The sequence below is a fragment of the Hyperolius riggenbachi genome, chromosome 4, assembly GCF_040937935.1.
Source record: "Hyperolius riggenbachi isolate aHypRig1 chromosome 4, aHypRig1.pri, whole genome shotgun sequence".
NCBI lineage: Eukaryota > Metazoa > Chordata > Amphibia > Anura > Hyperoliidae > Hyperolius > Hyperolius riggenbachi.
In genome coordinates, this window is record NC_090649.1 from 30854276 (window position 1) to 30998454 (window position 144179).

Consider the following 144179-nt stretch of genomic DNA (forward strand, 5'->3'; position numbering starts at 1 on the left):
AGTAAACAGAGCGCTTTCACACTTATAAACCTCCGCAACCGCACACGTCATGTAAACAAACTTGAAGCAGCATGCTGTTTTGTATGGTGTGTACTATGCATATAGCTCAATCTACACCATACGATTCTTAGTGCAATTCGATTCGATTCTATTTACGATCTGATTAAATCCGGCATATCCGATCGGGATTCGATTCGGTTTGCCATTGCAAAACAATGGCAAATTGAATCGAACCGGATCCCGATTGGACATGTCGGATTTAATCGGATCGCAAATAGAATCGTAATCGAATCGCACAAAGAATCGTATCGTGTAGATGGGGCTTAAGGGCTCATTCACACTATGCGCTGCACTGTCAGTTTTGATGCACCGCAACATAGTGTACAATCCATATAGCAACATGAAAGCCATTACAGGTGTGAGTTCCTTACGACGTAACGCATCTGGGAACATTTTATCGCAGGACGCACGTTTCTCGATGAGTACGGCCAGGGCCGGATTACCGACCAGGAAACAAAAGCAGTCGCATGGGGCCCCATTCAGAGTCAAAGGGGCCCCATCAGCACATAAACCAGCCCTCGCCATCCTGTCAGCGGTGGCTGGATGGTATAATGGTTAAAGGGACTCTGAGCAGTGCAGTAACTATGGAAAGATGCATATCATTGTAAAGCTCTCTTTCTCCTCTTTCCAATTATATATAAAGATCCGCCCTATGCCTTTTAGTTTTTCGCTATTTTCGCAATCGAAATCGCGACCATTGCAATTTCGATTGCAAAAATAGCGAAAACTAAAAGGCGTAGGGTGGCGGTTTATCTATCATTGTACAGAGGAGAAAGAGAGCTTCAAAATGATATGCATCTGTCCATAGTTACATTGTATTACACAGGATGACTTTTCTCCAAAAGTCGGCAGCTCGATTCAGCACAATGCAATGAAATATAAGGAACCCAGGGGGATATAATTACAAACATCATGCTGGTAGGTGTGAGGATGTAATTAATTAGTTGTGGGTATGCTTAAAGGCATACCCACAGGCACTGCTCGGAGTCCCTTTAAGGGCTCTGCCTCTGACACAGGAGACCAGGGTTCGAATCTCGGCTCTGCCTGTTTAGTAAGCCAGCACCTATTCAGCAGGAGACCTTAGGCAAGTCTCTCTAACACTGCTACTGCCTATAGGGCACGTCCTAGTGGCTGCAGCTCTGGCGCTTTGAGTCCGCCAGGAGAAAAGCGCGATATAAATGTTATTTGTCTTGTCAAATGATGCTGTGTGCTGCTGATTGTCTTCAGAGCCAGACTCTCCTCCTAGGTCCCCCGCCTGCTACTGTGCGCTCTGCCACTGCCCACTCCTCCCTCCCTTCCCACAGAGAACCACAGCTGCAGCAAGAATGATAGCAGCAGATGGCACCTATCCATGATCCAAGTGATAGAGATCCCGTCATCTGAAACCGATCTGTCTCTTCTACAGTGCAGCCGCTCGCTCTGAACTTCCTGATTCTCAGATCAGACAGGAAGTAGGAAGTAGTAATAGTAGTAGTAACAGAGCGGCAGCACTCTAGAGGAGACAGATGGGCTCCGGATGACGGGACCTCTATTGCTTGGATCGCAATAGGTGAATGTGATTCATCTGGTGCTGTCATTCTCCCCCACTGCAGCTGCCTTCTCTGCTGGACTATCGTATTCACTGGGATGGAGGCTGCATGGTGGCTGTCTAGTTTGGGAGGAAATTGGTTGTTCGGTGGTGGGGGTAGTTATGTAATTCTGTCTGGGGAGCGGGTTCTGGTTTGGCGGTGTCCAGAGCTTTCTGCTATTGCCAGGTTGGAGATGCAGGGGGAAAGTGCTGCTGCTGTGATACAGTGGCGGCTCCAGCTTCAGATTTCTGGGGGGGCTCAAGAGGGGCACAATGGCTGGCAGGCGGGGCTCATGGGGGGAATTTGCGCGCCGTTGCAAACGTGTGGGCGTGGTCATGACATTGTGTGGGAGGGGCTAACTGTAATGTATTTGTACCAGCTAATGTAGTTGCATAAAAAAATATAAAGTAAATGCACATAATGACAGGCAGCGTTTCCCCAGCAAATGCACGTAATGACAGACAGCAGTTCTCCAGTAAATGCACGTAAGAGACAGCGTTTCACCAGTAAAAGCATCAATCAACAATCATGTAATGAGAGACAGCTTTTCACCAGTTAATGCACGCAATGACAGACAGCCTTTAACCAGTAAATGCACATTATGACAGACAGCGTTTCACCAGTAAATGCATGTAATGAGAGACAGGGTTTCACCAGTAAATGCACATAAGAGACAGCTTTTCACCATTAAATGCACGTAATGACAGACTTCCTTTCATCAGTAAATGCATGTAATGAGGGACAGCGTTTCCCCAGACAGCATTTCACCAGTAAATGCACATAATGAGAGACAGCGTTTCACCAGTAAATGCATGTAATGAGGGACAGCGTTTCCCCAGACAGCATTTCACCAGTAAATGCACGTAATGAGAGACAGCTTTTCACCAGTAAATGCACATAAGAGACAGCTTTTCACCAGTAAATGCACATAATGACAGACAGCCTTTCACCAGTAAATGTATGCTGAGGAAACAGAGGGACAGGGGTGTCATGCTGGGAGGACAGGGGGTATTGTGAGCTGGGGAGACAGGGGTGTCATGACACCCCTGTCTCCCAAGCACATGACAACCATGTCCCCTCCAGCACAAAACCCCTGTACTCTCCAGAACATGCCAATACTGTCCCCCTCAGCACATCACACCCCAGTCCTCCCCTCCAGCACATCACACCCTTGTCCCCTCCAGCACATTAGAGATGGGAAGTTCGGATCTTTTCAATGATCCGGATGATTCGAATCGGATCATTGAAAAGATCCGGATCTTTGATCCGAATCTCGGATCATTTTACTACCGAAGCATTCGGGGTGAGATGACTAGCAGGACAGGTCTTTCCCTGCTGTGGACAGGAGAAAGGGAGGGGGGGTGGACACACAGAGAAGGGGAGAAAGTGGACAGAGGGCAGGGAGTGGACAGAGAGGGGAGGAGGGACGAGCAGAAATGTTTGTGCACACAATACCCACATGCTGCAATCATATGCTTTACATGTATTTCACCTATATGCTCATCTGTGTACTTTCCATGCAAACGTCACACAGTGAAGGAAAGCATTCCCAGAAGATAAGTGCAGCTGTTTAGTGCCGAGTGGAGGAGGATCATTTTGCCCTGCAATCACAGTGCCTGCAAAGTTACTGAGCTGTGCTGAGCTGAGCCAAAAGCTTCCCATGTGATCACTGTGCACAACTACGGAACAGACAGCCTATAGTGAGCAGCACGTTATAGCCAGTATGTGTGCTCTACACATATCTGGCAGTGGCACCCATGTCCCCTCTCTCTCATCTACCTGTGGCCGTGCAAGGCTGCCTCCCATCCAACAGAGCGATCCATCTCAGCTCTGCTTCCAGGACCCCGCTGCCCGCTGAAAGGGGGCGTGTCGCGTCTGGCCCCGCCCCTTTTGCGATCCGAATCACTCATTTTGATGATTCGGATGATCGACTCATAAAATAGATTCGGATCAAAGATCCGAATCGTTCATGATCCGGACAACACTACAGCACATAACTTCACTGTCCCCTCTAGTACATCACTTCACTGTCCCCTCCAGTACATCACACACCTGTCCCACCAAAAACATCACACTCCAGCCACCCCCCTCCCCCAGCATATCACACCCCTGTCCCTCTGTAACCCCAGCAGCACATCTCATTTCTGCCTCTAGCACTGACCCCATCCTTCAGCCCAGGACCCCAGAGCAGCTGGTACTTGAGTGGCAACGAGAGAAGTATGTGGCTCCCATGGTCCTGGGTCCATCTGTGGGCATGGAGGAGGAAGAAGCCATCTACCGTTGCATCGCCCGCGGCTGCTTAAATATACCCCCCCCCCTCATTCTCCCCTGTGGTGGTGCTGCTGCTGCCACTAACTCACCTCAGATCGGCGGCGAGCAGGAGACAGGAATCAGCCAGAACAGCGCATTGCAGCCACGCGGTGAATTCAAATGCAGGAAGTGACATCATCGGTCACGTCCAGCATTTAAAGTACACCATGCGGCTGCTATGCGCTGGTCTGGCTGATTCCTATCTACTGCTCGCCGCCGATCTGAGGTGAGTTAGTGGCAGCAGCAGCACCACCACAGGGGAGAATGAGGGGCAGGGGCGTTGCCAGCATCCCAAAAGATTCGGGGCACTTCTGGGCACCAATAAAAGGAAACCGTGCGACAAGCTGTGGTGTTTGTGGGCATGGCAATGACAGGTTATATGTCACCACAACAAAAAAAATAAGGCTAGAAGTGTCAGAGCTAGTCTACTTTAGGGGACCCAGCAGGAAACCTCATAGGGAACAACTCTCCAATCACAGCACCCTTTACCGCACCGAGCATTGTGATTGGCTGAACAACGTGGGTGTAGTTTATTACAACCTATCTGAAACCTATAAGTTCAAGAGCATGCCATCCACCCAATCACGTTAGCTAGATTTCCTGCTGGGTCCCCTAAAGTAGATTAGCTCCGAAGTCTCCTATAGAATCTTCCCACATAACAGCCAAAATATCTCACACATAGCAATTTTTAGGCAGCAAATCCCCCATTTAGCAGTTAGGCGCTACATCTACCACATAGTAATACAGCTGCACATGTCCCACATAGTACAGTAATTAGGCATCCATCACATAGCAATAGGACTGCATATATCCCCCATTTATACCCCTGCATGGCAGTTAGGCAGCATATGCCCTCTGCACAGTAGAAAGGTAGCAGATGGATAGTAGGAAGTAGTAAGGTAGCAGAGCATACAGCAATTAGTGACACATACCACTTAATAAGTAGACGTCTCCCATATAGCAATTAGGCACCCTGTGCCCCACAAAATGATTTTGCACCATATCATTCATATAATAGGCAACAGGTTAGCAATTAAAGAGACTCTGAAGCGAGAATAAATCTCGCTTCAGAGCTCATAGTTAGCAGGGGCACGTGTGCCCCTGCTAAACCGCCGCAATAGCGCCGCTAAACGGGGGTCCCTTACCCCCCGAAATCCCCCTCCGTGCAGCCGGGGGATCTCTTCCGGATTGAGGCAGGGATAACCGCCGCGTCTGTCAGCGTGTAACGCGCGTCTGTCAGCGTGTGACTTCGCCTCTCCCCCGCCCCTCTCAGTCTTCCTTCGCTGAGAGGGGCGGGGGAGAGGCGGCGATGTGCCGCTGATAGACGGCGCTGAGAGGTAGGGCTGCAGCCATTAGCCCTGCCTCAACAGCAGCAAAATCTACGACCAATTTGGTCGTAGATTTTGCAGGGGGGGGGGGGGGGGGGGGGGAGTTTGGGGGTAAGGGACCCCCATTTAGCTGCGGGATAGCAGCGTTTCAGCAGGGGCACACATGCCCCTGCTAACTATGAGCACTGAAGCGAGGTTTATTCTCGCTTCAGTGTCTCTTTAAGCAGTGAGGTAAAGTGCATTATTTTCAGTGTATGGTGAGGATGTGTGACTGCGTTCCCTGCACAGCAGAGTAACCAAGTTCCCTGCATGCTTAGAGAAATTTACTTGGTGATCTGTCATCTATTCTAATGTATGCCCAGAATCCTTGCTTGCTTTCACAGTGTCTATCCTGTTTTCCCTAGATGTCATAGACTCACACTAGTCAACTAGTAATCCCTCCATGTCTGCTTCTCTCCCTGGTGTCAGCTATCAGACATCCATGATCTGCCCTTTTGTCCACTGGTGGTGTGAGTGAAGTCGTGAGCGAGAAACACTCACAGACACCACTGATTTCTGACTACTGCAGCATCAGACATTCCTCCAGCCTTCTGCGTCTCCTCCTCCTCTCTTCAATTCTTCCTTCCTATTAACCACTTGCCGACCGCACGCTTATACCGTGCGTCGGCAAAGTGGCAGCTGCAGGACCAGCGACGCAGTACTGCGTCGCCAGCTGCAGGCTGATTAATCAGGAAGCAGCCGCTCGTGCGAGCGGCTGCTTCCTGTCAAATCACGGCGGGGGGCTCCGTGAATAGCCTGCGGGCCGCCGATGGCGGCTCGCAAGCTAAATGTAAACACAAGCGGAAATAATCCGCTTTGTTTACATTTGTACGGCGCTGCTGCGCAGCAGCGCCGTAAGGCAGATCGGCGATCCCCGGCCAATCAGCGGCCGGGGATCGCCGCCATGTGACAGGGGACGTCCTGTCACTGGCTGCACAGGACGGATAGCGTCCTGTGCAGCCCAGATCTCCCGGGGGAGAAGGTAGGAGAGGGAGGGGGGAGAATGTCGCCGCGGAGGGGGGCTTTGAGGTGCCCCCCCCGCAAAATGCCTGCAAGTAGGAGCGATCAGACCCCCCCTGCACATCATCCCCATAGGGGGGAAAAAAGGGGGGCGATCTGATCGCTTTGTGTGGCCGCGGATCTGTGCTGGGGGCTGCAGAGCCCACCCAGCACAGATCCAAACAAACAGCGCTGGTCCTTAAGGGGGGGTAAAGGGTGGGTCCTCAAGTGGTTAAAAAGCTTTTCAAACACCCGCGCTCCCTGTCAGCTGAAACTGTATCCTTCCGCCTTGCAGCTGCAAAATCCCGTATCCTTACGCCTTTGAGTCAGCTAGTGTAAATATGCAGCAATCGGGACTATGGACTGTGGAAAATGAGCCATAGAGAAATACCAGCAGACAGTGACGCTGTCACCGGTCTCTGTCCCCCCCTGCTGGTCTGCCACCTGTCACAGCCCGGCCCCACAGTCCAGCCCATCATGTTCTAGCCTTTTCTCTGGGAACATGGGCTGGACTACTGTGGGGAAAGGCGGAGTGTCACTGACAGCCCAGAGGGAGGTGACAGTGACTTTATATTGTCGGCGGTACTATTCTTTAGAGATGGGAAGTTCGGATCTTTTCAATGATCCGGATGATTCGAATCGGATCATTGAAGAGATCCGGATCTTTGATCCGAATCTCGGATCATTTTACTACCGGAAGCATTCGGGGGGGGGTGAAATGAACAGCAGGACAGGTCTGTGGACAGGAGAAGGGGAGGGGGGTGGACACACAGAGAAGGGGAGAAGATGGACAGAGGGCAGGGAGTGGGCAGGGAGTGGACAGAGAAGGGACGAGCAGAGAGCAGAAATGTTTGCACGTAATACCCACATGCTGAAGTCATATGCTTTACATATATTTCACCTATATGTTCATCTGTACACTTTGAAAGAAAAGGTCGCACAGTGAAAGAAAGCATTCCCAGAAGATAAGTGCAGCTGTTTAGTGCTGAGTGCAGGAGGATTATATTGCCTTTCAATCACACTGTCTGCAAAGTTACTGAGCTGTGCTGAGCCAAAAGCTTCCAATGTGATCACTGTGCAGCACTACTGAACAGCCAGCCTATAATGGGCAGCACGTTATAGCCAGTATGTGTGCTCTACACATATCTGGCAGTGGCACCCATGTCCCCTCTCTCTCATCTACCTGTCTCCCTGCAAGGCTGGCTCCCATCCAACAGAGCGATCCCTGCTTCCAGGACCCCGCTGAGAGGGGGCGTGTCGCTCCTGGCCCCGCCCCTTTTGCGATCCGAATCGTTCATTTTGATGATTCGGATGATCGACTCATAAAATAGATTCGGATCAAAGATCCGAATCGTTCATGATCCGGACAACACTACTATTCTTCAGTATATTTCATTCGGAGTGGCAGGGCGTGCAGAGAGAAGGCATGGAGAGAAGCATGGAGATGATGGAACAGGTGGGTGCGCTGCGGGCTCCCCTCCCACCCAACACTTACCAACTTCTCAAGAACTTTTCCTAACTTTCCGCTGCTGCCCCATCCATCCCTGCAGCCGGGGGAGGGGGGATCAGGCAGATGTGAGGGGTATATGGGGGTCCCGGGTCGTCCAGCTTCCATCACTACAGCTTAGGGGAGGGGTAGGCTCTGCTGGGGGATCAGGCAGGTGTGTGGGGGTCCCGGGCCGCCCCGCTGCAGCGGTTCCCCCTCCAATCACTGCAGTCGGAGGAGGGGGGGACTCTGTACCGCTGCCCTCAGGTGAGCAGAGGAGGCCACCGGGGGAGTAGATGTCCGAGAGATGTCCCCGGTGCACAGGGGCCCCGGGGTGGTGGTGATGGGGCTGTAGCCGCACAGGGGCCCAGGGCTGGTGGTGATGGGGCTGTAGCCGCACAGGGGCCCCGGGCTGGAGGTAATTTCGCCCCGCTGTATGTAAGGGAACACATTGGAATAGCTGTGCTTGGCGCTGCTCTGTGCAGAGTGGCCAGGCTGCTATAGTGACTTGTGATGGTGACGGTCCTCTGCTGTATTCTGGAGGCCCATCATCATACTGTACTATCCTCCGCGATCGCTGTGCCCCCCTCCCTCCCCTGGCAGAGTGTGCGGCTGCAGAAGGCACTCGCCTCATTAGTGGAGTCCGCTGGAGCGGTGATAGAGGGAGAGGTGAGAGCGGCGGTATCCTCCGCACATCACGTGTCCCGCCAGCCGCTGTGCCCAGGAGAGGATAGCTGCTGATGCTGTGCACAGCTGGGGGATGTCACATGGGGGAATTCACCTGGGTGTGTGTGAGCGAGCGCTTTCATTACAGCGCAGGTAGATTTGGGCGCCGCCGCCTCCATAGGCTGTAATAGAAATTACAGGCAGCTATAGCAGCGCACAGATAGAGAGAGTGTGTGGGGGGTATGGCTGGATGAGAGAAATCGGTCCTCGGCTTGGTACAGGAGGTTGTGGCAATATAAAATACACAAGGAACACTTCTCTCTTTTTTGGGGAGAGCAGCGAGGGAGTTTGAGTCCCAGCCCTACATAAAGAGAACCCGAGGTGGGATTTAAAGGGAACCCGAAGCAAGGAAAATTATTTAAAACAGACACATGATGTACCTGCAAATGAATATTACATACTTACCTCACTGTCAGTTCCTTTCAGAAGCTCACCATTTTCTTCTTACAGCGATCCCTTCCAGTTCTGACAATATTTTCTCAGAACTGAAATATACCAGTTGCTGTCAGTTATATATCAGCAGCTGTCAGTTACAACTGAATGTGCAAGGTAATGTCCATGTTTCCCTATGGCTCAAGTGGTGATATTACAGTTAAACAGTGTGCTGACCAGGAAGCTGTTATGGGGTAATGGCCATTTTCTGAATGGGGAGGAGAAAGAGATTGAGGAGCAGACTACACAGGAGGTAAGTATGACCTGTGTATGGTTATTTTTACTTTTTTTTTCAGTTCAGCTTCTCTTTAAGTATGTTAGGGCACAGACGCTGGTTCTGCATACTATCACCAGCTCTGTGTTTGTACTGAGCTGGGACACAGGCACAGAGCTGACAAAGAGCGGGCACAGAGACAGAGCTGGCACACAGGCACAGAGCTGACAAAGAGCGGGCACAGAGACAGAGCTGGCACACAGGCACATAGCTGACAAAGAGCGGGCACAGAGACAGAGATGGCACACAGGCACAGAGCTGACAAAGAGCTGGCACAGAGACAGAGCTGGCACACAGGCACAGAGCTGACAAAGAGCTGGCACAGAGACAGAGCTGGCACACAGGCGCAGAGCTGACAAAGAGCGGGCACAGAGACAGAGCTGGCACAGAGCTGACAAAGAGCGGGCACAGAGACAGAGCTGGCACACAGGCACAGAGCTGGCACAGAGACAGAGCTGGCACACAGGCACAGAGCTGACAAAGAGCGGGCACAGAGACAGAGCTGGCACACAGGCAAAGAGCTGGCACAGAGACAGAGCTGACAAAAAGCGGGCACAGAGACAGAGCTGGCACACAGGCACAGAGCTGACAAAGAGCGGGCACAGAGACAGAGCTGGCACACAGGCACAGAGCTGACAAAGAGCAGGCACAGAGACAGAGCTGGCACACAGGCACAGAGCTGACAAAGAGCGGGCACAGAGACAGAGCTGGCACACAGGCACAGAGCTGACAAAGAGCTGGCACAGAGACAGAGCTGGCACACAGGCACAGAGCTGGCACAGAGACAGAGCTGGCACACAGGCACAGAGCTGACAAAGAGCGGGCACAGAGACAGAGCTGGCACACAGGCACAGAGATGACAAAGAGACACAGAGCGGGCACATAGACACCGGTGTGGCACACAGAGCTGGCACACAGCGGGCACAGAGCTGGCACTGAGGAGACACAGAGCTGGCACAGAGGGACAGAGGACAGGGACAGAGAGGGGGAACAAAGCTTGATTTGAAAAAAATTGTGAATAGACGCAGGGACACTTGCCTTTCATTAGGTAGGATAAAGACATTCCCTGAAAAAGATTTATACAATGATGCTGGCCAGCCCCCCTGCTCGCTGCACACTTTTTTGGCAGTTGGATGGAGCGACTGCCATTCAATAAGTGCTTTTAAAAATAAAGAAAACCTTGAGAACCCCCCCAATAAGAAGATGGGCTAGTCCGAAATCTGTCGGTGATGTCAGATTTCTACTACTTACTGTAAGTGACAGCAACATAGGAGAAAGGTAATTTATGGCTCATTTTTCTTCTTATTTGTATATGTTTACATGTATTTAAAATTTTAAGATTTTTGTGAAAGAGGTCCTTTAAGGCTGCTTTCACAGTGGGACGTTACAGGCGCACGTTAGAGCAGCCTGTAACACACCCCACCGCACAGTAATGATAAATCAATGGGCTGTTCACAGTGCCCACGTTGCGTTACTCAGTAACGCTTCACGTCAAGATCAACGTACTGCATGCAGTACTTTATACGCGGCTAAGCCACGTTAGACTGTTTGCATATGCTCAGTACGGTGAATTTTTTTTTATGTTAGGGGCGGAGAGGAGGCGGGGAGAGGCCGCTACGTAGCCAGACACATGGCTACTTTATATTCACTGCACTTGCAGTGTTTACTTCCTGGAGCGGCCGCGGATTGGCTGGCGGGACCACGTGATGCTCCGCTCCGCTCACGTGGTCTCCGCAGTGCCTCCGACAGAGCAGGCACACCAAGAGCTGCTTCTAACGCGGCTCTTGGTACCGTCCTCTCCCGCACCACCATACGTTGCGTTAGGGGCACGTTATGTGACCATAACGTCCCCTAAACGCAACGTCCTGGTCTGCCTTAAGGACACCCAAAGTGAAGTTAAACTGATAAGATAAATAATTATATCTATCCTACTGCTCCTAAAAACATTTTTTTATAGATATCCTACAGTTTAATTTTATAGTTATCTACTTTTTAAGTGTTTACTGTTTAATTGTCTCTGCTCAATTGAAGTATGCCAGAGCTAAAATATATGAACTATTAGGCCCCGTTCACACTTGCGTTTTGGCATGCAAACGGACCTGATCCGGATCGGAACCGCACGGTTTCCGGTCCGTCCGCATCAGGCATGTATCAGGCTGCCATCCGGATCCGTGGGGTAAAAAATAAACAAAATTACCATAAAATTTGTTGGGGTCTGCAGAAGGTACACCTGGTGCACCTGTAGAATCAGGTCCTCTGCTGTTTAGGCCTCACCTCCACCTCCGACATTCTGCCAAACAGCTCCAGCACGTGTGTCACTGCTGCTCCACTCCAGACATGCTGGGCCCATGTGTCCCCATCCGAAATGGCCGCTATAAATACGCATAGGAAGTGGGGTAGAACGTCAGGTGTTTGTATCCAGTGTGTTCTGTGCTTTCTTTTTTATATCCTGATGGTGCAGTCAGGCTCCGGTCCGGGTGCGTGGGCCGGATGAGCCGGACCAAAAAATAGCGCATGTTGGAAAAGCCTCCGGAGTCCGGATCCGATCCGGCTCCGTTCTGTACGGAACGTACGCATGTGAACATCCGCATAGACTTTGCATTGCTAAGCGGAACGTACGTTCCGTTTGTACAGTATACGGTCCGGATCCGGATAGGGAACGCTAATGTGAACCAGGCCTTATACTCTTTCCTTCTCTTTGAAGCCATTTTCTGCCAGGAGAGTGTTTTATGGCTGTAATTCCTTATCAGTGAGGGTTGTGTTATAGTCCAACCAGGTCCCGACTGGACAGAAACTGTCACTTGCATACCTGATGTGTAACCCTTTCAGCAAGAGAAAGAAAAAAACAGCAAAACATATTTATTTGTGTTAACAAAAATAGTTCATAGACAAGAGCTGGCACTGCAGGGGATGTATTAAAGAGAACCCGAGGTGTGTTTAAAGAATGTTATCTGCATACAGAGGCTGGATCTGCCTATACAGCCCAGCCTCTGTTGCTATCCCAAACCCCACTAAGATCCCCCTGCACTCTGCAATCCCTCATAAATCACAGCCGTGCTGTGAGGCTGTGTTTACATCTGTAGTGTCAGTCTTAGCTGCTCCCCCACCTCCTGCATAGCTCCGGTCCCTGCCCCCGTCCCTTCCCTCCAATCAGCAGGGAGGGAAGGGATGCAGGCGGGGACTGGAGTTCTGCAGGAGGCGGGGAGAGCAGCAGACTGACACTTTAGAGATAAACACAGCCAGCTCTGACAAGCTGTTTGTCAGCAGCATGGCTGTGATTTATGAGGGATTGCATAGTGCAGGGGGACCTTAGGGGGGTTTGGGATAGCAACAGAGGCTGGGCTGTATAGGCAGATCCAGCCTCTGTATGCAGATAATATTCTTCAAACCCACCTCGGGTTCTCTTTAAAGGACACTGAAGCGAAAAAAAATATGATGATACAATGATTTGTATGTGTAGTACAGCTAAGAAATAAAGCATTAGGAGCAGAGACATAAGTGTAATGCTGGGCATACACGGATAGATTCAGCGGGTCGTTTAGCCGCCGGATCGACTACCGCCGCGTCCCCGCGCGCGCCTGGATCGATTCCCGCTCGTCCCCGCAGGTGCTTCCTTATCTTTCACTCGATTACCGCTATTTTCCGCCAGCGGGTATCGAGCGGGGAAATCGATCTTGCAGGCAATCGAACCTGTTGGAAATTATCAATCGAGCCATCAGCACCCAAGGCCATGGCCTCTGAGGCTTTCACAGAAATCCTGCCTTCGGAGAGACGAAGCACCCTCATGTATTTTACCATATATTTCAGTGGGAACATTAGAGGAAACCCTACCCTGCTCTTTGTTTCATCCTTCACTGCTCAGCCTGCTTCTTATCAGCCCTGATAAAATCCCCGACTGAGCATTCAGTCTGGCTTTGCTCAGGAATTTTTATAGCTGAGTCTGTGTTCTCTGGTGTCTTTTCATGCTCAAGCCTGCCCCCTTCTGCCTCTGCTATAACGACTCAGCTATAAGGATTCCTGAACAAAGCCAGACTGAATACTCAGTCCGGGATTCTTATCAGGGCTGATAACAAGCAGGCTGAGCAGTGAAGAATGAAATAGAGCAGGGTAGGCATTTTCTCTAATGTTCCCACCGATATATGGTAAAATACATGAGAGTGCTTCGTCTCTGGTTCTCTTTAAAGAAAATTTGTAAGGGGGAAAAAAAACCCTCTGGGGGATACTTACCTTCGGGAGGGGAAAGCCTCTGAATCTAACGAGGCTTCCGCCGTCCGTCTCCATCCCGCTGTTCAATTGCATAGATCCCCCGAAGTGCAGCGAGGTAAATATTTACCTCCGGCGATCCTGGGCAGGCGCACTAGCGGCTTTCTGTTCGGGTAAGGCAGAAATAGCCAAACCCAATCATATCCGCTCTACTGCGCAGGCGTGAGTCCTTTGCGCCTGCCCAGAGGAACGGATACGATCTGATTCGGCTATTTCCGCCTTACCCGAAGGAAGAGCCGCTAGTGCGCCTGCGCTGGATCCCGGAGAGGTAAATATATTACAGCTTGTTAGGGGAGCCAGCGCTGGAGATTCCTGTTGTCTACAGAGGTCGGGGAAGCCTCATTGGGATCCAGAGGCTTCCCCCTCCCGAGGTAAGTATCCCCCAGAGGGCTTTTTTTTTTAAGTTACAGAGCCTCTTTAAAGAGAAACTCCAACCTAGAATTGAACTTTATCCCAATCAGTAGCTGATACCCCCTTTTACATGAGAAATATAATGATTTTCACAAACAGACCATCAGGGGGCGCTGTATGACTGATTTTGTGCTGAAACTCCTCCCACAAGAAGCTCTGAGTACCGCGGTACTCTGGGCAAACTGCCACAATGTAACAATGTTCACAGACAGGAATTAGCTGTTTACAGCTGTCTCTAACAGCCAGACCAGCTAGGAGCAGCTACATAACCTGCCCACAGTAGCAATGTCACCATGTAATAAATGTCAGAATGTAAATCGGGGAGAGGAAAGATTTTACAATGGGCAAACACTGACTAAATCATTTATACATAATTATGGTAAAAAATGAAGCACTTTTTTTACTACATTATTTTCACTGGAGTTCCTCTTTAAGAATATGTACATTATACACATCTGACATACTATGAATCCTCGTTAGTTCCATAGTATCATAGCTTATGGGAATATATTTGCGTTCTACTTTCCGTAACCCATCATGCAGTATGGAGGCTTCCGTAGAGGCAGAAAATATTCCCGCACCATATACCACAGCATGTAAACCAGTCATGGGTCAATGCTCTCTGTCCTAAATAAATACCACCAGCAGATTATGGACTGACAGTGGCACTTACAGATCACATTAATCATATTTATAGGGTAATTAGCTTCCAAGCAGTGCGATGCCTGCCGGGGAATAGGGAGACATGAATGTGATGGACTCTTTCCCTATTCATTTGAATGGAGCTTAGCCTGAGCGGCATGCAGTTCCTAGTAATAGTGGCTGCCTGAAGCCAAGGCCTGCATATTGCTATCCCTCGATTTAGTCATTTCCCTATAATCTCTGAAAAAGTGAAAGGTGTAAATTATGAATAAATGTGTCATTTTTGGGTTATTTTTCCCACAGAAGACCCAAAATGGCCACTTTACTGAGCCAAGGGAGAACAGCAATGGAGAGGACAGCGGCCTTGCTGAAGAACAAACCGTGAGTGTTTATGTCTCCAATGAATGACTTGCAAGCCTGTGTAACTCTAATCTTATATCTGTGGTGTTTCTCTATCTGGAATCTGGGTGGGCCACCTACAAGTGACCTGACCCCCAGTGTGACTGACAGGAGGGGACATGTTCCCACCACTCATGCCCTCTCCTCACCAGTGATTGGCAGGGGTGGTATGCCTGTCCCTGACCTCTCCTGTATTTCAAGGATTACATAAAAATGACCGGGCCTGTCATGGCTGTGCTAGGCTCTGTCACAATGAGGTCGGATGGGGGGGGTCACAGGTTATACTCCGCCCATTTCCTTGGCAGGGCAGTAGCTGCCATGTTTCTGAAGATTGGCAAAGTTTTTCGGAAACCTCCTCCCCCTGCATTGCCGTGGCCCGCCTCTCACTTGGCAGCCATATATTAGGCAGCGGCTGCCGAGCTGGGGACGGACCGCAGCAATGCAGATGGTCGTGGCCAGAGCCTCGGCTGAGACTTTGAAAAAAAAATTGCCAGGGCCCATTCTCTGAGGAGGCGGAGTGATCACCTGACTGGATGGATAATGGACAACTATGATTTATCCCTAACACCCCCCCATCCTCCATCCTTAAGACAGAGCCTGTCATGACTCAGTCAAGCATTTTTAGCTTAGGTACTCTTTAAAGAACATCTGAAGTGAGAGGGATATGGAGGCTGCCATATTTATTTTCTTTTACACACTACCAATTGCCTGGCAGCCCTGCTGATCTATTTGGCTGCAGTGGTGTCTGAATAACACCAGAAACAAGCATGCAGCTAATCTTGTCAGATCTGCTGCATGCTTGTTCAGGGGCTATGGCTGAAAGTATTAGAGACAGGATCAGCGGGGCTGCCAGGCAACTTGTATTGCTTAACCCTCCTGGCGGTCTGCCAGGGGGCAGTGCAGTCGTTTTTTTTGTGTTTTTTTTTTTTAAATCATGTAGCGAGCCTAGGGCTCGCTACATGATAGCCGCTGTGCAGCGGCATCCCCCTACCCTCTTCGATCGGCAATCGGGAAATCCCGTTCAAAGAACGGGATTTCCTGGAGGGCTTCCCCCGCGACGGGGGAAGCCCTCCAGGAAATCCCGTTCCATGGCGACGAGGCGGGATGACATCACCGACGCCGTGATGTCATTGGGAGTCCCGATCCACCCCTCAGCGCTGCCTGGCACTGATTGGCCAGGCAGCGCACGGGGTCTGGGAAGGGGGGCGGCAAATCGGCGCGGAGCGGCGGCGATCGGTGTGCTCACGCAGCTAGCAAAGTGCTAGCTGCATGCAGAAAAAAAAATTGTGCAAATCGGCCCAGCAAGGCCTGAGAAATCTTCCTGCGCGGCCTACCCCGAACTACCGCCAGGAAGGTTAAAGGAGTTCTGTGGAGGCTATTAAAACAAAAAACTAACACTTACCTGGGGTTCTATTGGCCCCCTACAGCTGTCATGTCCCGCACCGTTCTCCTACGATCCTCCGTTCCTCGCTGCCGGTCCCGGTCTAATTAAAGCGGTTTGCAAAAGTATTCGGCCCCCTTGAAGTTTTTGTCATATTACTGCCACAAACATAAATATTTTATTGGAATTCCAAGTGAAAGACCAACACAAAGTGATGTACATGTGAGAAATGGAACGAAAATCATACATGATTCCAAACATAACTGCAAAGTGGGGTGTACATAATTATTCAGCCCCCTTTGGTCTGAGTTCAGTCAGTTGCCCATAGACATTGCCTGATGAGTGCTAATGACTAAATAGAGTGCACCAGTGTGTAATCTGATGTCAGTACAAATACAGCTGCTCTGTGATGGCTTCAGAGGTTGTCTTAGGCCTAGTGCTCACCGAGCGGTTTTAGGAGCGATCCGCCAACCGCATCCGCCTGTGAAAACGCTTGGCTAATGTATTTCAATGGGATGGTGCACACCAGCGGTTTGAGGTTTTTAGCAAACCGAAAACGTGCCTCCTGCTGCACGTTTGCGGTTTGCAGATGCGTTTCTGCCTCAATGTAAAGTATAGGAAAAGCTCAAACCGCTCTGGAAAACGCTAGATCAGAGCAGTTTTCCAGGCGTTTTTGTTACAGAAGCTGTTCAGTAACAGCTTTTACTGCAACAGTATTTATAATCTGCTACACAAAAACGCTTCCAAAAACGTCTCTAAACAATCCTAGAATCGCTCTGAAATCGGCTCCAAAAACCGCTAACGTTTTGAGGATCTGCTAGCGGTTTTGGTGTGCACTGGCCCTAAGAGAATATTGGGAGCAACAACACCATGAAGTCCAAAGAACACACCAGACAGGCCAGGGATAAAGTTATTGAGAAATTTAAAGCAGACTTAGGCTAGAAAAAGATTTCCAAAGCCTTGAACATCCCACGGAGCGCTGTTCAAGCGATCATTCAGAAATGGAAGGAGTATGGCACAACTGTAAACCTACCAAGACAAGGCCATCCACCTAAACTCACAGGCCGAACAAGGAAAGCGCTGATCAGAAATGCAGTCAAGAGGCCCATGGTGACTCTGGACAAGCTGCAGAGATCTACAGCTCAGGTGAGGGAATCTGTCCATAGGACAACTATTAGTCATGCACTGCACAAAGTTGGCCTTTATGGAAGAGTGGCAAGAAGAAAGTCATTGTTAACAGAAGAGCATAAGAAGTCCCATTTGCAGTTTGCCACAAGCCATGTGGGGGACACAGCAACCATATGGAAGAAGGTGCTCTGGTCAGATGAGACCAAAATGGAACTTATTGGACAAAATGCAAAACGCTATGTGTGGCGGAAAACTAACACTGCACATCACTCTGAACACACCATCATGCTCTGGGGGCAGGGCCGGGTCGAGGCATAGGCTGGAGAGGCTCCAGCCTCAGGGCGCAGTGTAGGAGGGGGCGCAGAATTAATTCAGCTGTCATTCCTAATTGTGTTTGAAGCAGAAAGAAATAAGAAAAGGGGATACATGGCAGTGACTGCAAGCCAGATAACTAGAGATTAAGATGTTGGGGAGGTTGTGGGCCCTGTGGCCCTCTTAGTCTAGTAGCAATCAGTGTTTGATGGCTCGGGTGGCAGGGATGGAGGGGCGCACTTTGGTGTCTCAGCCTTGGGTGCTGGAGGACCGTGTCCCGGCTCTGTCTGGGGGTGCATCTCTTCAGCAGGGACAGGGAAGCTGGTCAGAGTTGATGGGAAGATGGATGGAGCCAAATACAGGGCAATCTTGGAAGATTGAGACTTGAGACTGGGGCAGAGGTTCACCTTCAAAGTAAAAGAGAGGGGTTACATACAAAGGAAAATAAAACTCACTATGTTAATTAAATATCACATCCGAACCTGGAATACCACAACACAGTAAAATTACATATGTGTAATATTACATACATTTATATTTCATGGCTTAAAGAAACAAGAATAGCTGCCTGACACGCGTTTCACAGTTTTTAGATCCCTTCATCAGAGGCTGATGATAAAATAAGCATGAATGCAACAAAGTACTCTATCAGAGACGCTCTAAATATCTAATTACAAATAAGTACATCTAGGAGTATATAGATCTTACTTCTTCCAGCCCCTGGCCGTCTTACAGCCGTCCTGTGCCCTCGCCGCAGCTCCGGTGGCTCCTGGTCCGCTCCGGTGCAGATCTTACTGCGCTTCAGTGTGCGGCGCAAGGAGCCGCACTGATGTCATCCAGACTGTACTGCACCTGCGCAGAACTACTGTACAGAACTACTGCACCTGCGCAGTACAGTCCGGATGATGTCAGTGCAAATACGTGAGCAGCAGGCTGGAGCGCAAGAGACATTTTGTACCGGAGGGGACTCCGGACCATCGGCAGGGAGCAGAGATGCGGTGAAGGCACAGTACAACTGCCAGGGGCTGGAGGAGGCCCAAAGTAAGTAGATTATTTTTTTTTTTACCACCTCGGACATTCCCTTTAAGGACAAACCACAAAGGTAAGTAAACGTTTCATTTATGCACATAAGATAACGCGTTTCACAGGTGCTGGCCCGCTTCCTCAGGTCAGTATATAAAGTGACTTAGCATAAGGAGTAGAGTGTAGTCGCCTCCATCAGCCTAAATGTATGCAACAAGGCTATTCTGTGTCTATCATAAAGCGTGTTTGGGGGCCACACTTTAGTAAATTTATCATAATGCCTGAAAATGTGAAAGGTGTGCTTGATCAATAAACGCGTAATTTCATATTTTTTCTGACAGAGTCTCCTAAGTGAGGTCTCCTACAAACCACCGGAGACGGACAACAGTGGAGGGGATGACCATACATCAAGGCAAAGTGTGAGTATTTTGTTTTACAAGACATAAGACAAATAACATTTATATTACGCTTTTCTCCTGGCGGACTCAAAGCACCAGAGCTGCAGCCACTAGGATGCGCTCTATTGGCAGTAGCAGTGTTAGGGAGACTTGCCCAAGGTTTCCTACTGAATAGGTGCAGCTTACTGAGCCGGCAGAGCCAAGATTCAAACGCTGGTCTCCTGTGTCAGAGGCAGAGCCCTTAACCATTACACTATTCAGCCAACTAGTAAATAAGCATAACTTTATTTTTTATTTACTAGTTGAGCTAAGCCCGTATAAAAACGGGCTCTAGTTCTTTTCACGCCGCCACCGCCTGGCTCCCTGGCCTGTCTTCCTGTCCGTTCTGCACATGCGCAGTAGTGCAACACACGGACACGGACAGGATAACACAGGGACACAGGCATATTAACAGATAGGATTTTAGTATCTTGACTTCTCAACCCACTCCTTTCCCCTTCCTCCAGCTAATTTCAAAATGGACGTCCCCCACCGCCTATTCCTTGTAAACTCCAGGAAGTCAAAGCTGTAGCAATGATGTGGGGGCAAGTGTCACTAACTGTCCATAACTGCAGATAGGGGTCACTCATCCTTCCCTTTGCCCATGATTGGAGGAGAGATGTGGCTGCTATAGCTACAGTCCTTTCCCCAGGATACTGAGCACTGGGCGGGAGGGGGTGGGCATGGGTTTGGTAAGCAATGTGCCAAATTTTTTGTGATTCCCGGCACCCAAGCAAGCAACAAGCGCATTGTTCTCCCCATTACCCCGCCCACCGGAATGTGCTACGTCACTGCGTCGCTCATGTGCTTCCATAGCAACAGATGCATCGCTAGCCTGGAGGCTTGTCACGCGTCTATACAGCTTCGGCTATGCACTGTCACCTGAGGGATCGGGTATCGAAACTTTATCCCTGAACCTATGAGTGTGGCCCCTCAGAGTCAACTCATGTCTTTAAATGCGGATTCTTATAAATTATACATGTCTTGTGGCTAGTTAGATGCAGTTTAGGCGCTGATTATGTGTAAGTAGCCCCACATCATGTGTAACTTAGATGTGTCAGTATTTAATGTCAAAGACTTTTATTTACAATGTGTGAACAATTAGGGTGACACGACCACAGTATCTGCTACATAGGAATGGAACATACAGAATAAAATGGTAGTTGTAGAAAGAGTCAGCTAAATAATAGCAACCAATAACTAGGCAGTTTTATAAGGAGGGCTATCAAATCAATATAAAAAGTATCAATCAGTGGAACATTTTAATTGTAATGGTCGCAAAATATATCTGAACCCAAATTGCATAGCGAAGGCATGCATCATATTATGACGAAGAAAATAACATAAACACAAGTCTCAAAATTGAGACAGAACACCAGGAACTCCCAGTAAAGAGACATTCTGAATCCAAGGCAGCCATATCTTATCAAAATGATGGATCCTGTCCCACAAGTTTGCTTTAATTTTTTCGTTAATTAGGACCTCATGTACTCAATCGAATACAACCTTTTACGAGAAGGGTGTACGGAGCCATTGTGAAGCTATAGACATTTTTGTAGCGTTGGCAATAAATTGGATCGATTTGTATTTGGCAAAGGGTACGTTATCAGGTTGAAGGCCTAATGATCATACAGTTGGGTCAAGGCTAAGGTGAAAGGCTAAAATGTTATTGATCAGTTCAATTACTTTATTCCATAATTTAGAATCTGACAGGACCCCCATATGTGGTACATGGTTCCAACGTTCTGGCAACCTCTGAAAACAAGCCGGATCTCGGACTGAGTAAATCTGATGTAGCCTAGCTGGAACCATGTAAGCTCGTTGAAAAACACTTAAAGTGAACCAGAGATGAAGCACCCTCATGTATTTTACCATATTTATCAGGGGGAACATTAAAGAAAACACCTACCCTGCTTTCTGTTTCATCCTTCACTGCTCAGCCTGCTTCTTATCAGCCCTGATAAAATCCCCCACTGAGCATTCAGTCTGGCTTTGCTCAGGAATTTTTATAGCTGAGTCTGTGTTCTCTGGTGTCTTTTCAAGCCCAAGCCTGCCCCCTGCTGGCTCTGATCAGGAATCATTATAGCTGAGTCATTATAGCAGAGCCATAAGGGGGCAGGCTTGGGCTTGAAAAGACATCAGAGAAGACAGACTCAGCTATAATGATTCCTGAGCAAAGTCAGACTGAATGCTCACCATCAACAAAATCAATCTTTGCTTCTATCACAACCCACAAGAAAATCCACATTTTGGTTCAACGAAAATCCAATCAGACTATGTTTTTATGATCCATCAGACAAAAGACAAGACAAGTAACATTTATATTGTGCTTTTCTCCTGGCGGACTCAAAGCGCCAGAGCAGAGCAGCAGCCACTAGGGCGCGCTCTATAGGCAGTAGCAGTGTTAGGGAGACTTGCACAAGGTCTCCTACTGAATAGGTGCTGGCTTACTGAACAGGCAGAGCCAAGATTTGAACCCTGGTCTCCTGTGTCAGAGGCAGAGCACGCTTAACCATTACACTATCCAGCCACGACTTACATCAATGCGCACATTTTTTTCACTAGAAATTGGACCAGTAGTGACCATCTTTACTACTAATGGACTGGTAACATTTCCCACCCCCCACTTCAGTTCCCTTAACCTTGTACTGAGGGCATCCATCTGGACTCCAAGATGTCCTCCTACAAGCAACCTGGCCTCCCAGTGTCACTAAAAGAAGGGGACATCCAAAGTTTTTCAGGGGGGCCCAGTGATTTCTAGTTACGCCTCTGTATCAAAGAGTACCTAAACTAAAAATGACAGGCTCTCTTTGTAAGGATGGATGGGGAGATATTTAAATACTTACCTGTTCCAATGTCTTCGGGTCACAGGTTATGCTCCGCCCCCCTCCCCGGCAGTGCAGTAGCAGCCATGTTTCCAGATACTGCCGAAGCTCTGAAAACTTCTGTCTGCGTTGCTGTGCACGCCCATCTGCGTGGCCGCGGGCCCGCCCCCAGCTACCACATCCTGGTTCGTGGCTGCGGAGCTTGGGGCGGGCTATTGCCCTGAAGGCGGAAGTCTGTCTTCGGAAACATGGCCGCCACTGCACTGCCGAGGCGGGGAGCAGAGCAGCTCTTCTCAGGTCATGTATATAACCCCCTCATCTGTCTTCATGCAGGCAGAGCCTATCATTACAGGCTCTGTCTATTTCACTGGAAGTTTTCTTTAAAGGACTTCTGAGGCGAGGGTGCTTAAACAAATTTTACTCACCTGGGGCTTCTTCCAGCCCATAGCAGCCGTCTTGTGCCCTCGACGCAGCCCAGGTCCTCCGCATTGTCCCGCTTGCTGCCCGTGAAGATCGCCACCCCACCGGTGGGTCCGTGGGCATTTGTGCATTCGTCGACATCACCTGGCGTATACTGCGTCTGTGCAGTGGTTGTGTGCAGACGCAGTATGTGGCAGATGACGTGGACGCGCTGGGCACCAGTGCCTGCTCAAGCACAGAAGACCCGACCGTACGGCGGGGTTGTGATCTTCATGGGCGGCCAGCGGGACACCAAGGAGGACTGGGGCTGTGGCGAGGGCCGTGAGTAAAATTTGTTCAAGCCCCCTCACCTCAGAAGCACTTTAAGCAGAAAAAGTAATAAAAAAAAATGGAGTATGTGCTGATCTTTGCTGCATGAGTTAGTGAGGCATCCCAAGTGACGTCTGTGATTCTGACTTTTCTCACATTGCTATTTTTACTACTCTCAGGCTAGGTTCACATATAGCATAGCGTCTTTTCTGGCGGTTTCCGTAGGTGCGTTTGCATTAGGGTAATGCGTTTTTGGGGCGTTCGGCTTTTTTTTTACGCAGATGCGTACTGCGAGCATTTGTACGCGTTTGCAGTTCGCTAATAGAAAACACATACGTTTTCTATGCTTTTTTTTTTTAAATGAAATATATGCAAATAGGAAGCAGGGCTGTGGAGTCGGTACAAAAATCCACCGACTCCGACTCCTCAGTTTAGGATTCCACCAACCTCGACTCCGACTCCTCTGATTTGCATATTACAATCTTGTTGATTGAAAGTATGTAACATGAAATTCGTCTCTTAACTGCCAAGCTTAGGAATTTTACAAGACAACTGAAGTGAAAAGGATATGGAGACTGCCATATTTATTCACTTTAGTCATGGACTAAAACTAGTCCTTGGTAAGAGTACTTGTAAAAGGTACAGACCGGAAAAAGAACATCTATCAGGCCCTAGGCAATGTAACGGTGGGTACATGTAAGAGTGATGTGCAGGTACTCTGCAGGGGAATGAGGAGATTCTTCCTCTATTACACATTCTTCATGCACAATCTGAACAAGGTTTAGGGCTGGAACCCACAAGAGCGTTTTTTTGAGCATTTTGGCAGCGCTGCGATACGCTAGCGTTTTGCCAAAACGCTCAGCTGATGTTAATGGGTGGGGCAACTTCCACAGGAGCGTTTGCGTTTCCCAGAAACGCAAACGCAGGGCCTGCAGCATTTTGGGAGCGTTAGCGCTTCAATGTAAGGTATTGAAACGCTAGCAGAAACGCTCAGCAAAACCTAAACTGAGCGGTTTTGCGGTTCAGCACACTGTAACAAAATTAAAAATAATTCACAGGACCAATCAGGATAAAAACGTGAAACGCAAAACGCTACATAACCGCTGAGCAAAAAAATACACTGTTGCAAAACGCGACCGAAAACGCGCATGAATCCGCTTGCAAACCGCTCAGACAAAACGCTAGCGGTTGCGTTTTGCGTTTGCGGATTTCAGTGGGTTCCAGGCCTTATGGGTGACAGACAACACCTCTGTGTTCAATGTGCACAACATTCTCAGTGGATTCCCTGTAGCTCTGTGGAGAGTGCATATGTAGAGTATAGTACTACTGTGTAACTAAGTAAACCTGAGACAGATGAAATTAAAGTTTTATACACACCTGGGGCTTCCTCCAGCCCCCTTCAGGATAATTAGTCCCTCGTTGTCCTCCTCCACCACCTGGATCTTCTGCAATGAGTCCAGGTACTTGAGCCAGTCTGGCGTAGTGCGCATGCACACACTCCGCCGCCGGGAGCGTACTACACCTGTGCAGCACTATTGCGCAGGTGCAGAACGCTCCTGGCTGTGGAAGCGGCCGGACAGCGCTGACTGGCTGAATTACCAGGACTCATAGCAGAAGATCCGGGTGGTGGAGGACAGCGAGGGACTGATTAGCCTGAAGGGGGCTGGAGGAAGCCCCAGGTATGTATAAAACGTTTCTTTTCATCCTTCTCAGGTACCCTTTAATTTGTAGTCACCAAACCAAATTTTAACAACATATCAAATTATTTGATTTCATCAGCAAAGGGAGTGCATACATTTGCATAAACCAGCATCAATGCAGAATTATTTCCATCTCGTTGACCATCTCTATTAGTGACACGGCTACACATCAGGCTTTATTCTTACAGCATAGATGTTATTTAGTATATAAGAGATTCCTGTGTACACATCATATATACAGTCACAATCAGATATGTATATCTGACCTTAAAAATACGGGGACTGCTTTATTGAAGCAGCGCAAGTAACTAATTTTGATTGGTTTATTTCATTTTTGTGGACTAAGCACAGCTATTACTGTATATATACATTATATATGATGACTATTATCTGACAAATAGAACATTTTATCATATTTTGTATTTTAATTACAGTTTAAATTCATTAGGAGTCGGAAGTATTTTTTTTTCCGACTCCGACTCCAGACACCCAAAATTGCTCCAACTCCACAGCCCTGATAGGAAGACAACAAGAAGCATAAACACATCAGAGATCTTTACTTTTTAATTAAAAACGCAGCAGAAAAAGCAACGCATATGCGTTCCCATAGACTTTGCAGAACGCTTAGGGCCCTTTTCCACTGGAATTCGCAATCACAAATGACAGCGATTGCGATTTTTTTTCTTTATTCACTTTGTTATGCGATTGCGATTTTCATTTGCATTGCATTATCCCTCTTAAAATCGATCCAGAAAGCAATTGCGATTTGCTAAACGAATCACTATAGTGGAAAAAACTTCTTATGATTTCTATGATGAAGTAGCAACCCTAGCGATTCAAAAGTCTCTAGCGATTTTGTGATTCAGCTGTGTAGTGGAAAAAGGCCCTAACTGTAAATACGCATAGAAAATGCTTACGCTTTTTTACATGCTTTTTTTTCTGCAGCCCATAGACTTCCATTGCTGCATAAAACGCAGAGTTTTACGCTTGGCAAGCGTTTCTGCCATGTGTGCACCCGGCCTCAATTAGAATTGTCAGAAGTGCTTCATACTCTCTTTAAGCGTTAACGATTGTTACCACAGTCTGCCATCGCTGCTTGAACGCTCCGCTTCCTCTGCGTCCTGTCTTCAGCAAAGTAAACATTCTGAGCGGCGCGAAACCGCACCTAAAGGAAGGAACACATCCCTAGTGGCGCCAAAAGCCCAACCACGTAATTTTTTTAAGGGCAGCCTACGTAGCCCACAATGGACCTTCCTTACCCATAATGCACCTTGAAAAAGGCTTTCACTCGATAAAATATCACTAGACTCAGTATTTTATGACAGCTTATCGCATTATTACCACATGATTACTGAGCACTAGCAATCTTTTACCGAACAACTGCCGACAGTGGAAAAAAATTGATGAATACTGCAGGGGACATGGTAAATTTCGGAAGCGGTAAATTAACCAGGGCTGTGGAGTCGGTCCAAAAATCCACCGACTCCGACTCCTCAGTTTAGGATTCCTCCGACTCCACGACTCCGACTCCTCTAATTTGCATATTACAATTTTGTTGATTAAAAGTATGTAACATGAAATTTGTCTCTTAACTGCCAACGCTTAGGAATTTTACAAGACAACTGAAGTGAGAAGGATATGTAGACTACTATATTTATTCCCTTTAGACTAAAACTAGTCCTTGGTAAGAGTACTTGTAAAAGGTACAGACCGGAAAAAAGAAAATCTATCAGGCCCTAGGCAATGTAAGTGTGGGTACATGTAAGAATGATGTGCAGGTACTCTGCAGGGGAATGAGGAGATTCTTCCTCTATTACACATTCTTCATGCACAATCTGAAGGTTTATGGGTGACAGACAACACCTCTGTGTTCAATGTGCACAGCATTCTCAGTGGATTCCCTGCAGCTCTGTGGGGAGTGCATATGTAGAGTATAGTACTACTGTGTAACAAAGTAAACCTGAGACAGATGAAATTAAAGTTTTATACATACCTGGGGCTTCCTTCAGCCGCCTTCAGGATAATCAGTCCCTCGTTGTCCTCCTCCACCACCTGGATCTTCTGCTATGAGTCCAGGTACTTGAGCCAGTCGGGCGTAGTGCGCATGCACACACTCCGCCGCCAGGAGCATACTACATCTGTGCAGCACTATTGCGCAGGTGCAGAATGTTCCTGGCTGTGGGAGCGGCATGCGGCCAGACAGCGCTGACTGGCTGAATTACCAGGACTCATAGCAGAAGATCCGGGTGGTGGAGGACAGCGAGGCACTGATTAGCCTGAAGGGGGCTGGAGGAAGCCCCAGGTATGTATAAAACTTTACTTTTCATCCGTCTCAGGTACCCTTTAATTTGTAGTCACCAAACCAAATTTTAACATATCACATTATTTGATTTCATCATCAAAGGGAGTGCATACATTTGCATAAACCAGCATCAGTGCAGAATTATTTCCATCTCATTGACCATCTCTATTAGTGACACAGCTACACATCAGGCTTTATTCTTACAGCATAGATGTTATTTAGTATATATAAGAGATTCCTGTGTACACATCATATATACAGTCACAATCAGATATGTATATCTGACCTTAAAAATACGGGAACTGCTTTATTGAAGCAGCACAAGTAACTAATTTTGATTGGTTTATTTCATTTTTGTGGACTAAGCACAGCTATTACTGTATATATACTGTATTTATACATTATTTTTAATGACTATTATCTGAGAAATAGAACATTTTATCATATTTTCTATTTTAATTACAGTTACAAATTCATTAGGAGTCGGAGTCGGTGCATTTTTTCCCGACTCCGACTCCAGGCACCCAAAATTGCCTGACTCCGACTCCACGACTCCGACTCCACAGCCCTGAAATTAACGACAAGAAAATGTTTACCGCAAACACTTTGATGAATTGAGGCCTTTGTCCCCGGGTGCTAAAAAGCCTAGCTATGCCTCTACATAAAGCGTGTTTGGAGGCCACAGTTAGAGAGACTCTGAAGTCTCGAAAAATTCCTGTTTTTACTTGAGTATCTTCATTAGCACTAATGCCCTACCTAAAACGCTGCATCCCCGCCGCTGAAATCGCTATTAAACCCCCCAAATCCCTGGGTAAAAATCCACGACTTTCCTGGTGGAGGATTTTGCTGCCCGGGGAGGCAGAGCTTTGGGCTGTAGCTCTGCCTCCATTCTCATCAATCAGCCCTGATCGTCGCCTCTCCCCGCCCCTCTCAGTGAAAGAAGACTGAGCGGGGCGGGAGGAGGCGGCGATCAGCGCAGATTGACGGAGTAGAGGCAAAGCTCTGCCACTACAAGAAAGTGCTGCCCAAATCTCCTCCCGGGGATTTTGGGGTGAATATTAGCGATTTCAGCCGCAGGGATGCGGCGTTTCAGGTAGGACATTAGTGCTAATGAAGATACTGAAGTAAAAACTTTTTTTTTGAGACTTCAGACTCTCTTTAAGTAAATCTCTCATAATGCCTGAAAAAGCTTGACCAATAAACATATCATTTTCCTATTTTTTTTCTTATAGAATCTCCAAAGTGTAGTCTGCCACAATCCCCCGGAGAGGAACAACAGTGGAGGGGATGGCCATACAACAGGGCAAAGTGTGAGTATTTAGTTTTACAACTTATACCTGACTTTATTTGTTGACTTCTGAACCCACTCCTTTCCTCCAGCTACGTTTAAAATGGATTTATTTTTGAGTTCAGGGTTCCGGCTCCCTTTAAACAGGGAAGTTATCAGGCTCCCAGGGTGATGCTACACTATTGTGAGATGTGTTCCCAGTATTAGGTAGCTCCCAGTATCAGTTAGCCAGAGCTAGCTTCCCAACCTATATAAAGTAAAGGTGGTCATACATCAGGCGACTTGGTGGCCGAATCACCATCCAATTTGATTATTATAATGGAATTGGATGAAAATCAGTGCCGCCAAGTGCATGCCCGACCGACAAAGCGCCCAATTTCAGGATGGAAATTGGTCACATTGTCGATCGCGCATGCTGCAAGATGTCAGGCCGAAGTTGGTTGGTCGGATGTACGGTGGCTGATTTCGGAACGAACAATGAAACCCCCGCCGCTGCAATGTATGCCGCCCCCCCCCCCCATGCGTGTGCGTTTATACATTACCTGCAGCAGCCTTCCACGCAGTGTCCGGCCATCTCGCCGGGATCGAACAGCCGCATACATGCTGGCGGCGTATAGTGTCTGACGTCAGACACTATGCGCCACCGTATGCAGCTGATAGACTCCGGAGAGATGGGCGGACACCACACAGAGAGGCTGCTACAGTAATATAAATGCACACACTGGGGGGCACAGTTATACATTTTGGGGGCAGCGGCGGTGCGGATGCGGTGGGCTCAGCTGATTCCCTGAAGATCGCATGCTGAAATCGGACGGGAATCGGCCTGTAGTTTATGGGCAGCTTTGACAAAGACAAATTTATCTCTAATCAGATTCGATAAGAGATACATTTGTTAACACACCAAGATTTTAAACCGGTTTAAAATCCATAAAATCAACACTCCCCACCCGACGGAAGAAGATGGATCCAGCACTGTCCCCCTGACGATGAGCGTTCCACGATCCATCTTCCACCCGGCGGGTACACACAATGGGCGCAAACAGGAAGTCAGGCGATTGCTGTAATTTGTGCTGAGCCGTCGATGATCTTAAATATCTGATCCACCGTTTGCGTGATTGCATGCCTGTACCCACACCGCGTGATCGCAGACAAGATCAAAGAAATTGCCGTCCATCGGAAAAAATTGCATAGTGGGTACGGGCCTTTACACTTATCATACAACCCCCTGATGCACACACACAGGAATCTCGTACAACCACAGCATTACTGAAACGTTCCCTTTTGAACAAGCTAGGTTCTCCTAAGAATTCTCAATAACAGTTCTTAATACCAGAGTCTCAAACAGATGCAATGTAAGCAGTCTAATAAAGCAAGCCGCAAGTTATGCGAATGCCAGAAAGGTTATACGCTGTCACTCAAGCAGGTTCAGCGGCTTTGCTCCGCTCTTATCCTCTGCAGATTGTTGTCCAAACCACAGACTGTCACAGATTGTGGTTTCCTGATTTCAGCCTCTGCATGGGAATTACTGTGGTGTAGGTCTGTGGTGTCACTGTGGTGTAGGTCTCTGTTAGCGGTGCTGGGCTGTGTAAGTGAGTGCATAGCCCACAAATGCTCATAACACCCCCGGTTAGGTAGCCAGCCAGAGAGCCCCTTTGTATAGGTACAGTGTGTCGCCTGGCAACAGACCACTCTCTGATCAGAATGGATGATTCAGATCTATCTGATGGTTGATCTATGTGTATGGGCACCTTAATAAACCACTAACTCATCTACTGGTGTTTCAGGGGGAGAACAACTTCAGAAATTGCATCCAGGGAGCCTTCATCTGGTTGAGGGAACACCCAGTGACCACAGTGATCGTTGTGGTGGGCCTACTGTTCATCATTGTTGGGGTGCCCCTGATCTGGATCTATAGTCAGCCAGCAGGTGAGATTCATCCCCTATATCTGTATATATGAGATTGTGTATGAAGATATGAACATGTCATGTCTAGTAGTGTATGTAGACTAGCTAATTTGGTGCCACTCGGCACAACACGAGTCAGTGCAGACATGGCTGCTTGCAGAGGTGGTTGAAGTGTTAGGCAGGAAATACACATTTCTTTTTTCAGGAGGGAAATGGGGAGTCCGGCACTCCGCAGTCACATTTTCATTCGCGTTTTCTATGCATGATTTTTCGTGTGCATTTGCAATGAAATACATTGAAATTGGAAATGTACATAATGTTGGGCACATACATAACGTGTTTTCCCTAAAATAAGACACTGTCTCATATTAATTTGTGCTCTGGCTTATTTTCGGGGGATGTCTTATTTTCTTACGGTAGAAAATCGGACGCTATGCTAGTGTATGGGGAAGTGTGCAGTCTCTTACCGCACCTCCCTTGGCTCCAGTATCCTAAGATGGTCGGGGCCCTTTGACCCATTCCCTGCACATGTGCTGTATGTGGCTTCTTTGTGACCACGTCGGGGATGCATAGGCATGTGTGCGCACATTATTATTATTTTTTTATTATTTATATAGCGCCAACATCTTCCGTAGCGCTATACATAGTACAAACAAATAATGGGGAACAAATATACATGAGAAGTAAAAGACACTGTACAGTCATGGCATTGAATAGAATAAGTGCAAATACATACATAGTTGATGTATAGTTGGTACATGTGCATATGTTAAAATTACAGCAATATGAGAAACACTAGGAGGAGGTCCCTGCCCTTGCGAGTTTACAATCTAGAGGGTAGTGGGGAGGAAAAAACAGGGAAGGAAACACGGATTAGTGGGTGAGCCAGTGTGCCTTCAGTGCTGCCTATAGCAATTTATAGGCTTGTTGGAACAGGTGTGTTTTCAGAGTATGTTTGAAGGTTTCCAGAGTTGTGGCATGACGAACCGGCTGAGGGAGAGAGTTCCAAAGGAAAGAGATAGCCCGTGAGAAGTCTTGGATGCGAGAGTGAGAGGAGGTGACTAGGCCGGAGGATAAAAGGGTCTCCTGTGAGGAACGGAGGGTCCGGCCGGGGGGGTATCTGGACATTAACCTCCCTGGCGGTAAGCCCAAGCTGAGCTCGGGCTATGCCGCGCAGGAGGATTTCTCCGGCTCTACTGGGGCGATTTGCCCTATTCAAATGGCTGTGCGCGCAGCCAGCTCTTTGCTAGCCGTGCGCACAGCTTGATCGCCGATCGCCCGCACGCAGCGGCGAAAGAGGGCCCCCCCCCGCCAGAGCCCTGCGCTGCCCGGACCAATGAGTTCCGGGCAGCGCTATGGGCTGGATCGGGTGCGCCTGATGTCAGGACGTCGGCTGACATCCATGACGTCATCCCGTTCGTCGCCATGGCGACAGGAGAAGCCAAACAGGGGAACGCGTTATATACGCGCTCCCCTGTTTGCTATTAGTGCCGGCGACGATCGCACTAGAGGGACACATGCGCCCTCTAGTGGTGTTTCATGTAGCTACCACTCTGGTAGCTTTACATGAAACAAAAAAAAAATAAAAAAAAAAAAGGATTTTTGCCCATTTGGCAAAAAAAATTAACCACCAGGGAGGTTCAAGAGGAAATGTATGGAGGCGATAGCTTTGTATGCAAGCGTTTAAACTGGATCCTTTTGGCAACTGGTAACCAATGGAGGGATTGGCAGAGAGGGGCTGCCTCAGAGGATCTAGAAGAGAGGTGGATGAGACGGGCAGCGGAGTTTAGTAGGGATTGGAGAGGTGCCAGTCTGCTTTTTGGTAGACCACAGAGTAGGGTGTAGTCAAGACGGGAGATGATTAGGGCATGCACAAGCATTTTAGTTGCTTTTTGTGAAAGGAAGGGACGGATTCTGGAAATGTTTTTGAGATGGAAGTAGCAGGATGTAGTTCATGTGTTGATATGCAGTATAAAGGAGAGCTCAGAGTCCAGAGTTACCCCTAGGCAACGAGCATTAGGGGTTGATGCTATTGGGGTGTTATCTACATTGATTGTGACAATGGGAGGTGGAACAGAGAGCGAAGGTGGAAATATCACAATCTCCGTTTTACTCATATTGAGTTTAAGGAAGCTGGAAGACCTAAATGTAGATAAGGCGGATAGACATTGAACAGGATGAGAGGGGAGCGCGGTCCCGGAGCCGACCTGGCATACAGCACATGTGCGGCGAACAGGTCAAAGTGTTAACCATAAAAGTAAACCATCTTAGGATACTGGAGCCATTTACAGGCGAATAGAGGGGGACGCGGCCAGGGGTGAGCCTGGGGTGCCTGGCACCTGGGTGCAAGATTTTCTCTGGCGCCTATGGGAGTGGTTAAATTAACCGCGCCCAACCACATAACCACACCCATGTCCTGGCTAATCACACCCACACCTTCCACCTCTTTACGCATGCATGTGATACCCCATTCCTACCCCTCTTCCATGGGCTTGCTCCTGGCTGGCTTTGGCTGCCTGGGAGTCTGCTAGTCTCTGAACTGACTCAGGCTGAGAGGCTCTGCAAGTGCGACGCAGTCACACACTGCGTATTTATGGCTGCCTGCGGCCACCCTACTCTCGCTCGCTGTCGTCGGCTCCTCCCCCCTGCCAAGCCCAACGTGGGCTGCCTTTATCTTTACCGTTGCGCCACACAGCCTGCCAGTGTTGCCAACTATTCACGTTATTTTTTACTGACAAATACCTAAAAATTTACTGACAAAAGATTATTTTTACTGACAAAATTTCCCCACTAAATGCACATAAGAGACAGCTTTTCCCCATGTAAATGCACATAACAAGAGACCGCTTTTCACCAGTAAATGCACATAACAAGAGACCGCTTTTCACCAGTAAATGCACATAACAAGAGACAGCTTTTCACCAGTAAATGCACATAACAAGAGACAGCTTTTCACCAGCAAATGCACATAACAAGAGACCGCTTTTCACCAGCAAATGCACATAACAAGAGACCGCTTTTCACCAGCAAATGCACAAAACAAGAGACTGCTTTTCACCAGCAAATGCACATAACAAGACAGCTTTTCACCAGCAAATGCACATAAGACAGATTTTCACCAGTAAATGCACATAACAAGAGACTGCTTTTCACCAGCAAATGCACATAACAAGAGACTGATTTTCACCAGCAAATGCACATAACAAGACAGCTTTTCACCAGCAAATGCACATAACAAGACAGCTTTTCACCAGCAAATGCACATAATAAGACAGATTTTCACCAGTAAATGCACATAATGACAAACAGCCAGTGTCCCCAGAATATATAGCCAGGGATATATGTCCTCAGTATATGTAGGTAGGGGTATATGTGCCCAGGATATGTAGGTAGGGGTATATGTGCCCAGGATATGTAGCCAGGGGGTATATGTGCCCAGGATATGAGGCCAGGGGGTATATGTGCCCAGGATATGTAGCCAGGGGGTATATGTGCCCAGGATATGTGGCCAGGTGGTATATGTGGCCAGAGGATATATGTGCCCAGGATATGTAGCCAGGGGGTATATGTGCCCAGGATATGTAGCCAGGGGATATATGTGCCCAGGATATGTAGCCAGGGGGTATATGTGCCCAGGATATGTAGCCAGGGGGTATATGTGCCCAAGATATGTAGCCAGGGGGTAATATGTGCCCAGGATATGTAGCCAGGGGGTAATATGTGCCCAGGATATGTAGCCAGGGGGTAATATGTGCCCAGGATATGTAGCCAGGGGGTAATATGTGCCCAGGATATGTAGCCAGGGGGTAAAATGTGCCCAGGATATGTAGCCAGGGGGTAAAATGTGCCCAGGATATGTAGCCAGGGGGTATATGTGACCAGTATATGCAGCCAGGGGGTATATGTGCCCAGGATATGTAGCCAGGGGGTAATAAGTGCCCAGGATATGTAGCCAGGGGTATATGTGCCCAGGATATGTAGCCAGGGGGTAATATGTGCCCAGGATATGTAGCCAGGGGGTAATATGTGCCCAGGATATGTAGCCAGGGGTATATGTGCCCAGGATATGTAGCCAGGGGTATATGTGCCCAGGATATGTAGCCAAGGGGTATATGTGACCAGTATATGTAGCCAGGGGGTATAGGGTCCCCGTTTAGGTAGTGAGTGACAGGAGCGCACCCAACCCTCCCCTGCCGCCGCCGCCGTCGCTCCCCCCTCAACTTGTGCAGCAGCGTCAGACCTCAATCAGCGGGCGACCCGACCAGTAAGAAGGCGCCGGACGCACCCGCTCTATATGCGGAAGTGATGTCACTTCCGCATATCAGTGCGGCGTGCTAGGTCCTAGCGCCCGCCCGCCTGATCGAGGTCTGACGCAGCGGCGCCGGTGGCTAGAGGGAGGGAGGGAGCGGCGGCCACAGTGGGAGGCGCCTCTCAGAGGCAGGCGCCTGGGTGCCTTGCACCCGCAGCACCCGCCCAGGCTCGGCCCTGGACGCGGCCACAAGGGGGGTGCGGTAAGAGACTGCACACCTCCCCAGCTAGGGCTTAGTTTTGTGGGAGGGCTTATTTTTGAGGAAACACGGTAGCCACATAGTGTAAACACACAGAACCCTCTCTGTACCTATCCCTAACCCCTAGACCCCCCCTGGTGGTGCCTAAACCTAAGACACCCCCCCCCTGGTGGTGCCTAAACCTAAGACACCCCCCCCCTGGTGGTGCCTAAACCTAAGACCCCCCCGGTGGTGCCTAAACCTAAGACCCCCCCCCCTGGTCGTGCCTAAACCTAAGACCCCCCTCCCCTGGTGGTGCCTGAACCCAAGACACCCCCCCCCCTCCCCCCCCGCCCCAGTGGTGCCTAAACCTAAGACCCCCCCCCCCCCACTGGTGCCTAAACCTAACCCCCCCCCCCCCCCTCGGTTGTGCCTAAATCTAAGACCCCCCCCCCCCTGGTGGTGCCTACACCTAAGACCCCCCCCCCCCCCCTGGTGGTGCCTAAACCTAAGACCCCCCCCCCCCCCGGTAATGCCTTAACCTAAGACCCCCCCCCCGGTGGTGCCTAAACCTAAGAGACGACCCCCCCACTGGTGGTGCCTAAACCTAAGACTGCCCCCCCTGGTGGTGCCTAAACCTAAGACCCCCCTGGTGGTGCCTATTGATAAATAACGTTACTGTGCGCAATAACGTCTGCGGTTTGGCATATGAACGGCGCTATTGATAAATAACGTTAGTGTGTGCCGTTTTCCTTCTTTTTTCCCTGTGCGCCATTCTTATGCAGTACTAACGATAAGTAGCGATAAGCATATCTTTTTAATGCGGCGCCATTTTTATGCATAGGCGCTGTGCGCCATTATTCACTGATCCGCTGCAGATATAGACTATGAATGCATTTTGCAGGAACGGATCTTTTGCAGGAACAGATTTTTTGAATGTCTACAGCAGTGGTCCTCAAACTAAGGCCCGCGGGCCGAATGCGGCCCCCTGAGGCTTTTTTACCGGCTCCCGACACACAAAATGTATTACTTATAGATGCAGTCAGCTACATCTTTAATATTGGTGGTGGTTCACATATAGAATAGCAGTGCTGGCACCACCATTCCACATGGAAGCCAGAAAGCAGTCATTTTGCTGGTTTTCAATCAAATTCCACATCAGGTGACACTGCTGTCTAATTGGACTTCAGGTTGTCACCTAGGTATGCTTCACTGTCTGGCCCGCAAATACATCATTTTATGTATATTCTGGCCCCCCAGCAGTCTGAAGTATGTTGACCCGGCCCTCGACCCAAAACATTTGGGGACCCCTGGTCTACAGCATCTGTGTGTGCAGCATCTTGCAAAGATTTCTATCTGATGGGGAGTTCAGCTCCATAGAATAGACTGTGTAGGTGTGGCTCTCATACTACATGGAATGGGGTAAGATTTCTGTCTGATGGGGAGTTCAGCTCCATAGAATAGACTGTGAAGGTGTGGCTCTCATACTACATGGAAGGGGGTAAGATTTCTGTCTGATGGGGAGTGCAGCTCCATAGAATAGACTGTGTAGGTGTGGCTCTCATACTATATGGAAGGGGGTAAGATTTCTGTCTGATGGGGAGTGCAGCTCCATAGAATAGCTTGTGTAGGTGTGGCTCTCATACTACATGGAATGGGGTAAGATTTCTGTCTGATGGGGAGTTCAGCTCCATAGAATAGACTGTGAAGGTGTGGCTCTCATACTACATGGAAGGGGGTAAGATTTCTGTCTGATGGGGAGTTCAGCTCCATAGAATAGCTTGTGTAGGTGTGGCTCTCATACTACATGGAAGGGGGTAAGATTTCTGTCTGATGGGGAGTGCAGCTCCATAGAATAGACTGTGTAGAGTATGGCTCTCATACTACATGGAAGGGGGTAAAATTGGTCTGTGATCTTTCATTTTCCAAAGACTTTTATCTCAAGTGTGTATGTAGCATTAGTGTGCTGATCTTTTTGCCATACAAATTGTTTAGTGTCCCGCTGGCTCTGGTCTGATTCTCTATCTAGGTAATAAACAGCCAGCCCTGTTTATTTGTGGGTGGGACTCCTTTACACATTTCTCTACAGCTGTTTCCTCCTTGGTGCTGCCCATCGGCTATAACTTTGTGTTTCCTACCCCTTGCAAGTGATGAGCACGAATTTCACTTAGGCTACTTACACACCAAGACGTTGCGTTTTAGGGGACGTTATGGTCGCATAACGTGCCCCTAACGCAACGCCTGGTGGTGCTGGATGTGGACGTCAGAGCGAGCCGCGTTGTGCAGCTCACTCTGGCGTCCGTGATGCGTACTCTTGGACGCATGCGGCATCACGTGGTCCCGCCAGCCAATCGCCGCACAGAGCGGCCGCTCCAGGAAGTAAACACTGCACGTCACACCGTGCAGTGAATATTAATTAGCCATGTGCCTGGCCAAGGAGGAGGAGGGAAGACCTCCTCCTCCAACACTACTGAGCATGTGCGCACAGTCTAACGCGGCTTAGCCGCGCATAACGCACAGCATGCAGCACTCTCAACAGATGTGCTGCGTTACAATGTAACGCAACGTGGGCAGTGTGAACAGCCCATTGATCTTTCATTACTGTGCGGTGGGGCTGCGTTACAGGCTGCACTAACGTGCGCCTGTAACGTCTTACTGTGAAAGCAGCCTTAACCGTAATCTTGCATCGTTTATCACAATTATGATGCAAAATTGTAATGGTAAATTTCTGGTACAATCGTAATTGATTTTGTTTGTGAACGTTATCAGGAATGGTAATTTCACCATTTCCCATAATTTTTGCGTAATTCTGTGCCGACTTTAACGGCACTTCTAGTGACGCGTCGACTTCTAATGACGCGTCATCAATGACGCGTCATTAGAAGCCGCCGGCACTAGAAGAAGCTGCACATAGAAGCCGGAGGTCTGCAGTCCACGTGGGCATGACGGATGAGGTAAGCAGCTGGCGATAAACACCCGTGGGGGCCTCACAACGCAAGGGGAGGGGGCGGGGGGAGCCGCTGACACATGCAGGGGACAGGAGGACCATGGGGGAGGAAAGACATATGGGGTGACATGGAAGCGACAGGAGACGTGGACTTTGGGGGAGACAGCAGGAGACATGGTGGGGGTGACAGGAGGACACATGGGCTGACAGGAGGGCCATGGGGGAATCAGAAGGGACAGGAGGAGACATGGAGGAGGAGACAGGAGGACCGTAGGGGAGACAGGAGGAAACATTGGGGTGAAAGGAGGACCATGGAGGAGACATGGAGGGGGAGGCAGGAGTATGCATGGCGGTGAGAGGAGGACCATGGGGTGGGGGCATGGGGACACATAAGGGGGAGGATGCATGGGGACACATAAGAAACAGGAGGAGACATGGTGGGGGTGACAGAAGGACACTGGGGGAGACAGGAGGACACATGTGGCAGAGACAGGAGGACACATGGGGGAGACATGGAGGGGGAGGCAGGAGTATGCATGGCGGTGAGAGGAGGACCATGGGGTGGGGGCATGGGGACACATAAGGGGGAGGATGCATGGGGACACATAAGAAACAGGAGGAGACATGGTGGGGGTGACAGAAGGACACTGGGGGAGACAGGAGGACACATGTGGCAGAGACAGGAGGACACATGGGGGAGACATGGAGGATACAGAAGGATATATGGGGGAGACATAAGGACACATCGGGAGACACGAGGACACCATTTGAGGGATACCATGTACAAGGCGCTCCTGGAATATGGACGCACCAGGTTTAGTATTTTTTTTCTTATTTTTGCCCTCTAAACCTGGGTGCGTCTTATATTCCGGAGCGTCTTATACGGCGCAAAATACGGTATGTTTTTTATTGTGCACTTTATGTAGATACTGAACCCGGGTTCTACCACTGGTGGGCTCTTATTTGCAGCCCACCAAGTTGGCATTTATATTTATTGGAATTATTCCATTTATATACATATACATAGGTTATATGAATTATTGCAGCTGGTGTTTTAGGACTATGTGGTCTTTTGTAATTGTTTTTATGTATTGAACTCCCCATTGTGTCAATAATTATCATACAGCTTTTTGAAATAAAATTTTGTTATATTATTAATTGATTTAGAGTGGTGCTATATATATGGGCTTTCTCTTTCTACAATTATATGAGTAAAGCTCATTTTGGACATTTTTAGCCTGAAAACTCCTTTAAAGCGAACCCAAGGTGAGAGTGGTATGGAGGCTTCCGTATGTATTTCCTTTTGAACAATACCAGTTGCCTGGCAGCCCTGCTGATCTATTTGCATGCAGTAGTGTGTGAATCACACCAAAAACAAGCATGCAGCTAATCCAGTCAGATCTGACAATAATGTGGAACACCTGATCTGGAGCATGCTTGTTCAGGGGCTATGGCTAAAAGTATTAGAGGCAGAGGATCAGCAGGACAGCCGGGCAACTGGTATTGTTTAAGGCTGCTTACACACAGGGACGTTACAGGCGCACGTTAGTGCAGCCTGTAACGCTCCCCCAACGCACAGCAATGTAACTCAAGTGGGCTGTTCACACAGCCCACGTTTCGTTACATGTAACGCTGTACGTTGTCCAGAAAGTGCAGCATGCTACGGCGTTAGAGCGGCTATAGCCACGTTAGACTGTTTGCACATGCGCAGTGGGGGGCGGAGAGGAGGCGGGGAGAGCCAGCTACAGTAGCCGCGCACATGGCTACTTAATATTCACTGCACTGGCGGGCGCTGATTGGCCGGCGGGACCACGTGATGCGGAGTGTCTCGCTCTGCATCACGTGGTCCCGCCGGCCAATCAGCGCCACTCTGGGAGACTTTATCGGAATAGAGCCGCCTAACGCGGCTCACTCTACCGTCGGCTCTTGCAGCACCATACGTTGTGTTAGGTGCACGTTATGCGACCTTAACGTGCCACCTAACGCAACGTCTTGGTGTGCAAGTAGCCTAAAAGGAACTAAATATGGCAGCCTCCACATACCTGTCATCTCGGATTCACTGAAATCTGTCCTCTCCTCTCTGTTGTCCTGCTGATCACTAGGAATGATCAATGAAATGCAAATAACTTCTCCAGATATTCAAATTTCATGTAAATTATATGCAGCTTCAAATCAGAATAACTTCATTGTTTCTAGTTTGCACTGCCCCGATTTTTTTTGCCATGGTTCCGCCTCCTAATTTTTTCCTTTTTGACGTATTTATATGCTATTTATATTGTGTTTGAACATTTATTTCACAAATCGAGTGCATAGTCATGTCACTGACTGTCCTCAGAAGAGCTCACACTCTAATCCTACCATAGTCATAGTCTAATGTCCTACCATATTATTATTATATATTTATATAGCACTGACATCTCCTGCAGCACATTACAGAGTACAGAGTCATGTCACTGCCTGTCCTCAGAGGAGCTCACAATCTAATCCCACCATAGTCATAGTCTAATGTCCTACCATATTATTATTATATATTTATATAGCACTGACATCTCCTGCAGCACATTACAGAGTACAGAGTCATGTCACTGCCTGTCCTCAGAGGAGCTCACTATCTAATCCTACCATAGTCATAGTCTAATGTCCTACCATATTATTATGTATTTATATAGCACTGACATCTTCTGCAGCACATTACAGAATACATAGCCATGTCACTGACTGTCCTCAGAGGAGCTCACACTCTAATCCTACCATAGTCCTAGTCTAATGTCCTACCATATTATTATTATGTATTTATATAGTACTGACCCTTCTGCAGAACATTACAGAGTATATAGTCATGTCACTGACTGTCCTCAGAAGAGCTCACACTCTAAACCTACCATAGTCATAGTCTAATGTCCTACCATATTATTATAATGTATTTATATAGCACTGACATCTTCTGCAGCACATTACAGAGTACATAGTCATGTCACTGATTGTCCTCAGAGGAGCTCACACTCTAATCCTACCATAGGCGTAGTCTAATGTCATGCGTTATTATTATGTATTTATATAGCACTGACCTCTTCTGCAGCACATTACAGAGTACATAGTCATGTCACTGACTGTCCTCAGAGGAGCTCACAATCTAAACCTACCATAGTCATAATCTAATGTCCTCCCATATTATTATTATATATTTATATAGCACTGACATCTTCTGCAGCACATTACAGAGTACATAGTCATGTCACTGACTGTCCTCAGGGGAGCTCACACTCTAATCCTACCATAGTCATAGTCTAATGTCCTACCATATTATTATTATGTATTTATATAACACTGACATCTTCTGCAGCCTATTACAGAGTACATAGTCATGTCACTGACTGTCCTCAGAGGAGCTCACACTCTAATCCTACCATAGCCATAGTCTAATGTCCTACCATATTTTTATTATGTATTTATATAGCACTGACCCTTCTGCAGAACATTACAGAGTACATAGTCATGTCACTAACTGTCCTCAGAGGAGCTCACACTCTAATCCTACCATAGTGATAGTGTAATGTCCTACTATATTATTATGTATTTACAGTATATATCACTGACATCTTCTGCAGCACTTTACAGAGTACATAGTCATGTCACTGACTGTCCTCAGAGGAGCTCACAATCTAATCCCTACCATAGTCATAGTGTAATGTCCTACCATATTATTATTATGTATTTATATAGCACTGACATCTTCTGCAGCACATTACAGAGTACATAGTCATGTCACTGACTGTCCTCAGAGGAGCTCACAATCTAATCCTACCATAGTCATAATCTAATGTCCCCCCATATTATTATTATTATTATGTATTTACAGTATATATCACTGACATCTTCTGCAGCACTTTACAGAGTACATAGTCATGTCACTGACTGTCCTCAGAGGAGCTCACAATCTAATCCCTACCATAGTCATAGTGTAATGTCCTACCATATTATTATTATGTATTTATATAGCACTGACATCTTCTGCAGCACATTACAGAGTACATAGTCATGTCACTGACTGTCCTCAGAGGAGCTCACAATCTAATCCTACCATAGTCATAATCTAATGTCCTCCCATATTAATATTATGTATTTACAGTATATATCACTGACATCTTCTACAGAACTTTACAGAGTACATAGTCATGTCACTGGCTGTCGTCAGAGGAGCTCACTATCTAATACCATAGACATAATCTAATGTCCTACCATATCAGTGTTCTCCCCAGAAATATTTTGTAGCCGGGTGGCACGAAAAAGTAGTTGGGTGGGGAAGTAAGGTCACGCTGGGTGCTGCTGGGTGAGAAAGTAAGAAAACGCTGGAGAGGGAGGGTCACACTAGATGAGGAGATGTCTAGATCATGCTGGGTGCTGGTTTGGGGGAAGGGGGGGGGGGGGTAACTTGTTTGAGAAACAAAAATCACATTGCCAGCGCTTCCAAAATGCTCTGTATGTATGATATTTTCATACAAATTGCAACTGTATTTTCATACAAATTGCAACTGTAGTGTGAATGCTACCACAGGGCAACTTTGTCATAGTACTTCTCTTTGCTGGCATTCAGTAAAGCTCTGGACATTCCCTGAAAAGCACCGCAGTGTGAATGGGGCCTTAGTGCCATAGCCCCCATCATCACATATATGACCAGGCATCATTAACCACTCCCAGCATGCAATGTATGTAACTCCTGCTGCTGTATAGGAGCAGACAAGTGCTGACTAAAATCACACAGGCAGGTGACAATCATGGTGAGAACTCCAGAGAAGACTGTAATAACCATGCTACAATGATTTAGTATTCTGGCTGAACTGGATGGCTGTAAATCTTCTGTTCAACCTAAACCTGTAACTGCTGAGAAAAGACAAGTGAAACATGCTGTACTGAACGTTTTGCCATTCATTTGCCCATACTGGAAGCTGGATATCTCAGTGATTTAACTGAAAACTTGGGGGTCAGTTTGTGATGAAGTGCAGGAACACAGGAGGCAGAGTGAATGCAGCACCAGGTTCAGGTTACAGATCCTGTAAACAGCTTGTTATCTGTATTATCAGTAGAAAAAAAGAAATGTGTTGTGTTAATCAGCCAGTATTTGATGTTTCTGGACATTGCAGGGAAAGGAGAGCGTCTGTGCACTGTAGTAGCTGGGGGAGATCAGGTGACTCACCAACAGGAGAGCAATAGAGCTGCACATTCTATTCTGTACCTGGACTGCAGCTGAAAGCTCCCGCGGTCTGACTCATCTCTGCTCTGTACTAGGAGCTTTCCCCGCCCCTCCACGCTGCTGATAGGAAGGAGCTGAGGAGGGCGGAGATGTCTCTGCATTCCGAGCTGTGCCTAGTGATTCAAAACTCTGTGGCACTGTGCAGAAGAATGATTCAAAATTCTGTGCAGAGGAATGATTCAAAACTCTGCACGAAGTTGTGAATCATTCCTCTGCACGGGGTTTTGAGTCTCTGCTGTAGATGGAGCCTAATCACAGCAGCCGGGCGGGAACAAAGACCCAGGTGGGCGCTCCGCCTGGCTAATAGGCTCTGGGGAGAACACTGCATATTATCATTATGTGCAGTATAGAGGTGCGTACACACATGCGACTATAGTCGTTTGAAACGATCGTTCACCGATCGTTTCAAACGACAATCGTTTAAAAAAAAGCAGCCAACGACCATTAAGTCTGACAGATGAGCTAGATCGTTAAAAACGAACGATCTAGCTTGGCGGATTTTTTCCAACGACGATCGTTTTCAAAAGTAGTACATCGTTGGAAACAGTCGTTCGTACTAGGCTTGACCTAGGAAAATTGTATACTTACCTTCGGTAATTTTCCTTTCCTGGTGTACTCCATGTCAGCATACTAATGGGCAATCCCGCCTCCCACTGCCCCAATAGGACGTCTCAAGATGTTAAATAGACCTACCCTGTACTGGGACTGTATTCTATGTAACTAGGACGAGCCGACAGCACAGGGCGGGCCGTATGCTGACATGGAGTACACCAGGAAAGGAAAATTACCGAAGGTAAGTATACAATTTTCCTAGTTCCCTGGTGACTCCATGTCAGCATACTAATGGGTATTAACTAGCCAGAACAAAGGGTGGGAATGCCAGAAAAAAACTTTAATAAAGAAAATTAACATACAATCGATGAAAATTAAATAGCAGAAACAGTTGATGAGGAAATAACTTTCTTTCCAAATTGTACTGATGACAAAACTGCTGGATCTACCCGATAATGTTTTAGAAATGTATGTCCAGAAGACCAATTGGCTGCTTTGCACACATTAAGTAACGACACCTTTCCAAAGGAAGCCCATGACGAGGACACACTCCTCGTTGAATGGGCAATTATGTCCTGAGGCGGCTCAAAGCCTTTAGCTTTATACGCTTTTTTAATTAGCATGACAATCCACCTAGCGATAGTCCTACTTGAGGCCTGCTTTCCTCGAAGATACCCAGCCGGAATTACAAACAAACTGTTCGATTGTCTGAAAGTCTCTGTCACTTGCAAATATAATCTTACAGTAGAAGGCAGATCTAACGTATGTGTACAGTCCGGGTTATCAAGTCTTTTGAAGCTGGGAAGAGACCATTCCTGGTTCAAATGAAATTCCGTAGTGACCTTAGGTAAAAAAGATTGTACTGGATGTAATACGAGTCTATCCTCATAAAACGTTAGATAAGGTTCTTCACTAGACAATGCATGGATTTCGGACACTCGTCTACCAGACGTAATTGCTATTAAGAAAACAGTTTTTAAGGTAAGATCAAAAACACTCAATTCCTTGGTGTCAGGGTTTAGGTTATTTTCTATAAAGTCCAAGACAATAGGGAGATCCCACTTGGGAAAACGAGGCTTTATAGGTGGACGTATTTTGATTGTTGCCCTGAAAAATTGTCTGACCAGAGGATTTAAAGCCCACTGAGTACCTGAAACTGAAGAGATGGCTGAGACGTGTCGTTTAAGAGTCGAATAGGCTAAACCTAGTGTAAGGCCTTCAGTGTTCTCCCCAGAATATTTTTCCAGCCGGGTGGCATGAAAAAGTAGCCGGGTGGGGAGGGTCACACTGGGTGCGTAATCACACTGGGGGGGGGGGCGCCGCGACGGCGGCTAGGTACTACTGAATGGGTGGGGGGCAGCCCAGGATAAAAACACACACACACACACACCATACAAACACGCACACTATATGCACACACACACACACACTCCATACCCACGCACACAGTAACTATATATATATATATATATATATATATATATATAAGTACAGTGGGGCTGCAGCACACAACAGGAAAACAGTGACAGGGGCTCTTGGTTACGCTTTAACGCGCTTAAGCTCACCAACTGCGCCAAAGTGTCCCCAATCTGGTGAGTCCTACTCTACCATGCAAAATGCCAGTTTTTATAAGCAGTCTAGTGGGAACTAAACCAAAAACCCTAAAATGTCAACTAGATGGAAAAAAAGGAAATTAAAAACACCTCACCCTTCACCTAGCTACCAAACGAACTCTCTTAACATGTGCAAAGCACTCATTTATATACTTAACTGTGCTAGAGGTGGGCGTGGTCATGCAGGCTCACAGGGGAAAATTATAAATAAATTACCAAGGGGTGAGCAGCACAAACCAAATTTTTTTATGCAATTCTATGCAAAGCATGCACGCAGCGCTGGAGGTCCCCAGACTCCATAAGAAATATATAAGTACAGTGGGGCTGCAGCACACAACAGGAAAACAGTGACAGGGGCTCTTGGTTACGCTTTAACGCGCTTAAGCTCACCAACTGCGCCAAAGTGTCCCCAATCTGGTGAGTCCTACTCTACCATGCAAAATGCCAGTTTTTATAAGCAGTCTAGTGGGAACTAAACCAAAAACCCTAAAATGTCAACTAGATGGAAAAAAAGGAAATTAAAAACACCTCACCCTTCACCTAGCTACCAAACGAACTCTCTTAACATGTGCAAAGCACTCATTTATATACTTAACTGTGCTAGAGGTGGGCGTGGTCATGCAGGCTCACAGGGGAAAATTATAAATAAATTACCAAGGGGTGAGCAGCACAAACCAAATTTTTTTATGCAATTCTATGCAAAGCATGCACGCAGCGCTGGAGGTCCCCAGACTCCATAAGAAATATATAAGTACAGTGGGGCTGCAGCACACAACAGGAAAACAGTGACAGGGGCTCTTGGTTACGCTTTAACGCGCTTAAGCTCACCAACTGCGCCAAAGTGTCCCCAATCTGGTGAGTCCTACTCTACCATGCAAAATGCCAGTTTTTATAAGCAGTCTAGTGGGAACTAAACCAAAAACCCTAAAATGTCAACTAGATGGAAAAAAAGGAAATTAAAAACACCTCACCCTTCACCTAGCTACCAAACGAACTCTCTTAACATGTGCAAAGCACTCATTTATATACTTAACTGTGCTAGAGGTGGGCGTGGTCATGCAGGCTCACAGGGGAAAATTATAAATAAATTACCAAGGGGTGAGCAGCACAAACCAAATTTTTTTATGCAATTCTATGCAAAGCATGCACGCAGCGCTGGAGGTCCCCAGACTCCATAAGAAATATATAAGTACAGTGGGGCTGCAGCACACAACAGGAAAACAGTGACAGGGGCTCTTGGTTACGCTTTAACGCGCTTAAGCTCACCAACTGCGCCAAAGTGTCCCCAATCTGGTGAGTCCTACTCTACCATGCAAAATGCCAGTTTTTATAAGCAGTCTAGTGGGAACTAAACCAAAAACCCTAAAATGTCAACTAGATGGAAAAAAAGGAAATTAAAAACACCTCACCCTTCACCTAGCTACCAAACGAACTCTCTTAACATGTGCAAAGCACTCATTTATATACTTAACTGTGCTAGAGGTGGGCGTGGTCATGCAGGCTCACAGGGGAAAATTATAAATAAATTACCAAGGGGTGAGCAGCACAAACCAAATTTTTTTATGCAATTCTATGCAAAGCATGCACGCAGCGCTGGAGGTCCCCAGACTCCATAAGAAATATATAAGTACAGTGGGGCTGCAGCACACAACAGGAAAACAGTATATATATATATACATACATATACATACACACATACAACATACAACATACAACATACACACACACCACTCACCCTATACACACCCTATACACACATCATACACACACACTATACACTGTACACACACACACCATACACACACACTATACACTGTACACACACACACCATACACACACAATTTAAGAGGACCAATCATCTGTCGTGAAGATACTCTGCTATGAATATCAGCAGGAGGCTGCTGAATAAAGTGCTCTGAACTTTAGACTGCAATAACCACAAGTATTTTCCAAGTTTAGATAAAATTACAGCTAAACTGCTTTTTTATTTTCTAGAAATAAGGTCAGTTATGCCATCTTTTTATAATCTATCAGCAGAAATCTGCTGCAACATTACAGCTCTCCTCTCCACATCGTTTAATCACTAGTTAGTGAGGACAGTACAAGTGTGTGAAGCTAACTGCATATAAAAGGCATTTGCCACCGCAGCGCACAGCCCCCCTCCCCCCTCCCTAATGACAGGAGACTTGCCATTCTGAATGAATAGAGCCAGGCGTCCCGCGGTGCAAAGTTTATCTGTCCTGCTTGTAACTTCACAGGACCTTTCCCCGCCCCTCTACACTACGAAGGAAGCTGGGGAAGAGAACGGAGAGATCGTCCCTGAATGACAGAGAGCTGGCTGCACAGACGCAGCCTCTGCTCGCTGTAATGATTCAAGAAGAGGAAGTCTGCTACAGACCAGTGCAAACGGCAGCCGGGCGGGAGGGCAGGGTCAGGTGGGCGCTCCGCCCAGCTGAAAGGCTCTGGGGAGAACACTGGCCTTTCTGCAAAAAAGAAAGTAGGTGAGATACAGCAAAGTCTTTACAGGAAAAACCAGATTGTGTCGCAAAGGACTTGAAAGCTTCCCAAACTCTGTTATATGAAGCCATAGTAGTAGGTTTTTTAGACTTTAGTAATGTTTCTACTACTTCTGTAGAGCAACCTGAAGCTAAAAGCCTAGCCCTCTCAAACGCCACGCCATCAGATTCAATCGTACAGGATTCTGATGAAGTATGGATCCCTGGGAAAGAAGATTTGGTAAGTTCGGTAAGTGAAGAGGATTTTGAACGCTCATCTGCAACAGAAGAGGAAACCATGGCCTTTTGGGCCAATAGGGTAGGACTGCCAAGACTGTTAATTTTTGAGTCCTCAATTTGAGTAGGAATCTGGAAATCAGCGGAACTGGAGGATAGGCGTAGGCTATCTTGAAATTCCATGGTTGGACTAGGGCATCCACTGCTACTGCTTTGCGATCCTTGTATCTTGAAAAGTAAAGAGGCAGTTTGTGGTTGCTCGCTGAAGCAAAAAGATCCACCTCTGGAAGACCCCAAGCTTCCACTATTGTCCTGAATGCTTCTGGATGAAGTGCCCACTCGTTGTTGTCTACTGGATTTCTTGACAAATAGTCCGCTTGCACATTCTGGCTTCCTGGAATGTATACTGCTGACAAATTCTGTAAATGTTGTTGAGCTAGTTCCATTATTGGACAGAGAACCCCTAACAAAGACCTGCTGTGGGTGCCCCCTTGTTTTTTGATGTAGGACACTGCTGAAATGTTGTCCAACCTGCACAGAACTGGTTCTCCCTCTAGTTGCGGCAGAAAATGACATAAAGCCTGGTGGACAGCTTCTAGCTCTAATATGTTTGACACTACTCCCTGTGTTGGAAAGTTCCAAAGACCTTGGGCAAACTGACCCTGATATGTAGCTCCCCATCCTGTTGCACTCGCATCTGTGGTTAACACTTGCCAAACAGGTTGCTGAATGGAATGACAGTTCAAAAGGTTGTTTGTCGACAGCCACCAATTTAGAGATACTTTTACATGTTGTGACAGGTATATCTTCTGATTCATATTGAATTTGTCCCACTGCCTTAGGAATGATATTTGAAGGGGGCGAATATTCCAATGAGCCCACTTTACCATTAGAAACGTCGAGGACATCAGACCTAACATCTGCATGCAGATTTTTGCCGATACTGATTTTGCCTCTTGGAATTCTTTGATTTTCTCCTGTAGAGACCACACTTTTTCCTGAGGGAGAGAAACGGTATCCTCTACTGTATCCAGACGCGCACCCAGAAAATTCATCTGACGAGTCGGAGATAACTGGCTTTTTTGGAAATTTACAATCCATCCGAAACTTTGAAGAGTGTTTATGAGAATTTCTCTGTGTTGTATAAGAATTTCCTTTGATGAAGCTAGAATGATTATATCGTCTAGATAGTGAAGGACACGTACTCCCTGTACCCGTACAAATGCTATAACCGCGAGCAAGACTTTTGAAAACGTTCTTGGACTTGTAGAGAGCCCGAACGGTAGACAGACGAACTGGAGGTGAAGGTTCCCTACCGCAAAACGCAGGAATTTGTGATACGTCGGATGTACGGGTACATGGAAGTACGCGTCCTTCAGATCCACTGAGCACATCCAATCTCTTGGTTGGACGGCAAGGAGAATAGACTGAAGACTTTCCATTTTGAATTTTGGGAGAAATATATTCTTGTTTAGTCTCTTTAGGTCGAGTACAGGCCTTAAATCTCCGGTTTTCTTTTTTACTAAGAAAATCGAAGAGTAGAAGCCTGTACCCCTTTGGGAAGGTGGAACTTGTACTACAGCCCCTTGTTGTAAGAGATTGGACACATAGTCTACCATCGTTAACCGTCTTTTTTCTTCTTTTGGAATTCTTGTCTGTACAAAACGATCTAGTGGAACTTTTTTGAAGCCCCACTTGTGACCTAAAGAAATTACATTTTTTACCCACTGATCTGATACACTTCCCGCCCAAATGTCCTTGAAGTGGGAAAGTCTGGCTCCCACCGGAAAGATTTGGACGGGCAATCCTTCAAAAAGGCTTAGCAGGACCCGGAGCAGAAGTGGAGGGCTTATTTCTGTTCAGTTTATGGTAGGTAGTTTGCGGTCTCCTCCAGTTTCGACGGAAAGCTTTTCCAGGCATGTAAGACTTTGCTTCATTATATCTATTACCACCTGGTTGTCTTCTGTTTTGGGGAAATCTTTGCTTAAAGAACCTTCGATCTTGAGGAAGGAGCCCAGATCTTCCTCCCGTAACTCTGGAAATGGCATTATCCAATTTGGACCCAAATAAGTTTTTTCCATCGAAGGGTATTTTGGTCCAAGCTTGCTTGGATGTAGGATCCGCTGCCCATGGTTTGAGCCATAAAGCCCTTTTCGCCATCACTGAGTACAACATGGACCTACTGGTAGATCTTACAATGTCCACACTAGCCGAACCTAGAAAGTCGGCCGCCAACCTTAATCCGTCTAACGCTATTTCCGCTTGCTCTGAACAAGATGATGTATCAATTTCTCTTTGTATAGATTGAACCCACACTTTTATTGCTTTAGCTAGGGAGGTGAGAGTGACTGCTGCTCTGGAAGCTTCGCCTGAAGAAAGAAAAGCTCTTTTAATATCCTGATCAATTTGTCTATCCATAATGTCTTTAAAGGAAACAGAATCCTCCAGAGGCAAAGTAACATTTCTCACCACCCTCATTAAAGATGCGTCCACAACTGGAGATAATGTGAAAAGAAGCTCATCATCTTCAGACAAAGGATATAATTTTTGTTATTTATTTTTAAGTGGAGGTTTTTTAACTGTTTTTTCCCACTCATATAGGATAATTTCTTTAATTTCATCCATCAATGGAAAATTAACTTTACTTTTATTGAGGAATTTATAATAACGTTTCTTGTCGTGTTTCGGTGAATGAGAAGTATCCTTCCACCCTATGGCTCTTTTGATTTGAGAAATAAACACAGGAACAAGGGAGAAGTCAAATCCCTCTTCCTCTATCACAGAGTCTTCATTTGAAGAAGCTTCACTGGAATAATCCTTAATTGAGCTCGGAGCAGCAGAAGAATGTTTTTCATTCAATTCAGTAACCGTGTCTCTTACAACTTGTTTAATAAGAGTAGTAACTTCTCTATCTTCACTTGCTATGTCGAAATGGCAAAGTTCGCAAACTTTTTTATGTTTTAGAGGAGGTCTGCCACATATCCAACATTGATCAGTTTGTGGAGTAGCGACTGACGCTAATGCGACTTTACTAGTGCTAGGACCCAGACTTGCGTCAGAATCACTTGTTGTGGAATATATTCTCCTTGAATACTTAATATTTGGAGACCTTGACCTTGATCTAGACTTTGTAGATCTAGAGACTGGATAAGTAGGACCTTTAGATGAGGTTCCCGTATCCTTTTGATTAGATCTGTTAAAAAAATCCAGAGACATAATTAGTCTACTGGGATAAAATATGGACCTTTATTAATTCAAAAAATTAACTTACCAGCCTTACCTATTTAATTTTTCACTCTCTATTTTTCTTTTCCCCATTTTTTGGCAGCTGTAATAATAACATAATACACCTGTCACTAACTAAGCAAACACTAATTATAAGAATATATAACAAAATGCTACACCCAAAATAAATCCATATATATACAGACATATATACATGTATATACGTATATACATATATATACACATATTATACACACATATACCCATACATTACATACTGCCGCATATGTACACACCATCCTATATATATATATATATATATATATATATATATATACACCTATACGTTTGCCTGAATTTCACTTATATGCAGCTGTATAGTTAAACAGATAGACCTTTTAACATAGAAAAACTGAAGCAGCCACATAGAACATATGAACCAGCCTTTACCTTGAACCAAGAAAACGAGATACCCCAGAACGTCCAACACTCCAACCTTCCTCTCCGCAAGCTAACTACCTACTGACCAGCTTGTTTTTATGCGCTGGACGTTCCGAGGCTCCCCGCCCTAAACCAAAATGGCCGCTGGACAACTTCCGCCCATAGACTTACAAAAAACGGAAAAGACGCGCGCGCGCTATGCGACCCATACTACTCGGGAAACCCACAGAGATGCTGCAGGGACTAAATAAGGCAAACAGAAAGCGAAACCGCAACGCGGAAACACAACCCGAACGATAGAGAGCCAGTGCAGATAAAAACTCTCTAGAATTCCACAAGAAAAACGTAGCATGGCAAAACTACTATGTATAAACAGACAAACACTGGCTAAACATAAAAACAGCTGCAGGGGAAATGCCACAACACTATTTAAGTGTTAAGGTGCCCCGGACAATATATAAAAATATAAATACATACCCCAAGAGAGTGTAAGAGCGGGGTTTTCACAACTCTTAGGAGCCTTTAGCAACCTGAGATGTGAACTCCGGCAGGAAAAAAAGGTCCAAAGAAAAAAACCTGCCGGTACCCACAAAAAGGTGGAGGTAAGGAAAAGGAAAAAAAAACAAAAAAAAAAACCATCAAGAGAACATCCTCTGCTGGAGGCGAGGACGAGAAAAAGAATACAGTCCCAGTACAGGGTAGGTCTATTTAACATCTTGAGACGTCCTATTGGGGCAGTGGGAGGCGGGATTGCCCATTAGTATGCTGACATGGAGTCAACCGGGGAAATGCGCATTTCTCTATTTCTCCATGGAACTTTTCATTTTTATGCACAGGCGCAATAGTTGCTTTTACGTGATGTAACGTTCGTTCTAACGATCTGATCGTTACACACCTTTTAAAACTAACTTTACGTAGGTCGTTCTTTCCTCAATTAAAAGTTTGTTCGTCGTTGACAACGAACGATCGTTGTCGCATGTGTGTACGTAGCTTAGCACTGCCATCTTCTGCAGCACATTACAGAGTACATAGTCATGTCACTGACTGTCCTCAGAGGAGATTACAGTCTAATCCTGCCATAGTCATAGTGTAATGTCCTACCATATTATTATTATGTATTTATATAGCACTGACATCTCCTGCAGCACATTACAGAGTACATAGTCATGTCACTGACTGTCCTCAGAGGAGCTCACACTCTAATCCTACCATAGTCATACTCTAATGTCCTGCCATATTATTATTATGTATTTATATAGCACTGACATATTCTGCAGCACATTACAGAGTACATAGTCATGTCACTGACTGTCCTCAGAGGAGCTCACACTCTAATCCTACCATAGTCATGGTCTAATGTCCTACCATATTATTATTATGTATTTATATAGCACTGGCATCTTCTGCAGCACATTACAGAGTACATAGTCATGTCGCTGACTGTCCTCAGAGGAGCTCACAATCTAATCCTACCATAGTCATAGTCTAATGTCCTACCATATTATTAATATGTATTTATATAGCACTGCCACTGACATCTTCTGCAGCGCTATACAGAGTACATAGTCATGTCACTGACTGTCCTCAGAGGAGCTCACACTCTAATCCTACCATAGTCATGGTCTAATGTCCTACCATATTATTATTATGTATTTATATAGCACTGGCATCTTCTGCAGCACATTACAGAGTACATAGTCATGTCACTGACTGTTCTCAGAGAAGCTCACACTCTAATCCTACCATAGTCATAGTCTAATGTCCTCCCATATTATTATTATGTATTTATATAGCACTGACATCTCCTGCAGCACATTACAGAGTACATAGTCATGTCACTGACTGTCCTCAGAGGAGCTCACACTCTAATCCTACCATAGTCATATTCTAATGTCCTACCATATTATTATGTATTTATATAGCACTGGCATCTTCTGCAGCACATTACAGAGTACATAGTCATGTCACTGACTGTCCTCAGAGGAGCTCACACTCTAATCCTACCATAGTCATGGTCTAATGTCCTACCATATTATTATGTATTTATATAGCACTGGCATCTTCTGCAGCACATTACAGAGTACATAGTCATGTCACTGACTGTCCTCAGAGGAGATTACAGTCTAATCCTACCATAGTCATAGTCTAATGTCCTACCATATTATTATTATGTATTTATATAGCACCGACATCTTCTGCAGCACATTACAGAGTACATAGTCATGTCGCTGACTGTCCTCAGAGGAGCTCACACTCTAATCCTACCATAGTCATAGTCTAATGTCCTACCATATTATTATTATGTATTTATATAGCACTGGCATCTTCTGCAGCACATTACAGAGTACATAGTCATGTCACTGACTGTTCTCAGAGAAGCTCACACTCTAATCCTACCATAGTCATAGTCTAATGTCCTCCCATATTATTATTATGTATTTATATAGCACTGACATCTCCTGCAGCACATTACAGAGTACATAGTCATGTCACTGACTGTCCTCAGAGGAGCTCACACTCTAATCCTACCATAGTCATATTCTAATGTCCTACCATATTATTATGTATTTATATAGCACTGGCATCTTCTGCAGCACATTACAGAGTACATAGTCATGTCACTGACTGTCCTCAGAGGAGCTCACACTCTAATCCTACCATAGTCATGGTCTAATGTCCTACCATATTATTATGTATTTATATAGCACTGGCATCTTCTGCAGCACATTACAGAGTACATAGTCATGTCACTGACTGTCCTCAGAGGAGATTACAGTCTAATACTACCATAGTCATAGTCTAATGTCCTACCATATTATTATTATTATGTATTTATATAGCACTGACTGACATCCTCTGCAGCGCTATACAGAGTACATAGTCATGTCACTGACTGTCCTCAGAGGAGCTCACACTCTAATCCTACCATAGTCATGGTCTAATGTCCTACCATATTATTATGTATTTATATAGCACTGACATCTTCTGCAGCACATTACAAAGTACATAGTCATGTCACTGACTGTCCTCAGAGGAGCTCACACTCTAATCCTGCCATAGTCATAGTCTAATGTCCTACCATATTATTATTATTATGTACTTATATACCCAGGGCTGGATTCGTACTTTTTACCGCCCATGGCCACTGTCACCAGCTGCCCCCCTTCAGTATAGGTAGCCAGATGACTCTTCCCCTTTCCCTCTAGCATAGGTAGCCTGATGACCCCTTACCTCAAGTATAGGTAGCTAGATGACTCCCTTAATCCCTCCCTTTCCCACTACTACCTTTCAGTATAGGTAGCCAGATGACCCCTCCCCCTTCCCTCTAGTATACATAGCCAGATGACCACTCCCCCTTTCCCTCCAGTATAGGTAGCCAGATGACCCCTCCCCCTTCCCTCAAGTATAGGTAGCTAGATGACTCCCTTAATCCATCCCTTTCCCACTCCCACCTTTCAGTATGGGTAGCCAGCTCGCCTTCACACTGCAGCAGCCATCAGTGTCACCTCTCCACTCGTCTCCAGTGCAGAAGCTTCCTCTTCCCCTCCGTCTCCATCAGCTGTCGCTGTACATCTGTCCTTCCAACCAGCATCTCTCACTTGTGACTTGCCGGTATGTTACCAGCGAGTCAGATGGGAAGAGGAAGCTGACGGCTGCTATTCCACATCTTCCGCTTGTAACTCTGCAATGCTGCCCATACTAGCTGCCGGCCACTACGCCAATGTGCAGAGAGAGCATGGCGGCTGCTGCACAGGCAGCTGGCAGCAGAGTACTGCGGTCAGGCACTCACCTGATCTCCCTGCACTGCAGCATTTGCAAGCTTTAGCCTGCTGCTTTGGTGCCCTTGCTCCTGTGGTGCCCTAGGCCATGGCCTAAATCCGGCCCTGTATATAGCACTGGCATCTCCTGCAGCACATTACAGAGTACATAGTAATGTCCCTGATTTTCCCCAGAGGAGCTCACAATCTAATAACTACATGTGTGTATCTCTGCAGCACTGCCGACACCACCACAGAACCCCACCTGGCCTACAACCACAACCCCTCCACTGGGTGAGTGAATCTGTCCTCCAGGGAATTTACAATCTCTTTCTTGTTGCTGCAATCAATCATGTCACAGATTATCTTACACAGAATTGTTCCACATTCATGCAGGATTATTTTATGCAAATTAATGCAGAATGAAACTGGGCCGCATGCCACCTTGGCAAAATTCTATTGGTCTGTTTTCAAACTGCTTAAATTTGCATACAGAATTTGCATAATCATGCAGGAATGCAGAATGATTAGCATTTCATTGACCATCCTGATGCTACGTACACACTTTAGATAAAAGTCTTTGGAAAATGAAAGATCACAGTCCAATTTTACCCCTTCCATGTAGTATGAGAGCCATACTGTAACGATTGTGGAATTCTCTCCGTGATCAGCGCACAAGACGTGCGCTGACACTGCGGAAATCCTCCACAAGCGTGTAATTTGAGGGAACCCAGCAAAAGGTGCAACGCACCTGTAGAGGGAAATTCCTGTCGACAGGTGGAGCTGTGGAGTGCAGAGGAACAGCTCCTCTGCCCTGCCACAGACGCCAGACAGGAATTGTACGAAGGGAAGAAACGCAGGGCAAGATAGCCCTTAAAGAGAGAGATCAAAGCGACAGAGGGTATGTGTGTCCACCAATCTAGTCACCACCCTGCGACGATGAACACACAACCATGAAGACAAAGTGAGAAGGCAATCGCCAGAGATGGCGATTGCTAACAGCGACACAAGACCGAATAAGCACAGATGAGGAATGTATGCATGTCCACCAATCTAGCCGCCAACCTGCGACGGTGGACACACAACAGAAGAAACCAAGTGAGAACGCAAACGCAAGAGAAGCGATTGCGGAAGAGAATGAGCACAGGGACAGATTGTATGTGTGTGCACCAAACTAGTCGCCCACCCGCGACGGTGCATACACAACAGCAGATAAGAAGTAGGAACGCAATCGCGAGAGAGGCGATTGCCCGAGGTGACACAAGGCTACAGCAAGGCAGAGCACGAGAGTAGCAAAGGCACAGCAAATCATACAATAAAAAGATAACAAACGCTAGCTAAACGCGAACACCGCACTCATTCGCAACAGTGCACGCGTTTATGCGCGGTCTCCGTGTGATAAGCACAACAGAGACAAGCACGACTAACTAACCACCGACAGACAAACATGAAACAGAGGACGCGAGCGCTTGCTTAACGGTTAGCTCACCTAGCCTCCAGCAAGCGTTCGTAGCAGACAAGACAGATACACGAAAAGAGGAATAAGCGAGCGATAGGATCCACAGCACTAGCGCAAGAGGCTAGTGCGATCCAGGAAGACAGTACAGAAGGATCCACAGCACTAGCACAAGAGGCTAGTGCGATCCAGGAAAACAGATCAGAAGGGGCTACCAGTAACAACCGCTGTTCCGGTTAGCACCCAGACACACAGAACGATTTCCTGTCGACCACCGCTGGGACAGGACAATCGCAACAGGCAAACAAAACAGATATGCAATCCTAACTGCACTAGGGAAACTGCCTAGTGCAGTTCCAGGAATTACTCTAGGCTAATCTTCAAACAAAGAGCAAGGCTGACACTCCAGGCGAGTGTTCCACAGGACTAACTCTTATGACCAGCAAAGGACTCTGGGAAACATAGCTCTTTATACTGCCAGTCATCAAAGGAGGCAGGTAAGGGATTTGCATAACGAGTGTATGCAAATTCCTCAGCAGCAGGACAGACCAGAAACTTGTAATGGAAAAACAGGTCTCTCTTGCAGAGACCTGCAGCCCACAGACTAGAGGAATGGTCAAACAGCTGTTTGCCAGTGCATCCAGCTGAGCGGAGCATTACACATACCTACACAGTCTATTCTATGGAGCTGAACTCCCCATCAGACAGAAATCTTTGCAAGATGCTGCACACACAGATGCTGTACACATGCAACAGATCAGTATCTGCAAAAGATCTGTTCCTGCAAATTGCATTCATAGTCTATGATATCTGCAGATCATCATACACACCTTGTTTAACTGACATTCATCTGCATATCTGACAATCATCTGAAGATCCATCCAGGTGGATCTGATCTGCAGATGAATGTCTGTTAAACAAGGTGTGTATGAGGATCTGCAGATCTAATAGACTATGAATGCATTTTGTAGCTACAGATCTTTGGCAGGAACAGATCTTTTGCAGATATTGATCTGTTGCATGTGTACAGCATCTGTGTGTGCAGCATCTTGCAAAGATTTCTGTCTGATGGGGAGTTCAGCTGAATAGAATAGACTGTGTAGGTATGTGTAACGATCCGCTCAGCTGCCTGCGCAGGCAGGCAGCCTTTTGACCATTGTTCAGGTCTGCATGCTGCAGGACTCTGGAAAGAAGAGCTTCTGTCAGTTTTGCAGCTTGTGCTTGCTGAGGAATTTGCATACGTTGTCATGCAAATTGCCTGGCCACATTCATTGGAGGCGTGTACTATAAGTAGTATGTGTGTCCCACAATGCTTCGCTGCTCATAGAGGTTTGTTCCTGCTGGACTCACCTGGAGTGTCAGCCACTGCTATCTTAGTATAGTTTATTCTTGGGGAGTGCTCCTTGCATTCCTAGTTAGTGCAGTCAGTTTGTGTATAATTTGTACTGCCTATTCTGTCTTGTCTTGTCTGTCGCGATTGCGCTGTCACCAGCGGCGGTTGATAGCGAATCGCTCTGTCTTGTTTGGATCACACTAGCCTCTAGCGGTAGCAGCTGTGGATCCTTCTGATCTGAGTTCCTGGAGTGTAAGCTGGAGCAGCAGTTGCTACCGGCTACCTCATCTGATCTGTCTTGTTTAGATCGCACTAGCCTCTAGCGTTAGCGGCTGTGGATCTTTCTGATCTGTGTTCCTGCTTGGATCCCACTTGCTCTGGCGGAAGAGCGGTGGATCCTTTCTGCCTAGTTCCTGTTTCTCGTCTGTCTGTCTTGTCTGATACGGGCGCTTGCTGTAGGCTCGGTGAGGTAACCGTTAAGCAAGTGTTCACGTTCTTTGTTTCGTGTTTGTCTGTTGATGGTTAGTTAGGCGTGCTTGTCTCTATTGTGCTTATCACGTGGAGATCGCGCATAACCGCGTGCACTGTTGCGAATAAGTGCGGTGTTCGCGGTTAGCTAGCGTTTGTTATTTTCCGTATCTCCTTATTGTATTATTTGCTGTGCCTTTGCTACCCTCGTATTCTATTCTGATTTGCCTTGTGTCACGTCTGGCGATCGCACCTCTCGCGATCGCGTTCCTATTTCATATCTGCTGTTGTGTGTGCGCGGTCGCGGGGTGGCAACTAGATTGGCGCACACACATACAACCTGTCCCTTTGCTTGTTCTCATTCGCAATCACTTCTCTTGCGATTGCGTTCTGCGCTTCGTACAATTCCTGTCTGGCACTTGTGGAGGTACAGAGGATTGGTTCCTCTGCACTCCCCAGCGCCATCTGCCGACAGGAATTTCCCTCTACTGGTGCTTGCACCAAAAGCTGGGTTCTAGTATCTTGACACGCTTGTGGAGGACCTCCGCAGTGTCAGCGCACATCTTGGTGCGCTGAACACGGAGATATCCCACAATCGTTACAGTATGGCTCTCATACTACATGGAAGGGGGTAAAATTGGTCTGTGATCTTTCATTTTCCAAAGACTTTTATCTCAAGTGTGTATGTAGCATTAGTGTGCTGATCTTTTTGCCATACAAATTGTTTAGTGTCCCGCTGGCCCTGGTCTGATTCTCTATCTAGGTAATATACAGCCAGCCCTGTTTATTTGTGGGTGGGACTCCTTTACACATTTCTCTACAGCTGTTTCCTCCTTGGTGCTGCCCATCGGCTATAAAGGTGCGTACACACATGCGACTATAGTCGTTTGAAAAAAAGCAGCCAACGACCATTAAATCTAACGACGGACAAGGTAGATCGTTAAAAACGAACGATCTAGCTTGGCGGATTTTTCCCAACGACGATCGTTTTCAAAAGTAGTACATCGTTGGAAACGGTCGTTCGTACTAGGCTTGACATGCGCATTTCACTATTTCTCCATGGAACTTTTCATTTTAATGCGCAGGCGCAATAGGTGCTTTTACGTGATGTAACGTTCGTTCTAACGATGTGATCGTTACCTTTTAAAACTAACTTTACGTAGGTCGTTCTTTCGTCAATTAAAAGTTTGTTCGCCGTTGACAACGAACGATCGTTGTCGCATGTGTGTATGTAGCTTAAGGCCCAGTGCACACCGGGCGGATCCGCCAGCCGCATCCGCCGGAAAATCCGCGTGGCTAATGTATCTCTATGGGATGGTGCACACCGGCGGTTTGAGGTTTTTAGCAAACCGCAAACGTGCCTCTTGCTGCACGTTTGCGGTTTGCGTAAAACCTCAAACCACCGGTGTGCACCATCCCATAGATATACATTAGCCATAGAGATACATTAGCAATTTTGCATCGTTTATCACAATTATGATGCAAAATTGTAATGGTAAATTTCTGGTACAATCGTAATTGATTTTGTTTGTGAACGTTATCAGGAATGGTAATTTCACCATTTCCCATAATTTTTGCGTAATTTTGTGCCGACTTTAACGGTTAATGGCAAAGCCCTACATGGTATCACCAAGATTGCTATATGTGTTAAGGGGAATGATGGGAAAAAAAGGCAAGAAAAATATATATATTTTTTTTTTCAAAAAAAGTCCTTGTAGTTTTTCAGAAAATCGATTTAAAAAATGTAAAAGAAAATTGTCATTTTTAAAGAGACTCTGAAGCGAGTCTCAGTTCTCTTTTTTAACCTATATTAATGTTAAGCCCCATAAGCACAGCTAAACCGCCGCTATCCTGCGGCAAAACGAGGGGTTAAACCCCCCCAAATCCCCTTTCATTCCTGTGTCGGGGGAGCGTTTCCTGATTGAGGCGGAACTACAGCCATAAGCTCTGCCTCAAGCGCGTCAATCCCGGCTGATCGTCGCCTCTCCCCGCCCCTCTCATCTGCCATCACAGAGACAGGCGGGGGAGAGGCGGAGATCCGCGCGGCGATTGACGTGCATGGAGGCGGAGCTGCAGCTCATAGTTCTGCCTCCAGGAAGAGCAAAATCCACGACCAAGAAAGTTGTGGATTTTGCAGGGGGATTTGGGGGGTATTAACCCCTCGTTTTGCCACGGGATAGCGGCAGTTTAGCTGTGCTTATGGGGCTGAACATTAATAAAGGTTAGAAAAGAGAATTGAGACTCGCTTCAGAGTCTCTTTAAGAGTTTACAATTTTTCCTTTGCATTTTTAAAAAGTTGGATTTTCATAAAAACTACAGTCTTTTTTTTTGGGGGGGGGGGGGGGGGTTTGTTCCCACCCTTCCCCTTAACCATTTATGCCGCCTGGACGTGATCCTCATGTCCAGGTGGCTGCTCTGCTGCGGTGCTGTGATTCCTGCCATTCCCCGGCAGCCCTGAGATCAATAAACGGGAACATGGTTCCCATTCGTTGCTCTATGTCCCCGGCAGAAACACCGATGGTCTCTTATCAAAGGCTGTGGTCTTTCTGAAAAAAAAAGTTTCCCGTCCTTATGCTTTCGGGAAGTGAGAAGGACAAGAAAAAAAAACATCTTGTGGCTAAATAGTAAAACTACAGGAACTACATCTACATACAATTTTCAATGTAATATACACACATTATAACATTTAAAATTAACTGTTTATTTCCCACACCAAAAATTTACCCAAATAACATTTTTAATGGAAAAAAAAAAATTACAATTAAAAAAAAAAACATAAATAGTTACCTAAGGGTCTGAACTTTTTAAATATACATGTGAAGGGGGTATACTACGAATGCTTGTTTCTGGTGTGATTCACACACTACTGCATGCAAATAGATCAGCAGGGCTGCCAGGCAACTGGTATTATTTAAAAAGAAATAAATATGGCAGCTTCCATACCACTCTCACCTTGGGTTCACTTTAAAGGAGTTTTCATGCTAAAAATGTCCAAAATGAGATTTGCTCACTTGAGGCTTTCTCCAGCCCCTTGCAGCCGACTGTCCCACGCCGACCGCTTTGCTCCCCGTCGCTGTCCCGGTCTCTGTGCTCACTATTCAGGCCGCGGCGAACTGCGCAGAACTACTGCCCCTGTACAGTTCGCCGCGGCTCACGTGGCCATGATTGACAGCGGCGCTTCGCGCTGCCACACTAAGGCCGAATACCGAGCTCGGAGAGCGGGACAGCGGCGGGGAGCGGAGGTGACAGCATGGAACAGTCGGCTGCAAGGGGCTGGAGAAAGCCCCAGGTGAGTAAAGCTCATTTTGGACATTGTAGCCTGATAGCTCCTTTAAAGGACACATCCGAGGACTTTAAAAATAAAGAAATCCACTTACCTGGGGCTTCCTCCAGCCCCTGCATCCGTCCTGTGCCTTCGCCGCAGCTCCGCTCAGTGCTGGTGGCCCGGGGTCCCCTCTGGTGCAAAATATCCTCTGCGCCTGCGCAAGTGGCCTTCAGAGTCGCACTGACGTCATCCGGACTGTACTGCGCAGGCTCAGTAGATCTGCGCAGAACAGCCCGGATGACATCAGCGCGACTCAGTGAGCCGCACAGTGGAACGCAGGAAAATGCCGACCTAGCGAGGTCGGCATGTGCACCGGAGGGGACTGGGAGACACTTGAGCTGCAGCGAGGGCACAGGATGGCTGCCAGAGGCTGGAGGAAGCCCGAGGTAAGTAGATTTTTTTTTTGGGGGGGGGGGGGGGGGATCTCTCACTTGTGACTTGCCGGCATGTTACCAGCGAGTCAGGCGGGAAGAGGAAAATTCTACGTTGGAGACGAGCGGAGATGTGAGCGACTGACAGCTGCTATTCCACATCTTCCGCTTGTAACTCTGCAATGCTGCCCATACTAGCTGCCGGCCACAACGCCAATGTTCAGAGAGAGCATGGTGGCCGCTGCACAGGCAGCTAGCAGCAGAGTACTGCGGTCAGGCACTCACCTGATCTCCCTGCACTGCAGCATTTGCAAGCTTTAGCCTGCTGCTTTGGTGCCCTTGCTCTTGTGGTGCCCTAGGCCATGGCCTAGGTGGCCTTGGCCTAAATCCGGCCCTGTATATAGCACTGACATCTGATGCAGCACATTACAGAGTACATGGTCACGTCACTGACTGTCCTCAGAGGAGCTCACAATCTAATCACTAAATGTGTGTATCTCTGCAGCACTGCCGACACCGCCACAGAACTCCACCAGGCCTGCAACCACAACCCCTCCACTGGGTGAGTGAATCTGTCCTCCAGGGAATTTACAATCTCCTTCTTGTTGCTGCAATCAATCATGTCACAGATTATCTGGTACTTATCCGTTAGCCAGGCGCATCCGGCAGGTGGCGCTAATTACTATTCCCCCTCCAGGCCGCCATGGATAGTAGGGAAAGATGTAACTCTGGTGGAGTTTTGTCGCCACCTAGAGGATGCGCCCGGCTAACGGATAAGTACAGATTATCTTACACAGAATTGTTCCACATTCATGCAGGATTATTTTATGCAAATTAATGCAGAATGAAAATGGGCCGCATGCCACCTTGGCAAAATTCTATTGGTCTGTTTTTGACCTGCTTAAATTTGCATACAGAATTTGCATAATCATGCAGGAACTCAGAATAATTAGCATTTCATTGACCATCCTGATGCTTCATACACACTTGAGATAAAAGTCTTTGGAAACTGAAAGATCACAGACCAATCTTACCACCCTTCCATGTAGTATGAGAGCCATACCTACACTGTCTATTCTATGGAGCTGAACTCCCCATCAGACAGAAATCTTTGCAAGATGCTGCACACAAAGATGCTGTACACATGCAACAGATCAGTATCTGCAAAAGATCTGTTCCTGCAAAATGCATTTATAGTCTATGAGATCTGCAGATCATCATACACACCTTGTTTAACTGACATTCATCTGCATATCTGACAACCATCTGAAGATCCATCCTGGTGGATCTGATCTGCAGATGAATGTCTGTTAAACATGGTGTGTATGAGGATCTGCAGATATAGATTATGAATTCATTTTGCAGGAACAGATCTTTTGTGTCTGTACAGCATCTGTGTGTGCTGCATCTTGCAAAGATTTTTTTTTCTGATGTGGAGTTCAGCTCCATAGAATAGACTGTGTAGGTATGGCTCTCATACTACATGGAAGGGGGTAAAATTGGTCTGTGATCTTTCATTAATCTTTTAAGTGTGTACACACCATTAGTCCTAAAAGGCATTAACAATGTAATCTGTATCACCATATGTCACAGGAGCCCTAGTGGCTGACCGCACTTAGCCTTCTAAACGGTGCCAGCGCACAGATCGTGCAAACTCTGGTCGCAGTCAATGCGCAGGAACCGTTAAGAATTAGCCGCAGACAACTCAGAAGGGAGCCTGTGAGACACGGATGATTACAACTTCACCCACTAGTTCAGAGTAAACTGCCACCACCGCGGTTATCATGGGACCGTGGAGCCCACTACACTGACTGACTAATCCTGCGAATAAAACGGTTAAACACACGATATTCTGTCTAGCCAACAACAAACAAACAGTAGCGTATCTTCAGAGACCCGGGATCAGTTCTGCGTGTGCTGATAAGCAGGGTAGCGGACAGTGAATGACTTGGAGAAAGTCGTTTATTCACGCAATATAAATAATTAATATATACAGACAATTATTAAAATCACAATTATTAAGACAGTAATAGCCAGTATAAAAAATAAAAGAAGGGAGAAAAATACTTAGTTCCTGGAAAGATGTCCTTTTTGTGGGAAAAATCAGAGTTCTGGGTTTCAATCTGAGTTCAGAGTTCAGACCAGGTGGATGCCAGCATATCCTCAAGCTGGCACCTGATGAGTTCAAGATGTTCCAGGGTGGAGGACACTGAGTTTGGGTCCTCTGCCATTCTTATGCCCCTGCTTCAGTAGGAGGGAGTGAGGGCGGGGAGCCATACACCCCCTTAGAAGATGAGATGAGCCCTCCCCTTGTCCTGGGGGCTAGAAATCATATCTACCCATATATGGGCTCTATCTCATAGAACCGTACAGGTCAGGGCGGATTTATTAACATTTTCAGGTCTGTCTCGATTTACCCAGCGCCCTGATACCAGACATGAGGGGTGGGACCCCTGTGGTATCATCAGGGCATTTTCAAACTGCCTAACTGGCAGTCCTTACCTCAGAATGTTCTGAAACTTCCTCAGAACCAGCACCGGGGCTCATGCTACACTTCCCCCACGTTTGGCGAAGCTGCCATCTCAGGAACCCCAGAAATATGACAGATCTGGGAAGTTATGGATATGCTATGAGACTCAGGTTATTCCCAGGCAAAGGCTCTTTGAAGTTTGGAGCAGCCAGCTAGGTGTCACCTCCCCTGCTGGGAGGGAGCCAGTGGGTCTGGCTTCCCCCCAACTAGATTGCTTCTGCCATGGTGCTTGTCACATTATACCTGATGGATGGGCCATCAGCACAGCTTGAAGCCAGGGACTCTCCGGGGCAGATTAGGCTCAGGCTCATTAGCATATCAATTTTAATGAATTAACACGCTTAAAATCAATGCACTTACAGTGTATGTGCAAGAGTTGCACATTTAAGAGGCCACCAGCGAGTCCCCTCTGCGTCCTGTGCCTGGCCAGGGCTAACAGGGTCAGTGCGGATGGTAGGCAGGTGTGGAGGAGGACAACCGCCGGCTCACGATCCTCTCGGCAAGCCGTCTGACGTCACTACGCGTTTCGGCGCTTAGCCACGCCTTCTTCGGCTCAACCATCCGCACGGACCCTGTTAGCCCTGGCCAGGCACAGGACGCAGAGGGGACTCGCTGGTGGCCTCTTAAATGTGCAACTCTTGCACATACACTGTAAGTGCATTGATTTTAAGCGTGTTAATTCATTAAAAGTGGTAACGCACCATCGGAGCGCTCCGTTTTTCCTTTTGTGTTTCCCATATTAGCATACTGGCACCACCCAGTTCAAAGAGCAGCGCAGAGGTGAAATCCATTTAAAGGGCCATACCCATCTCTAGCTAGCGCCGGTACTAACACTTTGCATCATTAGCATATCAAAAGAGCCATCCAGCCTTTAGGATGGTGCTCTCTCTGCTAAGAAAAGGACTTCAGCTGCCCCTACACACTCAACCCAGATTGTATCGATTTGAAGCGCAATCGATGCAGGGAATCGAGTGCGATCGCTTTTTCTTCATGGGCGGATCCAGGACGCGTCTGCGGCCCCGCAACCGTCCGTGACAGCACCCCCTGGGGAGAAGGCAGATAGACATGCATCAGCAAGATGTGTGGCGGCACCGCTAACCTGGCTGACGGGCCTCGAGTTGCCGGTACGGCGGGAAAACCTATTGGAGCCTGTGGCTCGGTTCCCCTGGACCGGCCGCGGTCTGCTACCCTCAGGGTTGACCCGACATGGACCGTTCTGGACAGGGCGTTTGCGCCACTGCAGTCGGACGTGGTGTCTGCCGGGACTGCTGACAACGGGCAGTGGGTTGGTTAGGTCAACAGCCAGCCCACGCAGGGTTCCCCTGCTAAGTGGCTGTGGACCTAAGGGAACCCCGCGGGAATCCCTGGACCTTCCCAGCTCCTGACAGACGGCACATGCCCTGCAGTAGTTTGCTACATCCCTGTTCATCCGGGGCCAATAAAACTGGTTCCGAATACCGGCAAGTGTCTTGCAGACACCCGAGTGCCCTGTTAGAGGATTACCATGTGCGGATTTCAGCACATGTCCCCTGAACGCACTCGGGACCACAAGCCATTTGGTATTCGCGTGGGATCTACCTGTAGGGGGCTGTACAGACTCACTGTACAGTCTCCCACCTTCCCAGTACACCTTGAAAGCGGCCCCGTCTGCGAGGGGCTCAGCGGCTTGCTGCCTGAGCACCTCCAGGCTTGGGTCACGTTGTAGTGCGGCTGAGAATACGGCGCTGTCAGTTTCAGCCAACTGGCTCATGTCACACGAGGCCAGCGGCTGAAAGGTCTCATCCCTGCGGTCAGAGGAGGGGGAGGAGGCCGGAACCCCCTCCACCTGTTCTGAGCTCGGGTTCTGAGCAGTGCAGCTGCGCGGTACTGCTAGCACAGGTACACTGTCAGAATGGCACAGACGGACATTACTCAAGTCATCATTGCATGCAGTAATGACATTGACAGGTATAGACATTTTTTCATTACAGACAGGTTGTACAGTAAACTCAGGTACAGTTACAGCATCATCACAACAGACAGTCTGTACATCAAACTCAGGTGCCTTTGAAGCAGGCACTATCTAACCTGGTACCCTTGAACTGGGCACATTCAACCCGCCTCCCCCTGGTGCTCCCCCAAGTGTATAAAGTACCTGGTGGTGGGTGGAGAGTCCGTCTCCTTCCGTGAGCGACAAGGCGGTCGTGGCAGGTTCATAGTAGGACACAAGCTTGCCCAAATCAGTCCCCAGCAACACAGGGACTGGGAGATCCTTCATAACCCCAACAACCCTTTCGTGGATCCCTAATCCCCAATCCAGCTTCACTGTCGCGTGGGCTATGTGAAAAAGGGTGCCCTCTACTCCAGTAAGGGCAAGGGATTGGCTGGAGCTGATGCTCTCCTTTGGCACAAGGTGTGAGTGAACTAACGTGATGTCAGCTCCGGTGTCTCGAAATCCGGTGACAACTTTGCCGTTCACTCTAACAAGTTGCTGCTGGTCGGTTCGGTCGCGGATTTCCTTTCCGCGGGCAAACAGGACAAAATCTGATGATCCAGGCTGTGGTTCGCTGGCGGGTTGCCTCGGCTGTGGGTGAGGTGCAGGTGATGCAGATGATCCAGGTGCTGGTGGTGTCTGTCTCCGCTCCGGACAGTCGAATTTCATGTGTCCGGGCTGGCGGCAGTAGTGACAGGTGACCTCTCCAGGCGCTGCAGGCCTGGGTGCAGCAGCTGCGCTGGGTGGCCTCTGTGGCGGACGGCTCACAGGGGCAGGAGGGTCTGCCGAGGTATTGGGCTGACCTCCTCTCCAGCTGGATGGGACAGTTCTGCGGGTATCAGCCACCCGGGTAGTTGCAAAAGTCTCAGCAAGGTCTGCAGCGACAGTGGCTGAAGCCGGCCTGCGTTCTAACACAAACTGTCGTACATCAGCAGGGCAAATGTTCGAAATTGTTCGAGGACTATCAAGTCCTCCAGGACGCCATAAGACCCTTTGGTGAGACCTAGAGTCCACTGGCGTAGTGTGGTGAGCAAGCTGCTGACCACATCTCGGTACGAATCAGAAGGCTTTTTCTGCCAGGCCCTGAACTTTTTCCGATAGGCTTCTGGCGTCAGCTGGTACTTAGTAATGATAGCGTCTTTTATAGCAGCATAATCATTATCCTTCTCCGCAGGCAATTCTGCGAAGGCATCAAGCGCTTTGTAGCGCAGCAAAGGTGTCAGATGTCTGGCCCACTGGTCTTGGGACAGACGATACTGACGGCATGCTTTTTCAAAAGACCGCAAAAACAAGTCAATGTCTGTGTCTTTTTCAATATTAGCAAATTTAAATTTTGCACTTACGGGTGGTGCAGCTCCTTCAGCAGGGAGGCTGGGCGGTGAACTCCGGCTGGCCTGTTGAACCTTTGCCATGTCGAGCTCATGCTGTCGTCTCTCCCGCGCCTCTGCAGATTGGCGCTCCTGTTGTCGCTCAGCGGCATCCCTCTCCGCGTGGCGTTCAGCAGCAGCAGCTTTGCGTTCTGCAGATTGGCACTCCCGTTCCTCTCGTGCCTCTCGCTTTTGCTCCGCCATGTACTGCAGGTACTTGTCCAGGTCAGTCTCCATCAGCTTTTGTAATGCCTGCTGCATTACCGGGTCAGCACCCATGGACAGTCCAGTACTGGCCGGTTCCAGGCGAGTACTTTCAGAAACTCTGGGATTGGGGTCCATACTGACAGTCTCTGGCGTAACTGTTGCAACAGGGCCCGCAGGATGCTCAACCTCTGTACGCCTAGGATCTTCAGCCTCTGGTTCCCCTTGCCTTGAGTCAGATGGGGCAGCGTCTACCTCAGCAGACACATCCAGCTCCCGCGGTTGCTGGGTATCCCATTGAAACAAGTCATTTACCATGTCCTGTTTGTTCCTGCGGAGGGTGTCAATGCCCCGCAGCTGACAAAGATTTTCCAGGTCGGATACGGCCATGAGCTTGTAGTTCCCGGACATTTCCATGCCAAATAAAATAAAACTTTTGGGGAGGGGTACTGGCTACACAGTCTCTCTGTATATATAAAAAATATATTGCCTTCCAGCTACACCAACGAATTAGTTTGTTTCTCGCTAGCGCTATCACAGATACTTTCAGCACAACACAGGTCCCAACCGCTGCCTAACACTGTCACAGGAGCCCTAGTGGCTGACCGCACTTAGCCTTCTAAACGGTGCCAGCGCACAGATCGTGCGAACTCTGGTCGCAGTCAATGCGCAGGAACCGTTAAGAATTAGCCGCAGACAACTCAGAAGGGAGCCTGTGAGACACGGATGATTACAACTTCACCCACTGGTTCAGAGTAAACTGCCACCACCGCGGTTATCATGGGACCGTGGAGCCCACTAACTGACTGACTAATCCTGCGAATAAAACGGTTAAACACACGATATTCTGTCTAGCCAACAACAAACAAACAGTAGCGTATCTTCAGAGACCCGGGATCAGTTCTGCGTGTGCTGATAAGCAGGGTAGCGGACAGTGAATGACTTGGAGAAAGTCGTTTATTCACGCAATATAAATAATTAATATATACAGACTATTAAATTATTAAAATCACAATTATTAGGACAGTAATAGCCAGTATAAAAAATAAAAGAAGGGAGAAAAATACTTAGTTCCTGGAAAGATGTCCTTTTTGTGGGAAAAATCAGAGTTCTGGGTTTCAATCAAAGTTCAGAGTTCAGACCAGGTGGATGCCAGCATATCCTCAAGCTGGCACCTGATGAGTTCAAGGTGTTTTCAGGGTGGAGGACACTGAGTTTGGCTCCTCTGCCATTCTTATGCCCCTGATTCAGTAGGAGGGAGTGAGGGCGGGGAGCCATACACCCCCTTAGAAGATGAGATGAGCCCTCCCCTTGCCCTGGGGGCTAGAAATCATATCTACCCATATATGGGCTCTATCTCACAGAACCGTACAGGTCAGGGCGGATTTATTAACATTTTCAGGTCTGTCTCGATTTACCCAGCGCCCTGATACCAGACATGAGGGGTGGGACCCCTGTGGTATCATCAGGGCATTTTCAAACTGCCTAACTGGCAGTCCTTACCTCAGAATGTTCTGAAACTTCCTCAGAACCAGCACCGGGGCTCATGCTACACTTCCCCCACGTTTGGCGAAGCTGCCATCTCAGGAACCCCAGAAATATGACAGATCTGGGAAGTTATGGATATGCTATGAGACTCAGGTTATTCCCAGGCAAAGGCTCTTTGAAGTTTGGAGCAGCCAGCTAGGTGTCACCTCCCCTGCTGGGAGGGAGCCAGTGGGTCTGGCTTCCCCCCAACTAGATTGCTTCTGCCATGGTGCTTGTCACCTTATACCTGATGGATGGGCCATCAGCACAGCTTGAAGCCAGGGACTCTCTGGGGCAGATTAGGCTCAGGCTCATTAGCATATCAAAAGAGCCATCCAGCCTTTAGGATGGTGCTCTCTCTGCTAAGAAAAGGACTTCAGCTGCCCCTACACACTCAACCCAGATTGTATCGATTTGAAGCGCAATCGATGCAGGGAATCGAGTGCGATCGCTTTTTCTTCATGGGCGGTTCCAGGACGCGTCTGCGGCCCCGCAACCGTCCGTGACACCATATAATGTATTTATATAGCAGTGACATCTTTTGTAGCACATTACAGAGTACATAGTCATGTCACTGACTGTCCTCAGAGGAGCGCACAATTGAATCCCTACCATGGTCATAGTCTGATGTCCTACCGTATTATTATTATTATTATTATTATAATTATGTATTTATATAGCACTGACATCTTCTGCAGCACATTACAGAGTACATAGTCATGTCACTGACTGTCCTCAGAGGAGCTCACAATCTAATCCTAGCATAGTCATAGTCTAATGTCCTTCCATAATATTATTATGTATTTATATAGCACTGACATCTTCTGCAGCACTGTACAGAGTACATAGTCATGTCACTGACTGTCCTCAGAGGAGCTCGCAATCTAATCCTACCATAGTCATAGTCTAATGTCCTACCGTAGTAGTATTATGTATTTATATAGCACTGACATCTTCTGCAGCACTTTATAGAGTACATAGTCATGTCACTAACTGTATTCAGAGGAGCTCGCAATCTAATCCTACTATACTGTAATGTCCTACCATAATATTATTATGTATTTATATAGCACTGACATCTTCTGCAGCACTGTACAGAGTACATAGTCATGTCACTGACTGTCCTCAGAGGAGCTCACAATCTAATCCCTAAATGTGTATCTCTGTAGAACCACCACTGACATTAGCAGAGGATTCCACCAGTCTTCCAGCCACAAGAAGCTCGATTCACAAAGCGGTGCTAACCCAGTTAGAGACTTTAGGCATGATAACCATTGCACCACGCTGGTGAAAAGCCAGTTTAGGCGTGATAAGTTTAGGCGTGATAAGTTTAGGCATGATGGGCTCGATTCACAAAGCGGTGCTAACCCAGTTAGAGACTTTAGGCATGATAACCATTGCACCATGCTGGTGAAAAGCCAGTTTAGGCGTGATAAGTTTATGGGCCTGATTCACAAAGCGGTGCTAACAGTTAGCACCGTGGTGAAAAGCCCTTTATCACGCCTAAACTCAGTTTAGGCGTGATAAGTTTAGGGGCCTGATTCACAAAGCGGTGCTAACAGTTAGCACCCTGGTGAAAAGCCCTTTATCATGCCTAAACTCAGTTTAGGCATGATAAGTTTAGGGGCTTGATTCACAAAGCGGTGATAACCCAGTTATCACGCCTAAAAGACTTTAGGCGTGATGACCTTTTCACCACTGAGTTATCACCGCTTTTTCCTGCTCTTCACGCGAAGTTACCGCGCGTTCGCGCGTACGCGCGTGAGAGCGCGCGCAAAGTCCCATAGGGCTTAATGGGAGCTTCGCGCGAAGCGCCGGGTGCTGCGCGCGCACTTACGCGCGGTAACTTCGCGCGAGTTTCTTCTTATCATGCCTAAAGTGAGTTTAGGCGTGATAAGGGCCTTTTCACCAGCGTGCAAACACTTTGCACCGCTTTGTGAATCGAGCCCCAGGTGTGATAAGTTTAGGTGTGATAAGTTTAGGCATGATAAGTTTAGGTGTGATAAGTTTAGGCATGATAAGTTTAAGCACCAACTGCGTTAGCACCGCAGTGCACAGCTGATCAAAAGTTTTGCGCTAGCAAAGTCTGGTGCACTCCGCATAGAGTTTAATGGCGCTGCTTTGCGTGCGGGACTTTGGCCTCGATTCACAAAGCGGTGATAACCCAGTTATCACGCCTAAAAGACTTTAGGCGTGATGACCTTTTCACCACTGAGTTATCACCGCTTTTTCCTGCTCTTCGCGCGAAGATACCGCGCGTACGCGCGTGAGAGCGCGCGCAAAGTCCCATAGGGTTTAATGGGAGCTTCGCGCGAAGCGTCGGGTGCTGCGCGCGCACTTACGCGCGTACGCGCGGTAACTTCGCGCGAGTTTCTTCTTATCACGCCTAAAGTGAGTTTAGGCGTGATAAGGGGCTTTTCACTGGCGTGCAAACACTTTGCACCGCTTTGTGAATCAAGCCCTTTGCATGCTATCTACACTTATCTAAACTTAGCATGCCTAAACTTATCACACCTTGGGCTCGATTCACAAAGCGGTGCTAACCCAGTTAGCATGCCTAAAAGACTTTAGGCATGATAACCATTGCACCATGCTGGTGAAAAGCCAGTTTAGGCGTGATAAGTTTAGGTGTGATAAGTTTAGGTGTGATAAGTTTAGGCATGATAAGTTTAGATAAGTTTAGATCGCTTGCAAAGTCCCGCACGCAAAGCAGCGCCACTAAACTTTATACAAAGTGCACCAGTCTTTGCTAGCGTAAAACTTTTGATCAGCTGTGCACTGCGGTGCTAACGCAGTTGGCGCTTAAACTTAGCATGCCTAAACTTATCACACCTAAACTTATCATGCCTAAACTTATCACACCTAAACTTATCACTCCTAAACTTATCATGCCTAAACTGAGTTTAGGCATGATAAAGGGCTTTTCACCATGGTGCTAACTGTTAGCACCGCTTTGTGAATCAGGCCCCTTGGGCTCGATTCACAAAGCTGTGCTAACCCAGTTAGAGACTTTAGGCATGATAACCATTGCACCACGCTGGTGAAAAGCCAGTTTAGGCGTGATAAGTTTAGGCATGATAAGTTTAGGTGTGATAAGTTTAGGCATGCTAAGTTTAGATAAGTGTAGATAGCGTGCAAAGTCCCGCACGCAAAGCAGCACCATTAAACTCTATGCGATGTGCACCAGACTTTGCTAGCACAAAACTTTTGATCAGCTGTGCACTGCGGTGCTAACGCAGTTGGTGCTTAAACTTATCGGGCTCGATTCACAAAGCGGTGCTAACCCAGTTAGCATGCCTAAAAGACTTTAGGCATGATAACCATTGCACCATGCTGGTGAAAAGCCAGTTTAGGCGTGATAAGTTTAGGTGTGATAAGTTTAGGCATGCTAAGTTTAGATCAGTTTAGATCGCTTGCAAAGTCCTGCACACAAAGCAGCGCCAGTAAACTTTATACAAAGTGCACCAGTCTTTGCTAGCGTAAAACTTTTGATCAGCTGTGCACTGCGGTGCTAACGCAGTTGGCGCTTAAACTTAGCATGCCTAAACTTATCACACCTAAACTTATCACACCTAAACTTATCATGCCTAAACAGAGTTTAGGCATGATGAAGGGCTTTTCACCAGCGTGCTAACTGTTAGCACCGCTTTGTGAATCAAGCCCCTAAACTTATCATGCCTAAACTGGCTTTTCACCAGCATGGTGCAATGGTTATCATGCCTAAAGTCTTTTAGGCATGCTAACTGGGTTAGCACCGCTTTGTGAATCGAGCCCTAGGGCCTCGATTCACAAAGCGGTGATAACCCAGTTATCACGCCTAAAAGACTTTAGGCGTGATGACCTTTTCACCACTGAGTTATCACCGATTTTTCCTGCTCTTCGCGCGAAGTTACCGCGCGTAAGCGCGTTCGCGCGTACGCGCGTGAGTGCGCGCGCAAAGTCCCATAGGGTTTAATGGGAGCTTCGCGCGAAGCGTCGGGTGCTGCGCGCGCACTTACGCGCGTACGCGCGGTTACTTCGCGCGAGTTTCTTCTTATCACGCCTAAAGTGAGTTTAGGCGTGATAAGGGGCTTTTCACTGGCGTGCAAACACTTTGCACCGCTTTGTGAATCAGGCCCTAGGTGTGATAAGTTTAGGGGCTCGATTCACAAAGCGGTGCTAACCCAGTTAGCATGCCTAAAAGACTTTAGGCATGATAACCATTGCACCATGCTGGTGAAAAGCCAGTTTAGGCGTGATAAGTTTAGGTGTGATAAGTTTAGGCATGCTAAGTTTAGATAAGTTTAGATCGCTTGCAAAGTCCCGCACGCAAAGCAGCGCCATTAAACTTTATACAAAGTGCACCAGTCTTTGCTAGCGTAAAACGTTTGATCAGCTGTGCACTGCGGTGCTAACGCAGTTGGCGCTTAAACTTAGCATGCCTAAACTTATCACACCTAAACTTATCATGCCTAAACTTATCACACCTAAACTTATCATGCCTAAACTGAGTTTAGGCATGATAAAGGGCTTTTCACCAGGGTGCTAACTGTTAGCACCGCTTTGTGAATTATGGGCCTGATTCACAAAGCGGTGCTAACAGTTAGCACCCTGGTGAAAAGTCCTTTATCATGCCTAAACTCAGTTTAGGCATGATAAGTTTAGGTGTGATAAGTTTAGGTGTGATAAGTTTAGGGCCTCGATTCACAAAGCGGTGATAACCCAGTTATCACGCCTAAAAGACTTTAGGCGTGATGACCTTTTCACCACTGAGTTATCACCGATTTTTCCTGCTCTTCGCGCGAAGTTACCGCGCGTAAGCGCGTTCGCGCGTACGCGCGTGAGAGCGCGCGCAAAGTCCCATAGGGCTTAATGGGAGCTTCGCGCGAAGCGTCGGGTGTTGCGCGCGCACTTACGCGCGTACGCGCGTACGCGCGGCAACTTCGCGCGAGTTTCTTCTTATCATGCCTAAAGTGACTTTAGGCGTGATAAGGGCCTTTTCACCACGGTGCTAACACTTTGCACCGCTTGGTGAATCGAGCCCTAGGTGTGATAAGTTTAGGCATGATAAGTTTAAGCGCCAACTGCGTTAGCACCGCAGTGCACAGCTGATCAAAAGTTTTACGCTAGCAAAGTCTGGTGTACTTCGTATAAAGTTTAATGGCGCTGCTTTGCGTGGGGGACTTTGCAAGCGATCTAAACTTATCTAAACTTAGCATGCCTAAACTTATCACACCTAAACGTATCATGCCTAAACTTATCACACTAGGCATGATAACCATTGCACCATGCTGGTGAAAAGCCAGTTTAGGCGTGATAAGTTTAGGCATGATAAGTTTAGGTGTGATAAGTTTAGGCATGCTAAGTTTAGATAAGTTTAGATCGCTTGCAAAGTCCCGCACGCAAAGCAGCGCCATTAAACTTTATACGAAGTGCACCAGTCTTTGCTAGCGCAAAACTTTTGATCAGCTGCGCACTGCGGTGCTAACGCAGTTGGCGCTTAAACTTATCATGCCTAAACTTATCACACCTAGGGCTTGATTCACAAAGCGGTGCAAAGTGTTAGCACGCTGGTGAAAAGCCCTTTATCACGCCTAAACTCAGTTTAGGCATGATAAGTTTAGGTGTGGTAAGTTTAGGTGTGATAAGTTAAGGCATGATGGGCTCGATTCACAAAGCGGTGCTAACCCAGTTAGGGCTCGATTCACCAAGCGGTGCAAAGTGTTAGCACCGTGGTGAAAAGGCCCTCTTCACGCCTAAAGTCACTTTAGGCATGATAAGAAGGGCTTCGCGCGAAGTTTCCGCGCGTAAAGTTTTGCGCGCGCTCCCGCGTGCGTGCGCGCGAAGCGCCCCGCACTTCGCGCGATGCGCCCATTAAACCCTATGGGACTTTGCGCGCGCGCCTGTGCGGGTGCGCGCGCAAAACTTTGCGCGCGATAACTTCGCGCGAAGTGCAGGCAAAAACGGTGCTAACTCAGTGGTGAAGAGGTCATCACGCCTAAAGTCCTTTAGGCGTGATAACTGGGTTAGCACCGCTTGGTGAATCGAGCCCTTAGAGACTTTAGGCGTGATAACCATTGCACCACGCTGGTGAAAAGCCAGTTTAGGCGTGATAAGTTTAGGTGTGATAAGTTTAGGTGTGATAACTTTAGGCATGCAAAGTTTAGATAAGTGTAGATAGCGTGCAAAGTCCCGCACGCAAAGAAGCGCCATTAAACTCTATGCGAAGTGCACCAGACTTTGCTAGCGCAAAACTTTTGATCAGCTGTGCATTGCGGTGCTAACGCTGTTGGTGCCTAAACTTATCATGCCTAAACTTATCACACCTAAACTTATCATGCCTAAACTTATCACACCTAAACTTATCACACCTAAACTTATCATGCCTAAACTGAGTTTAGGCGTGATAAAGGGCTTTTCACCAGGGTGCTAACTGTTAGCACCGCTTTGTGAATCAGGCCCGATAAGTTTAAGCGCCAACTGCGTTAGCACCGCAGTGCACAGCTGATCAAAAGTTTTACGCTAGCAAAGACTGGTGCACTTCGTATAAAGTTTAATGGCGCTGCTTTGCGTGCGGGACTTTGCAAGCGATCTAAACTTATCATGCCTAAACTTATCACACCTAAACTTATCATGCCTAAACTTATCACACCTAGGGCTCGATTCACAAAGCGGTGCTAACCCAGTTAGAGACTTTAGGCATGATAACCATTGCACCACTCTGGTGAAAAGCCAGTTTAGGTGTGATAAGTTTAGGCATGATAAGTTTAGGTGTGATAAGTTTAGGCATGCTAAGTTTAGATAAGTTTAGATCGCTTGCAAAGTCCCCCACGCAAAGCAGCACCATTAAACTTTATACAAAGTGCACCAGTCTTTGCTAGCGTAAAACTTTTGATCAGCTGTGCACTGCGGTGTTAACGCAGTTGGCGCTTAAACTTATCATGCCTAAACTTATCACACCTAAACTTATCATGCCTAAACTTATCACACCTAAACTTATCACACCTAAACTTATCATGCCTAAACTGAGTTTAGGCATGATAAAGGGCTTTTCACCAGGGTGCTAACTGTTAGCACCGCTTTGTGAATCAGGCCCCTAAACTGGCTTTTCACCAGCATGGTGCAAAGGTTATCATGCCTAAAGTCTCTAAATGGGTTAGCACCGCTTTGTGAATCGAGCCCCTAAACTTATCACGCCTAAACTGAGTTTAGGCATGATAAAGGGCTTTTCACCAGAGTGCTGTTAGCACCGCTTTGTGAATCAGGCCCAAGGTGTCCAGGGGGTGAATGAATCTGTTCTCAAAGGAATTTACAATCTAATTCTTGTTGCCATCAACGTCACAGATTATCTTAAACAGAAATGGTTAATGAGATGCAAATTGTTACACATAGAGGCAGGAAACGCACTAAGCAAAAACGCTGGCGTTATGGAAAACGCAGCGAAAACACTGATATTGCAAGTAAATGGGCCACATGTAAAAACGCCTATACTTGCATTTTGCAATGTGCTTTTTTAAAAACACTGGTTTTGTTGCATATTTTTCAAAAATGCACATAATTAAGGTCAATGGTGGCGCAGAGGCATTGAGTTTTTCATGTGTTTTTATATGCGTTTAAAAGAAAACAAGTTTGATGTATTTCCGCTTCCTATTGACTTCGTAGTGATTTGCATAAAATAGCATAGTTTTCAAACTACTTATACTTGCATACAGCATTTGCATAATCCTGCATTTCATTGACCATCCATAGGGCCAGTGCACACCTAAAATCGCTTGAGCAAACGCTCGGCACTTTTTGAAGTGATTTTTTTTTTTTGAGCAATTCTAGACATATGCCTAGCAATTTCTGGAGCATTTTGGAGTAGCAGTTTTTATTTTTTGTTACAGTAGAGCTGGAACTGAACAGCTTCTGTAACAAAAACACTTGGAGAATCGCTCTGATCTGGCGCTTTTCAGAGCGATTTTCCACTTTCCTATACTTAGCATTGAGGCTGAATCGCCTCAGAAATCCGCAGAAATGCTGCAGGACCTGCGTTTGCGTTTGGGAAAAAAGCATGTCGGAGAGAGATGTAATTTGGGGTCTGGCAGCCGCCAAAGCCTTGAATTACCATTACGCGCCCCGTGCAGCATAGCATTGCTGCCGTAGGGCGCCTGAGAGCCGACCACCGAAATCAGCTAATCCGCGGTTTCACACTGCTCATAGGCTGTTGTAGCGGTGCAGGGGACTGCATGCCCAAAAACAGGCCTTCGGGGATTGCCGCCTTAATACGCGGTAATCCCCGTCCGGCAGCAGGCCAAGCAAAAAGTGGCGTCCACTTCCTGTGAAAGTGTATTCCTGGAATGTGCATGCGCAGCGCGTAAATCTTGCGGTGGTCATTTTAAAGCACGTGTGTCGCCATACACTTACATGACGTCCAGTCCGCGGCAGATCGTCACAGGAGTCGTATGGTAACATAGATATGCGCTTGCGTTAGATTAGGGATTTCCTGCGCACTGCGTCACGTGTAGTGTGATCTGCCCCTTAAACTTTCATTGCCCTAGCGTTAGGCTGCGATTAAATGCCGTAACCGCATCACGAAATTGTGAAAAGCCCCTGAGCCTCCTTTGGTGCAGTGTGATTTGGAGCTATCACTATAGCCTCGGTGCGACCCGAAGAAAAAAAATCTATAACATGGCAGTTCAGGTGCACTTGTGGGATTACAGTGGAAGTCGCACAGTACGGCTTTGCAGCTTCTGCATTACCTGGAGCACTTCCATTGCACTGCATCGGAGGCAGTGTGTCATGTACCGTTGACTATAATGGACATTTCCATAAGCTGCAGTAGAAGAGAGTGACACAACGCGGTAAGTATAAAAGGGCCCTAAAAGGCAGCAGCCTTGAAAAAGGCTGTCACTTCCCTTATAGTCAGGGCCGGTTCTCTCATGAAGGAAGGTGAAACATTTGCATCATGCGCAGAGATTACAGGGGCGGCATGTTTGTACTGTGTTTACACTTACAGCATGCAGTTAGAGTAGGAGGAGAAACGAAAGGAGAGTGAGGTGAAGAGGTCATCACTGGGGAAAAGCAGCTTGTTGTGCTGTGTGAGGAGTCTGACAGTGAGTGAGGAGGGGGGAGGCAGGAGAGAAGCAGTATTTCATTTGACTTGCACAGCAGAAGGGAGGAGGTGACACTGCTGTTTTGACTGAGGAGGAATGGAGTGGCTGAGGGTGAGCAGTGTGTTTGTCACAGACTCACAGCCAGCCAGTGTGCTATTGTGTTGAGCTGCAGCATGTCATGTGAGAACATTAAATGAAGCAATGAGTAAATTGTTGGGTGCTGTGCGGTCATTCCAAATCAGTGGGTTGGGGGGGGGGGGGGGGGGGTTTCATCCTCACAAGTTTCCCTCAGGCAGCAAAAAGTCTAGAAGGCCCTGCTTATAGACCAGGATGTGATCTGCATATGCCGAGGATTTCACTCCCACGTGTTCGTCGTTTGCTAACCATCAGGTGAATTTCACGAGATCGTCAGTCAGAGGCCCCTGAATCCTTTCTTGATCTCCACTGCACATGTCCATCAGCAGTTCTTGAGGTTTGCCCGGGAATTCAGAAACTTGATTTGCCATTTGCAATATCGGGCCTTCCTCCTGTCTGGCTGCCTCTCCCTGGATCTTTACAAAGATCACGGCGGAAGTGACAGCTTCCCGTCATTTAGAAGAAATCTGAATCATACCATATCTGGACAATTTCTTGATACTGTCCCACAGTGCAAAAGACCTAGAAAAGGATCTGTGTTTTTGTTTTCAGACCCTAAATGCCATTAGCTGGGTCATAAATTCCAAAAATTTAAATTAGGTACATTGTTACAATTTACAATATTCCTGGGGTACCTTTTTGACTCTGTATCAGAAACCATATTTTTGCCACAGAAAACAAAATAGAAAAGCTCACCAGAAAAATTCTGGCATGACACTGAGAAGTGCTCGTTATTGTAGGGTCCATGACATCTTGCATTCTAGTGGGCGCAGAACACTCCGTGAGTGATTTTTAACCTTCTTGTCACAGAGAGTGTAGAAAACTAGACCACACAAGAACACTAGATGCCAGGACAAGGCAGTCACTGGCCTTGTGGTTAAATCTCCTAAACCTCAATTAGGGATGTCCATGGGTTATAAAGCCTTCAGCCTAAATAACTACATATACTAGTTCTAGTGGATGGGGGGCACGCTTCCAGCATTTCCATGTCCAGGGAGTTTGGAGTCCAGACCTCAAGGTGAACCCCTCCAACTTCAAGTAACTTTTAGCATTCAGAGCAGTAATAGTGGCCTTCTAGGAGAGTCTGAGAGATCAACATGTTTTGATTGGTCAGGCAATGTTGTGATCATATCATACTTAAATACGTAAGCATGGTTGAGAGTCCAGGATCTTGCTTCATCTCTCGAGATTATGACATGGGCAGAAAGCCACGTGAAGTCCCTTACAACCACCCACATATGAGGGCAGACAGACTCAACAGAAACTCGCTAGTGGAAGCAAGAGTGGGACTTTTGTCCAGATATTTTCCAGGAGGTCACAATAAGAGGTGGATTCTTAAATTGGTTATTTTCACCTAACCAGAAAATGCGAAGGGTTTAGACTACTGTTCCATGCTTGCATTAGTCATACCCTTGTGCAGAGAGCTTCTATATGCTTTCCCCTCCCTCCTTCAACTTCCTTGCCAACGTAATGGGGAAGAATGCACAAGAGAAAGCTACGGTAATTCTAATTGCACCATGGTGGCCAAGATGGGCTTGGTTCTCTCTGGTCAAGTCCATGGCCATTAAAGGGAAACTTAACTGTAACAAAATAAGAGTTTCACTTACCTAGGGCTTCGACCAGCCCCCCTCAGTCCTCCTGTGCCCGCGGTGTGAAGAACTAATCCTCTCTTCCCCCGCCGCAGCTAACTTTCGGTTTAGCCAACTGATCAGTCGGTAGTCCACTGAGCCTGCGCAGCCCTTGGAACGTGTGTACCCTGGTACGCATACACGTCATCGAATACATCCTGCGCAGGCACAGTAAGAGTGAACCACATATGTGTTCGATGATGTGAATGCGTACCAGAGTACACGCAGGCTGCGCAGGCTCAATGGACCAAAAGGTAGCTGCGGCGGAGGAACAGAGGATCAGTTCTTCATGCCGTGTGCACAGGATGGCTGCCGGGGGGGGGGGGTTGGGGGCGGGACTGGTCGAAGCCCCTGGTAAGTGAAACTTTATTTTGCTACAGTTAAAGGGATACTGTAGGGGGGGGGTCGGGGGAAAATGAGCTGAACTTACCCGGGGCTTCTAATGGTCCCCCGCAGACATCCTGTGCCCGCGCAGCCACTCACTGATGCTCTGGCCCCGCCTCCAGTTCACTTCTGGAATTTCTGACTTTAAAGTCAGAAAACCACTGCGCCTGCGCAGCTGCATCCTCGCTCCCGCTGATGTCACCAGGAGCGTACTGCGCAGACACAGACCATACTGGGCCTGCGCTGTGCGCTCTTGATGACATCAGCGGGATCGAGGACATGGCAAACACAGGCGCAGTGGTTTTAAGACTTTAAAGTCTGAAATTCCAGAAGTGAACCGGAGGCGGGGCCGGAGCATCAGTGAGTGGCTGCGCGAGCGCAGGATGTCTGCGGGGGGCCGTTAGAAGCCCCGGGTAAGTTCAACTCATTTCCCCCCGACCCCCCCCCCCCCCCCCCTACAGTGTCCCTTTAAGGACCTGTGTCCTCTTCTTCTGCGGCGAGGTCTACTATCTCAGAAGGGCAATACCATCCCAACCTACAGAGGCTTCACCTAACTGCCTGGATCCTGAAAAGGTACTCCTAAGAAACAAGGGTTTCTCAGATGGAGTTTTAAATACCATGTCACTAAATAATTTACACTAAAGTGTGAAGGATATTGTGTGGGTGGAAGCAGAGCAGTTGTTTTCGGCGCAGCAGATTTGGGCGCAGCACTGAGTAACTTCGGCCCGTCAGAAGACAGAGCTGAAGTTACATATAAAACACTATAATTCGGCCTCCAGCTATTGCTGGAAGCTGAATTACATCATTCCCCACCATCCACGGTGGCCTGGAGGGGGAATAGTAATTAGACGCCGGGAACTTGTGCAGGAGCAGGATAAGCCATACCGGCTGTATCCTGCGCCCAAGTCCCCCGGCGCCAACTTGATACGTATGCGGTGGAAGACCAGAGAAGGTCTACCTATAAGAGATACTGTAGAACATTATCGACATGAACCTAGCAGTCAGTACCATCAAAAGTACAAGTAGTAGCCTTATCAGTCTTTCTAGACAAATGCCTAGCTAAGGATCCCTAGAGCTTTTGGCTGGGCTGTTCTAAAAATTAAACCAGTAAGGTATGAAAACCTTAGATATTTCACTAAAACTTAAGTGTGATTAACGTACTATTAAAGGATTTGAGAGTGACTCAGAGCACACATGGGTTTGTACAGATAAAGGCATAATGAGGAAGGTTTTTGCAGACAAACACACCGGAGGGGACATGGGGAAGGCGACCAGACCAGAGGGGATGGCAACAGCACACAGGAGGGGACGGGGGATGGACAGCACACCGATGCCAGCAAACAAACTGTAGCTCCGCCCCTTTGCACATGTACCAGATAACACATTTCGTTCTTATTCTGTGTTCTACTGGAGAGGAAGTCCAACATCACCCTATGATGCTCATGGGGTGATGCGGTGCTGGACTAGATCTGCGGCGCCCCTAGAGATTAGGCCAAATGTGCCCACGTAATCTTTAAACTGTGTGGAGCAGGGAGTGTGGCCGACCTAGCAGTGATCAGAGTGTCGGGATACGCCCAACACTTTGATGTGAAGGGGAAGATTTTATCAGCAGCGCCATCTAGCGGTGGCTACTTTGCCTAGGTTGGGTTATAGGATTGAAAACTGTTAAAAACGGATTAGCTCCCAATGTAAAATCAGTCACATACATGTAAAGTGTTTTTGTTTGTTTTGTTTTTTCAGCAGTTTTTAGCTTTGTCAGCAGCAATTCAGTAGTGAGATCTCTTCCGTTTGTGTTTTCAACAGGTGGATTTCAGTCCTGCCCAGATATGTGGCAGAAATACAAGAACAAGTGCTACTTCGAATCAAACAACTCCGCTTCTTGGGAAGAAGGCCAGAAGAACTGTGACGCTAAAGGGGGGTCCCTGATGACCCTGGATGATACGGCAAAGGTACAGGAGAAAATGTAACACCCTGCATATCATGTGGAAGTTAGAATTTAGGGTCTAAAGGTGGCAACACACAATACAATAACAGCAATTCGATAAAAATTATCCGATTTTTCCGAGAGATCGAAAGCTCTTTTTTTTTTTTTATTCGAGTAAGAAATCTAATCAGATTTCCCATTTTTGTTCAATAAAAGTCTATTGGGAGTGCTAGATTTTGCTTATCAATTTTTATGAAAATTGAATGGCGTGTGGTAGTTTCCTTATATTTACATTCAATGTTCTCAGTTTTCAATCATTTCTTTCATAATTGGGTGAAAATTGACCACACGTGCGCAGTATGGTCTGTCTTCGGGAAGACTTCCGAAGTCTCATGCGGCAGGGGAATTTAACGGGAAGCCAGCGCAGCACCGGGAGAGGAGAGGGAAGGCTCTACAGGACCCAGACCCTCTCCTCTCCTTAGGTAAGTATCTGGTTCCTTTTTTTAAAAGACTCCCATCAACTTTAAAGAGACTCTGTAACACAATTTTCAGCCTTATTTCTTCTATCCCATAAGTTCCTACACCTGTTCTCATGTGGTCTGGCTTACTGCAGCCTTTCCTAGTTGCACTGTCTCTGTAATATATCTAATCTTCTTTTCTTTGTCAAGCCTTGTCGACCCAGAGAGGAATGCACTGCCTCTGCTGTGATAGGGAGAAGTTATGCATGCCCCCTGCAGGCTCTCTGTGTGTGCTTCGTTTATTAGTCACAGACAGCTCTCTGCTCCCAATTTCAGCTTGTCTGAGGGGGAAGGGAGCTTCCCCATGCCGAGAAACAACTTGTAGTATACTGTAACATGAGATATATACACAAACATCACTTTCTGGTTAGCGGACATGTTTTTTGTTTGTAAACACTGCCTAAAACTGGCAATTAAAAGCCAGGATCACAGCGAGGAGCGACGGAAATGGCAAAGAGGGATCCAGGAGATCACAGTGAATCGATTGGTATGTTTTTTTATTGCACAAATCGGACAGTACAGATTTTCTTTAAATGTTACAATCAGTCAGATTAGTGCTGATGGTGGGTTGGACATGCCACACACCAGCTGCATTGGCATGTTCCATGAGCAATGATGTCATTATGGGCGTACACGTGTTGGACACGGACAAGAAGGGCCCTCAAGCTGCTAAGTTGTGGGGGAGGGGAAGTAAGGCTTCTGTGAACCTGCCATACTGTCCTGTGGGTGGAGGCTAGGTCCACTTTAAAAGACCCAAATTTTCCAGCTTTAAAGCACACCTGAACTGAAAGGAATATGGAGGCTGGCATATGTACTCTCCTTTAACCACTACCCAACCACTATATTAAAAGTTTCCTTTTGCCTCTGTTAATGGCAAACGGATGTTTTAAAACATCACCCGCGGAGACACACATCTTTGATTGGTGAACAGGATTGCCCGCCGCTGCTGCTGGCGTATACGCGATCGCTCCCACCAAGACTGACATCTTTGAGTAGTGAACGGGAACATTTATTCCCTGAGCCAATCAAAGTGCCTGTTATGGAAAGATCATGGTTTCAACAAGAAGCCAATAATCTTTCCTGTAACATTACTGCCTGTGTGCTTTGAACTTTATAGTGTGAAGGTAAACTGAGGTGCCAGTAGGATAAAAAAAAAAGGTAAAATAGAGGACGCGGAGGAGGACTTACCGCCTCAAAGTTGAATGATCCTGCTTCATCAGGCAATAGGGCTGGAGTATACAGCTGTGGGTCAGGGACTGTAGGCTTAGATATGACATGCATTTGCATAAAGAATTAACAAATGAGTAAATAAATACATATATACATATGATATTCCTGCGTATAAGACTACTTTTTAACCCTTGAAAATGCTCTGAAAAGTTGGGGGTCGTGTTATACGCCGGGTGTCATTAATGCCGGGTGATACGCTCCATCCTGTTACTGCCTCTCAGATCTCCCTGCTGAGGGAGCGCAATCTATACTTCCATACCGCTCTGATAAACAGGTAGACAAGGAGAGCTGACCAATCCGCTTAAGGAGAGTTGACCAATGCAACAAGTCAATGACTATATCTGGTAATATACTGGGTAACACATCCAGTACAGCACCAGTATCTGTTCATACACAGCAGCAGTATATGATTTTTTTATTTTATTTTCATTTGATGTGCGTTGGAAGAGGGGTAGTCTTATACAGAGAATATATCCCAAACTCTATATTTTAACTGGAAAAGTTGGGCGGTCGTCTTATACGCCCAGTCGTCTTATACGCCGGAATATACGGTACATAAATATACAGATAAATTATATAGAAAAAAAATGTACAGTATATACAAAAATATGTGCTGCAAGTTTGTATGTATTCATTTATTTTTTTTACATATACATTTTTCTGTATATTCACAAATTTATTTACATATGTATTTATTTACTCATTTGTTTATTTTTCCTGCGAATGCATGCTATATCTAAGCCTACAGTCCCTGACCCACAGCAGTATACTCCATCCCTGTTGCCTGATGAAGCAGGATCATTCCTGCGAAACACGTTGTACCGAATCTTGGGCAGTATAAATAAAGTATCTTGTTGATAAATTATTACTAATCTGTGTCTACTTGGAGGCGGTCCACCTCCGCCTCCTCTATTTTTAAACATTTTACCTTTTTTTTTTTTTTTTAATATCCTACTGGTGCCTCTGTTTACCTTTACATTGTACAAGTCCACCCTTGGTGGAGGGGTGGCATCCCCTTTTTTGATCTACGGAGAGCGACTTGGGGGACAGGTCAAATCCCCCCACCTGCTTATACAGTGGTTGCCTTAGTGGTAATTCACATTTGTGAGTATAACGATTACATTATCTCATCCATAGCCAGTACACACTACACTACATTGGGCTCTTGGTGTCGCCTTTTTTGAACTTGATAGGTACATGATAATATGTCCTTATGCTATAATCGCTATTAAATCATCATTTGACCTTTTTATATCTAACTTTTATTGGATGTAATTTGCAATAAAACAGAGATCATTTGGATGACATTTTAAATATATTCTTATTGAGCGCAACCAATTAAGCATCTTAGTTTAACTATTGATGTTCACATGCTACGTATTAGATAGGTTTGAAGCTCTGTAGCGCCCTCTGTGTATTTTCATTTTCTCGTAGCGTGGATCGGGGAGGGAGGCCCTAGAGCTGCGCAGCCGTGGCCTCCTCCGGCGGCCATATTTGAGGAGGCAGGAGAGCCCGACCTGGGTTGTGGGGTCGGGGTCCGGCCGGGGGGGAGGATAAGCAACGGGGACCCGGCGGAGCTGCACGGAGGGCGCGGATGGTGTCCTCCGTGCCTTCCAACGTCATACAGGTACAGACCTTTTTTTTTGTGATTTGGGCTCGTAAGTCCTTTAACCACATATGCACCGGCCAAGTTTTGTGTAATCTGTGCTGCGTGGGCTCTCCAGCCCGCAGCACAGATCAGGTAATAGGCAGGGCAATCAGACTTCTCCTTTTTTTTTTCCCCACTAGGGGGATGTCCTGCTGGGGGGGTCTGATCGCCGCTGGCTTGCTGTGCTTAGGGGGGGGGGCTTTGAGGAGCGCTATTCCCCCCCCTCCCCCTCACTGTGGGCGGCACAGAATGGCGATCCGTCCCGCCTCTGATAGGCTTCAGAGGCCGGGAATCGCCGATCTCCTTTACGGCGCTGCTGTCACAGCAGCGCCGTGCGACATAAACACCAGGGATTTCTTCCCCAGGTGTTTACATTTCGCCTGCGAGCCGCGATCGGAGGCTCGCAGGCTGGTCACAGAGACTCGGCCGTTTCCATGGGCCTATCGGCGTTGGCTGGTCGTTAAGTGGTTAAAGTGTGTGGCATGCAGTTAGTTTTCAAGTGTACCATAGATGATTAAGTATCAAAGTTTTATACATACCAGGGGCTTCTACCAGCCTCCTCTGCACCGATCACTCCCACGTCGCTTTCTCGTTCTCCATTTAGCAGCCACGTAAGTTTGGCCGGTTGTGGCCAGTCGGCGCATGCGCAGTGCGGCTGCGTGCACCCCCGTCTCGCTCTCGCGGCTGGAAGCTTTCTGCAGCAGAACTGCGCAGGTGCAGAGGGCTCCCGGCCATGGGAGTGTGGCGGTGCGCTCGGCCGTGCATGTGCAGTGCGCACCGAGTCGCAAAGCTATTGGGGCTGCTAACAGGAGAACGGAGAGTCAGAGAAAGATGGCCTGAGAGCAATCTGTGCGGAGGGCACTGGAGGAAGCCCCAGGTATGTATAAATCTTTTATACTTGCTTGTCTCAGGGTCTCTTCAAAAAATGTTTGAATTTCTGTATTACAGGACTTTCTAGTGAATGGAAAAACCCCACTGGATCATTGGATTGGCCTGAGGAAGAATTTTACCGCACACTGGAAGTGGATGGATGGAACGGTCTACAATGGCACAGTGCTGTGAGTGTTATGATGAACTAGATGCTCACATGTAGCTAGTCTGATATAAAACTATAAGCTCTAGATGTGGTCAGTGCTATGCCAATAATTCCAGATTGAATGAACACTTAATGCAGCTTGTATTCAGCATGGAGGGCCAATCAAAATCATCAAAAAGTGTCCAGTTCCAGGTGTGTCGTAATTACCTTGACCATCTCTGCTTGGCACTATTTTTATTTATAATGTAGTTATATAGCACTGACATCTTCTGCAGCACATTACAGAGTACATAGTCATGTCACTGACTGTCCACAGAGGAGCTCACAATCTAATCCTACCATAGTCATAGTCTGATGTCCTACCATATTATTATTATGTGTTTATATAGCACTGACATCTTCTGCAGCACATTACAGAGTACATAGTCATGTCACTGACTGTTCACAGAGGAGCTCACAATCTAATCCTACCATAGTCATAGTCTAATGTCCTACCATATTATTATTATGTATTTATATAGCAGTGACATCTTCTGCAGCACTTTACAGAGTACATAGCCATGTCACTGACTGTGCTCAGAGGAGCTCACAATCTAATCCTACCATAGTCATAGTCTAATGTCCTACCATATTATTATTATGTATTTATATAGCAGTGACATCTTCTGCAGCACATTACAGAGTACATATTCATGTCACTGACTGTCCTCAGAGGAGCTCACAGTCTAATCCTACCATAGTCATAGTCTAATGTCCTACCATATTATTTTTATGTATTTATATAGCAGTGACATCTTCTGCAGCACATTACAGAGTACATATTCATGTCACTGACTGTCCTCAGAGGAGCTCACAGTCTAATCCTACCATAGTCATAGTCTAATGTCCTACCATATTATTATTATGTATTTATATAGCAGTGACATCTTCTGCAGCACATTACAGAGTACATATTCATGTCACTGACTGTCCTCAGAGGAGTTCACAGCATAACCCTACCATAGTCATAGTGTAATGTCCTACCCTATTATTATTATGTATTTATATAGCACTGACATCTTCTGCAGCACTTTACAGAGTACATAGTCATGTCACTGACTGTCCTCAGAGGAGCTCACAGTGTAAACCTTCCATAGTCATAGTGTAATAGTCACTATCCTATTATTATTATGTACGGCAGTCCTCGGTTAACGGACGAGGTAGGGACTGTAGGTTCATTTTTTTTTTTTTCAATATTTAAATTTTTATTGCCAAACTTGCTTAGATGAACAGTTTATGTATAGTCATTCAGAAAAGACAATTGGCATGACTTTATACATATAAGCAAGCATTGTCAAGAAAACAATAAAGACAAAACTGAACTTCTATTTTAAACAACTAAAGAAGATACAAGAGAAACACTTAGCTTGAGTGACTCAACTGCTCTTGCGTATACCGTAATGGTGGGGCTATAGAGCACACATACTGGTAGGGCTAATGAACACTGTGAGTTTAGTGGGTTCAGGACCAATGTGCAACTATATTTAGAGGTTAACTCGAAATATGCCGGAGTTTTTCCCCATGTTTAGGTTGATGGTAGTTTGAGCAAGGATTTGTGTAAACAGTGGCGGGTATGGATCTTGCCAGCTAGATGCGATTGAGTGTCTTGTTACACACAAGATTTGTGAGATCTCTAGCCGGTGCGGGGAAGGTATCAAGTCGAGATCAACATGCAGTAAGGCTAGTTGAGGCGGTAATGAGAAGGGGGGTCCAAATGTTTGTTGAAATGTACGCTGAAACTTCTTTCCAAAAGTTGAAAATGGGCTTACAGAACCATAATATATGAGATAGTGTGCCTAGACATCCACAGTTCCTCCAGGAGTCATGTGAGTGCTCTTTTTTGTACTTCGACGCACTGGGGTAACATACCAATGCAGCAGGATCTTCTGGAACGTTTCCCAGTGAGTTATACATCTAGAATATCTAGATATAGGAGTTGAGGTTAGTTGGATTTGTTCCCTGGTGATAGCTACCTTCAGTTCGTATGACCAGTATCTGACATATTTCGAAAGACAGTGTTTAGAAGACCTAAGTATTTCCATGTTGCACAGGTATTTGTGCTTTAATTGTAGGTTCATTCTTAACCTGAATGCGTTCTTAAGTTGGAATATTGTGCTATCTCTGTCCCCTTTGCGTCCTATGTGACCCCCTTTGCCTCTCTGTCTTCCTCTGTGCCTGTGTGTCCCTTTCAATGCCTTTTTTTTTCCTCCGTCTCTGCTTGTTTGTCCCCCCTCTGTGCCCCTATACATCCCCCCCTCTGTCTGTTTGTACCCCTTCTGTGCCTCTGTTTGTACCCCCTATGCCTTTGTGCCCGTTTTGTGCCTCTGTTTGTAACCCTGTGCCTCCATTTGCACCCCCCTGTGCCTTTTTGTACACCCTGTGCCTCTGTACCCTCCCTGTGCCTCAGTTTTTACCCCCTGCGCCTCCGTTTGTACCCCCGTGCCTAAATTTGTAACCCCTTGGGCCTCTTTACCTGCTCTCTGCCTCTGCTTTTACCCCCTTGTGCCCCGCTTTTTCCCCTCCCCTGTGCCTCTGTCCCCATGGACTCACCTTCCACCCTGTGTCCAACGCTGTCTGTCCTCTGCTCTCCGCCTCCTGCTCCCTATAGCCGCGTACAGCACCGCTAGATGCAGCATCGCTTCCTGTATGTCACATGGCATATAAGAAGCAAATGGATGCTGCATCTAGCGGTGCTGTACGCGGCTATAGGGAGCAGGAGGCGGAGAGCAGAGGACAGACAGCGTTGGACTCGGTTTGGAGGCGAGTCCAACACTGCTGCAGGGACATGCGCCGGCACTCGGGGAAAGTTTGAAGTCACTTCTTCAAACTTCCCCCACGTAGAAATGACGTCATCACAACTGTATCGGGTCGTTGGTATGTCGGGCATTCGTAAGTCGGGGAATACCTGTATTTATATAGAACTGACATCTTCTGCAACACTTTACAGAGTACATAGTCATGTTACTTCCTGTCTTCAGAGGAGCTCACACTCTAATCCTACCATAGTCTAATGTCCTACTATATTATTATGTATACAATGTAACCTTACCATAGTCATAGTCTAATGTCCTACCATATTATTATTATTATGTATTTATATAGCACTGACCTCTTCTGCAGCACATTACAGAGTACATAGTCATGTCACTGACTGTCCTCAGAGGAGCTCACACTCTAATCCTACCATAGTCTAATGTCCTACCATATTATTATTATGTATTTATATAGCACTGACCTCTTCTGCAGCACTGTACAGAGTACATAGTCATGTCACTGACTGTCCTCAGAGGAGCTCACACTCTAATCCTGCCATAGTCTAATGTCCTACCATATTATTATTATGTATTTATATAGCACTGACCTCTTCTGCAGCACATTACAGAGTACGTAGTCATGTCACTGACTGTCCTCAGAGGAGCTCACACTCTAATCCTACCATAGTCATAGCCTAATGTCCTGCCATATTATTATGTATTTATATAGCACTGACATCTCCTGCAGCACTTTACAGAGTACATAGCCATGTCACTGACTGTCCTCAGAGGAGCTCACACTCTAATCCTACCATAGTCTAATGTCCTACTATATTATTATGTATACAATGTAACCTTACCATAGTCATAGTCTAATGTCCTACCATATTATTATTATGTATTTATATAGCACTGACCTCTTCTGCAGCACATTACAGAGTACATAGTCATGTCACTGACTATCCTCAGAGGAGCTCACAATCTAATCCTACCTCAGTCATAGTCTAATGTCCTACCATATTATTATTATGTATTTATATAACACTGACATCTTCTGCAGCACATTACAGAGTACATAGTCATGTCACTGACTGTCCTCAGAGGAGCTCACACTCTAATCCTGCCATAGTCATAGTCTAATGTCCTCCCATATTATTATTTACTAGCTGATTGCCCGGCGTTGCCCGGGTATGTATTTGGCTGGTGTTGGCTCCGCCTACTTTTTCTAACCCTAACACACAATTGCTCACTGACCAAGTTTGTGAGCTTTGCGGTCTTTCGTATCAATAATCTGCATTGAAATGAAACACATCTGATTGGCTGTGTGTGGCTCCACCCCCTTTTCTGAATTTGAACCTCAGTCACCCAATAACCAACTATACCAGGTTTGAGGCCTGTGCCATTAACAGTTCAAGAATGGTAGCAATTAAATATTCCCCCTGAAAAGCAACAGGTGAAGTTTGATTCACTTTTGCAGGCTCCACCCACTTTTCTGAATATTAATCCCAGTCACCCAGTGACCAACTGTGCAAAGTTTAAAAACCCTGCCATTAACAGTGTAAGAATGGCTGCAGTTTACATTTTCCCAGTGAAATTTGTATTTGTCTCCACCCACTGATGACCCGGCCTTGCCCGGGTATGTATTTGAGTGGTGTTGGCTCCGCCCACTTTCTAACCCTAACGCACAAACACTCAATGACCAAGTTTGTGAGCTTTGGGGTCCTTGGCATCAATAATTTGTATATTCCCATAGAAATTAAACAAATCAGATAGGCTGTTTGTGGCTCCGCCCCTCTCCAGCATTTGAACCCCAGTCACCCAATGACCAACTGTAGCAGGTTTGAGGAATCTGGTATTAACAGTGTAAAAATGGCAGCAATTTAAATATTCCACTTGAAAATCAACAGGTGAATTTTGATTGGCTATTATAGGCTCCACCCACTTCCCTGAATATTAATCTCAGTCACTCAGTTACCATCAGGGCAAAGTTTGGGAACCCTGAAATAAACAGTGTAAGAAGGGCTGCAGTTTACACTTTCCCAGTGAAATTTGTTTTTGGCTCAGCCCACTTGTTGTAACCTGGACACAAAGTCACTACTCAATGCCCAAGTTTGTGAGTTTTGGGGTCCTTGGCATCAATCATTTGTATTTTCCCATGAAATGAAACAAATCTGATTCACTGTTTGTGGCTCTGTCCCATTTTCTGAATTTGAACCTCAGTGACCCAATGACCGAATGTACCAGGTTTGAGGTTTGTGCCATTAACAGTGCAAGAATGGCAGCAATTTTAATAATCTCCTTGAAAAGTGACATGTGATTTTTGATTGGCATTTTTAGGCTCCACCCACTTTTCTGAATATTAATCCCAGTCACCAGCTATGCTAAGTTTGAGAACCCTGCCATTAACAGTGAAGAAGGGCTGCAGTTTACAATTTCCCAGAAAAATCTGTTTTTAACTCCACCCACTTTTTGTAATCTTGACACACAGTCAGGGCCGGCCTTAGGTTTCACAGCGCCTTGAGCGAAACCTGATTTTTGTTCCTAGAACAGTGGTTCCCAACCTTTTTGACGTTGTGACACATCATGCCAAATGTTCAGATCTCTGTGACACATCAGAATCAGAATCGTTTATTTCGCCAAGCATGACTGGGTCATGCCCGGAATTGGTTTTAGCATCACAGGGCAGCTCACAAAAATAAGTTACAGTAGAGACATAACGTAAGAACAGTGCACAACATTACATTACAGCAGAAATATACAATGCAAGGAAAACAGGCAGTATCATACCCCCAGAAGATCTGCCAACCTTAGTCCACGCCTTCATCACATCCCGACTGGACTACTGCAATGCTCTCTACACTGGCCTTCCAAAAAAGGTCTTGTACCGACTACAGCTGATACAGAATACTGCTGCCAGACTGCTAACCAACCAACCCCATCACTGCCACATAATGCCAGTCCTGCACTCCCTTCACTGGCTACCTATAGAATGGAGGGTCCTATTCAAGATCGGCCTACTGACATTTAAATCCCTGAATAATTTAGGCCCTGGATACATGAAAGATATGTTGCAGCTGCGTAGCAATCCCCGCATTCTCAGATCAACAGGTTCTAATAATCTAGTCATACCCAGAGTCCACTTGGAAACTTTTGGTCCCAGAGCCTTCTGTCATGCTGCCCCTACGTTTTGGAACTCCTTACCTCAACAGATCAGGACAGCTCCATCCCTGGACGTGTTTAAATCCAGACTGAAAACCCACCTGTTCAGTTTGGCATTTGCAGAAATATAACTTTTGTTGTGTGAATACTTCATCCTACTAATTACTGAATCTGAGAGAGCCTAAGCGCTTTGAGTCCTATGGGAGAAAAGCGCTATAGAAATGTTATTGTATTGTATTATTGTATTGTATTGTATTGTATCACAGCAAGAAGCGGCACAACGTACTCAGAAGAATCCAGTACCGTAAACACTCATGGGTCATGGGTGGTGGCGGCTAAGTACAAGTGTGAGGGGGGCACCTTGGGCTTTATAGGGAGTTCAATAGCCTCACCGCTGCGGGGAAGAAAGTGTCTCTGTGCCTAGATGTCTTGGTGGGGATGGCCCGGAACCTCCGACCCGATGGGAGCCGTCGGAAGAAGCAATGGCCTGGGTGTGATGGGTCATTGGCAATCTTTGCTGCTCTAGAGCACAACCTAGAGTTGTGGATGAGCCCCAGAGGGGGGAGGGGTTTCCCAATTATTTAATTATCTGATGACCCTCTGAATTTTGTATCTGTCGCTGGCGGTGGCACCAGCGTACCATACGAGTATCGAGGTGCAAAGGACTGACTCTATGGTGGCGGAGTAGAAGGATTTGAGGAGTTCTTGGGCCATACCAAACTTCTTTAGTTGGCGCAGGAAGAAGAGTCTTTGCTGGGCCTTCTTTTGGGTTGTGATGGTGTTGTTCTTCCAGCTCAGGTCATCGGATATGGTTGTGCCCAGTAGTCGAACGCTGGAAACGATTTCAACTTCAGTCCCGTCGATGAGAATTGGGCGGGGGGTCGTCCTCTGCCTCCTGAAGTCAATGACCATCTCCACAGTTTTGGTGGTATTGAGCACCAGCTTGTTTGCTCCACACCAGTGGCAGATTCTGTCCACCTCGTCTCGGTAGCCCTGTTCATTTCCCTTGCTTACGAGGCCAACAATGGTGGTATCGTCGGCAAATTTGATAACCTTAACAGAGTTATCTTTAGACGTACAGTTGTTGGTATAGAGCGAGAACAGGAAGGGTGACAAAACACATCCCTGAGGGGCTCCAGTGTTGGTAATCCTTGGCCTGGACGAGATGTCGCCCAGCTTAACTACTTGGGACCTGTCTGTAAGGAAGTCCGTGATCCAGCAGCGGACGGAGGGGTGGACACCGAGTTCCTCTAGGTTGTCATGCAGTATACGAGGACAGATGGTGTTGAAAGCCGAACTAAAGTCGAGGAGGAGCATCCTGGCATATGAGTCCGGGCTGTCCAGGTGGCCGGTGATGTACTCCAGGCATATATTGATAGCGTCGTCGGTGGACCTATTTGACCTGTATGCAAATTGGAACGGATCCAGACAGTGCAGTGTGGAGTTCTTAAGGAGGGATAGGATCACTTTCTCAAAGGTTTTCATAGCAACAGAAGTGAGGGCCACAGGTCTGAAATTGTTAAGGTCTGAGACTCCTTGTTTTTTTGGGACAGGGATAATGGTGGACTTTTTAAAGCATGCAGGTACCTTGCCATCTCTCAGGGACTTGGAGTATATGGAAGTGAGGATGGGGGCCAGCTGCCGTGAGCAGGTTTTCAGGCAGGCTGGGGACACCCCATCCGGTCCTGAGGCTTTCCTGGCGTTCAGTGAGGACAGGTGGCGCAGAACCTCCGCCTCGCTCACTACTGGGGAGGGAGAGCTCGGGCTTTGAGAGAGGGCAGTGGGGGGGGGGGGGGGCCGGTACCCCTGTCGGTCTGTCAGGTCCTCGAACCTGCAGTAGAAGCTGCTCAGTTCCTCAACTAGCTCAGCGCTTGGTGTTGCATGGAGAGGGGGAGGCTTGTAGTTTGTGGCCGCCTTGAGCCCCCTCCAAACAGCCCTTGGGTCGTTTGAGCTTAGGTCCTTCCTCATCTTATCTGCATATTCCCTTTTAGCCACTCTCAGTTCTTTGTTAAGGGAATTCCTTGCTGACCTGAAGTCCTCTATGGAGCCGGACTTATGTGCAGCCTCTTTTTGCTTCCGCAGCTTACGTAACTTGTTGGAGAACCAGGGTTTATTGTTCGGATAGACCCTGAAGGACTTTGAGGGAATGCAGGTTTCCTCACAGAATCTTATGTAGGAAGTGACAGTGTCAGCCCATTCATCCAGGTTAGGTGATTCCAGGGCCCTCCAGTCTGTGTTGTCGAAACAGGTCTGAAGTTGTTCTTTTGCCTCGTTTGACCACACTTTTGCAGATTTGAGAGCTGGTTTTGCTGCTTCCAGACGTCTTCTATAGGTCGGGATCAGGTGGATGAGGTTGTGGTCGGATGAACCCAGTGCTGCCCGTGAGATTACTTTGTAGGGGTCTTTCAGGATCGTGTAGCAGTGATCCAGTGTGCTGTCACTCCTGGTGGGGCAGGTAACGTGCTGATGGTAGCGTGGCAGCTCCCGGCGGAGGTTGGCTTTGTTGAAGTCGCCCATTACAATAGACAAAGAGTCTGGTAGGGACGTCTCCCACTGGGTGATAATATCACTCAGATCCCGTTCGGCCAGCTTGACATCTGCATCAGGCGGGATGTAGACCCCCATAAGGACGTAGGATGAGAACTCTGCCAAAGTCTGCCTTACAATTTGGGACTGCAATCGTTATCTTCCCGTTTAATTGGTATGCTTGCTGATTCCTTGCAAAAGTCTGCCTTACAATTTGGGACTGCAATCGTTATCTTCCCGTTTAATTGGTATGCTTGCTGCATACATTGCTACTAAGATTGTTTAATATAAATTTAAGTAGTTCAGCAGTGTTTGTAAATTCCCATATTACATCCTGTGAATCCTTGTGTTCCAGCCCAGTGACCACCAATTATTTATTACAGGCCTGTTTTTTTGGTAGCCACTCCCATCCCCAGCTGAACTGTTTTCTCAATTTCTAATTGAGAATCACTTCCATTTCAGCCATGGCAGCTATCATACCTATTTAAACGCTGCAAGAAGGTCACTTGTGGCCTAGGTCATTTGGTGCCATTTAATTCCTAAGTGCCATTTATTACAAAGTGCTTTGCAACAACTTACCAAGAATTCACCCAGGAATTCAAACAGGAATCAACAGCCAAAGGACTCTGCTGGAAACTACTACTCTGCATCCACAACTGCCTCCAATGCTGTTGCTCAAAATGCCACTGCTGGACATATGTTGCACTACCAAGTAGACTCTTTATGTACACAGGTTTGCTTGCACTAACTGCATACTCATATAAACTGTTTAGGAGTTGGAAATTTCCTGCTGATAATCATTGACACTTACCATGTTTACTGCACTTTTTCTTATGTTCTGCCTGTCTACAAACATCTACAAGTTGCATTGCAATATGCATCCTCCCAGTGTACCTCACTCCATATTCATTTCATCTGCTCTGCTTTGCTCACCTTACTCAGCTTCTCATGAACTGTTAGCTCTCCTGAAATCTCTCTCTCCCTCCAGCAGCTCAAAAACCTCACAAACATTTAAATCCCATTCACATTTGCTTACTCTCTCCCTCCTACTCTTACTTGCTGCTGGTGATATATCGCCTAACCCTGGGCCACAGCCTGCTGCCAGACAAGCATCCCCTGCTGACCCGCTTCACAGCTCTCTGTCCACAAATAACTTCAACACCCATCCTCGCCCCAACCTCATTTCCATCCATCCCACTCACAAGCACATGCTCCCCCTACCCTGCGGTCTCTGGAATGCCAGATCCGTCCGCAATAAACTTACAGAGGTCCACAACCTCTTCCTCTCCAAATCCCTCACCATCCTCGCACTCACTGAGACATGGCTCACCCCCTCTGACTCTGCCGCAGAGGCTGCCCTCTCATACGGGGGGCTCCACCTCAGTCACACCCCCAGACCAGACAACAGGACCGGGGGAGGAGTGGGTCTGCTCCTCTCCCCATCCTGCACATTCCGTGTCCTCACTCCACCTTCCTCCCTACAATTCACATCATTTGAGGCCCACACTATCCGCCTCTACAATCCCCTCCCAGCCATTGTTGCAGTCTTATACCGCCTTCCGGGCTCCACACGACAATTTCTCGACAACCTTGCCTCCTGGCTCCCACACATCCTCTCCTCTGACCTCCCCACCATCATCCTCTGGGATTTCAATATACCCATCAATGAACCCAAGAACTCTGTTGCGACCCGGCTACTCACCATAGCCAACTCACATGGCCTAGTACAACACACCAACGCCCCCACTCACACTGCACGTCACACTCTCGACCTTATATTCACTAAATCCACCACCATTGCAGACCTCGACATCGCACCATTTCCACCCTCAGACCATTACCTTCTCGCCTTCAACCTCCTCACGGAAGGCACCTCCAAACTACCCGCCCACCCACCTGGTCAATGGCAGCGAGACCTACGCAAGCTCAACCCTGGCGTCCTTGCTGACTCCCTCCATGGCCTATCCTCCACTCTCCCCACCCTAACCTGTCCTAATCTTGCTGCAGCTCAGTATCACCAAATTCTCTCATCAGCCCTAGAGAAAGCTGCTCCACCAATATTCCGCCGCAACCGACCCCCTAACCCCCAGCCCTGGCGCACTACCCATACTCGCAACCTCCAGAGGGAAAAACGCGCCACTGAACGAAAATGGCGGAAAACTCGACTAAACCAGGATTTCCTACAGTACAAGACTAACCTGCAGCAGTTCCACACTGCCCTTGCTCATGCGAAGCAGGAATACTTTACCAAGCTCATCGGAGCACAAGCTTCCAATCCCCGGCGTCTTTTTAGCACCTTCAACTCCCTGCTTAAACCCACCCCCCCACCTTCTGTTTCCTCCCTCTCTGCCACAGATTTAGCCACCCACTTCACCAACAAAGTCTCCATCCGTCAGGAAATATCCAATCTTCAATCTTCACCTCCCACCTGCTCACAACCTACTCCTTCTCCACCCTATCCTCCCCTCACCTCCTTCACTCCTACTACCACTGAGGAGGTCAACCACCTACTGCAGACTTCCCATACCACTACCTCCCCCCTTGACCCTATCCCTTCTGATCTACTTCAGCCTCACTTCACGGATCTGGCCCCAGTCCTCACTACCATGTTTAACCTCTCCCTATCCACAGGCACCTTCCCCTCAGACTTCAAGCAGGCCACTGTACTGCCTCTGCTCAAGAAACCCTCCCTCGACCCCTCGCTACCCTCCAACTACTGCCCGATCTCCCTCCTCCCCTTCGCCTCAAAACTCCTTGAGCGTCTGGTTCACAAACGCCTGACCCAGTACCTCAATGCCAACTCACTACTAGACCCACTGCAATCTGGATTTCGGCCTGCCCACTCAACCGAAACGGCTCTCACCAAAGTGGTCAATGACCTTGCCTTAGCTAAAGCTGAAGGTAAATATACCATTCTCCTCCTCCTTGACCTTTCAGCAGCTTTTGATACAGTAGATCATCCCCTACTCCTCCAGTCCCTCCAATCCATGGGCATTCACGAACTCGCCCTGACCTGGCTTTCATCCTACCTCTCCAACCGCTCCTTCACGACCTCCTTCAATGAGTCCTCGTCCACCCCCAACCACCTCTCAGTGGGAGTCCCCCAAGGCTCGGTCCTTGGCCCCCTACTGTTCTCCCTATACACATCCTCCATTGGCAAGGTTATCTCCTCCATGGGTTTTAACTATCATCTGTATGCAGATGACACCCAAATCTATCTCCACACCCCTGACATATCCACCACTACCATGGACAAGGTCTCCTCCTGCCTATCTGCCATCTCCTCCTGGATGTCCGCTAGGTTCCTAAAACTAAATCTAGACAAAACGGAATTTATGATCTTCCCACCCCGGTCATCCCTGGACCTCCCAGATGTGCAGGTCACTGTTAACCACACTACTATTCACCCTACCTCTCAAGCCCGCTGTCTGGGTGTCACCCTGGACTCCACACTCTCCTTCACTCCCGACATCCAAAACCTCACAAAGTCCTGCAACTTCCACCTTCGTAACATCTGTAAGATTCGCCCTTTCCTGACCCCTGCCACCACCAAACTCCTCATCCATGCCCTCATAATTTCCCGCCTCGACTACTGCAATGCCCTTCTGTCTGGACTCCCTAAGACCCGAATAGCCCCACTGCAGTCCATCATGAATGCGGCTGCCAGAATTATCCACTCCTCCCATCGCTCCACCAGGGCGGCTCCCCTCCGTGAATCCCTCCACTGGCTTCCTATCCAGTCCAGAATCAGATTCAAGATATTGTGTCTGACCTACAAATCCATCCACAAAACCTGTCCAACCTACATTTCTGATCTTACTCAGAGATACACACCAAGCCGCTCACTCCGCTCCTCCAATGAACTTCGCCTGACCGTCCCCCGCATCACCCAGTCCCATGCACGCCTCCAAGACTTCTCAAGAGCCGCTCCGACACTATGGAACTCCCTACCTCCACCCATTAGGGCAGCCCCCTCCTTCAACACCTTCAAGAAGGCCCTCAAAACTCACCTTTTCACTCTTGCCTACCACCCCTCACAATTGCTCTAAACCCACAGCCGAACTCTGGTCCCCTACCTCTCGTGTCCCTACCTCTCCCTCTAGATTGTAAGCCTTTGGGCAGGGTCCTCACTCCTTTTGTGTCCTACCTGATCATGCACCTCTATTACTGTGCACCCATGCTATGCATTTGAGTGAACCTAACTTGCCTAACTCCATGCTCCCATCCAGTGACTAAGCATTACCTTGTACTCATACTGTGCTGTGTGATCTGGTTTTCTTGTATTCCTGTATTGTCATATTGCTGTTTGTCACCCCTAAATATTGTCTGTAACCTAAATTAATGTCCAGCGCTGCGTAATATGTTGGCGCTTTATAAATACAACAAATAAATAAATAAACTCTCTGGGTGAGTAGACAGGTCTACAGTTGAGGAGTAGGAGCTCCAGGTCAGGGGTACACTTCCTGGTTAGAAGCAAGGGCGTAGGGATCGCCATAGCAACCATAGCGTTGCTATGGGGCCCCGTGGCTGGCCCTACTCCACAGGGGGCCCGCAGCTGAGACTGAGGACTTTTTAAAAAAAAAATATAAATAACTGCAACAAAGCTGGGCACCACCGCCGGGCCCCCCCTACCTCCCAAGTCCCCGCATATAGCATTTAATGGGGGACTATCTTGGGCTGCGGATTGATCTCTCCTGGCCGGACCCGACAATTACTCTGTAGTTCCGGCCAGGGACTCTCTTCACAAGTGACTGGCTGCTGTTCTCCTTGTTCTGCCCCTCTCCAGCCGCATCAGCCAATCAGAAGAGTAAGGGGAGGCTCTCAGTCCTTTGAACTCAGGCGCGCCAGTTTGTCATCATCAGGAGACAGGATGGGATGGATGGATTACAGACATGCTGCTGCCACAGCTTCCCGGAGGAAGAGAGCCATCCTCAGCACACCTTCAGCAAGCAGTGCACTGTCCCTTCCCGTACAGCACACGAGTGCACTGCTGCTGAGAGAGAGAGAGAGAGAGGCTCCACAGACATGTGCCTGACAACGTGCAGCCCTGCAATGTCAGCTAACTGTAAGTTTCAATTCTATGGCACGCTGACAGGCTGTGTGCAGGGAGCTCACTCTGCACAGAGATGGGGGAGGGAGATAGACGTCTGGGTGCAGACAGAGAGAGGCTACTAAGGAAGTCTGTAGCAGCCAGTGGTCAGTTATGTCCTTTTTCCTGCTTCTTCTCTTCCTGGTATTCTTTTCTTTCTCTCTCCCCAGCTGTATTTTGCCTCTCTACTGTCTCTTTCTTGCTCTCTTCCTGCTATCTCTCTGCCTGTTAGCTATCTCTATCTGTCATCTCTATCTGCCAGCCATCTCTCTGCCTCTAGCTGTCTCTCTGCCATCTCTGTCAGCTGTCTATTTGCCTCTGCTGTCTTTCTCTCTGCCTCTAAGCTGTCTCTTTCTTCCATCTCTGTCTGCCAGCTGTCTTTCTCTCTCAGCTGTCTATCTGCCTCTCTGCTCCCCTCTCTCTCTCTTTCTCTCTTGCCGTCTCTGCCTCTCTGCTGTCTCTCTCTACCATTTCTATCTGCCAGCTGTCTCTCTTTGCCATCTCTATCTGCCAGCTGTCTCTCTCAGCTGTCTATTTACCTCTGCTGTATTTCTCTCTCCCTCTTAGCTGTCTCTCTTCCATCTGTCTGCCAGCTGTCCTTTCTTTCTGTTGTCTATCTGCCTCTCTCTCATCTCTGCCCCTCAGATGTGTGTCTCTACCATCTCTATTCACCAGCTGTCTCCCTTTCTGCTCCCTCCCTTTCTGCTGTCTCCCTCCCTCTCTCGCTCCCCCTCAGCAGTCTCTGTGCCCCCTCAGCGCAGCGGTCTCTGTGCCCCCTCAGCGATCTTTCTCTTCCATCTTTGTCTGCCAGCTGTCTTTATCTCTCAGCTGTCTCTCTGCCCCTCAGATGTGTGTCTCTGCCATCTCTATTCACCAGCTGTCTCCCTTTCTGCTCCCTCCCCTTTCTGCTGTCTGCCTCCCTTTCTCCCTCCCTCCCTCTCTGCCGTCTCTCCCTCTCTGCCTCTAGGTTTCTCTCTGCCCCTCAGCTGTGTCTCTCTGCCATCTCTATCTGCCAGCTGTCTTTCTGCTATCTGCCTCAGCTGTCTCTCTGCCCCCTCAGCGGTCTCTCTCTTCCATCTCTGTCTGCCAGCTGTCTTTATCTCTCAGCTGTCTCTCTGCCTCTCTTTCCCTCTGCCCCTCAGATGTGTGTCTCTGCCAGCTGTCTCTCTCTGCTCCCTCTCTTTCTACCATTTATATTTGCCATCTCTCTCTCTCTCCTGTCTCTCTCTCTCTCTCTCTCTGCCTCTTAGCTGTGTCTCTCTGCCATCTCTATCCGCTAGCTGTCTCTCTCTGCCGTCTCTCTCTCAGCTCTCTATCTGCCTCTGCTGTCTTACACTCTGCCCCTTAGCTGTCTCTCTCTTCCACCTCTGTCTGCCAGTTGTCTTTCTCTCTCAACTGTCTATCTGCCTCTCTCTCTGCCCCTCAGATGTGTGTCTCTGCCATCTCTATCTGCCAGCTGTCTCTCTTTCCCTCTCTGCTGTCTCTCTCTCCCTCTCTGCTGTCTCTCTCCATGCCCCTCAGCTCTCTCTCTCTTTCTCTCTCTCTCTCTCTGTGCATAAATACTGGGTGTGTTTCTCTCTAATTCCCCCTCATTTATGGCTGATCACAAGCTGTAACTTGATCTCTCCCCATGTCAACTGACTGCCATGGCAGATAAGCTCATATGAAAGCACAGGATGTTAACAATTTGTCTGCCTCCATGGAAGCAGGAAGTAGAAACAGTGCAGATTTATTGAATGTTATTCTGCTGTTATGTATCTTTTATAGCAGAGAGGAAGTTGTGAATTCAGATCCACTTTAAAGGAAACATCAGGGTTTTTAAAAAGAGCAAGTCTGCTTACCCGGGGCTTCCTCCAGCCCCTGGCAGCAGCTTATGTTTCCCTCCCAGTAGCAGCTCCGTTCCCAGCTGGTCCGGGTCCCCTCCGTTGCAGCAGTTGACCTGGCGAGGTCGGCAGGTTCTGCACTTGCATAGGCAGTGGCACAATAGCTGTCAACCTCGCCAGGTGGACTGCTGCAACGGAGCGGACCTTGGGCCACCAGCTGGGAACGGAGCTGCGGCGAGGGACACTGCTAGGGTTTGGAGGAGGCCCCAGGTAAGTAGATCTACCTTTTGAAAAAAAAAAATTCCTTTAATCAATAGAGATTTTTCCATCCAGTCTGATTATATTTTAACATAAAACTGATCAAAAATATTGTTCTGAGTAGATGAAAAATCTTTGAGGGTTCGGGAGGGGTGTGCGTGTGTGTGTGTGTGTGTGGGGGGGGGGGGGGGGGGGGGCCCATGAAAAAATTTTGCTATGGGGCCCAGTCATTTCTAGCTACGCCCCTGGTTAGAAGCGACGTGTTCGGACACCATGAGGAGTTGATGTAAAAGCAGACCCCCCCACCCTTCCTTTTGCCTGAGAGGGAGCGGTCACGGTCTGCCCGGATGAGGTTGAAACCCGTGAGGGATAGGGCACTGTCTGGAATATCCTCATGCAGCCAAGTCTCTGTGAAGCAGAGTACAGGGGTGTTGCTTCCGATCTCCCGCTTGTCGCTGAGGAGACGGAGTTCATCCAGTTTATTTGGCAGGGAGCGAACATTCCCTAGGAGGGCCGAGGGGATGGCTGATCTCAGGCCCTTTTTCCTCAGCCTCACTTGAGCACCCGCCCGACAGCCCCGTCGTCGCTGGGGCCCCCTCTCCCCTGGGCGAGACCTGGTAATTTGCTGGATGTGACACCAGACTGAGTCGAATAGGTGCTCATCCTCTGGCTGGGGAGCCCTGCAGTATTCCCACTGGATGAGTTGCGCCCTTGAGTATGCGATGTGAGGGGTTACCGATGGCGTTGGGGTACCCGTGAATGTGGTCATGGTACTGGGCTTGGAGGTAGCAGGCAAGGGCTGACTGCGCACTTCAGGAAGCAGCATACAGCATTTCAGGAAGCAGCATACAGGGTCAAAAAAAAAAAAAGTTCAGAACATACAGCAGCATAGGAAGGCATGTGGCTGATAAGTGCAGAGCAGGGCAGAGTAGCAAGCTTGTGTTGGGAGTTGGAAGTTCGGAACATACAGCAGCATAGAAAGGCATGTGGCTGATAAGTGCAGAGTAGCCCGCTTGTGTTGGGAGCTTGACTACTATTTCAGCAAGCAGCCCAGGCAGTACAGGGCAGAGCAGTGGTTGTGGGTTGGCACACCGGGCAGACCTGCAGAGTAACTGGGGCAAGTAGCCCGGGAGCAGCAGGGCGCAGCGGCAGGTAATGCCAGAAGTAGCAGGGCAGAGTGGCTGGGTATAGTAACTGTTGGGCATGTGGGGGAGCGGTTCGTACCTGTATTGCGGATTTCAGCACTGATGGAGGAGCTGTATTGCAGATTTCAGCTGGAGGCTGGAGAGGAGGAAAAAGCCCGGCCCAAGTCGCTGGGGACTGCGGGGAGCAGGCAGGGCCCTCAAGGTCGGTCACTGCAGTCTGTGTGAGGCCCGCCCGGGTCTTAGGCAGGAGCGCTGGGAGAGACACTGGTGGCCGGCAGAACCTGCCGATGGTCTGTCTCTGGAGCCTGTGGGAACCGGCCGGGCCTGCCTAGGACTATGGCAGGAGCGCTGGAGCAGTCTCTGGGATTCGTGCGGGCAGCCGCTGGTGGCTGAGATCAGGTGATCGCTGAGTTGAAGCAGCGGCGTGGAGTCAGGAGCGCTGGTCCGGAGCAAGGAGCCGTGAGGCTGGTGCTGTGGTTCTGCCGTGCCTGGATACCTCGAGCATGTGCGCATCTGTTTCCAGCACTGGGAGCCGGATGTCTTCCACCGGGTTACAGGAGCGGAGCGGAGTTTTGCTGAGAGCTGCCCGGAGTATTTGGCCGCACAAGCTTAAACTTGCCAGACTCTCCACGTGGATGGCTGTGTGGGTCCGCAGCCACGAACTGCTGCGTTGCCGGGTTTCAGGAGCGGAGCGGTGTTGTTGCTGAGAGTTTTTGGCCGCTCAAGCTTGCCGGACTCTCCACGTGGGTGGCTGTGTGGGTCCGCGGTCTGCCGCGCTGCTGGATGACCTTGGCGCAGCCCAGGGAAAAACTATCTAAAACTACGTAACTATTGAGTGACTAAACTAACCTAAACTAACACGAAAGTAACAAAAAAAAGTGATAAAGTAACAAAACAAAACAGAAAAACTTTGCGGAGCCAGTGTGCTTTGGCAGCCGACCTCAGGCGCCATCTTGGTTGGACACATCACGTATGTATAATACTATTAACCACGAATGGATGGAAAGAATGCATTATCCTGAATACACTTAAAAATGAAGGCTAGAACCTTTCAGGAATATTAATAAAAACAATCAGTGGGACAGTTAGCCGCCTCCCTCCATTTAGAATGATAGCACAGCACTGACAATTTGCACCACGCGTTATAACCACATTGCGCCCCCCCCCCCCCAAAACGCCCCCAGACTCAGTATAGGTAGGTAGCCAGGTATAGGTGCCCCCAGTATAGGATCTCGTGTAGGTGCCCTCAATATAGGTTGCCAAGCATAGGTGCCCTCCATCCCCCCATAGGTAGCCAGGCGTAGGTGCCTCCAGTATAGGTAGCCAGGTGTTGGAGCCCTCAGTAAAGGTAGCCAGACATAGGTACCCTCAGTATAGGAAATCAGGTCTAGGTGCCCTCAGTATAGGCAACCAGCTATAGGCGCCCCCTTGGAAGCTGGCGCCCTGAGCGACCGCTCCGGTCGCTCATATCAAAGGTCGGCTATGCACACAGTCACTACTCAATGACCAAGTTTGTGAGCTTTTGGGTTCCTGGCATCAAAATTGTGCTAATGGAAGCAGTTTAACCAGCAAAGAAATCTGGCTGTTTTTGGCTCCGCCCCTTTACTGAATTTGAACCCCAAACACTTAACGACCGACTGTAGCAGGTTTGAGGCCTCTGTTATTAACAGTGTGAGAATGGCTGCAGTTTCAATATTCCCCTTAAAAATCAATAGGTGAATTTTGATTGGCTCTTGTAGGCTCCACCTACTTTTCAGAATATTAATCCTAGTCACCCAGTGACCAACTGTGTGAAGTTTGAGAACCCTGCCATTAACAGTGTAAGAAAAGCTGAAGTTTACATTTCCCCATGTAAAAAGTTAGTTGTTGGCTCCGCCCACTATTTTTAATCTTGACATACAGTCACTTAATGACCAAGTTTATGAGCTTTGGGGTATTTGGCATCAATAAGTTGCATTTTACCATTGAAATTAACCACCCTGGCGTTCTATTAAGATCGCCAGGGCAGCTGCCGGAGGGTTTTTTTTTAATAAAAAAAAAACGATTTCATGCAGCCAACTGAAAGTTGGCTGCATGAAAGCCCACTAGAGGGCGCTCCTAACCCATATTTCTGATCGCCTCCGGCGATCCGCAGTAACAAGGAAGGCCGCAATGAGCGGCCTTCCTTGTTTCGTTTTGCTCGTCGCCATGGCGACGAGCGGAGTGACGTCATGGACGTCAGCCGACGTCCTGACGTCAGCCGCCTCCGATCCAGCCCTCAGCGCTGGCCGGAACTGTTTGTTCCGGCTGCGCAGGGCTCGGGCGGCTGGGGGGACCCTCTTTCGCCGCTGCACGCGGCGAATCGCCGCGCTGCGGCGGCGATCAGGCAGCACACGCGGCTGGCAAAGTGCCGGCTGCGTGTGCTGCTTTTTACAGCGAGCAAATCGGCCCAGCAGGGCCTGAGCGGCAGCCACCGGCGATGATGGACGAGCTGAGCTCGTCCATACCGCTAAGGTGGTTAAACAAATCTGAATGGCTGTTTTTGGCCCGCTCCCTTCAGAATTTAAACCCAGTCTCCCAGTGACTGACTGTAGCAGATGTTAGGCCTCTGCCATTAAGAGTGCATGAATGGCAGCAATGTAAATATTCCCCTTGAAAATCAAAAGGTAAATTTTGATTGGCTGCTGTAGGCTCCACCCACTTTTCTGAATATTAGTCCCAGTCACCCAGTGGCCAACTGTGTCACGTATGAGAACCCTGCCAATAACAGAATGGCTGAAATCAATCTAACAAATCTGATTGGCTGTTTGTGGCTCCACCCCTTTAGTGAATTTGGACCCCGGTCACCCAATGACTGACTGTATCAGGTTTGAGGCCTCTGCCACTAACAGTGTAAGAATGGTAGCAATGTGAATATTCCCCTTGAAAATCAATAGGTACATTTTGATTGGCTGTTGTAGGCTCCACCCACATTTCTGAATATTCATCCCAGTCACCCAGTGGCTAATTGTGTCAAGTTTGGGAACCCTGCCATGTAAAAAATGAAGGTGTTGGCACCGCCCACTTTTTCTAACCTTGACATACAGTCACTCAATAATCAAGTTTATCAGCTTTGGGGTCCTTGGTATCAATACTTTGTATATTCCCATTGAAAAATAAACAAATTTGGCTGGTGTGGCTCCGCCCCCTTCCTGAATTTGGACCCTAGTAACCCAGTGACCAACTGTACCAGGTTTGAGGCATCTGCTTTTAACAGTATAAGAGAATGGTAGCAGATGAAATATTCCCTTTGAGAATCAAAAGATGAATTTTTATTGGCTGTTGTACGCTCCACCCACATTCCAAAATCTTAATCTGTCACCCAATGACCAATGACAAACTGTGCAAAGTTTGAGAACCCTGCCATTAACGGTGTAAGAATAGCTGTAGTTTATATTTTCCCAGTAAAAGTTGTTTTGGCTCCGCCCACTTTTTGTAACCTTGACACACAGTTACTCAATGACCAAGTTTGTGAGCTGTCAGGTTCCTGGCATCAAAAATGTGTGAATGGAAGCAGTTTATCCACCAAGGAAATCTGATTGGCTGTATGTGGCCCCTCCCCTTTAGTGAATTTGGACCCCAGTCACCCAATGACCGACTGTAGCAAGTTTGAAGCCTCTGCCATTAAAAGAGTAAGCATAGCAGCAGTTTAAATATTCCCCTTGAAAATCAATAGGTGAATTTTGATTGGCTGTTGTAGGCTCCACTCATTTTCTTGAATCTTAATCACATTCACCCAGTGACCAAGTGTGGCAAGTTTGAGAACCCTGCGATTAACAGTCTAAGAATGGCTGCAGTTTACATTTTCCCATTTAAAATGAACGGCTGAAATTTGATTGGCTGTTTTATGCACCGCCCACTTTTCCAGGATTTGTAACCTCAGTCACCAAGCGACCAACTGTGCCGTATGTGGGGACTCTGGCTTGATTACTGTGAGAATGGCAGCCTTTTACATTTTTTCCATTGACATGAATGGGTGAAATCTGATTTGCTGTTTGTAGCTCCGCCCAGGTGTGCAGGGGGGCCGCGAGACCCCCAGAACATATCATCCCAGGTAGTAAGGGATCTGTATACCAAGTTTCGTTCAAATCGGTCAAGCCGTTTTCTCGTGATCGTGGCACATACACACACACACACACACATCCGATTTTATATATATAGATTATGGTATTGCCAGGTTACCAGAATTGCCACATTAAGAGAGTGTAGGGAACCTAGTGAAAAGAACCTTTGAACTTTCCGCCAAAGCTCCTCAATGGTCCTTTGATCTGAGGATTGGAAATCTCCTAAGGGTGGATTCTCATTGGCCCAATCCATGAAGGGCATCATTGGAAGGTTTTAAAGATAGTTTTGCTAGGGCTCTCTTATTTCTATTGCGGCTTTAGTCCAGCAGGGAGCAGCGGCGAAGGTCCTTGTGTCAGCAGCACTGCAACAGGAAGCAGCGTTGTTGATAATCCCCAGGAAAAGCACAGAGGCAAGCTTTCTGCTTGTGGCATCTTTCAAACTAAATCTGTCAACTCCTAAGTGAATTGACAGTGGACCATGTACTTGAATCTGAAAAACACCGCAAATAAGGAAGTGTGAGGGTGGACACTACTAGCCCTATTGGGGTGGTTTGAGGGGCATGGAAAGAGTTTTGGAGGTTGACGGAAGTACATGATCCACTGTCAATTGGGAGGGATCTGTTGCGATCTTCGCATTCTGAAGTTGTGGAGCACGTCCAGAGGGGGGAGATGAGCCTCTGCTGATCTGATGACCCTCCGTAGTTTGTGTTTGTCGCTGACGGAGGAGCCAGCGTACCAAACAAGGATGGAGGAACAGAGGATTCGATTGTGGAGTAGAAACTCGTCAGACGTTCTTGGGCCATTATTTATTGTATTTATAAAGCGGCAACATATTACGCAGCGCTGGACAATAAATAGGGATACATACATTGCAACAAGGGGTGACAGACAGAGAGGTAGCAAACAGTTATACAACATAGCACAAGGTTATACATGCAATCAGGGTATAAAATGCGGTTTACAGAGACCCGGCAAACCAAGTACGAGTTAGTCCATGAGAAGGGTGTAATTGCTGGGGTAGTAACATTAAGAAGGACACACTAAGGGAAGGGGGAGGCCCTGCCAAGGCTTACAATCTAAAGGGTGGGGGGACACATAAGGTAGGACTGTGGAAAGGGTGATTGACAGAGAGTTAGAGTGTGGTAGATGTGGGGTTGGCTATTTTAAAGAAATGTGTTTTGAGGGCTTGCTTGAAGGTGTTGAAGAAAGGAGCGAGTCTGAGGGGGAGTGGAAGGGAGTTCCATAGGGTGGGGGCAGCTCTTGAGAAGTCTTGTAAGCATGCATGGGAATGAGAAATGCGTGGGCAGGTCAGGCGGAGAACATTGGAGGACCGGAGGGGACGGGCAGGTATATATCTGTTGACGAGCTCAGAAATGTAGGTTGGGCAGGTCTTGTGCACAGATTTGTAGGTAAGGCACAAAACCTTAAAACTGATCCTGAAGCTGATAGGGAGCCAGTGTAGGGCTTCGCAGAGGGGAGAAGTGGAAGCATAGTAGTGGGAAAGTCTGAGTCTAGCTGCTGCATTCATGACTGATTGAAGGGGTTCAATGCGTTTTAAGGGGAGGCCAGATAGTATGGCATTGCAGTAGTCAAGGCGGGAGATGATGAGGGCATGGATGAGAAGCTTGGTAGTGTCTGGGGTCAGAAAGGGGTGGATTTTGGAGATGTTTCGAAGGTGGAAGTTGCAGGTTCTGGTAACATTTTGGATGTGTTGGCTGAAGGAGAGGGCAGAGTCTAGGGTGACACCCAGGCAGCGGGCCTGGGAGGTAGGGCAGATGCTAGTGCTGTTGATAGTGAAGTGAATATCTGGGAGGGGTGGTGCAGAGCGGGCGGGAAAATTATGAGCTCAGTTTTATCCAGGTTAAGCTTTAGGAACCTAGCTGACATCCAGGAGGAGATGGTTGATAGGCAGGAGGAGACCTTGTCCATAGTGGAGCGGGAGAGATCGGGGTGTGGAGATAGATATGGGTATCATCGGCATATAGGTGGTATTTGAAGCCCAGGGAGGAGATGACTTTGCCAATAGAGGAGATGTAAATTGAGAACAGTAGGGGGACCAGAACAGAGCCCTGGGGGACTCCAACCGAGAGGGGTGTGGGAGTTGAGGAGGAACCATTAAATGGAGTGACCAGACGTCCCGGATTGCCCGGGATGCGTCCCGGATTCGGGGTCCGCTGTCCCAGGCAGCATGAGGTCCCGGGAAACGTCCCGCTTTCAGCAGCGGGACGTCCCGGCCTCGGGACTCTGGCCACTCTATACTCATGAACTGGCAGCGGCGTCTATAGACGCCGTGCCAGTTCATTGCCCGCAGCCCCGCTCCAGCCTAACTGTCTTCCGGTGTTCCGACACCGGCAGGCAGAGCAGGGCTACGGCAAGATGGCTGCCGGAGCCCTGTACTGGGCGCAAAATCTCGTTTGTCTTATGCCTCGCTGTTACATCATTACATTAGCTCCGCCCATACAATGTCATGGCCAAGCCCATTTTTCGCCGCGGCGCAGCCCCCCCCCCCCCCCTAGTCTTTGTTGCTGCGCGCTCCTCAGTCCTCCCCACTTTTCGCCGCTGCGCGCCCCCCCTAAAACACACACCCCTCCCCATCCCAGGTTGGACCCACAAAAATCTGGTCACTCTACATTAAAAGAGGTGGTGAAGTGGCGATTAGAGAGGTATGAGGAGATCCAGGCAAGGGTGTTGTCACAAATCCCTTAGGACTGTAGGGATTGAAGGAGGAGGGGATGGACAACTGTATCAAATGCAGAGGAAAGGTCAAGCAGTAGCAGGATGGAGTAGTTTCCTTCAGGTTTAGCAAGGGTAAGGTCATTTACTACCTTGACAAGAGCGGTTTCTGTTGAGTGGGCAGGATGGAAACGAGATTGTAGGGGGTCAAGTAAGGTGTAAGCTGTAAGGTCCAAAACCTTATAACTTTACTAGTATTGGTTCTCCCCTTATTCCAATTTCTCTAATACATGTTATTTAAAGAGACTCTGAAGCGAGAATAAATCTCGCTTCAGAGCTCATAGTTAGCAGGGGCATGTGTGCCCCTGCTAAACCGCCGCTATCCCGCGGCTAAACGGGGGTCCCTGACCCCCCAAATCCCCTCCGTGCAGCGGGGGATTACTTTCTGTTTGAGGCAGGGCTAACCGCTGCAGCCCTGCCCCACGTGCGTCTGTCAGCGCGTATCTCCGCCTCTCCCCCGCCCCTCTCAGTCTTCCTTCGCTGAGAGGGGCGGGGGAGAGGCAGTGATGCGCCGCTGATAGACGCGACTAGAGGCAGGGCTGCAGCCGTTTGCCCTGCCTCCAGGAGCGACCAAGTCTACGACCAATTTGGTCGTTGACTTTGCGGGGGGGGGGGGAGTTTGGGTGTGAAGGGACCCCCGTTTAGCCGCGGGATAGCGGCTTTTTAACAGAGGCACACGTGCCCCTGCTAACTGTGAGCTCTGAAGCGAGAATTATTTTCGCTTCAGTGTCTCTTTAAAGAGACTCCGTAACAAAAATTGCATCCTGTTTTTTATCATCCTACAAGTTCCAAAAGCTATTCTAATGTGTTCTGGCTTACTGCAGCACTTCATACTATCACAGTCTCTGTAATAAATCAACTTATCTCTCTCTTGTCAGACTTGTCGGCCTGTGTCTGGAAGGCTGCCAAGTTCTTCAGTGTTGTGGTTCTGCTATGAACTCCCCCTTTCAGGCCCCTCTCTGCACACTGCCTGTGTGATATTTAGATTAGAGCAGCTTCTCTCTTATCTTTTACAAGCTGGATAAATCGTCCTCTGAGCTGGCTGGGCTTTCACATACTGAGGAATTACAAACAAGGGCAAAGCTGCAGGAAGAAAAGAGCAGCCTGAAACTTCAGTGCATGAGAACAGGGGGAAAGAAACACACAAATGATCTCTTGAGATTCAAAAGGAAGGGTGTATACAGCCTGCTTGTGTATGGATGTATTTTCTATGTGTGGACATACTGTACATCAACCTACTTCCTGTTTTGGTGGCCATTTTGTTTGTTTACAAACAAACTTTTTAAAACTGTTTTTAACCACTTTTATTGCGGCGAGGAGCGGCGAAATTGTGACAGACGGTAATAGGAGATGTCCCCTAACGCACTGGTATGTTTACTTTTGAGCGATTTTAACAATACAGATTCTCTTTAAGTAACTTTTGTAAATCGAGCAACATTTCTGAACCAGCAGATGGCATTATAAATGTTTATGGCAAAGGGTGGGTCTTTCTTCTACTGTTGGGCAGCACGGTGGCTATGTGTGGTTGGCACTCTCGCCTTTTAGCACCAGAGTTTGTTTGAATTTCAGCGCAGACATTATTATGTGTCTGTATGATACCCCTGTGGGGGGGGGGGGGGGGGGGGGGTCTCCAGGCATTCTGGTTTCCCCACATCCCAGAATCATGTTGGTTGTTAGTTTTCTGTCCCAGTTACCCAGAGCTGTGGAGTGGGTCCACAAATCATCCGACTCCTCAGTTTATAAAAAAAAAAAAAACACTGCCTCCAGGTACCCAACATCACTATGACTCCTCGACTCCAGGTACCCAAAAATTGCTCCCACTCCTTAGACCGATACTTACTAGGGCTGTGGAGTCAAGACAAAAATCTTCTGACTCCTCAGTTTATAAAACCACCAACTCCAAATCCAGGTAATCTTGCATAAAACTGGCCCCAGGCTGTGGTGGGCACACTACATTGTGCGCCCCTCTGGGATGAATTGTTCAGTGTGAAGCCTATCGGAAGATCTTGTATGCTGGATAAATGGCTTAAAAAATAATAATGTGTTGCATTTTTGTGTCTTGTAGGCATGATGATGGTTCGCAAAACAATCTATGCGCAATCTATGATGACAGGGGCAAGATCCTAGCTTTTGAGTGCACTGCCAAGAGGCAATATATATGTGAGAAGTCTCTTTGATCAGCAGACAAGACTGCTTGGGCAGGTAACCATGGACTTAAATTTTAAGTGTGAAGACGATAATCCACCATCAAGCCTATTGATCCCTGGTGGCGGACGAGAAACGAGTTCCTGAAGAAGCAGTCTTTGCCACGAAATTAGTGAAGATGACTTTTTATATGGCTTTATTCTCCCTGCTCATGCTGGATTCATTGCTTGAACTTTGGATGGCATTTTTATTTTTATTTTTGTGTGTAGCTCATACCTTCCAGAGGGGAGCTCTGTCTGCCCTTATTACAGGTCATTGCATTTTTCAATCTAAGGGCACGTTTCCATTATGGCGAATTTACGTGCACTAGACACACATAAATTGCGAATTGCACTCAATGTATTTAATAGGAAATTCGCTTGCACTTTGGTTGCACGTTTTCGCTGCCAATAAAGTTTTGTGGGTTTTTTTTTGTTTTTTTTTTATAGAGACAGGAAGGAAGTCACAGTATGTTCATTTCTGTAAAACTCAACATATTACAGCTTCCTTCTTGATCATCAAGTAAAAAAAGGGTTAAAATCGCTTGGAAAAAAATTTGAATTCGCATGAAATGCATATACAAGTACGGATTCGCTTGCGGTTTTTATCAATGTGATTTGGACTAAGTATAGTGGAAATAGGCCCTAAAACATTAAACACAACAACAACAAAAAAACTAACAGAAAAATGATCAAGAATGGTATCATTTCACTGGAAGGAGTAGTACACTTCACTGAAGGTAATTGATAACATTGCTGGTTGCAGTAAAAATGATCAGATTGTCTTGTAATTGGGTCATTGCTGAGCAAACACAGCAGAGAAAGTTCTCTGCTTTCCCGCCAGATACAGCAAAAGCTTTTCTGCACTGTTTACTCAGCTCGGTACAATTCAACACAATCTGATCATTTTGGAACTCCAATCTTGTCAATTAGCTTCTCAGGGAAGTTGACTTTTAAATTATTATGGAAACCAGGGTGGGCAATACCTTAGAGGCAAAGGGGGCAATTGCCCAAGGGCCCATGAGCACTGCTGGCTCCCCAGGTCTCCCCCCAACTTGTGTTCCCAGGACCCCTGCACTGTTTTTGCAGCATAACAACTCACCTGTCCCAGTACCCTGCACCACCCGCTCCCCATCTTCACTCCCGCTGGCTGCTTTTTCTCCATGATCCGTCCGTTACGTAATAACTTGTGCCAGTAATGTAGAAGAGGTGTTCCTGTGAGGATGGAGAGGAGAGCACACATACTAATGGAGCAGCACAACTCGACAGGTGAGTTGCAATGCTGAAATAAGTGGTGCAGGGGCTCCGGGGAGCACATTAACCCATTGGGAGTCGGCTGCCTAACCCCCCTTAAGGACCTGGCGATTTTACATGCAGGGGGGGGGGGGGGGGGGGGGCGGGGGTCAGGCAGTCAGATCCCCAGTGTGGCTTGCTGGTCATGGTGTGCCCCTGTAGCCAGCAGCCTGTTCTCACCTTCCAGGCTCCAGCCATGAGCAGCTGTGGACACCTCCGCTCCTGCCGGCATCCCTGATCGTACTACCGCTAAGTCCCGGGTCGCGGTTGATGACGTTATCAACCCGGGACCCGACACGTCAGAGCGAGCAGGGATGCCCGGGCAGAGCACCGATCGTCGGGGGAACGGCAGGAAGGTGAATGGATCCTCCGCTACCGTCGCATCACTAACAGTGATCACTATGATCCGCCGGTGATCAGCAGCCATACGCAATGCCTACTGATCACTGATGGGAGAAGTCAGCTGTCTTATGACAGCTTAATCTCCCCTCTCGGGTGCGCATGATCACGGCGGGAGCGGAAACGGTGGGCAGCGTAAATCCTACGCAGTGGGAGGGACGAGTACTTAATGGGTTGCATGCAAGCTGTTAATGGAAACCAACATCCTCCTCTAGTAGTAGACAGGTCATGTGTATGCTCGGTGTGTATTATATCCCACAAGTGGGGCTTGCACTCTTTTGCAGGTGGGCACTAGTCTGTTTTTAAGTAGCGCTGCTCATTTCCTTGCTATGTACTAATGTTATTTGTTTTTGGTCAGCTGCTCCCACTTAACAGCCATGCTTTTGGTGTATATGCAGAGCTTCTGTTTGGGTTCAAGGTGCGTTTGTAGTTCCTGGGGGGGCTCAGCGCATCTCTGATGGAGGCCATTCGGAGGCGGCCTGGTGTTGCGCTGATCCACCTTTTGCGTAAATCCTACGCCGCATCAGGCTAGACCAGCTACAAGTGCGGCGTAGGTTTTACTATCAGCAGTCCCCAATACGTTAAAGTTGAGGAAGGAGCTGGCTTGGGGGTCATGGGAGTTGAATTTGCTGTTCGGGGGGGCTCCAAGTTACTTTTTCCCCAGGGCCCCTTGTGGTTTGAACCGGCCCTGATGGAAACCCTTCCAGTAACTTGAAAATTAATAATACAGTATCTATATTTCTATTAGGTTTTTTGCTGTGTTTAATGGTTTAGACCAGAGATTACATTTGAATTTCATTCCACTTCAGACTGTTTTTCTTTATGTTTTTTGTTTTTTTATTTGTTTTAAAAAAATTACATCATTTACAGGTCATTGCTGTCCACCCATCAACACGTATTGCACTTTTACTTTCTGGACGCGTGGTTGTGCATATCGATAGCGGCCAAACATTCGGACCTTTTGGTCTCTGTTACGGGTATTTTTATGAATTTCGGTGGTGTAGCAGGGGAAAATAAGTTGTTAGAATATAAATGGTTTTCTAAGTAAATACATTTCTTTATCAGCTATATTAGCTGAATCAATAGCTTTTTAGTAAAATTATTTTTTAAACTATATTTATTTTATCAATAAATACCTATTGAATTAATTTTTAAACATGAATAGCTTTATCATGTTAGAAACAGTAATAATTGATAAAAATAACGCAAAGGTACAGTGACAAATGCAGATAACCTTGTGTGTTCGAAAACAAAAAATAAACATACATAAAGACTAGTGATGGGCGAACATCCAGATGTTCGGGTTCGGGGGGGTTCGGCCGAACATGCCCCCGATATTCGGCATGTTCGGGCCGAACCCAACCCGAACATGTCCCTTTGGGGCCCCTATAGGGTCCCAGCATAAAGGGAGAGCATGCCCCGGGGGGGGGGGGGGGTCAGAAATGCCCCCCACCCTCCCCGCTAAGCTCTCCCTTGTGCTGGACCCTATAAAATTAAATCTAAGTCCCCCGAAGGTACCTTGCAGGCTGACAGGAGGAGGGCAGGAAGCGGGCAGCCGGAGAGCATAGGCGCTAGTATCATCTGGTACTTCCGCCCTCTCTCTGAGGCACTTCCTGTTTACATTTGTAAGTCACGTCAAGAGAGAGCAGAAGTACCGCGATGACGCGTACAAGGGTACGCGTCATCTACATGATGACACGTACCCTCGTACGCGTCATCGCGGTACTCCTGCTGTCTCTTGACGCGACTTACAAAAGTAAACAGGAAGTGCATCAGAGAGAGGGCGGAAGTACCAGATGGTACTAGCGCCTATGCTCTCCGGCTGCCCGCTTCCTGCCCTCCTCCTGCCAGCCTGCAAGGTACCTTCGGGGGACTTAGATTTAATTTTATAGGGTCCAGCAGAAGGGAGAGCTTAGCGGGGAGGGGTGGGGGGCATTTCCGACCCCCCCTTCCCCCCCCCCCCCCCCCCCCCGCGCTCGGGGCATGCTCTCCCTTTATGCTGGGACCCTATAGGGGGCTATGTTCGGCCGGACACGGCTGTGTTCGGCCGAACAAAGAAGGCCTGTTTGGGTTCGGGCAGCGTGGCCGAGCACCATCCCGAACACCATGAGGTGTTCGGGGGGTGCCAAACCGAACCAGAACAGGTCAAAATCCGGGCGAACCCGAACAGTGGCGAACACTGTTCGCCCATCACTAATAAAGACACACTTAACTGGGCTCTGGGAGGCACCATAGTACATAAAGAATATACAATATTGACTTCAGCCTCACCAATTGCAGCCAAACCAATTGTTCAGGAAGGAATAACTGAGGCACGGTGAGTGGGTCATGCTTAGATAGATGAGGACTGGCTTGGTTGCCAGTCAATATGGGATAGTGACTTGCTGTCAGAGAAGGGTAACAAATTCCCTTGGAACTATGAGCCTTCTGCCTACAGAAGGTTATAGATCGTGTGAGTGAGTTAGGGGGTTGGTGTTTGTACTATAACCTTATTATAACCTTAATAAACATATTCCAACCATTAGGATTGTAAGGGAGGTAAAGGGTTTCACTGGATAGACCTGGCTTGATTGACAGAGTACAGTTGAGTCCAGGTTATTTGGCACTCAACTAACCAGCAGTCACGCTCAACCAACCGGCACAAATCGCTAGCAGTACTCAGTGATGAAGGACCAACTTCTTGGACGGTTTGTTGGCTCTGCTATGCTTAAAGAGAATCTGTATTGTTAAAATCGCACAAAAGTAAACATACCAGTGCGTTAGGGGACATCTCCTATTACCCTCTGTCACAATTTCGCCACTCCTCGCCGCATTAAAAGTGGTTAAAAACAGTTTTAAAAAGTTTGTTTATAAACAAACAAAATGGCCACCAAAACAGGAAGTAGGTTGATGTACAGTATGTCCACACATAGAAAATACATCCATACACAAGCAGGCTGTATACACCCTTCCTTTTGAATCTCAAGAGATCATTTGTGTGCTTCTTTCCCCCTGCAGCTATCTTCCACTGAAGTGTCAGGCTGTTTCTTACTGCAGAGTGCAGACAGCTCTGCCCATATGTAATTCATCAGTATGTGAAAGCCCAGCCAGCTCAGAGGAGGATTTATCCAGCTTGTAAAAGATAAGAGAGAAGAGAGAAGCTGCTCTAATCCTAAATAATACACAGGCAGTGTGCAGAGAGGGGCCTGAAAGGGGGAGATGCATCACAGAACCACAACACTGAAGAACTTGGCAGCCTTCCAGACAAAGGCTGACAAGTCTGACAAGAGAGAGATAAGTTGATTTATTACAGAGATGGTGATAGTAGAACGTGCTGCAGTAAGCCAGAACACATTAGAATAGCTTTTGGAACTTGTAGGATGATAAAAAACAGGATGCAATTTTTGTTATGGAGTCTCTTTAAAGACTGGGTTCCATGGCTCCCCCATTGTTAAAACACTTTACATTTGATACAGAGATCATGGTATGTACAGTATATAGAGTGGGGTATAGTGCTGTATTAGCTAGGCCTATTTTTAGCAACCAGAAAGTACACGTATCCGGCATCACTGAGACCCCACTGTAACTGGAAAATCATTAAAACCCAGAGTATTTTGTCTGTACTATTTTGCTGATCAATAAAAATGAAAGTTTTATTGAAACCATTGGAGTGTTGTGGATTTGTTTTTACCAGCTGTACTTGGTACCTCCAGAAGAGCCCTTTTCCTGCAACTCCAGGGTATGCATGGGGTCCCCCCTCCAAGACTAGCAGCTCCAGTTAACAAGCAGAGCGGTGGTGATTGGCAGGGCTAGCTGCAACACCCCACCTGATTGGCTGCTCTGTCTGCAGGCTGAAGAGGGAACCGCGGCGTGCACAGGTGTACACTGCTGGGAGCCGCAGCCACTGCACTTGAATGGACAATCATAGGGGTAGGACGGAGGACACAGGACAGATTGAAGAGGACATGGGGACATCCACAGTGGGTATGGGGCTGCTTGACACTTGTGGGGGATACATTTGCGCTGGTCCGAATTGTATTATTCGGGCCATGAGACGCACTGACCTTTTTCTCCACACTTTTGGGGAAGAAAAAATGCGTCTTATGGTCCGAAAAATAAGGTACCAGCTGACAGGAAGACTAGTACTCAGTAAATGTATTTCTTTTTTTTACAATAAGTTTTACTGATCACACAAATAAGGAGAGAACATACACAGTTTGTACTGATATATTACCAAAAGATTGAGACTGTGGGTGCAATAGCAAGCATCACAATGGATATAACAGGTTGACATGTTGACAGCATTCCTACAGCACATAAAAGTGGCATTACAGTAAAGCAGAGAAATAAAAAAGAAAAAACAATGCAGTATGAGCTATTGCCTACAATGTAGGCACTAATGTCTCCATACTACATAATCCACCGGATGTTAAGAGGATAAACTCTTAAAGAGAATCTGTAGTACCAGCCTGTTTGTAGTCTTCTCCTAGCCCCCTCTGTGACATTTTTGCTGCTCCTGCTGCTTTCTTGGTGATAAAATCACTGTTTTATTCATTGTTTTTGTAAACAATGAAGATGGCCACCAAACAGGATATACATCATCAGAGCAGGTGCCTGTTTGCAGAGGCTCCTCTCAAACATGACTTCACTGCTGTAATATTTCTCCCACTTGTTGCCTTGGCTGCTTGTATGGGCTTTGAGCTGATATTTCTGCACTCACAGCTGTTCACAAGGTCTCAGACAGGCTGGCTGTGAGCAGAGACGCTGGCTGTGACTTATAAACAAAGCACACACACATAGTCTGCAGGGGGCGTGGGGGAGGTGTGTATAACTTCTCCCTATCACATCACATTCCTCTCTGGGCTGACAAGGTACGACAAAGGAAAGAAGATTAGATATAATACATAGACAGTGCAACTAGAAAAGGCTGCAGTAAGCCAGACCACATTAGAACAGGTATAGGAACTTATAGGATAGAAGAAATAAGGCTGAAAATGTTGTTACAGAGTCTCTTTTTAACTGAAAGAAAGAGGGAATGTAGAAGGGAAACAAGGTAAGAGGAGAAGAAAAGAGGAATATAAGAGAAAAAAGACATAGGTGGGAGATTGCAGCCCGTCTGGACTCCACTGTTTAGTGGAGTGGCTGTGATCCAACAAGCATCTATTCCGAGAGTTCAGGGGCATAGATCTTAATCCATCACAAATTTTATTCAGATTAGCAGGGCAATTTCTGTTAAAGTATGTAATCTGGTAGAGGGGAAGGGGCCTGTTGACTGCCTGTATCCAGGTATTGGTGGAGGGGCCTCCGGGAGCTTCCAGTGGAGTGCAATCTCCTTCTTGGTATAGTGGCAGAGCACCCTAATCAAGGGTTTTTTTTGGCGTCTTCTAAGATACTTCAGATCAAACAGCCCAAAGAACACAATTCTAGTAGACCAAGGGCCTGGAAAGCATGTTACCAATTGGGTAGACTCCTCAACCTCCCACCAGAAAGTAGACCGTCTCGGACTAGTCCAAAACATATGACCAAATGTACCAGGGGAAGAACCGCATCTGGTACAATCGGGTGATAATGAAGGATTAATTTAACGGGAGTGGAGTGTAGTAGATGTAGTATCTTTAAAGTGGACCTGAACTCTTGCACAGGACTGAAGGAGAACGTAGAGAAATGCATCCTGTATGTATTTAGAGAGTTTAGCCTGTTTCATTAGCCCTCATTTGTGTCTAATCACTATGGTAGTTGTAATTTGATCCTCCCCGTGTCACATGACTGCCTATGGCGGAGATGGCAGTTAAGCCCATTTGAAAGCTCAGGCTGTAAACAATATGTCTGTTTCCATGAATCAGGAAGAAGAAACTGTGCAGATGTATTTTAGGATTTGTATCGGCTCAGCTGTAACAAATACAGGTTTTTTTGTTTAAAGGTTATTATGCTGTTGTGTATTTTTCAGAGCAGCGAGGAGTTCTGAGTTCAGGTCCACTATAACAAGATCAGCCTGTCTCTAGCAGATAACAAGTCTGTCTGGAGGGCAGGGCAGTTTATAGGCTAAATTGCACTCAGGGCGAGGGTGTAAAAATTGCTCCTCCCCCCCTCCCCCTGTGAACTCACATACCCTTTGTCAGGACGGGAAATGTTACCTCTGTGGTGGAAAGCAGCGCAGCTGCTTTCACACCTGATGTCACCTCTGCGGCCACGCCATCCCGGGTGTCGCTTCCCGGCTCAGGTGGGACAGGTGTCTCTGTTGCACAGCAGCTTAGGTCCAGACGCCTGCGCATGGAGCAAAAGGACCTTTATGGGCGTAGGAGACAGATCAGCTGACATTGTGGTCAGCTGACTTCTACCTGTCAATGTACTTTGCTGGTTGGTTCAGCCTCTTGGGCAAGGCTGCTTGAATCTGCCTTCAGTATTTAAATCTGGAGTTGTTACTCTATCCTTGTCTGTTGTCGTGAATACTAGTGTGTTAGCGCTCAGACCTTAGACTAGTTCTGATGTGTTTTGATCTGGGAGGAAACCAGGGATTTCACACAAGACTAGGACTATTGTTATATTGTATATTGTAGTGAGGTTCCTGTTGATGATAGATGTATATGCAGTGTTTGAGATATACATCTATCTATAGTTAGTTCAGTATTGTATCATTCTGTTGTTGATTACCTGTGTATGACTCTGGCTAAACTCTGATCTCGCTTACTGATTCTGTACTTCTGCCTATCTGCCTTAAAGTTGCTGATCCTCAGCCTGATTACCGATTACTCTTACGATTTCTGTACTGTTGCTGACATCTCTGTTGTCGAACCTTGCCTGTCTGACCATTCTACTCACCAGTGGGCCCTCGCCACTGGTGAGGTGTGCTATATACCCACCAGCTCCTCTGGTGCGGTATCGCTACTCTTCCTTAAAGTGACTGGTAGTACCGTGCCAGCTACACTGGTAAGGTCTAGCTAAATTATACAGTCACGAGCTCTGTTAATTAGATAGTCACTTAAACTGATAGTACCTTACCAGCTCCTCTGGTAAGGTTTTGCCAAACTATACAGTTGCCGTGACTGATGGTACCTTACCAGCTCCTCTGGTAAGGTCTGACCTATTTATACGGTTTCTGTAACTGATAGTACCTTGCCAGTTCTACTGGTCTAGCCAAACTATACAGTTACCGTATCTGTTAGTACGTTCCCAGAACCCCCGGAGGTCTGGCCGTATTTAGCAGTGCCTTGTAGCTAGTGCCAGCCAGCACCTCTGAAGGGGCCTAGCCTTTATTAGTTTCAGCTAGTGCCAGCCAGCATCACTGAAGGGGCCTAGCCTTATTGGTTTCTGAGGCTCATCAGCTCCACTGATGAGCACTCGTTAATTACTCTTTATTCCCACCAGCTCCACTGGTGAGGTGTTCACTAGGCTGCAGTACAGTCTTAATCACCTGCTCCTCGGGTGATCACTGGTTGCAGTGTTGTTTGTGTCGCCTGCTCCTCGGGTGTCCTCTAGGCTGCAGTGCCATCTTAATCACCTGCTCCTCAGGTGATCACTAGGCTGCAGTACAGTCTGAGTCACCCGCTTCTCGGGAGATTCTATCTCCTCAGTATCAGTATCTCCAGCTTGCTGGGGCTTGTACGCTATTATACAGTCAGTGTACTGATTGTACCTCACCAGTCCCTCTGGTGAGGTCTCGCAAAACTATTAAAGTTACGTTTGCACCAAGCACTACACTCATAGCATCCTTGTGGCTATACTAGTATTATTGGTGATTCTGCAGATCACCACATAATCAAGTATAGCGTCTGCATTATTGGTGATTCTGCAGATCACCATATAATCAGACATCTGAGTTGCGGCACCCCACCGTTACACCCTTACTCTTTAGGGACAGTCACAGGTCACAAGTAGATCTTCCTACTTACTAGTGGCCAGCTGCTCATCCAGGAGGAAGCAGGGACCAGGAAAACACACAGGCGAAGAGAGACCCCGGAAAGCCGACTCCTCCATGGGCGCCGCCCACTGACAGCCTGCAGTACTGCTACAGGACATCAGGTGTCATCACGTGGTGGTGACGTGATGATGACTTGACGTCTGACGCAGGCAACCTAGGAGGAGTCAAGGAAGGTGATCGCGCTGGTAATCTTCCATTTGGCTGCACGGTGCATCACCAGCTCCCTAGCGGTTATGTCCTTCTGCCTGTGCCCCCCGTCTTTTACTTGCCTGTCTGCGCCCAGGGCGGTCGCACTGCCCAAGAAACGGCCCTGTCAGAGGGCAAAGGTGGAGGTTTCAAATTGGGCTTCCAAATCTCCCCTCACCTCTTTTTCATGTGCCCAGATAAACAGCCACTAGTCATCTTCGAGCCACAGCTTATTTTTTTTAACATTTAACGGGATCTGAGCAAAATATATAAACAACATTTTTCCATTGACTTAAATGGGTGAAATTTGATTGGCTGTTTGTAACTCCGCCCAGGTGTGCAGGGGGGACGCGAGACCCCCAGAACATATCATCCCAGGTAGTAAGGGATCTGCATACCAAGTGTGGTTGAAATCAGTCATGGTGTTTTTTGAGTAATTGTGGCACATAAACACACACACACACATACATACATATATACACTGTACATACATACACACACATACAATTTTATATACTGTATATAGAATTAGCACAAGTGAGCTCCCGTTATGTGGATAACAATACACAATGTGGCGGCAAGCACTATTGATCAGAGGAAGCTGTGTACCCCGCCTGTGGCTGTACAGAGGTTACAGCAGTCAGGATGAGAGGCTGGGAATTCCCGTCTGACTTGCGATGTAACACTATTATGTGTTATTGTGTAACCCGAAGGCTTGTCTGTAATAACCTGCTATTGAAGCATGGGTGTGTAAAGCTGCTGTAAACAGATCAATTAAGAATAAATTGCTTTTTAAAAAGCAAGGCAATATGCACCCTGTGGGTGTTCCTGCATTCCTGCAGCACTTACACACAGGCTTTAGTTGCTGCTAAGAACTGTGTTGATTTCCATGTTTCCAACAGAAAGCTCTGTTGGTGGGCAGAAAAGGGAGGGGGGATCACTTGTGTGCTGAGTTGTACAGCCCTGCAGCGAGGCCTTAAAGCTGCAGTGGCATGAAATGTAAAAAATAGCCTGGTCATTAGGGCGGAGTAAGCCTACAGTCTTCAAGTGGTTAAGGTAAGTAGTGAGGCTCAACCCAACCCACTTATGAGAAGCCTAATTTTAATAAGAAATCTCCCTGGTGTTCAGTTGCCTTCAAATAACAAAAGAAGACCCAAAATACTATGTGTAGTGATTTCCATTCTAATATAGATTTCTGTTTTAGTTTAATGGTTTGTCCCCCCCCCCCCCCCCCTTATAACTTCCAGTGGTGGTCTACAAGTCTCCCCTCCTCTTCACAGTATTCTAGTGTTCCACCATCCACATATAGCTTCTCTGGTTGTCTAGTGGTCCCCTGGCAGTATCTTACAATAAGCCTTATTAGTCTAATTAGTTCCCCTTTCCATCTCACAGTATTTCCTGTTCATCTAGTGGTCCCAGCCAACCTGCATATAGCATCGCTGCTGGCCCAATAATTGATGCCTATGGCAGTGCCCAAATTAGGTGGCGTGCTTCGTGCTAAAATTACCCGTCCACCTTACTCTCCTTAGAGAGTTTAGGACTGGGACCCACCAGGGTGTTTTTGGCAGTATTTTAGGATCACTGCCAATCGATGGCGATTCCTAAAAACGCTTTGCCGATGAAAGCGCGTGTTGGGGAACCTACTATTGTGACTGCGATTAGGAGGTAATAACAGTCGCAGGACATGCAGCTTTTGGAGTGCGTTTGCCCTCAGTGCTGTGTATAGTGTAGCGCTGTATAATCACTTTGAAAAGCGATTTGAGGGACGAGCGATTGACACTTTAAACAAAGATATTTATACTTACCGGGTGTCTGTATTTCAGGCTTCCTTGTGTAGCCCCGCCCCCAGCAGAAGAGGTCACAGGGGCTTCTCTGATTGGTCCTAGAGAACCACCTATGACCTCTTCCTTTAGGGGCGGGGCTACAGATGGAAGCCAGACACCTGGTAAGTAGAACAAAGATTATTAAAAAATATCAATCACTAAGCGCTGTACAGTTTGCATCAGGAATCGCAAGCGCAATCCCTTTAGGAATCAATGAATGCAGCACAGCAGGGATTTTAAAACGCTGTTCCAGGTCTTACTCTGCATGGTATGATAAGGATTTATGAAAGTGGTGCAGCCTTACTTAAAGAGGGACTCCAGTGAAAATAATGTAATAAAAAAGTGCTTCATTTTTACCATAATTGTGTAAAAATGATTTAGTCAGTGTTTGCCCATTGTAAAATCTTTTAAATCCCTGATTTACATTCTGACATTTATTACAAGGTGACATTTTTACTGCTGGCAGGTGATGTAGCTGCTGCATGTTTTTTGGCAGTTGGAAACAGCTGTAAAACAGCTATTTCCCACAATGCAACAAGGTTCACAGACAGGAAATTGCCAAGAGTACGTACTCAGAGTTTCTTGTGGGAGGGGTTTCACCACAATATCAGTCATGCAGCGCCCCCTGATGGTCTGTTTGTGAAAAGGAAAAGATTTCTCATGTAAAAGGGTATCAGCTACTGATTGGGATAAAGTTAAATTCTTGGTCGGAGTTTCTCTTTAAAGGAGAACTGTAGTGAGAGGTATATGGAGGCTGCCATATTGATTTCCTTTTAAGCTATACCAGTTGCCTGGCAGCCTTGCTGATCTATTTGGCTGCAGTAGTGTGAATCACACCAGAAACAAGCATGCAGCTAATCTTGTCAGATCTTACAAAAATGTCAAACACCAGATCTGCTGCATGCTTGTTCAGGGTCTAGGGCTAAAAGTATTGGAGGCAAAGGATCTGCAGGATAGCCAGGTAACTGGTATTGCTTAAAAGGAAATCAATGGTAGCCTCCATATACCTTTCACTACAGTTCTCCTTTAAGTATTTAAAGTTCTGTCACTGAGAGAGAGTTCGGCAGTAATGACTGAGGTAGCATTGGTCGAAGGACAACTGGACGCTGTATTCTGATCCACTTCAATAACAAACCGGCAGAATACATCGCTGATTGGGGGCTGAACAACAAGGAGGCTGATAGCCTAATAAATAAAAACGAGGACATGTGAGGGTAAATAGCGGACATGCACTGGCACTGCAGAGCAAAGCTGTGTATGGAGTGCAGGGATGAGCTTTCAGCGGGGAAAAATGTATCTGAGCGGGAATATCAGAGCCTGCAGACAAGGAGAGCCAAACGGAAACAGTAAATTCGGGCGCCTGAGGCTAGTGGACAAATCGGGCGCCGCCATTCACTCCTATAATAAATATCGTTTAATGGGCGCCCGATAGGAAAAAAGGGCGCCGGAGAAAAATAACGTTTTAAAAGCGGCGCCCGGAGACTTAATGTTTTATTACTGTTTCTCATGATTACACATTATTTAATGATTTATACATTTTTAAATTTTATTTTTAAACGAAAAACAGTACAATATTTTTTTTCAAACATTATTTTTAAACGAAAAACAGTACATTTTTTTTTACATTATTTTTAAACGAAAAAACCAACAGGGGGGTCTTAGGTTTAGGCACCAACAGGGGGTCTTAGGTTTAGGCACCAACAGGGGGGTCTTAGGTTTAGGCACCAACAGGGGGTCTTAGGTTTAGGCACCAACAGGGGGGTCTTAGGTTTAGGCACTAACAGGGGGGTCTTAGGTTTAGGCACCAACAGGGGGGTCTTAGGTTTAGGCACTAACAGGGGGGTCTAGGGGTTAGGGGTAGGTACAGGGAGGGTTACTTAGGCACCAACAGGGGGGGTCTTAGGTTTAGGCATCAACAGGGGGGTCTAGGGGTTAGGGGTAGGTACAGGGAGGGGTACTTAGTAATTTTTTTTTTAAACGTTATTATACGTTTCACTATTTAAACGGAAGATTAACGTTTTTACAATTGCCGATTTAATGCACATTATTTAATGATTTATAACTTTAAAAACCATTAATTTTAAATGAAAAACAGTACAATATTTTTTTAAACGTTATCCATGCTTATCGTTAAAAACCCGGCGCCCTTTTTTCCCAGCGCCCCTTTTTAACGTACGCGAGCCAAACTGCCTTGATCACTACAGAGCAGGATTAAACCGGTAAATATCGTTTTATATAACAATGAAATGTGGCACCATTTTTACCTGCTCCAGAGTGGCTAAAATCAATCTAACTATAAAATAAAAGCAATAAACTTGTATACATAACTGTCCTAAAACAATAACTGTTTACAGCCCCACAGCCACCTCATGCTCTGTTATGCACACAACACACCCTTCCTGGCTCCCGGGAGATCCCATAGCGGGCTGTCACTCAGGGCTCAAGTCATCTAGGCCTTCCGCAAGGAACCAGTGTGTGTACACTTTAGCATACATTGACAGAATAGCATACATTTAAAGTTATATATCCCTTGTTAGTAGAATCAGTGTCCCCTTGCCCGCTCGCTTCGCTCGCTGGGCTGCGGGCTCGGTCCTCGCTTCGCTCGGACAACTTTTTATTCTAACTCTATGTCCACTTGGATAGTGGAGATTGCACGTCAGCACACAGGCAGCTAACTGGGGTTGAAAAGGTTAATGCTGCTGATGGGTATTATGGGGTTAATGTATGCCCTGAATGACTTTGCACATGCTCAGTAGCATTTGTATGCTATTCTGTCGGGTATGCTAAAATGTTGGAACACTGGTTCTGCAACTTTAGTCACACACATATAAAAATGATTCAGATGCAGAGTGCTCAACAGATATTAAGCAGAGCAATACAGAAATGCAAGAGAGAATGTCACATCCATCCATCCAGTATCACACTGCTAACAATATAAAATTCCAGTCCATAAAGAATAGTCCTCGTGCGTTTTAAAAAAGACCACTTCTCCACTCAGTGCTGGCTGAATCTGCAATCTTCATACACTTCCATGAGGCTAACTATAGTAACACTATATGCTCATCGGATAAAGTAGCCAATCCTTCCAGATCAGCAAAACACACTTTTGGCCTTGCCAGTTAAAATCTCCTGCTTGTGTCACGCCAGACTCCTCAGGTATCCAAGCATATGAAAAGGAAACAAATGGACAGCAATAGCGTGATACCGTCTTAGCATACAACTTATGTTGCCACCAGTGCTCCCAGTTTCCAGCTATATCACCACCAGACATCCACCACATAAGTACACAGGCCTCTCACCAGATACAGGAGCCGACCCGTGACAGACCAGCAATTCAGTGTTTTCTAGGTCATCCACTTCAGTTTTCCCCAAGCAATAATCCTAAGGCTCAAACAAGGTTGCCCATAGTGTAATTCCATTTTAAATAAATGTAGTGCACTTACAAATTTCCGTATAAAAATGCGCACATAAAAGTTTGATATCAGGCTCCTCCAGCATCTCACCGCCGGTTTTTAGGATTATTGCTCGGGGAAAACTGAAGTGGATGACATAGAAAACACTGAATTGCTGGTCTGTCACGGGTCGGCGCCCGTATCTGGTGAGAGGCCTGTGTACTTATGTGGTGGAGGCATGTCTGGTGGTGATATAGCTGGAAACTGGGAGCACTGGTGGCAACATAAGTTGTATGCTAAGACGGTATCACACTATTTCTGTCCATTTGTTTCCTTTTCATATGCTTGGATACCTGAGGGCGTATATCAAAAAAGGGCGCCTGGAAAAAAGGGTACGGGGTATAGCCGAAATTTTAAGTTTTCATGCAAAACCATATTTATCTTTTAAGGGGTTGTAAACGAAAATTTAGTGCTAAATAGGTTAAATAAACGGAAATGAAATGGCAAAATACCGTCTATAACAACAAACGAATTCTGAAAAGAAACGTCAAATATCGTCTATAACAAAAACGATATTTACACTTGTATTAAGCATAGCAATGCAATGGTAGGTTTTACAGATATTTTACTGTAATTATACCAAACTGTAGGCTCACACAGATCTCTCCCTATCCCTACCCCCGTAGACCCCTCTTTGTTTAAATATATATAATTTAATAAATTGTATATATTACATATATTGTGCTGTAACTATACCTAACCTTACTCTCACACAGAGCCCTCCCCGTACCTATCCCTAACCCCTAGACCCCCTGGTGGTGCCTAACCCTAAGACCCCCCTGGTGGTGCCTAACCCTAAGACCCCCCTGGTGGTGCCTAACCCTAAGACTCCCCTGGTGGTGCCTAACCCTAAGACCCCCCTGGTGGTGCCTAAGACTCCCCTGGTGGTGCCTAACCCTAAGACCCCCCTGGTGGTGCCTAACCCTAAGACCCCCCTGATTGCATATATTATACTGTAACTATACCTAACCCTCGCTGTACCTATCCCTAACCCCTAGACCCCCCTGGTAATGCCTAAACCTAACCATCCCCACCGCACAAACACCCTAAACACATATAAACAATAATATATTTAATCCTTAAAATACTTCTCTACAAATAACATGAATAAAATAATTTATATATTTGTAATAGAATAAGTAGCCTTAAAATAGCCTTAAAATCACGTATACATTAATATTATAAATAGAGAAAAGTATATATATAAATATATACAATGCAATAGATAGCCTTACAAGCATTAGAAATCTTAAAATAACAGTAACATTAAAAGCGATATTTTAGTAACTATAATCAATGCATTATAAGTGTAAAAACAAAGTTAATACCAAAAGCGATGTATTTCTAATACAGTAAGGTTGAAAACGGTATTTACACATTATAAATATGAAAACTAATTTTTAAATGATGAAAGAAGTGTAGACGAAAATTTAGTTGTTATACCTTTGTAAGCGAAATTTTTAAACTAAATAATAAGTAAAAACTGATATAAGCGAAATTTAAAAACGAAAAAATAAGTATAACACAAACTCAAAACGAACTTGTAAACGATATTTGTTATAAACCTTATTCTGTAAACGAAAAATTTTGTTAACACGATCCCTGTAACCGCTATTTCTCGGGCGCCCTTTTTTCCTGTCGGGCGCCGAATAGCCGATATTTTGCATTGCAGTCTATGGCGGCGCCCTTTTTGGCCACTAGCCCTGTGCGCCCTTTTTTACTAGCCCGACCTGAGGAGTCTGGTGTGACACAAGCAGGAGATTTTAACTGGCTAAGCCAAAAGTGTGTTTTGCTGATCTGGAAGGATTGGCTACTTTATCCGATGAGCATATAGTGTTACTATAGTTAGCCTCATGGAAGTGTATGAAGATTGCAGATTCAGCCAGCACTGAGTGGAGAAGTGGTCTTTTTTAAAACGCACGAGGACTATTCTTTATGGACTGGAATTTTATATTGTTAGCAGTGTGATACTGGATGGATGCGACATTCTCTCTTGCATTTTTGCATTTCTGTATTGCTCTGCTTAATATCTGTTGAGCGCTCTGCATCTGAATCATTTTTATATATTTATGAGTGTTGCACACACTTTACCATACCTCCCAACTTTTTCAGATGAGAAAAAGGGACACTTAAAGAGACACTGAAGCGAAAAAAAATATATGATATAGTGAATTGGTTGTGTACTATGAATAACTACTAGAAGATTAGCCGCAAAGAAAATATTCTCATACTTTTATTTTCAGGTATATAGTGTTTTTTCTAACATTGCATCATTCTATAATAAGTGCAGATTACACAACACTCAGCATTCAAAATGAGTCTTTCAGAGCAGTCTGTGAAGTAATGACCTCTCCTCTAGCAGAGAAAAAGTAAACAGTTCACTTACAGTTGAGATAATAAAAGTCAGATAACAGCCCTCTCCACGACTAACTTCTGTCTTCTCTTCCTGTACTGGAAACAATTAGACTGATGTATCTGATCTTAATGTTTTATTTCATAGCTGTACTACACATACAAATCATAATATCATAATTTTTTTTTCAGTGTCTCTTTAAGCCATGCCCATGCCACTCCCCTGGTCACGCCCAACCACGCCCCTGGTCACACATACCATAAAGATTTCATAAGAAAAATATGTTTTATAATTCAAACCACATTGATCCTTTCAATTCTGGTTTATTTTCCTTCATAGTAACATTTTAAAATTAGTAATATATTAATTTAAAGGATGGGAATAAAGTGTAGAGTCAATCAAACACATTTTTAGTATAGAAATATATATATATTTATATAGAAAGAGGGACAAATGAGGGGAAAAGAGGGACAGGGCTCCCAAAAAGGGACTGTCCCTCCGAAAGAGGGACAGTTGGGAGCTATGCTTTACGCAGATAGCGATCCAGAGCTATACTGAGCTGCCAATAAAATTTTTCAAGGGGTTTTCACCCCATTTAGAAGGAGTTGAGGAGCGCACGATTACCCTAACTTGATTTTAGTCACACACAGCCTGCGAGTCTAACTAAAAAGTGTTCTAAACTGACAGCACAAGAGGTAATAGGGAGGAATTGATAGGCAGGAGTATCTAAAGAAAAATCAAAGTAGCTTCAACTTAAAAAAAACTTTTTTTCTGTTCTTCTGCTGGTGTTTTATCACCTCTGTAGAAGTTCTTACCGACGTGCTACTGGAAGAGTAATGCTGGGTACACATGTTGTGATTTCTCGCTGGATCCGCGGGGATTGAGCAGGATCGATCGATTATTTCCTACACGTTCAATCGGGTTTCGATCGATACAGCCGTCGATTTTGCATGTCAAGTATGCAAAATCTACGGCTGTATCGATTGAAACCTGATCAAACATGTCGGAAATAATCGAATCGATCCCGCGCATGGAGCGAGAAATTGCAACGTGTGTACCCAGCATTGCATTGGTTCTGCCGTAGGCATGTTGCCAGACAGCAGCCAGGCTCATAGCCGGTTATCACAGTTTTCCCTGCTTTTAGTCTTTAGTCTTCAGGTTGATGGCCGGTCATTACACACTAGTTACAGCGGATTACTTGCACTGGCGTAGCTTAGGAGCTGTGGGCCCCAGTGCGAGTTTTACATTGGGCCTCCTCGAGTGGTTTATACAAAACAATTGATATGGATTACCAAAACCTGACAAGGATAGCTGCAGTGTGTACCAGAGCTGATGAAAGCCCCATAAGCTCGGATCAACTCCCATGCCGCTCCCCCCCCCTTTTCTGCCCACCAACAGCGCTTTCTGTTGGGGGCTGTAATGGCTCCCAGGATGTTTTTTGTTTTTTTTTACAAATACATACTGTGACATATGCACAGTCACCCTCCGATTCCTGTTCCCTTTGCTGCCAATCGGCCTCAGACCCTGAGGGAATCCTGAAGACATTCAGCACTGCAGGCAAAGTAACCTATTGGATTGGTTGGTGAGTCCACACACAGTCCGATTCCGATTGTATGTAAAATCAATATAATCTGTGATCTCATATAGAGACCAGGTCGCTGCCACCAATCTGCAATAAAGCGTGCAAATTCGCTGAGTCTAACTCTAGCTAAATCCTGTAGAAAAAAGGGTTAATTTGACAACCTTTCTAGAGATAGCAAAACGAACGATATTAATATCAAAACTGTTATGGTAACGTCTCTAAGGAGATATAAATCCTGTTACGGAGATTTTTAGAACAGCACTTAGACGAACGATTTTTAATCGTTTATTAAAGAAATAATGCAGAACTAAATATAGCAATAGAAACAAATTGATACAGAAATAATAAGGATTAAATGTGAAAATAGGTATTGATAGTCTGAGCAATGTGTCAAGTTACCGTATGTCCTTTTGCCGTAATAAGCCCAACAGAAGATATGAAGTCCAGTTATGGAAAGTTCTGTGGAATGGATAGAAGTCCATGGATAGAGCAGCCAAATCTGTGATGGTATAAGGATGGCTGCAGCAGGACTCTCCTGTGTCCAGCAGGGTTGTTTTAACTCTTCCTCTGCCAGAGGGCGGAGTTGGAACAGGAGATGGGTGGTGTATGCCTCCTCCTGCCCTTTGTCATGACAAGCAGAAAGAATATGCAATAACTGGAATGGTCATAACTCAGCGACAGCCGACCATAACCCGCAGAGAGTGACACAGGCACGCTTCTGGCGTTCTCTGTGTCCGACCCGATCCCAACCCGGGCAGAAACTATCATTTGCATACCTGATGTTTAACTCTTTCAGGCAGAGAAAGAAAAAAAGGAACACAGCCTAGGTATTAGTGTGCTAGGCACTGTGCATACACATGTCTCTCTCATCATGTCACATTACACTTCGGTTGTCCTTTAAGCTTTGTTCCCAATTGAGCTGAGATGATGTTTTGTCCGGTCTCGACTCATTGCTAAGCGGAGAGTGAATGGCTCCTATGTTACACATATGCCGTTCACTATTGTTACGTTGTCTCTGATCCGTGATAATCCTGGGCCAGTCTGACGCATTCCCCCATATACAGTATCACCAACCAGACCATTTGAACAGGCACAGTGGACATCCTGTGCCGGAGGGGACCCCGGGCCATTGGCGACAAGTGGAGCTGCGGCGAGCAGGCATGGGCCCACGAGTCCCTAAGGACTCGAATGTGTGATTTAAATGAGGCTTAATTGCCTGTGCAGCTGGGAGAGAGTGGGTTAGTTACCCATAAGTCTGTCGGACTTCCTGCATTCCAAACGTCTTGCACGCGTCCTATTGGACGTATTGCAAGACTCACTACCGCACATGTCCTCCTTCCGGCTTCCTTGAATCCTTGGGGCCTGTGAGCCCACCACTGGCGGTAAGGGCACAGGATGGCTGACAGGTGCTGGAGGAAGCCCCAGGTAAATGGATTTTTTAATTTGCCTGGATGTATCCTTTAAAGGATAAAAACCATGGAACATGAACCAATTAATCAAGCTGACAGATGTCAATCATTAATCTGAAGTCCTGTTCAGAGTTTCTGTTCAGTTTCCACTCACAGAGCAAGTTTCTAATTTTCACATCAACTTTTCATATTGTATAACAGTGCCCTCTACTGGACATTCATGTGTTTCCAGTAATGATTCACAGTCTGTTGTCAGTTTTAAAATGAAGCTACACAGGGGATCCTAAGAGATTCGGGGCACTTTTGGGCACTTCAGCCGAAAAATGGGTGTGGCCATACAACAGAATGGGGGTGTAGTTATGTGTGGAGCCAAAATTACATGAACTTAGCAGCGGTGTAAGTAGGCCAGCTCAGCAAAATGTTGGCTGATGCCCCCATCTCTTAATAAAAAATAAAAAAAAAGCAGCATATCACAAATAGGCAGTGTCACTTAAAGAGAGTCTGAAACCTAAATAAATACCTCTTTTTACTGGGCAGTCCTCTTCAGCAATGAGACCATAGCTGAAACGCTGCATTCCCGTGACAGAACGATCAGTTAGTACCCCCAAAATCCCAGAGGCAAAATTCAGGGCTCCTTCCAGGTAGAGGCAGAGCCTTGGGCAGGAGCTTTGCTTCTGCTCGCGTCAATCTCCGCGGATCTCCGCCTCTCCCCGCCAATTTTTAAGGTGAGCAATTAAATCTAGTTTTACTTACCTGGGTCTTTTTTCAGCCCCTGGAAGTCATTTGTGTCCCTCGCCGCAGCTCCGGTCCTCTCCCATCTCCCTACGGCAGCCTCTGAAAGATCACCGACCCCTGATGGGATGGCATCTTCTGTGCATGCGCCCACATCACGGGGAGCATTTATTTTCTGGTGTCTATGCCACCTAGTGGCATCCAGTTTTCCTGACATTTGACCTACAGAGGAAAAGGCCAATGTCAGGAATAGAAATAGGCAACCGGTATAACAAGTTAGAGCTCTTTACTGAAGAAATAGTAAAAAAATGTGCAGAGATAAATCATACACCACCATCAGGTAATGCAGCTTACTTATGTGAGGAAACGCGGAAAAGCCGCCCCTTCTACTCAGCGTGAGGCGGCTGTTTCCGCGGAGGGCATGGCGGAGCGCGGAGAAACCGCCGCGTCTGACGCGGTGGTTAGTGCGCATGGCCCTGTTGCTAACAGTTTGACCCAGCGCGGGGAGGCCGCCGCCTGTGCAGATAGCGGTGCGACCAACCCCACGCACGGGTCAGCGGAGACATTACAAAACAGTACTGGTATGGCTGGGACTGATAGTCCACCTAGGTTCAGAATGACGCGCGTGCTCGCTGAGAGGCAGAACTTATATGGCAGTCAGAAAAGGGTCAGCTGACCAAGCTGGTCAGCTGACAATTTCGCTTCTTCTCATTGGTCCAGCACTTAAGGGAGGTGCTGGAGAGTGCTGGTGTATATATACTGGGTGCTGGTCATTCCTCCGGTGTCTGGCGTTGCAATCACTACGTGGTAGCACTCAGACCCTGTCCGTTATGTGACATTAGCTGTAATTATTTAGACAGTTTCCTAGGTGTTGACGGCTAAGGATCTCACACCTTAGACTAGGAATTGTGATTATCTGTTATGACCTTCTGCTTGCCTGACTATTCTTCTGAACTCTGATCCTGTACTTTGCTATTCTGATACTCTGTTGCCGAACCCCGGCTCGCCCTTAGACTCTGCATCTGCCTCCTGATTCTGTACCTCGTTATATCTGATACCCTGTTGCCGAACCCTGCTTGTCTATTTACTCTGCATCTGTCTCCTGATTTTGTACCTGATCTGTCTGTGTGTTAACGACCTGGCTTGCCCGACCTCGAGAACTGACCTTACTGTTAGAGGCAGTTCCCAGATCTGTTAGTGACACTACCTCATTGGTGTCACTCACCCTCTGTCCTTCCTACGCTCAGCCTGACTAGGCCTACGGAGGGAACATTCGTCTGTGCAGTATTCCTTACTGCTCTGTACCTGCTCTCTAGGAGCAGTCCTCTATATTACTGTTGCACCAAACACTCTCGTTACTCAGGTGTCCAGAGGTTAGAGATATATCTGATTATCGGTGATACTGCAGATCATCAATAATCGGGTATATATCTGCATTCTCGCATTCTCGGTGATACTGCAGATCACCGGTAATCAGACCCTCTCTGTGTTACACCGATCGTTACAGAACGCCAGACCAAAAAACAAGATGGACGCACGCACTGATCCTCTGGGAGTACTTGCCACTTCGGTGGATAACATCAATCAAGTACTGGGTAGTCATAAAGCCTTAATTGATGCCCTATCGGGGTCTGTACAAACCCTCCAGACGGCAGTGGATGAGGTGCGATCCCCTCCTAGTATAGACATACGTATGCCTGTTCCTGAAAGGTTTTCTGGCCACAGATCTGACTTCCATAATTTTAGGAGTAGAGTGTTATCCTATTTTGAGTTGAGACCCCGATCTTCAGGAACCGAGGCCCAAAGGGTCACATTTATTAAAACCTTGTTATCCGGCGACTCTCAGACATGGGCTTACAGTTTGCCCACCGGAGACTTAGCCCTTACCTCTGTAGAGGAATTTTTTAAAGCCATGGCAATAATTTACGACGACCCAGACCTGGCCTCGACTTCTGAGCGGAAGCTCAAACTGTTGCGTCAAGGCAAAGGTCCGGTCGAAGATTATGCAGCAGAATTTAGGAGGTGGTCAGTTTCAGCCAGGTGGGACACCTATGCCCTGTTAGATTGTTTTCTGTCAGGCTTGTCTGACGAGGTCTCCGATCTGATGCTGAGTCAGCCCGAGCCTAAAACATTCGATGAGGCCATTTCATCGGCCATTCGAATCGACCGCAGGCTACGCTATCAGAAGCAGACCAGGGGTAGTCACCGTGTCAGATTGATGTCTTACGCTGCACCTCTAGTGACTCCACCTCCTCCTGTCTCACCTCCTCCTGTCTTGCCTCCACCCGAACCGATGCAGATTGGTCGGTCAAAACTGTCCCAGGTGGAGCGAAGACGGAGGATGACTGAACAGTTGTGTCTGTATTGCACTGAAGGGGGGGCATAGAGTACGAAACTGTCCTAATAAGCCGGGAAACGCTACCGCCTAGGAGTTGTAGGGGGTAACACCCTAGGCGTCCGACTCTTACCCCTAGAGGATAAATGGTTGCTTCTTCCATGTACAGTTACATGGGGAGATAAGACCGAGGTCACTGAAGCCTTTGTTGATTCAGGCTCTGCAGCTAATTTTATGGATTTTGAGTTTGCAAAAAGATTGGGTATTTCACTCACCCCGGTAAAACCACCCATCCAAGTTACAGCAGTGGATGATTCCCCCCTGCAGAGGAATCATCCGTTATCTCAGACACCAGAGGTGGGAGTCACTATAGGGGTGCTACACAGAGAAAAATTACAGTTTTTTGTACTACACATGACAACCTCAACAATCATCCTTGGCATGCCATGGTTGCACCTCCATTCCCCGCACATCGATTGGGCCACTGGTCAGCTAGCAAGCTGGTCAGCTCATTGTTTTCAGCAGTGTTTAGGGAAGGTGACATTGGGCCAAACCAGGATTCATGTGGAGGGTGTACCAGAACAGTATTCTGAATATTCTGATGTGTTCTGTCCCAAGGCTGCTGATAAGTTACCCCCACATCGCCCTTTCGATTGCCCCATCGATCTCCGATCTGGTTGTATGCCCCCTCGGGGCCATCTGTACAATTTATCTGGGCCTGAAAAGTTGGCCATGCAGGAGTATATCCGTGAAAATTTGGCCAAGGGCTTCATTCGCCCGTCCTGGTCGCCGGCAGGAGCAGGCTTCTTTTTTGAAAAAAAAAAGGACGGGGGGCTGCGGCCATGTATTGATTACCGGGGCCTGAATAAGATCACAGTAAAGAATCGCTATCCGTTGCCCTTGATAGACGATTTATTCACGCAGGTCACCGACGCTAGGATTTTTTCAAAATTGGATTTGCGGGGAGCGTACAACCTGGTACGAATAAGAGAGGGCGATGAATGGAAAACGGCCTTCAATACACCCGACGGGCATTACGAATACCTGGTGATGCCCTTCGGGTTGTGTAATGCCCCGGCCGTTTTCCAGGAACTCATCAATGAGGTCTTCAGGGAGGTGTTGGGGAAATTCGTTTTAGTTTATCTTGACGATATACTTATTTTTTCCAACAACCTCTCTGAGCATAGGACCCATATCAGATTTGTATTGGACAAACTAAGGCAGAACTTGCTTTACACTAAATTGGAGAAATGTATCTTTGAGGTAACATCTGTCGCCTTTCTGGGCTACATAATTTCCACCTCGGGCCTGTCTATGGACCCTGCTAAAGTCTCCGCTGTTCTGGAATGGCCGCAGGGTACTCCACGGTCATTGCACCCCTCACTAGTCTCACTAAAAAGGGGGCAGATACTGCTCACTGGTCTCCTGAGGCTCTCCTTGCATTCTCCACTTTGAAGGAGCTGTTTTGCTCGGCACCTATACTGAGATACGTTGACACTTCCTTCCCCTTTGTCGTTGAGGTAGATGCCTCAGAGGTCGGAGTGGGGGCTGTGCTGTCTCAGCGGTCAGGCTTACAGGGTAGATTGCACCCATGTGCTTATTTCTCTCGTAGGTTCTCTCCAGCAGAGAGAAACTACGATATAGGCAACAGGGAGCTCCTGGCCATTAAATTGGCCTTTGAAGAATGGCGTCATTGGTTAGAAGGAGCAGAACATACGATCACGGTTTACACTGATCACAAAAATCTGGAATACATCGAGGGGGCTAAAAGGTTAAGCCCCCGTCAGGCTCAATGGTCACTTTTTTTTTCAAGGTTCAGATTTATTATCACGTACACTCCGGGTAGCAAGAATATTAAAGAGAATCTGTATTGTTAAAATCACACAAAAGTAAACATACCAGTGTGTTAGGGGACATCTCCTATTACCCTCTGTCACAATTTCGTCGCTCCCCGCCACATTAAAAGTGGTTAAAAACAGTTTTAAAAAGTTTGTTTATAAACAAACAAAATGGCCACCAAAACAGGAAGTAGGTTGATGTACAGTATGTCCACACATAGAAAATACATCCATACATAATCAGGCTGTATACAGCCTTCCTTTTGAATCTCAAGAGATCATTGTGTGTTTCTTTCCCCCTGCATCTCTCGTGCACTGAAGTTTCAGGCTGCTCTTTTCTTCCTGCAAACAGCTTTGCCCTTGTCTGTAATTCCTCACTATGTGAAAGCCTAGCCAGCTCAGAGGACGATTTATCCAGCTTGTAAGAGAGAAGAGAGAAGCTGCTCTAATCTAAATAACACACAGGCAGTGTGCATAGAGGGGCCTGGAAGGGGGAGTTCATAGCAGAACCACAACACTGAAGAACTTGGCAGCCTTCCAGACACAGGCTGACAAGTCTGACAAGAGAGAGATAAGTTGATTTATTACAGAGACTGTGATAGTACAAAGTGCTGCAGTAAGCCAGAACACATTAGAATAGCTTTTGGAACTTGTAGGATGATAAAAAACAGGATGCAATTTTTGTTACGGGGTCTCTTTAAGGCAGATGCCCTCTCCAGGTACTTTGAACCAGAGACAGCACAGCCCTCCGTTCCAGAGACCATTGTCCCACAGAAATTGGTGTTAGCTACAACTGAAACTTGGGAAGACTGGAAGAAGACTTTAAGTCCCTTTCAGCAGGACATCCCGGAAGGGAAACCGGATGGGGTTATGTTTATTCCGCTGCCATTTCGTCTCCAGGTCTTGAAAATGTTCCATTCACACAAGAATGCGGGTCACCCTGGGGCGTCCACTGTGAGGAAACGCGGAAAAGCCGCCGCTTCTACTCAGCGTGAGGCGGCTGTTTCCGCAGAGGGCATGACGGAGCGCGGAGAAACCGCCGCGTCTGACGCGGCGGTTAGTGCGCATGGCCCTGTTGCTAACAGTTTGACCCAGCGCGGGGAGGCCGCCGCCTGTGCAGATAGCGGTGCGACCAACCCCGCGCACGGGTCAGCGGAGACATTACAAAACAGTACTGGTATGGCTGGGACTGATAGTCCACCTAGGTTCAGAATGACGCGCGTGCTCGCTGAGAGGCAGAACTTATATGGCAGTCAGAAAAGGGTCAGCTGACAATTTCGCTTCTTCTCATTGGTCCAGCACTTAAGGGAGGTGCTGGAGAGTGCTTGTGTATATATACTGGATGCTGGTTATTCCTCCTGTGTCTGGCGTTGCGATCACTACGTGGTAGCACTCAGACCCTGTCTGAGTGCTAAGGATCTCACACCTTAGACTAGGAATTGTGATTATCTGTTATGACCTTCTGCTTGCCTGACTATTCTTCTGAACTCTGATCCTGTACTTTGCTATTCTGATACTCTGTTGCCGAACCCCGGCTCGCCCTTAGACTCTGCATCTGCCTCCTGATTCTGTACCTCGTTATATCTGATACCATGTTGCCGAACCCTGCTTGTCTATTTACTCTGCATCTGTCTCCTGATTTTGTACCTGATCTGTCTGTGTGTTAACGACCTGGCTTGCCCGACCTCGAGAACTGACCTTACTGTTAGAGGCAGTACCCAGATCTGTTAGTGACACTACCTCATTGGTGTCACTCACGCTCTGTCCTTCCTACGCTCAGCCTGACTCCTCCCTCGGGACAGTCTAGGCCTACGGAGGGAACATTCGTCTGTGCAGTATTCCTTACTGCTCTGTACCTGCTCTCTAGGAGCAGTCCTCTATATTACTGTTGCACCAAACACTCTCGTTACTCAGGTGTCCAGAGGTTAGAGATATATCTGATTATCGGTGATACTGCAGATAATCAATAATCGGGTATATATCTGCATTCTCGGTGATACTGCAGATCACCGGTAATCAGACCCTCTCTGTGTTACACCGATCGTTACAACTTAGAACAGAGAGGGACACACAGCGATTACAGGAAATAACAATACCATAGAGATCATCACATCATTCTACAGTGACATTTTGCGGTTGCTTTACTATACTGCAGTAATCTTGTTTATAAGTCTAACACACTGCACTCGAAATTCCCACCACACTGCTCACCAGACAGCTAGGACGGCCTCCAGAGCATTGACACGCCTCTTCAGGAGAGGCTTCCAGTATTGCCAATTATGGCTCACATTACACATGCCAGTTATTTTGTACCTTTGCTAAATCCCAGAAATGAATTAATATGAAATAGGGCCCTAGGCAAAACAGTTTTTGGGGTTTTTTTTTTGTAAAATTTGGTGGGGGCTAGCATCCACTAGGCCCCAAAACTTTCTCTCGGGGACCTAGGCAACTGCCTAGGCTTGCCTTGTGGATTATCCGGGTCTGCTAAATGCACATATTACTTTGCAGTGATGTCTTGTTCATTACAGTATTGGATTTGTAATGATGGGTCTGATTTTACTGAGGTTCTCCATACAGAATAAAACCACCAGAGAATCTAAGTTGTCTGTAAAAGCCTGGGGCAATATCAGATTATAGTGAGGGCTCCTGAAAGTTAGCCAGCATGTAGTTGTGTGATTCCAGACACAGCTACGCACCTGCAGAGCGAGCCTTTTCTACGCCTATAAATCTCGGTCTAGCTTTCATGATGAACTAACGTGTGACATGATGAGATAAACATAGGTACATATAGCACTAGTCCTACCAAATCTGAGACATGTCCCAAGTCCCTTTCTGTGTTTCTGCATTGCAAGTCTAAGGCCACTTTCACACGTAACAGAATTCATGTGCAATCTGGGCTTTTGCAAATTTGTGTTTGCCGCACATATAATGCAAGCCATTGACACCACATTTGACATGCATCGTTATACGATTTTTCAGATACAGATTTTCAGTAGAAAAAAAAATCTGGCCAGCTTGTATGGTTTTTTTTTTTTTTGCAACGGACATGCTATTCATATGTCAGTGCAAGCTAATGGGAATTGTGCATTTTTGCATTAACACGCCTGTACTCTTCACAGCACACTGGAACAAAGTGTGGGGACATCTAGTGGCTATACATACATAATATACAAACGATATATATATATATATACAGTGCTACCCATAATTATTCATACCCCTGGCAAATTGTGACTTAAAGTTACTTTTATTCAACCAGCAAGTAATTATTTGATGGGAAATGACATAGGTGTCTCCCAACAGATAATAAGACATGTACAAGAGGCATTATTGTGGGGAAAAAGCAGTCCAAAATTATTCATACCCTTCACAAACTGTCACAGTCTGTGGGAAAATCCAAAGTTCTCTATCATTCCAAATAGTCCAAGCTGTTCTAAAGCATTCTTATTACCCTGATTAATTGGGAACAGCTGTTTTAATCAATTCAACAGGTGAAAAACAGCAGCTCTCTGCAGTTGGTTTGTGGACAGTCATGGCTAAGACAAAGGAGCTCAGTGAGGACCTGTGGCTGCGCATTGTGGCTACTCACAAGTCCGGAAAGGGTTACAAGGCAATTTCTAAATGTTTTCCAGTTCCAGTGGCTTCAGTGCAAAGTGACACCTGTTCTTGCCAGGAGGATAGTGAGAGAGGTGATAGAAGAATCCAAGGATCGCCACCAAGGCCATCCTGGTGAATCTGGGCTCTGGTGGTGGCAATGTCTCAAGGCAGACAATCCAACGGACACTGCACACTGCTGGGTTCCATGGATGCAGACCAAGGAGGACGCCACTTCTCCAGATAAGGCATACAAAAGCTGGATTGGCCTTTGCAGATGCTCATCTTGACAAAGAGGAAGACTTCTGGTGTTCTGTGAAACAAACATTTAATTGTTTGGTCGCAATGATGTTTCATTCATTTGGCGTAAAAAAGGAGAAGCCTTCAACCCAAAGAAGAATATACAGTGGGATGCCAAAGTTTGGGCAACCTTGTTAATCGTCATGATTTTCCTGTATAAATCGTTGGTTGTTACGATAAAAAATGTCAGTTAAATATATCGTATAGGAGACACACACAGTGATATTTGAGAAGTGAAATTAAGTTTATTGGATTTATAGAAAGTGCGCAATAATTGTTTAAACAAAATTAGGTACGTGCATAAATGTGGGCACTGTTGTCATTTTATTGATTCCAAAACCTTTAGAACTAATTATTGGAACTCAAATTGGATTGATAAGCTCAGTGACCCCTGACCTACATACACAGGTGAATCCAATTATGAGAGAGTATTTTAAGGGGGTCAATTGTAAGTTTCCTTCCTCTTTTAATTTTCTATGAAGAGCAGCAACATGGGGGTCTCAAAACATCTCTCAAATGACCTGAAGACAAAGATTGTTCACCATCATGATTTAGGGGAAGGATACAGAAAACTGTCTCAGAGATTTCAGCTGTGTGTTTCCACAGCTAGGAACATATTGAGGAAATGGAAGACCACAGGCTCAGTTCAAGTTAAGGCTCAAAGTTGTAGACCGAGAAAAATCTCAGATAGACAGAACCGACAAATGGTGAGAACAGTCAGAGTCAACCCACAGACCAGCATCAAAGACCCACAACATCATTTTGCTGCAGATGGAGCTGTGCATCGTTCAACCATTCTGCACACTTTACAGAAGGAGTTGCCTTATGTGAAAGTAATGCAGAGGAAGCCCACAGCACAAACAGAGCCACTTGAGGTATGCTAAAGCACATTTGGACAAGCCAGCTTCATTTTGGAATAAGGTGCTGTGGACTGATGAGTTATTTGGGCATAAGAAGGGACATTATGCATGGAGGAAAAAGAACACAGCATTCCAAGAAAAACACCTGCTACCTACAGCAAAATATGGTGGTGGTTCCATCATGCTGTGGGGCTATGTAGCCAGTGCAGGGACTGTGAATCTTGTCAAAGTTGAGGGACCCATGGATTCCACCCAGTGTCAGCAGATTCTGGAGACCAATGTCCAGGAATCAGTGAAAAAGCTGAAGCTGCGCCAAGGCTGGATCTTTCAACAAGACAACAACCCTAAACACTGCTCAAAATCCACTAAGGCATTCATGCAGAGGAACAAGTACAACGTTCTGGAATGGCCATCTCAGTCCCCAGACCTGAATATAATTGAAAATCTATGGTGTGAGTTAAAGAGAGCTGTCCATGCCTGGAAGCCATCATACCTGAATGAACAAGAGATGTTTTGTATAGAGGAATGGTCCAAAATACCTTCAACCAGAATCCAGACCATCATTGGAACCTACAGAAAGAGTCTGTACTTTCTGCAAAAGGAGAATCTACTAAATATTGATTTCATTTCTTTTTTGCCTAATTTTGTTTAAACAATTATTGCGCACTTTCTGTAAATCCAATAAACTTCATTTCACTTCTCAAATATCACTGTGCGTGTCTCCTATATCAGGGGTCCCCAACCTGTGGGCCGCGGCCCACTAGTGGTCCGCAGGACATTTCATGGTGGGCCGCGGCTTCAGACTCACTTTCACGCAGATTAACGTTTCACTTCTAATTCTAAGGGCAGCCGCAGCAGGAGGGCGGGCGCGTCATACGTCTCCAGTCTCCAGGCCTGCCCCCCTCACTCTGTGCGACCGAAGCAGTGGGCGTGGGCGTACGCGTAATGCGTTTCAAGTCCCGCCCCCTCACTATGTGTGGCCAATCACCCCCTGGCGGCGACGACGCTATTATCGGAGGCGCCCGTCCCGCCTCCTGCATCAGTGGGGATTCCTCTCGGAGGCCTGTCATGCCTCCATGTGGCCAATCACCCCCTTCTGAAGCGGCGGCCAATAGCAGCATATCGGAGGTGCCAGTCCCGCCTCCTCCATCAGTGCCCCAATCATCATTCCCCCTTCAGCCTCCCGTCCCGCCCCAAGGCCAATCAATGAATGGCTGCATGTATTTCATCAC

At 47.0% G+C, this 144179-nt stretch overlaps 1 protein-coding gene across 2 annotated transcripts; it reads left to right on the forward strand.

Moving 5' to 3' along the window:
• Positions 1-7701: 7701 nt before the first annotated feature.
• On the forward strand, positions 7702-114251 carry LOC137570323 (C-type lectin domain family 2 member D-like). Of its 2 annotated transcripts, XM_068278969.1 has the most exons (10): positions 7702-7760; positions 14842-14919; positions 19123-19200; positions 28007-28084; positions 29847-29988; positions 55212-55268; positions 62433-62489; positions 82552-82697; positions 87017-87126; positions 112777-114251. In XM_068278969.1, the coding sequence occupies exons 1-10, from the start codon at positions 7731-7733 to the stop codon at positions 112886-112888; spliced, it is 888 nt and encodes a 295-aa protein (XP_068135070.1). In that variant the 5' UTR covers positions 7702-7730; the 3' UTR covers positions 112889-114251. The 2 variants fall into 2 exon arrangements, with proteins under 2 accessions (XP_068135070.1, XP_068135071.1); XM_068278970.1 differs by lacking the exons at positions 55212-55268; positions 62433-62489.
• The last annotated feature ends 29928 nt before the right edge of the window (positions 114252-144179 follow it).

What these genes read in the sequence shown, in the direction of transcription:
- LOC137570323 (XM_068278969.1), top strand. Translation starts at nt 7,731, where the DNA reads ATGGAGAGAAGCATGGAGATGATGGAACAG. An exon ending in GATCTATAGTCAGCCAGCAG is followed by an intron (nt 29,989 to 55,211) that starts GTGAGATTCATC and finishes GTATCTCTGCAG; the next exon opens with CACTGCCGACACCACCACAG. An exon ending in CCCTGGATGATACGGCAAAG is followed by an intron (nt 82,698 to 87,016) that starts GTACAGGAGAAA and finishes TCTGTATTACAG; the next exon opens with GACTTTCTAGTGAATGGAAA.